This window comes from Phodopus roborovskii, unplaced genomic scaffold (genome assembly GCF_943737965.1).
Source record: "Phodopus roborovskii unplaced genomic scaffold, PHOROB, whole genome shotgun sequence".
In the NCBI taxonomy this organism is placed as follows: domain Eukaryota; kingdom Metazoa; phylum Chordata; class Mammalia; order Rodentia; family Cricetidae; genus Phodopus; species Phodopus roborovskii.
Genome location: NW_026126515.1, coordinates 15,107,536 through 15,251,714, shown reverse-complemented (window position 1 = coordinate 15,251,714; position 144,179 = coordinate 15,107,536). Strand labels below are relative to the sequence as shown.

At 37.7% G+C, this 144,179-nt stretch overlaps 1 protein-coding gene across 1 annotated transcript; it reads right to left on the bottom strand.

Annotated features, from left to right (window-relative positions):
• Positions 1-30,274: 30,274 nt before the first annotated feature.
• Positions 30,275-117,853, bottom strand: Flrt2 (fibronectin leucine rich transmembrane protein 2). Its single transcript, XM_051196152.1, has 2 exons — positions 117,657-117,853; positions 30,275-33,846 (listed from the first exon to the last, which is right to left on the bottom strand). Exon 2 carries the CDS (start codon positions 33,465-33,467, stop codon positions 31,485-31,487), a length of 1,983 nt encoding a protein of 660 aa, XP_051052109.1. The 5' UTR covers positions 33,468-33,846; positions 117,657-117,853; the 3' UTR covers positions 30,275-31,484.
• Between the last annotated feature and the right edge of the window lie 26,326 nt (positions 117,854-144,179).

The following is a 144,179-nucleotide window of genomic DNA, read 5'->3' as shown; positions in this document are numbered from 1 at the left end:
ATCTATTGATCCTGTCCTCTGGGTTCAATATCCCAGGTTTTGGCCTCTCCTGAAAAGTGTTCAAAATTCAGAGACTGGGTATGAAGAGAATATTAGTATTTTAAAGAAGTCGTGCTGTTATTTTAAAGCCCCAATATTGTAAACTGTTAATATATTTTAGTTTTGAATTATTTTCCTAGCTGTATGACCATATTATTCAAACACTTTTTGCAGTAGTGAATTTTGTAGTAGTGAACTATGGATATAGTTGCTATGGATATAGTTGCAGCTGCCACGAGCTATTGGGAACTTCCTGACTCTGGACTGATAGCTGGAGAACCTACATAGGAAAGAACTAGGCCCTCTGAATGTGGATGACAGTTCTGTGGCTTGAACAGTCTGTGGGGACCAGGATTTATCCCTAGTGCATGAACTGACATTTTGAAGCCCATTCCCCATGGAGGGATACCATACTCAGCCTGGATACAGGGGCCAGGGTCTTGGTCATGCCTCAACTTGATATGCCAAATTTTGTAATCTCCCCATGGGAGGCCTTACCTTTACTGAGGAATGAATAGGGGTCTTGGTTGGCAGAAGGTGGTGGTAGCAGAAGGAGGGGAGGGAGGAGGAACTTTGGTTGGTATTAAAATACTTTAAATAAAAAGAGAAAAAAGAAATAATTTGGCCTTCACCAGTTGTGATGCAGACATCTGCATCATACCCTTGCACTTTCCAGTTCTCAGAATAAAATATCTATTCTTTATAAGTTACCCCATCTTGAATGTTTTGTTACAGCAATAGGAAAAAGTACTATGGCATCAGTAGTAATGCTGATGAAGTTAAAACCAATCCATGAAGTTACATTGGCCACTGTTTTTACAATAAAAACAGTTTTAGATTAATAAGTAGCTACACCGGACATGCCACAGTTCAGTTGGCTTTGTTCCTGTATGAAATTTATGAATGAAATTACCACTATAGTAAGCTCCTACTGATCTACCAATTCCCCCAGTCATAGTCAACTTCTTCATGTGCAAACCAAGAGAATCACATGCAGATATCGATATACCCCAAGAAGTGCCTCCACTCCACATGTAGGGTGATGCCATGCAGGAGGGGTCATCTAAATCTGTCAAGTCATTTGAAGTAGGGACTAGGACTTCTCTCCTGTTTCTAGGTTAAGGAAGTATCTCTCCATGGAGGATGTGCCCACAAGGTCCTTTTCTACACCAGGAATACATCATGGATCCACTGTCTGAGGTCCCTTAGACTGCTCAGGTCTTCTAGCTGAGACCCATGTTCAGGAGGGCCTGAGTCAGTCCCATGCTGGATTCCCAGCTACCAGTCTGGGGGTGGGGGCATTAGCTCCTCCTTGTTCAGGTTCACTCACCATATCTATGTGTTTCTGCAGTGTGGTCATGTCCTTTCTCTCTCTGCATCTGGATTCTAGTTTGGCTCAGTGTTTAGTTGTGGGTGTTTGCTTCTGTTTCCATCAGCTACTTGATGAGGGCCCCATGATGGTGGAAAAGTTAGTTGTTGATCTCATTATCAGGGAAGGGCATTTACGGTTGCTCAAATTGTAAGTTGGAGTTAGTCTTGTAGGTATCTGGACATTTCTATAGGTTCAGTTTTCTCTTTAATCCTATAATTGTTCCCCCTCTCTCCTGTCTTCTATTCCTCCCCTGACACAATTTTCCTAGTCCCATGTGCTTTTCTCTCCTCCCATTATCTTTCTCCTAGTTCCTCTCCATTCACTGCCCCCCCCCAACTCCCCATGTACTCTGGAGAACTTGTCCCTTCCCCCTTCTGTGAGGGACCTTATATGAACCTCTTAGAATACACATTATATCCTAGTTTCCCTGGTGGTGTGAATTAAAGGCTGGTGATCCTTTGCCCTAGGTTTAATATCCATATATGAGCAAGTACATACCATGTTCCTCTTTTGTGACTAAGTTACCTCATTCAGGATGGTTTCTTCAAGTGCCACCCACTTGCCTGTGAATTTCAAGATTCCATTGTTTCGTTTTGTTTTGTTTTGTTTCTTCTGCAGAGTAGTATTCCATTGTGTAGATGAGCCACAACTTCTTTATCCATTCTTCAGTTGAGGGGCATCTAGGTTGCTTCCAGGTTCTTGCTATTACAAATAATACTGCTATGAACATAGTTGAGCATATGTCTTTGTTGCATGGATGTGGATCATTTGAGTATATGCCTAAGAGGGGATTGCCAGGTCCTATGGTAAACTGATTCCCATTTTCCTGAGGAACCGCCATACTGATCTCCAAAATGGCTCTACGAGTTTGCACTCCCACCAGCATTGGAGGAGTGTTCCCCTTTCACCACATCCTATCTAGCATATGTCGTCATAGGTGTCTATAATTTTAGCCATTCTGGCAGGAGTAAGATGGTATCTCAAAGTTGTTTTGATTTGCATTTCCCTGATAGCTAAGAATGCTGAGCACTTTAAGTGTCTTTCAGCCTTTTTATTTCCTCTATTGAGAATTCTTTCTTCAGTTCTGTACCCCATTTTTAATAGGGTTATTTGGTGTTTTGTTGACTAGTTTCTGGAGTTCTTTGTATATTTTGAAGATCAGCCCTTGGTCAGTTGTAGGATTGGTGAAAAACTTTTACCTGTCTGTGGGCTGCTGTTTGGTCTTGTTAACTGTGTCCTTTGCCTTAACAGAAGCTTCTCAGTTTGAGGAGGTCCCATTTATTAATTGTTGATCTCAGAGTCTGTGCTACTGGAGTTATGTTCAGGAAGTGGTCTCCTATACAAATTTGTTCAGGGTACCTCCCCATTTCTCTTCTAAGAGGTTTCAGTGTGCCTGGATTTATGTTCAGGTCTTTGAGCCATTTGTACTTGAGTTTTGTGCATGGCGATAGACATGGGTCTATCTGTAGTCTTCTACACACCATCATCCAATTGTGCCAGCACCATTTGTTGAAGATGCTTTCCTCCCCCTGTTGTATACTTCTAGCTGTTTTGTTGAAAATCAGGTGTTTGGAGGTGTGTGGGTTCATATCAAGATTTTCAATTCAATTCCATTGGTCTACTTGTCTATTTTTGTGCCAATACCAGGCTGTTTTCAGAACTATAGCTCTGTAGTAGAGCTTAAAGTCAGGAATGGTGATGCCTCCTGAAGTTCTTTTATTGTATAGGGTTGTTTTGGCTATCCTGGGTCTTTTCTTTTTCCATATAAAGTTGATTATTATCCTTTCAAGGTCGGTGAAGAATTGTGGTGGGATTTTAATGGGGATTGCATTGAATCTGTAGATTGATTTTGGCAAGATTGCCATTTTTCCTATGTTTATCCTACCTATCCAAGAGCATGGGATATCTTTCCATTTTCTGGCATCTTCTTTAATTTCTTTCTTTAAAGACAAAAAATTCTTATTTATATAGTTCTTTCACTTTATGTTGTTTGTGGCTATTGTAAAGGGTGATGTTTTTCTGATTTCTTTCTCAGCCCCTTTGTCTTCTGGATAAAGTAGGGCTACTGATTTTTTTGTTTGTTTGTTTGTTTGTTTGAGTTTATCTTGTATCCTGCTAGTTTGCTTAAGGTGTTTATCAGCTGTTTCTTTTTGCTAAGCCTGGCCTTTTCTTCAATTGTGTAACTTGTATAATTTAGTACTACTTAAATTAAGCGAATATTGTATCCATCTGTTATGCTGAAAATTTTCTAATCTAAAGAAATGGGTTGAATCAGCTTCTGTTACATCCTTATTACTTAATGTAAGCAGCATCTTTACATTATGTCATGCATTGCTATTCATTATAGATCACACCAGTATTACATCATCACCAATTGAACCCAGAGCTCATTTCAAGGGTATCATTCATACTGTTATCTATGTCCACGAGAGAAAAACTCATGTTATGCTTAATATTGATTGTTATCTTGATGATGTCAAAATCACATAAAAGAGAATTATCTGGTTTCTGGGCATCCTTCAGCTAGAGTATCTATAATAAGTTGAGTTGTGAAGACTCACTTAAAAACAAAAAGTGATGTGAGAATGAGTGTTCATTTCCTTTGCTTCCTGATTATAGATACAATGTGGCTATCTTTGTCAAGTTCTTGCTTAAATAATACCATGATGGACTGTTTCCTAGAACTGTGTGAAAAAATAAACCATACTTTCATTAAGCTCCTTTAACCAGTTTTATTTATTTATTTTTTTTGCTTTTTTTATTTGCTTTTGTGCCACAACAACAAAAAAGTAAGCAATACAGAAAACAGGCACCAGAAGAAGGGCCATTTTTGTGATAAACCTGACTACATGATTACTAGACATTTGGAAGTGGTCTGTTGGAAGACTTTGTAAGTATTTAGAACTTTGGGCTTGAAAAGATATTAAATCATGTGAGAATAGCATTATGGTCCTTGAGGCTTGGAAGTCAAAAGGTTTTATAGAAGAATAGGAACCAGGTTAGACACTGGGCTATTAGCCATTCCTGTAACTATTCTAGCATTAAAAAAAGTCTGCATTCTATCTATGTTCTTAGAACTTGAATTAGTTCATATTTAAAGATAATAAACTCGTACATAAATTTCAATAAAGAGGAGCTAATAAGCTGTGGTATGACTACTGCTTATGTATAATGTTCTACAAAATCCAGGTCTGCAGTGAGAAAAGAAAGGGCAAACCCATTTTCAGAAGGATACCAAAATAAAATTAAACAAAACAAACCTATGTAATGAATAAAGAAGGATCAGTTTTAAGTTGTGGTCAAGGAACATGATGAAAAGAGGCCTCAGCGATGAAGAAACCTCTTGTTATATATGTATCAAAGGCTCCAACTGTAAAAATGCAAATGTATATGAAAAGGCTAAGCCTGAACTGGGAGAGCATCTTACCATCCTTTCCTTCAAAAGGAAACATTTTCTAAACAGGAGAGATTGTAAGAGCTGGTAGGGATGAAAGACTCCAAAGAAACAGGGCCTTCTAAACATAGTATGATACACATACAGACTCACGGAGACCGAGACAGCATGCACAGGACCTGCTCAGGTCCAAGCAAGATGGGTACCCAGCACTGACAGGGGAAGTAAAGATAAGCACCCTTTCCTAAATCAAAAGCTATCTTTAATCAACAACTGCTCCAAGAAAAATTATTTTCCTTCTGTGGAGTCTCACCAAGTATACAAACCTCATTTAAAGAAAGGCCCCATGGCCAGCAGTAAATAAAACTTGATAGGAGATGTTACTATATATATGTTTCTCTTATTGGTTGATGAATAAAACACTGATTGGCTAGCCTGAAAGATAGAGTTATGAGACAAGGAGAATTTTGGGAAATGTAGGCAGAGAGGGGGCATCATGTGAACCCAGGAAGAGAGGACGCTAGTCAGGCATTCTCCAGTAAGATAAGACCATGTAGAAATATATAGATTAGTGGTTATGGGTTAATAATTAAGACAGAGCTAGTCAATAAGAAGCACAAATCACATGCCAACAGTATTATAATTAATATATTGTCTGCGTTTGGATCTGGGGCAATGTGGCTGAGAAACCAGGCTGGTGTGAAGAACCATCTGCTACAAAACCTAAACAAAGTTATTTTTGGGTATTTTTTCTTATTATGCTTTATTTGGACATGTTTTTATCTTACAGATCATTTGTTCTTTATGTTTTCCAATTTTGTGGTTTTATAGCATTTCTGTATGTGCAAATGTTCCATATATATGGTTGTTTTGGTGCTTTTTCTGGATCTTGGTTTGTAAAACAAGATGGCTTTGAACTCACAGAGACCCATCTTTCTGTGCCTCACAAGTGCTGGTATCAAAGGTGTGTGCCATCACACCAGACTATTTTGGCTCATTTTTAAATGTTTACTTATTTTGTCCTATTCTGCTTGGTTTAATTGTTCTTAGTTGCCTGTTTGTTTTACATGTAGAGAGAGAAAGAATGGGTGTATATTTGGAACAGTGGGAAGGTAAGGAAAATCTAGAAGGACTTGAGGAATGGAAAATCTTTGATCAGAATATATTATATGAAAAAGACCTATTATCAATAAAAATTAAAATAATAAAAAAGTAACTGACCACGTTTGTGCTCTGGTGGGAAAGGTACAGCGGCTGACGCAACTATGAAATTTGTTCTTAGATATTATAAATGTTCACAGTTTGCCTTGAGTCTCAGAAATGAGTTTGCACTTTTGAACTATAGTAAAATTGTTAAATATTATACGGACTTTTTTGAAGTTTGGATGAAGTCATTTTAAACTAGGATCCTATGGAGATAAGGAGGGAATGATTATGTGTTCAAAGTGATATGTTTTGATATCCAGTTGACAAGAGGTAGACATGTAACGGTTAATATTGGTTGTAGAGAGATCTAGAAACATCTAGGAAGCAAGCATTTCCAAATGTCTATGCTGCATTATCCACATTAAGTGAACATCTTTGAAAGAATGTCTAAATTGGGTCAGTTGAGATGGGAAGACCCATATTAGGTGAGGACATCACTATTCCACAGATGAGGTTCTGAACTGAATAAAAAGGATACAGCAAGCTGAATATGGACATTCATTCTCTGTGTTTCCCAACTATGAATTCAATATGGCTATTTACCCTATGCTCCTGCTGCTGTAACTTCCATGACCCTTATACTCTGAAATAAACTCACCCTTCCTTATGCTGCTTTTGTTAGGTATTTTATCACAACAACAAGACAATAAATAATAAAGCCCTTACACATGTTTCAAAAACATCTACTTTTGTAGAAGACATTACTGAACACCAAAATAGGCAAACATTGTAAGTCAGTTCAGTGTCCCCTTGGCCTATTTATAGACGATGAATTTGAATCCCCTCTGATTTCATGTTGCAATTATAAAGTGTGGTGAGAATTTGGGTTTGTTTGTTGGGAAAATGTAGCATGCAAAGACAGACACTTTAAAGAAGAGACAAAAGACACTTTCCTATTGTTAGGCTTTCAGTCTCTCTCTCTCTCTCTCTCTCTCTGTGTGTGTGTGTGTGTGTGTCCCCTCTCTCATCTCATTTTCTACAAGTACGTGTGTGTGTGTGTGTGTGTGTGTGTGTGTGTGTGTGTTGTGTGTGTGTGTGTGTGGGTGGGTGGTTGTAGGTATGAGAGGGCATACCTTTATTGACATGCTGAAAGCAAATTTAATTCTAATGCTTGTAGCAGTGAAATAATAAGAGGTTACAAGTAGAAATGTTACTCCCTTATTTGTCACCTCACTGACTTAGTTCTCCAAGAATGGAAGAACTAGTTTATACACAAATGGATGAGTTACCTGTACTGGCCATGAAACACATGAAATTTGTTAGATCAATTAAGTCTGGACTTTCCATATTTCTGATTCCTTTCAATCAATATTTGAAATTCAGCAGAAGCTTAATTATGCTGAGTATTAACCTGCTTTTAATTAAGCTCTAAATATGATCAGACATTCTATTTTTGTCAACAACAGTCTTCAGCTATCAGATTGAGATAGCAGTCATGGCTGATGGTTGTCTTACAAACTTAATTTGAACAAGTATTTAAAACTATTTGCTATATTGTTTAGTCCAGTTGGAAAGAGATCATCTCCATTAATTGCTGAATGTATATTCTCATCATGAAATTCTATTGAAGCAATCATGCAGTCCATGAAACTCTTGGTTATAATAGGCCCTGTATTTCATGTGACCTCAGGTGACAATTTAGTTACATGATACTTTTATTTTGTTTTTCTTTTTCATTCCATGGCACTTTTGCTACAGTTTCACAATTCAGTAAGAGTCTCTTTTCTTTCAAATTTAACCAGGTTAGGGAACCAAGATTAAATTACATCCTTGAGTAAACAAATCTGCTATGGTATTAGTATCAACAAAACGCAGGAAATAGAAAGTATTCCACATGCTTCCCATAAAAAAATCTTACTACAAGCCTTACATTTGTAGGCAAAAATTGTAAGAACTCTCTCTTGAACAGTTGCACCCAAGGACACAATAAAGTAGCCCTTCTCAAGGATTCAGAACTCTCCTGCATCTACTAGACTTTGGACATAGGAGCACTGATTATTCATTCTTTGTTTGGTTATTTTTTTTCTAAATATTATTGTCGAGATGCCTCTTTGAGAATTTTGATACATGCACATATGTTTAGCAAAGCTTAGTTCATTTATAGAATGTAAAAGGAAATGATTCTATTTAATAGTGGAGTTTTTCTTCAGAAATTCACATGAATAGAACGAATTGGGAATAATGAGAACAACAATCCTGTCCAGGGCTTTGCCAAAAGAGTATATCTTCACAGCTTGCCACCTCATCCTACAATATCAGATTTTCTTCTCTTTTCCCCTGAGGTTGTTTTATATGTAAAAGCTTTCTTTTTTGTTAGATGTTATATTTTTAGTGGGTTTTATCAGATGTAACAAACTCATGGACTAAATACTTTGTGGGAGGTATTAGAATAATTACTACGCAATTATGAAGACATGTACTAGATGTGGTACAAGTGTAATGTGATGCAACCGTTGTCACATTGTAAACAATAGTCTAGTAGAAAGGCAAATCAAGATGGCCACACAGGCGACATAGCCATACTAGATAAAAAGTTGCAGCAGAACTGTAGATTCTGGGTCCTTATTTACACCAAATGGAGTAGTCATGGGTAAGTAACAAGGGTTACCAGATCTCTTTTGAAGATGTGTTTCTCAGAATGTGTAATTCTCTATGTTGTAGTCAACACCTTAAATCAAGTTGCAGAAACATTTGCCTCACTCTGACCACAAATACTAAGATTATAGGAGATATATTTGTGCCTCTGTTAGTGTGTGTGTGTGTGTGAGAGAGAGAGAGAGAGAGAGAGAGAGAGAGAGAGAGAGAGAGAGAGAGAGAGAGAGAGAGAGAGAGGTGGAGGTAGGGGAGACATCAGGGAGTGCTTTGCTGTCCATTTTTCTTCCATAATTCCTACGAATGAAACTTAAATCCCTGCACTTGCAAATACTTTACAGATGGAGCCACCCTCCTGCTGCCCTTTTCCAACTTTAAAATGGATGATGTGTTTAATGGAGGCTAAAATGCCTATGCATAAAAGAAAACTCAGCAGCTATCAATCCTTCAGACTCCTAAAAAGCTATCATCAGAAGATTAAAAATCAGAAGTCACAGGACTCCTAATAAGGAACCTTTTGAACCTAACGAAAGGTCTAGAGACCTACAAGACTGACTCCAACTAACAATTTGAGCAACCGTGGAAAGGCTACCATAAATGCCCTTCCCGGATAGTGAGATCAACAACTAACTTACCCACCACCATGAAGCCCTCATGTAGTACATGTTGGAAACAGAAGCAAACACCCATAACTAAACATTGAGTCAAACTAGAATCCAAATGAAAGACCAGGTTGCAGAAACACATAGAGATAGCTGACCTAAACAATGAGGAGCTAATGGGCCCTCAGACTGATAGCTGGGAACCCAGCATGGAACTGACTCAGACCCCCGAATATGGGTCTTAGTTAGTAGGACTGAGCAGTCAAAAGGACCTCAGACAATGGAACCAGCATGTTGTGGATACATCCCCCATGGAGGGATACTGCCTTAACCTAAAGACAGGAGAGAAGTCCTATTTCAAATGACTTAACCGATTTACATGACCCTACATGTGGAATGGGGGTGGGAGGATAGGAGGGGAGGGTGGTCAGGGTACATGTGAGGGGGGAGAGAGGGTAAGAGGGAGGGAGAGGGAACTGAGATCGATATGTAAAATAAAAAAAAATAAGGTACCTTTTGTTATTGATTGATTTGTTTGCAAGAAAGAGAGTATATTTGGACCTTAAATGTTTGATGGTCTTTAATGTCCCTCCTCATTTTTCTCATACAGATAAACCACTTTCAAGAAAAGCTGATTATTTTAATACCATAAACCACTTCAGAAGGAGAATTCAATTCACTTTTATTCCTGTCAAAGCTCTGTCAACTTAACATGAAGACCTGCTCATAAACAGCATGCCATCTGATTAACTGAATTTGCTAGGAGTGTTGTCACTGGAAAGAAAACAGAGCAGCCATGAGTGGCAGTTTCCACTTTCTCATCTTCTACTCAGCAACTGAGACAGTCCACAGGATCCTGCAGGTATCATTAAAATAATTGGTGAAAAGTGACTACAAGAGTACAGGCTGCCAGCTCCTATTGAAATTAGTATCTTTCATGTAAGCCCAGCAGATACTTGCCCTATAACACCAGCAAAGTTGACTACCATTTGTTTATGTATTTCATGTGAAGTGATAAACAATTTATTTTTGTTTCAGTCAAAGCTGTGGGTGATAGGTGAACTTGGTTTGTGTTTGTACAACATTACGGGGTTGTATCCTTGTAACTACCATCATCATAGAAAGGCGCAATATTGACAAACCAGCACGGGTTTACTACATAAAGATTTGCTGCAAAATGGAGGTGCTTGATGGTCAGTTAATGTATTTCACAGAAGGCGAAGAAGCAGTAGAGGTTACAAGATGAAATGCAATTTTATTTCCCTTTTCTCAATAAAACAGTCAGTCCTCTGAGTTCAGGTTTTCAAATTCATATAACTAATTCTTCTGTTTCTGATTAGGTTTAGGAAACTCTTTGCAAAATCTTAATTGACTTGGCAGTTTGCATTCTCGGGGAAGCAGACACTAGGCTTGGGGTTTGAGATAGACCCCAGTCAAAAGCATGATAAAGAAACTGGATTGCTTAGAGGAAGAAGTGTCATGATGGCAATTAAATGGAAGCCTAAGATATGCCTGCATCCCATTCAGAAATATATGGCACTTGGAATGGATCTATTTAACGGAAGGTGCCCAGGTGTCCCTTCCCAGCCTTATTCCTGCAAAAGAGGATCTAACCTCTGATATCTCTCTTCAGCTTAAGTGATGTCAACAGGAGCTGACAGGAGGAGATTAAATAATCACTCAATAGAACTTACAGCTATAGCAAGCACACAGGCAAAGCTTCCTTTCCTCACTGCCCCTAAATTGAAATCTTCCTCTGTGTCTGTCCACCCCAATGGATTGAGCTCTAATTTCTTCCATTTGCCTTCATACAATCTCAGTTGTGTATATCCCATCCTGTATTATTAGTTAACTCTTAATAAGTTTTTGTGGGTTTTTTATATTTATTTTATATAACAAAGTCCATTTAAATGAAAACAAACATTTATAGACAATATTTGGGAATTTGGGCGTTGTACTTTCCAAACTACTTCCTGCTGGTAAGGGGCGCTGTCATGGGGGATTCGAAGAAGATTCAGAAATCCTGGCTGTAGTCTGTGAGGCTGCTTTGCCCAGCTGTTTTGAATGTAGGATAAACTTGTACTCTGTTTCAGGCGGTCTGGCTTGATAAAGCCACATTAGTCTGGAAGGAATCCACACCTTTTCATTTTCTGTGGAAACAAAAATAGAAATCCTTTTCCCCAATAACTTGTCCTTGAACTTAAATTTGGGAGTCAAAGCAATTTTTTTTATTTAATTTATTATTTTATATGTTGATCCCAGTTCCCTCTCACTCTCTCCCTTCCTCCTTCCCTCCCTTCTTCCCTCCCTCCCTCTCTCCCTCTTTCCCACACTTTTACCCTCTCTGCCCCCTCACATGCACTCTAACCACCCTCCCCTCCCATACCCCCACACCAATTCCATATGTAGGGGAATCCCATCCAGTTGGGGTCATGTAGATCTGACAGATCATGTGAAGCAGGGACAAGGGCTTCTCTCCTATCTCTAGATTAAGGCAGTTATCCCTCCATGGGGGATGTGTTCACAAAGTCCTTTTGTGGACCAGGGATACATCCTGGCTCCACTGTCTGAGGTCCCTTAGAGTGCTCAGTCCTTGTGGCTGAGACCCATATTCAGGGGGGCCTGAGTCAGTCCCATGCTGGCTTCCCAGCTATCAGTCTAGTAGCCATTAGCTCTTCTTTGTTCAGGTAAGCTGTCTGTATGTGTTTCTGCCCCATGGTCTTGTCCTCTCCATCTGCATCTGGGTTCTAGTGTTTATGTATGGGTGTTTGATCCTGTTTCCAACAGGCATTAGTTGAGGGCTCCATGGAGAAGTTAGTTGTTGATCTCACTCTCCGGGAAGGGCATTTATGATAGCCTTTCCACTGAAGATCAAATTGTTATTTGGCAGCAGTCTTGTAGTTCTCTAGACCTTTCTTTGTGTTCAATTTTATCTTCAAACCAATATTGGTTCCCTCTTTTATGTTCTCTCTCTGTGTCTCTCTCTCTATTTCCTGTCTTCTATTCCTAACCAGGCTCAATCTTCCTGGTCCCACATGTTTTCCTTTCCTCCACCTTGTTTTCTCCTACTTCTCTCTCAGTTTGCTGCCCCCCCCTCAACTTCCCCTGAGCTCCGGGGTACTTGTCCCTTCCCAGTTCTGTGAGGAACTGTATATGTATCTCTTAGAATACACCTTGTATCCTAGTTCCTGTGGTGGTGTGAATTATAGGCTGGTGATCATTTGATCTAGGTCTAAAATCATATATGAGTGAGTACTTACTGTGTTCCTCTTTTTGAGACTAGGTTACCTCATTCAGGATGGTTTCTTCAAGTGTCCTCCACTTGCCTACGAATTTCAAGACACCATTATTTTTTTCTGCAGAGTCATATTCCATTGTGTAGATGTGCCACATCTTCATTAACATTCTTCAATTGAGGGGCATCTAGGTTGCTTCAAGGTTCTTGCTATTACAAATAGTGCTGCTATGAACATAGTTGAACAGATGTCTTTGTTGCATGGATGTGTATCCTTTGGATATATGCCTAAGAGGGGGATTACCGGGTCCTGTGGTAAACTAATTCCCATTTTCCTGAGGAACTGCCATACTGATCTCCAAAATGGCTGTATGAGTTTGCACTCCCACCAGCAGTGGAGGAGTGTTCCCCTTTCTCCACATCCTCTCCAACATAAGTCATCATTGGTTTTTCTAATTTTAGGCATTCTGGCAGGGGTAAGATGGTATCTCAAAGTTGTTTTGATTTGCATTTCCCTGATAGCTAAAGATGTGGAGCATTTTCTTAAGTGTCTTTCAGCCTTTTTGATTTCCTCTATTGAGAATTCTTTCTTCAGTTCTGTACCCCATTTTTAATAGGGTTATTTGGTGTTTTGTTGACTAGTTTCTTGAGTTCTTTGTATATTTTGGAGATCAGCCCTTTGTTGTATATAGGATTGGTGAAAATCTTTTCCCAGTCTGTGGGCTGCCATTTGGTCTTGTCCACTGTGTCCTTTGCCTTAAAGAAGTTTCTAAGTTTGAAGAGGTCCCATTAATTAATTGTTTCTCTCAGTGTCTATGCCCCTGGAGTTATGTTCAGGAAGCGGTCTCCTATACCGATTTGTTCAAGGGTACCTCCTACTTTCTCTTCTAAGAGGTTCAATGTGGCTGGTTTGATGTTGAGGTCTTTGATCCATTTGGACTTGAGTTTTGTGCATAGCGACAGACATGGGTCTATCTACAGTCTTATACACACCCTCATCCAATTGTGCCAGCATCATTTGTTGAAGATTCTTTCCTTGCCCCATTGTATAATTTTAGCTGTTTTGTCAAAAATCAGGTGTTCATAGGTGTGTGGGTTAATATCAGGATTTTCAATTCGATTCCATTGGTCTACCTGTCTATTTTTATGCCAATACCAGGCTGTTTTCAGAACTATAGCTCTGTAGTAGAGCTTAAAGTCAGGAATGGTGATGCCTCCTGAAGTTCTTTTATTGTATAGGGTTGTTTTGGCTATCCTGGGTCCTTTCTTTTTCCATATAAAGTTGATTATTATCCTTTCAAGGTCGGTGAAGAATTGTGGTGGGATTTTAATGGGGATTGCATTGAATCTGTAGATTGCTTTTGGCAAGATTGCCATTTTTCCTATGTTTATCCTACCTATCCAAGAGCATGGGAGATCTTTCCATTTTCTGGTATCGTCTTTAATTTTTTTCTTTAGAGCCACAAAGTTCTTATTGTATAGGTCTTTTACTTGTTTGGTAAGCATTACACCAAGATACTTTATGTTGCTTGTGGCTATTGTAAAGGGTGGTGTTTCTCTGATTTCTTTCTCTGTCTCTTTGTCTTCTAAAAAAAGTAGGGCTACTGATTTTTTTTGAGTTTATCTTGTATCCTGCTAGTTTGCTGAAGGTGTTTGTCAGCTGTAGGAGTTCCCTGGTAGAGTTTATTGGGGCGCTTATGTAAACTATCATATCATCTGCAAATAGAGACAATTTGACTTCTTCCTTTCCAATTTGGATCCCCTTGATCTCCTTTTGTTGTCTTATAGCATTAGCTAGAACTTCTAGTACGATATTGAAGAGATATGGAGAGAGAGGACAGCCTTGTCTTGTTCCTGATTTTAGAGGAATTGGCTTAATTTTCTCTCCTTTCAGTTTGATGTTGGCAGTTGGTTTGCTGTATATTGCTCTTATTATGTTTAGGTATTTTCCTGTTATCCCTGACCTCTCCAAGACCTTTATCATGAAAGGGTGTTGAATTTTGTCCAAGGCTTTTTCCGCATCTAGGGAGATAATCATGTGGTTTTTCCTTTTCTGTTTGTTTACATGGTGGATCACGTTGATAGATTTTCGTATTTTAAACCTCCCTGCATTCTAGGTATGAAGCCTACTTGGTCATGGTGGATGATTTCTCTAATGTATTCTTAAATTCAGTTTGCCAGTATTTTATTGAATATTTTTGCATCGATGTTCATCAGGGGTATTGGTCTGTAGTTTTCTTTTTTAGTTGTGTCTTTGTGAGGCTTGGGTACCAATGTTATTGTGGCCTCATTAAAAGAGTTTGGCAATGAGCCTTCTGTTTCTATCTTGTGGAACAATTTGAGGAGTAGTGGTATTATTTCTTCCTTGAATGTCTGGTAGAATTCAGCACTGAATCCATTTGGCCCTGGATTTTTTTTTTTTTTTTTTTGGTTGGAAGGCTTTCGATGACTACTTCTATTTCATTGTGGTTAATAGGTCTTTTTATGTTGTTTGTCTATTCTTGATTTAATTTTGTTAAGTGATAGTTATCCAGAAACTTGTCCATTTCCTTTGAATTTTCAATTTTTGTGGAATACAGATTTTCAAAGTATGACCTGAAAATTATCTGGATTTCCTCTTGTCTGTTGTTATGTTCCCCTTTTCGTTTCTGATTTTGTTAATTTTCATGTTCTCTGTGTGCTTTTTCGTTAATTTGGATAAAGGTTTGTCTATCTTGATTTTCTCAAAAAAACCAACTCTTGGTTGCATTGATTTTTTTTTGTATTGTTTTCCTGGTTTCTATTTTGTGGATTTCAGCCCTCAAGTTGATTATTTCCTGGTGTCTACTCCTATGGGGTGAATTCGCTTTTCTCTGTTTTAAGGCTTTCAGTTGCACTGTTAATTCTCTTATGTGACTATCCTCTATTTTCTTCATATGGGCACTTAGTGCAATGAACCTCCCTCGTAGCACTGCTTTCAAGGTGTCCCATAAGTTCGGGTATGTTGTATCCTCATCTTGTTAAATATTAGAAAGTCTTTAATTTCTTTCTTTATTTCTTCTTTGACCCAGGAGTGGTGCAATTGCACATTGTTCAGTTTCCATGAGTTTGCAGGTTTTCTGCTATTTGTGTTGTTGAATTCCAATTTTAAAGCATGGTCGTCCGATAAGATACAGGGGACTATTCTTATTCTCTTGTATCTGTTGAGGTTTGTTATGACACCTAGTATGTGGTCAATTTTAGAGAAGGTTCCATGTGGAGAAGAGAAGAAGGTATATTCTTTTGTCTTTGGATGGAATGTTCTATAGATGTCTGTTAACCCCAGTTGAGACATAACTTCTGTTAATTCTTTTGTTTCTTTGTTGAGTTTCTGATTTGTGGTCCTGTCTAGTGTTGAGAGTGGTGTATTGAAGTCTCCCACTATAAGTGTGTGAGATTTTATATGAGCTTTGAGTTTTAGTAGTGTTTCTTTTACGAATGTGGGTTACTTTGTATTAGGGGCATAGATGTTCAGAACTGAGACTTTGTGTTGATGGATTTCTCCTGCAATGAATATGAAATGACCATCTTCATCTCTTTTGACTAATTTTGGTTTGAAGTCTAACTTGTTAGATATTATGATACCTATGCCTGCTTGCTTCTTATTTCCATTTGATTGATAATCTTTTCCCAACCCTTTACCCTGAGGTAAGGTCTATCTTTGAAGCTTAGATGTGTTTCTTGCATGCAGCAGAAGAATGGATTCTGTGTTTGTATCCATTCTGTCAGCCTGTGTATTTTTATAGGTGTGTTAAGACCATTAATGTTGAGGGTGTGTAAGGACCATTGATTGTTGATGCTTGTTTGATTTAGGTTTGTTGTTGGCAGTGGTATTGTGAATATATTATTTCTGCTTTATCCTTGGTTTTTGGTGTAGTTGGATTATCTGTTGCCTACATTTTTGTGGGCGTTGTTACCTTCCTTGGGTTGGAGTTTTCCTTCTAATACTTTCTGTAGGGTTGGATTTGTAGATACATATTGGGAAAATCTGGTTTTGTCATTAAATATCTTGTTCTCTCCATCTATATTGAGTGAGAGTTTTGCTGGATATAGTAGCCTACGCTTGCATCCGTGTTCTCTTAATACTTTTAGAACATCTATCCAGGACCTTCTGGCCTTGAGGGTTTCCATGGAGAAGTCAGGTGTAATTTTGATAGGTCTGCCTTTATATGTCACCTGTCCTTTTTCCTTCGCTGCTCTTAATATTCTGTCTTTATTCTGTATGCTAGTTGTTTTGATTATTATATGTCGAAGGGTCTTTTTTCTTTGGTCCAGCCTATTTGGGGTTCGGTATGCTTCTTGTACTTTCATGGGCATGTCCCTCTTCAGATTTGGAAAGTTTTCCTTGATGATTTTGTTGAATATGTTTTCGGCACCTTTGAGCTGGGCTTCCTCACATTCCTCTATGCCTACTATTCTTAGGTTTGGCCTTTTAATGGTGTCCCACATTTCCTGGATGTTTTGTGTTAAGGAATTGTTGGATTTATGATTTTCTTTGGTCGATGAATCTATTTCTTCTAGTTTATCTTCTGCGCCTGAGATTCTCTCTTCCATCTCTTGAATTCTGTTGGTTATGCTTGTGTCCGTAGTTGCCGATTTTTTGCCCAGCTTTTCTATTTCCAGCATTCCTTCAGTTTGTGTTGCCTTTATTTTCTCTATTTCAGTTTTCAAGTCTTGAACCATTTCCTTCACTTGCTTAATTGTTTTTTCTTGGCTTTCTGTACTTTCCTTAAGGAATTTGTTCATTTCTTCTACTTTTTTGTTTGTTTTTTTTCCACCATTTCTTTAAGGGATTTTCTCACATCTTCTTTGAGGGCCTCTACCATTTTTATGATGGTAATTTTTAAGTCGTTCCCTTCTGCTTCCTCTGCTTTGTTGTTGTGTTCCATTCTAGTTGGTGTAGATTCCCTAGATTCTGGTGGTGTCAAACTTGTCTTTCTGTTGTTAGGTGTTCTCTTGTGTTGCCTTCTTCCCATAACTTCTTCCAGTAGGTGTTGGTGGGATCTCCTCCTCTCTCTACGGTAATTCCTCGATGGGCTTATGTGGATCTGAGATTCAATATCTGTAGCTGTGTGTGGTCCAAGCTCTCTAGGAAGTTTCTCCACAGACAAGGACCCAGGGATGGGGTCAAGGATGAGGATCCAGTAGAAGATGCCAGCAGGTACTCACAGTGGGCCCGCAGAGATAGGCGAATCTCTGGGAGGGGACCAGGACTCCAGCAGAGGACTGTAGGTGGGGTCAGAGACCAAGCAGGTGGAAATTATGGGTGGTCCTGTGTGGATAGTCAGTTCTCCTTTGTTGAGAGTTGCTTCGAGAAGTCTCTGAAGTAGGTTGGACTGTTGGCTCCACCCTCTGTTCCAGTGCTCATCCAAAGTGGCAGGACTGTGGGTAGAGTAGGGCACAGGGTTGGGGGGTAGGCTCGCGGTGTTGATGGGTGGAAGTGTATCAGAGCTCCAAGGGTGCTCTCCATGGGGACAGGACACAGGAGCAGCAGGATCAGGGCCCAACCCAGGGAGTTCGGCCGGGGGGGGGGAGAGGTTGTAGGGACAGGCAGCCCTGATTGGGCCCAGACTCAACTCTGGCCAATAGCTGGTGGAAGAGGACAAGGGCTGAGCTGGGACTTGGGAAGGTTTTTCAGGATAGTCGGATCTCACTGGAAACTGTAACTCTCTAGCTGAGGTCTCTTTCTTTAGCAGAGGTCCGTATTTGCGGGTCAAGGATCTTGTGGGCAGGAGGAACTCAGAGTGGACCCACAGAGATAGGCGGATCTCTAGTAGGGGCCCGGGACTCCAGCAGAGGACTGGAGGTGGGGTCAGAGACCAAGCAGGTGGAAATTACGGGTGGTCCCCCGTGGATAGTCTGGTCTCCTTTGTTCAGAGTTGCTCCGAGAAGTCTCCAAAGTAGGGTGGACCGTGGGTTTTTTTTTAAACCATGAAGAACTTTTTTTCACAGGGACTTGAGAAGAGAGATTAATCAGGAATTAATTAATAATTAATTATTGGTGCCAGTGACAGGTGAACAACCATAAGTAAGCCTGGACAGAACACACTGAAAGGATCAGAGATGTAGTCCATAGGGTCCTAGGAACTTAGAATATGGACAAACAGTGAGGATCCTGTTTCATTGCTGGGGAGTTCCACCAACCTGGGTCTTCACCCTTGAGGAAGCATAAGCTTCAGTTCCAATTAAGAAGTTTCCTGACTCCAACACCCTGCCTTTTATCCCTACAGATAACTGGAATTAGGGAGCTTCATCATCCCCTGGCCTCTCCCACTGGAATACTTGTGAAGTGGAGTCCCCAAGAAGCCTTGGAGGTCATATTTAAGTCTGGTGAGTTCAATTGCCAGGGAAGAGTGTGGCTCTAGCTTTATGGAGGGCAGAAAGAATAGGACAGAAACCATGCTGGGAAGCAGGGTCACACATATCAAGCATCTCAGGCTGTAGTGTAAGGATGTACTCTGGGTGAAGGTCCCAAATAGGCTCTTCAATGCACAACAGCAACTGACAAGCCAGACTGTCAGATAGGTGTTAACGCAGACTGCATCATATAAGAAGCGAAGTTTGCAAAGGGAAAGCTAAAAGCCTAGGCTTCAAAGGGCCTGGATGAGAAAATAATAAAAAAAATCAAAGGTCCCATGTAAACAAGGGTACAATAATTCAGTCATTCCTTAAAGATGCAAGCAATACAAACATTGCATCATTTGCCCTACTCCCCCTGCCCTTTCAAGGAGCTATTCATTGCCCCCATTTGGCCACCCTTATCTATGCAGGTGTTGGGAGGTTTTGGTTGGTCTTCACATAGACAGAGAACTTCTCATCATTCAAGGTAAGCTATAAAGACTTATAGATTTAGAAACAATCCTTCCAGAGACTGATTCAAATTACACTGCAAGTCAGGGATATCATAAGCAAGTAATCCTCAAATGTGTGCTCCTTTTTACCTACTGATTATGGTTATTTTTTTTAAGGAATTCTGGGAAATGTCATCAAGTTCTGGATTCAGCTTCTTTAATTCTTGTCTGTAGTAGATTCAGACCAAATGGTTCAAGAAGACCAGAGCCTCAATTTTCAAAATGTCAACAAAAAATTATTTTTCTGTCTCATCATACAAGTTGATAAAAATTCAGAAGATGTTACTCTGGGTCACCTTATGGAACTCATCAATTAAGAGGGCAATTTGTTAGAGGTTTAGGCCCAGCTTAAGTTTTTCATTCAGTCACTGACTTCTGCCAGAGTTCCTTAGATGAAATATTCCTTTTTTTTCATGTTTTAAAACTATATTGCATGATCAGGCATGTGGTATGAGATACGTAGCAAATGTCCCAGGATCCCTGTGCTATGAGCATTGTGCTAATGCTATAATTTTTGTATACTAGTCTCAGTAGCCCTGGGTAGTGAGTGGTGACTTTTATCTTATAAAATCTGAGTATGACTGGGCTGTTGTCGCTCTGCCTATGTCAGACTGTGTCCTTGCTCAACACTCATTTATTGACATTTTCAAATCTGTAAGCTAAACTACCAAGCTACAAGTCATATTAAAGGCTGGGAAAGAGACCAGGTAACATGTACATATCTGGGTGATGATGTTTGGACTCAAAGTATAAAGATTATGTTAAACCAAATAGAGGATTCTAGATCAAAGAATAAGACAGAAATAAGATAGAGGTACATATAATTAGATCTTCTGTGATACTTTCTTCTGAAATTAAAATATGAAGATAAATACATAAAGAACTGATCGTCATTTAAGTCTTATTTCCAGTCAACTGATATATCACCATGCAAGGTATGGACAGACATGAGTGATTGATCTATATTTGGGACTAAGTCACTGCTGCTATTAGAGGAGGACAGGAGACTGTGAAGTCAGCAGTCAGCTTTTCAGTATTGGAAGCTATCTCCTTGAAACTGCTTGTTAGTGCTTCCTGGTCTAAATATAATTTTCATTGTTTTTAAATTAGACTGATTGATATGTATACCCAAATCACAAAAGTTTTATGGTTAATAAATATGTATTCATCCACCACATATGTTGATTTTTTCTTAGATATATGAAGTGCCACAATTTATGTAACCATATTTTGTTCTTTACTGTTGCTTGTGAGAATGTGACCAATATTATATAAACATTTTATTTTTCAATAGACTCCTTCCTTGTATTAATTTTTGGACAACAATGGTATTCAAGAACAGACTTTATAGTGATGAGTTCCTTATAGCAACTATATTTAATAAATTGTTCCAAAGATATATCTCTTAAAAATGTAATTTTCTGCCACTGTAAAGAATTAAATGGGATTAATAGGAATGTGGCATCTTTTAACCGTTGTGATTTAGCTCTGATTTTCTGCTGTTAGATAACAGGATTGATGTTCCTAAACTGCTAGGTAGAATTTTAGTGTTTGCAATACATGTATCACTAAATACTTTTAATTTCCTTTGTTAAATTCCTTTCAAAATATAATTTGCTTCTTCTTAGAAGAAATATGCTATTTATACAATTTCAAAAATGTTATTTTAATAATTTGGTTACCTTTTGTCATATTTCCTTACAGAATTAAAGTTTTAAAATTTTATAACAAAGGGCTAATAAATTAGAAATACAAATAATAGCTAATAAAAGAATAGGTAATGGTACTTCAAATTCAGTCCTAATGATCATTTTCCAATTGTTCATTTAAAAGCCATCAATTTAAGATTTTAGTCATTAGACAATTATAAATCATTGGGAAGTCTACACTATATAAACATGCTTACTAAAACAATGTTTCATTATTGCTTCGCATGGGTGATATGATCAAAAGAAGGCTGTTTATAGACAACTATTCTAAAGTCTATACTTTTGGAAATGAGCATCTCATTATTATGAGTTCAAGTAGTTTTATTAATATACTGAAGATGTTGGGAAAGAATCACATAATTACTCTGGAACTCATCCTCTGTTATTTTTGTTAAAAGCATAGTGTTTTCAGATTTGGAGGATGGAGTGAGAGAATTGATGTTCTGTTTATTCTAAAGTACATGCTGATGATTTAATATTGTCCTTTGTCTTATTCTCACAATATCTTTTCTCTAAATATGAAGAAATTGCCACCTTCCTACATCAAAGACTCATACAAATAGAAGACAAGTTTAATATTTGAACTAATAGCAATGCTTTTAGCTGTTTTTCTTTCTGTTGGTGTGCAGTTTTTCATTTGCAATACCTGTCACTGACCTCGTCATATCACCCTCTCTATTATACCCCGGAAATGTTAATATGCTGCCTCATGTATGAAGAAACCAAGCCTTGAGAGAAATAAAGAATCTCACATGGATTCAAAGTTAGTTATTGCAATTCCATTACTCCTGTTGGTTGTTACTGTGCATGCCACATACTGTGTAACTGCCTAGTTTAAAGTTAGTTTTTATTTTTTGTGTTAAAATTTCATGTATGTGCATTCCTGAATGAGTTTAGTTCACCACATTTGTGCAGGTGCCATGATAGCCAGGTGAGGGAAACCAATTCCCTGAAACTGTAGTTCCAGATGGTTGTGAACCACCTGATATGGGTGTTGAAAAATGAACCTGTTCTCTTTAAGAACAGTAATTACTAAGTTGCTTAGCCACTGCTCTAGTATCACTTGTTAGTGTTTAATATGCCAGGCTTTATAATAAAATCAGTGGAACTGATTGCATGGACATTTTCTGCATATATCCTCTGTGCACCTTCCTTAATTATTGTTGATGTTTAAGGTACAAGCCACAAGCACAGGACTTTAGAAACCACAACAACCTCTTCTATTTGTTGACAGTAAGTAGCAAACAAGAAAAATCACTGGTCAGACCCATGGTCCAGTAAATAATTGGTGTAGATAGAATAAATTCTGAAAACCAATCCCACGTGTTTTATAAAGTAGTCTTATTGTGCATTTTGGTACTTGCCAGTCACTGTGCTGTGCTGTTACTACGGAGGTGAGTAACTTAATTCCTTAATCCGGTTGAGAAAAGTAATGTATAAATGTGCTTCTGATTCCCATTAGTACAAGCTGTGTCAGAGATCTGAATCTAGCTCTAGATAGCCTTCACCCCAGGATTAAAGCGATCTGTCATGTTCAAATAGGTTAGCTTTTTGTGTGTAGTCCAAGGTTTTATAGATTGGTGCTTTCATTCTCATGGGACTGAACTCCATTACAAAACAATTCACTCCACCTTCTCCTTACTTCAGAAAGGCTAGGAAAACTGACAGTCATCTTACTAGTGAAAGCCAGCAAAGAAGGTAATAAAAAAATAAGAAGAGGGCCAGCCAATTAACACCTGTCCAAAGAGAATAGAGACTGGATCTATTGCATTACATAATGTTGGTTCCCTTGGGTAGTTGGCAAATAATTTCATTTAGCTAAATTTTACAGTAAAATGAAGAGTGGGAAAAATAAATTTCAGTATAGGAACAAAATGTCTGGCTTTGTCCTTTTCTCGAAGAGGATAGACCATATGAGAGAAAGGAATGCTGACACAAACCATGGTCTGAAAGCTGCTTTGAGGCTACCTACTTTCACTGACAAAAAGTATGTACAGGAAAAAAAAAAATACAAAAACAATATGACAGAGGATGCAGAAATGGCTCAAAGATTCCATAGGACAATCATTCAACTTTTAGCACTGATGAGGCAGTTAACTGTCTGCAACTACAGTCCTAGGATATGCAAAGGCCTCTTCTGGTCCATGGGCACAAAGCATGTATGTGGTACACTGGCATGCATCCAAGACAAAAACAACACACAAATGAAATAATAAAATATGTTAGAGTAGAGAAGAAGAGGATGTGTAACTATAAATTACTATAGTATGTCTCTTATTGATTGCAATAAGTAACCTGCCAGGGGTTAAAACAGCAACAACATTGCTGAGCCATAGAAATGTTCTCTGCTTGGGTTGCTGCCTGCCTGGCTATTGCAATCCAAGGGTGGATTTACATGTTATGGTGCTGGCATCGTGGCATAAACTAGCATCAAGCTATCTAAATTGTATTTTGTGGAATTCAGAGTACATCTTAATATAAGGGCTTTATTCTAAACATGGAAACCAAATAATAATGATAATGGTGGTGATAATAATAATAACAATAATGATAATAATAACACCTAAGATTTTAAGACAAATGCATTACAAATCATGTTTCTTGTTTATTTTTGATTTTGTAATCTAGGCTCCATTTCAGAGATGCGTGTTGTTTTTATATCTTGAGCTGACTTTCCAGAATAACCGCACTTATTTGCATAATGGAGGGGATGGGCTACATTTACAAAGCAGTGTCTTCTCACTTCACTCAACAATTGTTCAATGGTCCTTGTCACCAAGAAAGAGCAAGCCTTATATTTCTGTATGCTATTGTGAGACAACACACTTCCTTCAGCTCTTTCAAAACAAGAACAGTAATAAAAATAGGACAATGTAAAACAGTCTTATTATGATGCTGATAGTTGTGCACAATTAAATTTAATTTGGAAGGTAGCTACTTTTAAATAGATTATATCTACATAGAATTCTGTTAACTATTCTAATGTTTAATTTTCATTGTAGAGGTGCGGATATAGGTCAGCTTGTATTGAACAAACAAAAAACACAAAGCATAGGGCTGAATACGTGATGTTTCTTCAAAACCAAATAGTGTGCCAACTGCTGCACAATTGCTGCATTTTAAATATCATTATTCCAATTCACACAAAAGGAAAAGAACCGATAATTTAAAATCCAAGTTCTTGCTGAATTTAGTGTGCTAGCTAATAGTAGGGTCAACTTTATGAAATTAATCTGACTTATTTCAAGTCTGACTTTTTAATTTCCAACAACTGTATCTTTATGTAGGGAGAATTTTTTTTTTCTAGAAAGGCTTATACATTATATATTATGGCTGGAAATAAGATAATACAATGGGACCATATGAGTGATATTTGCATGTTTTCATCTGGGATGATACAATGAATAATGATGGTCTGTTCTGGTTTTCCTGCTAGAAATGAAAGGAATGTCTACCAATGCTTTTCAAATGTGGAAAATTGATTTTTAACTTCCAACTGTCAGAATGTTTGATTTAATGAGGACTGGTACTTTACTGAATTTTCATGATTGTGTCATTTTATTACATGATACTTTTAAAGATTTTATTTTATATGCATTTATTACCCAAAACTGGCTCAGAATTTTGATTTGTCTATACCATAAAATGAAGTTCTTCCATTCATGTAAGTTGTTCACTCAGCTCACCCTTGGGGCAGAACACAATTCTATAGAAAAATTTCAAATCAAATATATAGCCTCAATTTTTTTTTTCCCTGTAAACTACATGAGTAGGAAGTCAAAGATTTTTTTTTTTTTTGAAAGAGGAGGGTCACTTTCCTTCTTTATGTAAAGCATATTTTAAGCTATTTGGGCAAGGCTACCCCACATGATTCAGGAGGAGGCATTTTTGATTTAAGACTGCTGGTACATATTGGGAATCTGGAATTTTACTTAGCAATGAATGGGCTAACAGTAATGGTAGTCCTTGTTCAAGATTCCTAGGGTGTCTAGAGTATAAGGATAAAACAACTCTATGAAAAAAATAATGTAACAGTGGCTAGAAACTTGACTCAGCCAAATATGTCCAGCCAAGTCTGACAAACCGAGTTTGATCCCAGGATCCAAATGTCAAAAAGAGAGACCTGACTTTTGGAGAATCTGAGTCATGTCTCAAGTCGTTGAAGTTGCTGGGAGAGATTTTGATGCAGCAATATTAACTCTCCTGGAATATTGTACCATACAACACCCAGACGTCTAGCAAGTATTCAATAAATTGTAATAAAGATAAAGCAATATGGCTGATCCTGACAATTCATGGAGTTTAACAGAATCCAAGGCTGTGTTATGTATCATTAAGGAAAGATTACCCCAATTTGGAGGTGTATAAATTACTGGAAGTGTAAGAACTACCATTCTCTGGGAAATATCAATATGTCCTTCTATTTATAGAAATTAGTATTGGCATCCACTGAAAGCCTGCAACAGCTCTGTTATCAAAGCTCTATAAGATTGAATAATAATTTATTTTGTAGGTCAGAGTTACAGTTAGTCAATTTACTGTGTAGTCGTGCTGGAAGCTAAGGTCTAACTCCACCATCTACAACACTTGGGGTTTTGAATCAAACACTGAGAGTCTCTTGAAGTTCAGTTCTAAAACTGAAAATTTACTGAGAATGAATCTTACATGGATATCTTAGAGACACAAAGGGGAAGACAGAGAGGAGGGAGGGAGGGGAGGAGAAGAAAGGGGAGGAGGGAGAGGGAGGAAGAGAGAGAGGGAGAGAGTAGGGAAGAAGAGAGAGCAAGAGTGCACTTAATCCTCATGCATTGTTCACACTTCTCAGTTATGTTTATTCAATTTGATTGTTCATTTTCTGGTTGCATGTATAATTTGCAAATATAGTTTCATTACCTTACTGTGAATTTGAAACCTTAATTCCAACTAAGTCCCTAATTATCAATATGCTATCACTGCAACAATGTATGACACTATATGAAAAAAGTATCTCACTTCCTTACCAGTAGATATATCTCTTTTATTACTGTGGATATATTGTTACTATAGGGAAATGATGTAGAATACATTAACATGTCTTAGAATAATTGTTTAGGAAGTGATCTTTGAGTTCCTAAATAGGTTATATATTATTCTCTGAAACTAACAGTTGTAAAATTTAACAGTCCCATTAAAAAGTAGGTTAGAAAAAAAAAAGTTAGGTGTAAATACATTGGGTACACAGATTTCATTTTGAGGGCTAGATTTTTCTAAGATTTCATTGTATTCTTCTAAAGTCTCTGAAATCACCCTAGAGCCTAGCCAGTGAATGAAGACCTTAATAAATTCTACTAAATGAACGGGTCTTATTGGCTGAGAGCCTAGTTACAGTAGACTCTGTAACCCATCAAAAATAAGCAAGATTAGCAATTACAGTATCATATGTAAAGTCTTCTCAATATAATATGAATTATCTATTAACCCTGGCTTCCACAGTCCACTACCCATTTGGAGTCCTACAATTAGAAATGCTAGTTAAATGAAAAGTCATCATTTTTATTTCCTCATTCATTTACCCCATGTCAAATACATCAGTGGTAAAATGGTCGAATGCTAGAGAAAGGGGTTCTGGAAAATCGTTTAAGGCTATGCTAGTATCAAATCAGTTATTTGAGCAGATGCACTCACTACCTTAAGTAGCCTTCAAAGAGTACAGTTGCTCTTTGAGTTGATATTTGAATAAAAGGGACAAAAATTCTTGAAGTTAACATTCCAAATCAAGTGCATTTTGTGAAAGAGAGACTTCTGTGATTGTGTACATATTAGATACATGTGTCTGTTTGTATTCCTCAAACACAGAATATTGTGCTCTCTGTGGTACTATGTATATAGGATAATTTTCTGAAAATATTTCAGCTGGGGAAAAGGGAGGAATATTAGACTACCACATTATTCTCTTACACAAAAAGACCACTGCCTTTAAAAATAGATGTTGCTTTTTCAGGAGAAGGGTATGAACACTTTATAACTTGCTTCATTTCTGCCATCTTTGGTGTATGAGGAGAATTTCATCATAATCATTTCACTTACAGAAGTACTGGTTATAGTCAGGTGAACTTACTTAGATAAACACAATGAGTTTTCTTTTAAAATAAGCCTTTACTGAATATATCAACAAGGTACTGTATAGTGTAGAGTGAAGTTTGAAGTTAACAAAGTGTGCAACATGGTAGGTCTCAGAGGATGCATGACATAGAATCTTCCAGCCCCTTGCAGTCCCTTGTCAGAAAAACACACTGAACACAAACCAGAATTAAATCAACATATGAGTCAAACAGTAACAGATCATCAAAGTTAACGTTCAGTAAATATTTTCCTATGAGGACATACAGTGGCGATGCCTCATGTTGCCATAACTGGTTACAAATCTCACATCCCACAGACACCTTCACAAACATCCCATGTATACATATGCATGGATTTGCATGTTTTATAATAATTTTAAAATGCCTGTTGCAATGGCCTTGGTTTGTGCTCTTCTGGTAGATGTGTAGATAGAAAACAAAACACTATAACAAAACAACCTGTTTTGCTAAAACAGTATCATAGTGTGTACAAAATGGTTTCCCCACAATCAGTGAAAAGCATCCCCATTCCCAACAACTGCTTCAATCCCACTGACGAAACCAGAGAAGGGTATAGATACAGCTTCCTAGCATTACTTACTTTAACTTTATAAAAAAAAGAAAAGAAGCTAAGCTTGACAAGATTTAAGAATTGAGAGTTGTTTATGTGTGTATCATTTTCTGGTTGGGCACTCTTCTGTTTTGCTTTCCCATTCAGTGGGAAGAGCAAGTTATGAGCATTATGAGCATATTTGTTATCCTTAGGTTCTAAAGCAACATCTAATGTCTCCTTTAGATAGGTCAGAGATAAACGCTATAAACAAAGACATCTATGAAAATTAACCACTTCACTGTCAAAAGCCACAGGGGATGTTGCAGCTGGTTTGTTGATCCAGTGTGGCACCTGTCTCTGAAAAAGACAACAGTGCCTTGTATTTGGAATAGATGCTCTCCTCATATCAAGAGCTATGTTTTCTCTAGGGGAGAAGGAAGTTCTGGCTGTGTGGCATGACTAAGATCATTATGACCTCCATTATTAAGAAACAGAGGTGTAATATTAGTGATGCCATTAATACATGATTTTTTCTAAAAGATCACATTATAGTTTTTTTACCCTTGAGAGAAAATGTCTAATATTGTTTCAGCAACCATCTGAAAAATTAGAGAAAACATTATTTCTCACAAGGGATGCTTTTTCCATTTATAAATAAACAGGGAAACTCCCTTCTCATGGTTGCTGTGATTGTCCAGTGTGTTAAACTGCCAAGACAAGGCATGTGACAGTATTTAAGTGAAACCCAGGGTCTCCCTAGGGTCGTTTGCATCTCTACAACAAGGAGGAATAGGTGACTACTTTCTTTTAAATACTGATAACGTCTGTGTGGCAATGCTTTCCTTTTCCTTTTGCAATGTCCTCTGTGTAGGTACAGTTATTTTACTGACAGGTGGTGACACTATCAGGGATCAACTCACCTTTGACTTGTAACTAATCACCTCAAAATAAATAGTGATGAGGCTGAGAGAGGACCAAATACAGAATAAACATAACTACAGGACAGTTTCCTGATTAAAGATGTCAGCCAAATTGGCATCCAGTAAGGATTGATGCTCATCTATTTTTTTTTAAGTTTCATGAGCTACTACAGATTATATGATTTGATCTTAACTATGATGTAGGAGTCCTTCAAGTACACTATTACAGATGGTAGTCTGATTTTCATGGTAGACGTCTTTGCCATGCTGCTCATAAGATCAAAATAAAGATTCATTTTTTTCCAGAAACAACTCTACTGGAGTAAATTTGAAAGTATTATAATCATATTACATGACTAGGCCTCTACAGTACCACTTCAACTCTCAGTAGTGTTGTGGATGCCATGAAATATTGTGGGAACCTCTCTGCTCTTCCTCCTGGGACAAAGAAAAGACATTTCCACGGCCACTAATCCCACTGGGAGTTAGACATACAATACAAACAGATAAGAACGATTATCTTCTTTATAACACAACAAAAGTCCTCAAAAGTCAAAGTACCATTATATTTTTCATCACACAGTTTTACCTATAGTGAAATGCAAGAGGACAACGAAATGGAAACATTCAGCTAATACACAGAGCCCCATGTCACTGTCCTGATTTTAGATGATGCAATGCTACACTGATCATCATTCCAGATGGTCTTATTCCTTCACTGTGTGAACCTACTTTTACAGAAACCAACAGCCCAAACCCTCTAGCTAATAGATTAAAGAGGAAACCCGAGTCACTTTAGAATTAATTAAATTAATTCATAACTATGTTCAGCTCTACTGACTGCACAGTTTCAATGCTTTTGTCTACAACATTATCGCTGCAGTTATATGTTCTGTTTATTCTGAGTGATGAGGGGGTTAAAACATATAAGTCATGGTATATTATTAAAGAAAATAAAGCTCTTGCTATAAGGAAAAGCTTGCATAGCATTTTATACCTAAACTGTTACAAGAAGACAAATCACAGTTTTATTTTGCTTAGAGAGAAATAGAAAGCAAGAAAAGTGAGACATTTACTTCATGAGTCACTAAAGTGATGGATGGCTGTAAAGGAACACAGAATGAAATGCCTAAATGTGGCTTTGAAAATGATTCCCCAAGGGTAAATTTCTTTAGACAATGTATGTGGTCTATAGCCCTTCTACACCTAAGGGACAACAAGAATTAGGGTAAATTATGCATGTTTTCTGAAAATGGACTTGATTCAAAAAATATCTAGCATCAATAATGGACATCCCTCTTTCCTCTACCTTCTGCTATTGACCTTTCTCTGCTATGGCTAGAAAAAAAATCTTGCCTTCTCTGATTTATTCATTTTCACCGGTAGTCTTTTAGCATAAGATTATCACCCTATAATTAGCATATTAGAAGGACCTCCACAATCTAAACGGAACAAATGGAATTTTGAATGTGGAAAAAGGATCAAAGTTAATTAAAAATGGAAACGTAGTATTGCTTTTTAACAATATGCATTGTTTTGGCCACTTTTGGTGTCTTCACAGAATCATTGGCAATGAATGTTAATATGTAATTTATTACGTATAAATGCACAGGGATATTTTGTGCAACCAAGATTTGTGTCCATAATTTTCTTTGAAATATAAAACAGGGGAGGGGACACAGGTGGTATAAACAACATAATCACAAAAAAATGTATGCAAGATGATTGGAAGACAAGAATTTGAGAGGGGGTATAGGTATTAATTCGAGCTATTTCAACATGATACAAACAAAGTCAGCTGACACAGTGTAAGAGAATCACGGATTTTTTTCTAAGTGGTATTAGTACTTTTTAAATAAACACATTACTGTAAAATATTCCAAACACTGTTCTTTGTTGAACTAAATACCATGTTGATATAGCCTCAGTGAATCTACCCAAATAATTTTCATTATCAAAAATAACTCCATTCAATATAATTCTTCCCATTATTTTTATTAGCCTCTTCTAAAAAATTATTCTAGAATATAACTCTGTTGGATATGATTCAACCTGACATGTGATTTGAATACTGACAGTTTTGAGGGGAATTTTCTTGCTAGAATTGACCATATTGGTCCCTGAAGATGACTAGAATCAGACTCAGGTTTCCAACTCTGTTCTCACACAAGGCCAGGGAAGCATGAAGAGTGATGTTGAAGTTCACAGTCAGAAAGCCAACCCTGGGGTTTTAAGGACATTTCAAATCTCTCAGTTTCTTTGATTTGGTCAAGCAGGCCTAACTTATCTCATGGGAACTGGCTTCCTCATGGTGTTCTGTATGTTGCATTGGGTCAAATTGGAATAACTACCTCTATTATTATATCATGGACTTTTTTTTTTTCAAACAGTGTTTCTTCTAGGCCAGGAGGTATAGAAAACATAGAAATAACTAGGCCATTCTCTCTTTACTCAAACTAACCCTCTTACCCTGATGAGCCCATCTGAATCTATTCTTTCATATGCCTATCAGCTCTAGAGAAGGGATTTATTCTGACAGCTTCAACAGCAAAGTGGTTAATATGTATCTTAAGTATGAATCACCCCTTCTTCTGCCTTGGCATTGGGTCCTCATTGTACAACCCAGTACAGTACTTCAGCAACAGTTTTTTTTTTTTTAATTTTAAAAAGCAAAGAGTTACAAAACTGTTTGTAATTAACTTGAAATAGAAAAGATAGCACTTTTTTTTTAAATCCCATTATATAGTACACCGTATAAATTACAGAGTATGCAAATGCACAAATGCATCTGGGTAACATTTATCAAATGTAATCTGTGAGTCTCTATGTGCACACATATGTGTGTTCTTGAGAGCTTGGTTGTCCACCTTTCTAACGTGGGACCTCTGGCTGTTACGTGTGGCAGCGCTCCAGGTCTGGCACACTGCTGTTGCAGTATCGCATGTTGTTGGGGATGTGGCAGTCTGTGTAATTAATGCCCCCATTTGGGGTGTAAATGGGCTGCAGTCTGAAATCTCCTTTAAGAAGCTGATCGTTATTTAAGGAGACGATCTGGAAACTGGTTTCCGTCATCTCCAGGATGGAGTTGTCTTTTTTGGTGCCTGCCTCACAGTAGTCGTCTTTCCGTCGGCCCCTGTTATATTTCCATTTCTGGGAGGTGTATCGTCCTTTTTTGTGCATGTGCCAACAAAAAACGCTGAGCAAAACCACGAGCACAAAAATCACTGCACCCCCAATTAAGCCCGCGAGCAGGAAAGGGGAGCCCATGCTGTGGGTAGTTGTCTGCTCATGGCTGGAAGCAGTGTTGCTGCCATTGTTCAAATAAGAGGCATGGGTAGTAGCCTCAGAACAGATGGTATCTTCCACAGTGCGGTAGTTGAATGCATCCAGCGGCACTAAACAAATCCGGTAGGTGGATCTGGGCTCTAAATTAACCAAACTCAGGTGCTGCTTCTCACCACTGACAATTCGTTCCTGAACTATGCCCCCTACAAGACTGTGGCCCATTTTCACCCATGTCAGTTTGTATGCCATCACAGTAAAGAGAGAGAGCCAGCTGACTTGAATCGAAGTATCGTTCACGAAGTGGATGGAAAGTTGGATCCTTTCAGAAATGGGCGGGGTCACTCTTTCTCTTCCATCCCAGTCAGGGATGGTGGGAAGTTTCGATGGGGTAGGGGTTGGAGGCACAGGGCCTTTGCTGGGGCTTGGAACAGAGAGAGTAGGAGGCTGAGTTGTTGGAGAAACTGTACTTGGAGCTGGGGTGAAGATAGGAAGGCCAGGAGTTGTGGTGGGACAAGATAAAAGATTCATGTTCAATTCCCTGACAGCCATCCCCCGGACTTGCTCAGGACCTTGGCACATGAAACCACGCACATTAAGGGAAGAAGGGATATATTTGAGCCATTCTGTGACCCATTTAATACTGCAGTCACAAAACCAAGGATTATTCCGAGCAGTGAGCTGTTTCAGGTTGGAGAGATGATCGAAGACCCCTTGAGTCAACATTCGTAGCTGATTGTTGGAAATATCTAGTCTTTCCAGCTTACGGAGGTTTGAGAAGGCTGTCAATGGGATGTGGTTTATCTGGTTATCCTGCAAGTAGAGTCTGACCAGATGCGTACCTGGGAGGTCAGGAGGTGGATGGGAGAGCGAATTCCGGACTATGGAAAATTCCTTGAGCTTGGTGAGATGGCTGAAGGTGCCCTCAGCAATGCCCTTGTTAGTCAGGAGATTCCCATCCACAATCAGACGCTCCAAGCTTGTGAGGTTCTGAAAGGCCATGTCTGATATGACTGCAATTCGGTTTTCGTCCACTCTCAGCTCTTGCAAGTCTACAGGAAGTCCAACAGGCACGCTGCTCAGGTGATTCTTTGATAAAAACAACAGTTTGAGGCTAATCGCCTCTCGGAAAGCCCCGTCCTCTACCCCCACAGTAGATATGGAGTTGTCATCTAGGTGTAGTTCTTCCAGCTTCAGAAGCTGAGCGAGAGCAGCACGAGAGATGGTCTGAATGTTGTTTTCCTGCAAATGGAGGACTCTGACGTTCTTAGGAAGGTTCATGGGGAATTCATCCAGTTGGTTGCCATAAAGGTAGACCGTGTGCACTGACTGTACATTGTGCAGCTCTGCAGGAAATCCAGCATTATTAATTTGGTTGTTGTGGAGGTAGAGTACGGTTACGCCCTCCGGGATCCCAAGAGGCACTGAGGTCAAGCTTCGCTCATTACAGTAGACAAAGTTCCTGTCGCAACGGCATACACTAGGGCAGGCCAGGAGTTTCGACACTTGTGAGTAGAGCCCCAGGAAAGTGATAAGCCAAAATTTTAGAAAAAAAGCCCCATGGCTGGGCCACATTGTAGTCTGTAGGCCCATTGCTGAGGGACAGATATAAAATACAATGTGATGGTGGGGAAAAATTAAAAATAAAGCAACAGCAAATAATAAAGAAAAACGAAAGCAAAATCAGAGTGACTAGACCAGGTTCCGTCAAAGTCCAGAACTTCTGATAGAAGAAATGACCTGAGGGCAGATGGTAAAACAATCTTTCTGACGTCTTTAGTCTGGCCTGCCTATGTCGCCCTCATACAGTGGTCCTTCATGTGCAAAACAACTCAACAGGGAGAATTTTCCACATAAGCCAAGAGTGATGCCAACAGAAGTCCAGCCAGACAGGCAAATCTTGCTTCTTCTACAGTAAGTCAGGCCAACTTAGAGCAGCCTAGGAATTCCTTAGGTAAGCAGAGTCTTCAATCTGTTGTAGAAAAGAAGATACGAGAGTCAGTTAAGTATAATGGAATAAGTATTGCTACAACTAACAACTAACTCCTGGAGCAAAACTGTGACTGGGGCCAAGTATTTGGTGTCAGGTTGGTGACATTTTAAATGATAATAGTTAAGTGTGAAAGAAGTTTAAGAAATAAAGGATAGCAATATGAAATCTTCAGAAGGATTCTGGACTATTACAGTTTTAAGAGAAACGACATGCAGTCCTATTGAATTATCAACTGTAAAAATGCAAAATGGGAACGAATCCATTTTAAATATATCCCTATTAAGAAATTCTCCCCAAAATCTGTTGCATTCCTAAACACAGTTACTATGTAATATTTTAGATATGGTAAGAAAGCTGAAAATTTGTAAGTTTCCATCTCTTGCAAAATATACTTTTACATTCTAGTACAAAATCTTGTTTGTGCCTAATGGGGAACTCTAGAGAACAAATGGTAAAGGAAGGGGAGAAGGTAATAAGAGAATAAGGGCACCCCAAAACAATTATTTACTTACTTCCTCATTTTTCATTTTCTTTTTTTTTTTTTTTTTTTTTTTTTGCTGTGAACACACACACACACACACACACACACACACACACACACACACACCACTACCTACCTTTGTGCTAGTTAGCAGTACATCATGACTACGACCAGTATCATTATACATACCACACATATTTTTTTCTTCTGATACCAGGATGAAACACAACTCAAGTATGAAGGCAAATATTCCTCTTTTCTATCTCTTTTACCTATTTTTCCTGTGGAATAACTTAAACTCATTGCCAAGGAGACTGATCAAATAGCTATAAAAGACACATTTCCACTTATCCCCTCTACTGAGCCCTCTAGGTATAACTGAAATAGACCACTGTGATTAGCCTTAGTGTTGTCAACCTCAAATATGGAATAAATTTTGTTTCAACAGGACCATCTTCCAGTGTGAGAGCACTTTCTTATCTTTACAGAATGAGTTTTCAGCAAATCTCGAAAAGACAGAAGTTATAATTAAGATTGTCAAGACAATACAAGGATAACACCCATTCCCTCTTTTTCTACACTGCATTCCATCTGCTTTCAGATGGAGACAGAAAGAAGTTAATTGAAAGGTGCCAGATTCGATTTCCCTACAAAATAAGCTAACATGACAGGACATGGCTGGCTCTAAGTTCCTCAATTCTCACCAGTGGGGAGATTGGAACAACTTGTATCCACAGCAGAGAGGATATGTTTGAAACTGTTTCTTGAGTTATCTTTAGATTTACAATTTGAAAATAAAGGAGTACTGTAAATATTACCTACGTACCAAAAACAGTACACATTTGTTTTGTAATTTAAAATTTAAAGGATAAAAAAAATCAAAAAAGCTTTGGGACACTGTGTGTGTGTGTGTGTGTGTGTGTGTGTGTGTGTGTGTGTATCTTTGTGCCATACTTAGCTTAATTTACAAACACACGAGTTGTTGGCAGGAACACAAAATCTTAAGATATGGATATGCATTTGAACAAAAGCCTTACGTGAAAACTGTAACTTGTCTTGAATTCTCCATATAATCAGCTTTTACAACCTAAGTTAATGCGTAGTTTCAATTTGAAGTCATGTATCCTTCTATGCTCACGACCCAGAAAAAAATAAATGCATATACATCATTTGCTGAAGGCAACAAATACAGACGTTGAAAGCAATCTTCTAAAATGAATAACTATCGTAAATGCTGAATACAATATTTATGGCTATTGGTTGAAAAGTAGTGATATTTGTAGTGATGTTTGTTGTGTATGTCAGTTGAGATCATTTGTACTCAGTGACTTAATTTCTTGCAAAACTCTATTAAAAATATTTTCTAAAGTAGCTTACTCTTTCCACATAATAAGACAGAGCAAAGACCTTTCCTTGGAACAGACACACAGTCACACAGCAGATAGCCATGCAAGGACAGAACCAGGGACAAATTCAAAAGTGGCCTTCAGGCAGGCACAGATTCAGATTTAAATAGACAGACAGACAGACAGACAAATAGAAGGATAGGCAGACAGAAAAAAGACAAGGGCAGGGAGCATGAAGTAAAAAGTTCAAATCAGGACTCATTCTTGGTTAAATAACTCCAAGGAGAAGTCCTTTTATTCCCTCCTTAATGCAACACCTATTCATTATTGGTAACTACCAGTTAATTACTAATGCGATTAGTTAATTCATAAAGGGCCATGCGACTTTTTGGCCTAGTAGCGTTTAAATGTTTAGTGAGAGGAAAGAATATATAAGCAGGGAATTAGCAAACTCTATCAAATATTGTGAGGTTATAACACACAGAGGTCTGGTGCTATGTAATGGTTTTTAAAGCTGAATCCATGGCATATCAGGAAAATAATAATAATAATAATAATAATAATAATAATAATAATAATAATAATAATAATGGAACAAAAAATAGAGAGAAGATGGACCTGAAACACATATGGCTCAAAGCAAGAATCCATCTAGAAGTTTATGCTGTTAACACAGACTACCTGAAACTTAAATCAAAACATAAAACTCAGCTCAACCCAGAGAACTAAAATGTCTACTGCAGAACATTCTCTGAAACTCTTTATTGTCCTTTTATAACAAATAAACATTTCAAAATCATTCTGTAGTCCATTTACAAGTGTTAAAAATTGGTTATAAAAATGCTTTATAAGATGAATTCAAAATATAGAGAGAAATTTTTTTTTTTAATTTTTTCCTTATTCATGTGAATACTATATGGAAAGGATCTTCTACCATCCCAGGAAAACAGATTACAAAGAAAGTCTAAATAGAACTTTCTGGCTAAAAACAGTTGCACTGATAGTGGATAGCATAGCACCAAAAGCTAGAATGTGCTAATGCATTTTGGAGACAATGAGTACATGGTCCGTCCAATCTCTTAAAGATGACAGTGACAATAGCAATTATTATAGGCTACTGTAAGTTAACAACTCTTCACAGGAACTAAGACTCAAAGTATATAAGTCACGCAAAACTGTCTGAACATTTCTACCATAGTTCAGCTTAAGACGTGGGTCTTTTTAATTAATTCCAGAAGGATGAATCCCAGGAATGCTTAATAAACTCAGACTATAAAATCACAGAACAGAAAATAAGATTCATCAATAAGCACTTCCAATCGCATTACATAATGATACCAGGATAAACCTAATAAAATCTTCATGGTTCCAGAGCAAGCTTCATTGTCTGAACTGTGAAAGGATAACACTGGGTATGATGGGATACCCATAAGAAAATAGGTCTGATCTTGAAATTTTCAGATAAATGGATGGGATGAGAGAGAGAGAGAGAGAGAGAGAGAGAGAGAGAGAGAGAGAGAGAGAGAGAGAGAGAGAGATGAATAGGGACAAGCTTTCCAGGAGTGTTCCACTCAGTCCATTTTTTGGAGTGTAGCAATTTAAGATTAAACTCAGAATCTTACAGCTGTAGCGTCCACACAGCCAGCTGGCCTGTAATTGACTTCCTTGTAATCTGGACTCACCAAAGCAATTTAGAGATCTTGTACACAGCTCTTCGTTCCTAAGCACAAGTTAAAAGTACAGTGATATATCAATTGAAATGTCTTGTTAGATGATTAAGAAGAGAAATTTGAAAGAACAGAATAGCCTCACCCCATATTGAAATCATCCACCCCCCTGAAATATATTGTCAGGTGAATATTCTTCATTTCTGAAGCAGAAAGGAATATGAAAGGATGCCAGGGAGAAGAGAAAGATGAAGAGAAAAAAAAAAGAGAGATAGTTTAAACTGTGGGACATTTCCTGGCTCCAGTATGTCTAGAGCTTAAAACATTAAAAGTAAAAATAAAGCCTAGTGTAGCCAAGCATAGATTCTAGGGGGTTTAAAATGTTTTTCCTCACATGGTTTCCAATTAGTTCAAATAGCAGAAATAAACTTGGAGCAAACAGCCACCACTGCAGAATCAGGTACAAAAAAATTCTGAATACACATTCACTACTGCCTGTCTGGCCCGTTTTACTGGGAATTACAAGTGATTGCCTTGTGAATCCTGCAATATCGGAGACTGCTAGACACTGACCACTTTCCACATTAAGCATCCTAACACTTAGTTTGAGACAGTAGTTAGCATAACCCGCTGTCTTGATGAACGCACATAAAACAATTCCTGATGATCACTGTCAGAGCTGTTGATTAGTACTCATGCAAAGTGAATTGCAGGAGAAAATGAAGAAAAAAAAGAAATAAAAAATGAAATATAACAGTGCATGGTACATCAAGGATGACCCTCCTATAAATATTTTAATCCAATTTTTAAGGTGACAAGGCATGCATATTATACTGATGTTTTCTAGTAAACTAACTGATAGTTTGTCTACCCAGTTACTCTCATCAAGAACTGTTTTCATGGCATCTTAACAGTATGTCGTGTGTTCTGCAACAGTCACATCAGAGTTAGTTTGTGATTCTGAAAGATCATTGGGTTTGGAGTCAAAGCTCTCAGGCCATCCACTCACTGTCTATGAGCAGGGTAATGGTGCCAGGATTCACTCTGGTGTAGCTGTGTGTACAGAATATTGGAAAGATTAGATATTGAAAGGATAACTGGGGAAGAGTAGCAATTAAGCACAAATATGTAGGTTTAAGAGAGGTAGGGTACGAATGTATACTGAGTAAGGGTTGGCTCTGAGAACATCGAAACTGCATCTCTACTTATTCTCTATGTTATCTTGAACAACTGGCATCACCTCAGATAACCCAAATAATCTGGGTAAAGTTGGAGGAAAGAGTACCAGCATCTCTTATCATCAACACAGAGAAAACAGTGTTCACTGTGTTGATTTTCCCTGCTATTAGTTTAAACAGCAATACTTCCTGCACCTCAGAGCAGGCAAATTTACTTTCCTTCCTCCATTCACAGATTACAACTTTCCCTTTGTTATTATACACATGCCTCTTCCTACCCACCAGTACTGTAAAAGTATGGACACGTGTAATGGTTGATCAGTGAATAGGAGACATGGCTGGAATCTGAGTCCAGACATGAACAGAACAGCCTTGTTTTTCCATGAAGTCTCGTTGGAGGCAGAAGCTGGTCAGCTTTTGATCTGGACTATTTCCCCAGAACACAGACCTGCATGTGGCAAACATTTAAGAACTATTTATAAAAAAAAAAAATGAATGAATCAAAGAGTGATCTTCTGTAAACCTCTTCAACATCTTCAATCTGAGGTTTCCATAAGAAATCATAAAGCTAGTATTTCAAATTGGCTTTTAAAAGTTTTAGCTACCCCAAGCTTTGTGAAACTACCAAGTGATGGAGAGATGGATGAATAATCCTGAACATTAAGAAACTAGAGAGGGAGAAAACATGCAACTAGAAAACAATTGCAAATTCCTGTAGCACTGTGCTTGTTTTACATAATAACACTAAATTCATTGGAAGCCAGAATTAGGGTCAATGGGAAACATGTCAGTACCTAATGCTTAAGTTCCATGAGGGCTCTGAGCTGAAATAAGAAAACTCCTTTGTGGTATACTACCACATGTATGTATTTCTGAACACATACTATCAATATCTCCTAAATATTTACAGAAATTCATTGGGGCTGTTCAAGTGAACTTTAATTGCATAGCATTTTTATCATTCTACATAGTCAGTATAAATAAAAAATAGGCCAGTGTCTTTGAGAAGTATAAAAAAGCCAATGGGAAAAAAATAAAACTGAATCCAAAAATACAAACATGGCCTACTTCTCCACCAAAATATTTCACCACACATAATATACACATCAGAACAGAAAATCTTGTGTCTCCTTCACAAGGAGAATGCAGATTTCAGCAGGCAATACTGATTATGCATGAAATGAAATTACATACTGTATATTTCCAGGTAAGTTATATGGGTTTGAGTCTAAAAAAATGAAAAATTCATCACAGAAGTTCATTTTGGTATTCTAGTCATGGCTATGAATTGAAATGGTGGAAGGTTTCTGTTTGAATAACTAGTCTTTACAATGCACATTCTCATCCACAAAACCCTGCCATGTTGAGGTGTCAAGGCTGCATTCCAGGGGAAATTTCTGGAGTTGGGAAATGGAAAAGAGAAGAAGAGAGATTATTTGTTCTTAGCCTGTCCCTCTCTCATTCTCTCAAGTATGTTCTATCCCCAGAGCATGATGGGATACAGGTTAAAATCAAAACATTTCCAATGCTTAAAATAAAACCCCAAATAAACATAATTAGCATTGTACCCAAGGTGGTATACAATGCAGAGAAAAATTTACTCAAAGGAAAATACATTTTAACAACACATAAGAGAATTTAGAAGCCTCCATATATGAGGGGTAGGGGGTAGTGATGCAGAGAGTGATGATTGCTTGAGAAATCACATGGATAGGTAAACATACAAGTAGATCTTTGTCTAGGTTATACACAGTCAGAACACTGAGCTTGTATTTTGTCCGAAATGCCAAAACAATTATGTGCTCTTCACTTGTACACATATACTATCAATTGCCTTAAGTTATTTAGTTCTAGAGAAGAGGAGAGGAGGGAGAAGAGAAGTGGGAGGGAGAAGGAGGGGAGAGAAGGGGAATAAAAGAAAAGAAACCATTTATGCTTCTCCTCCCAAAGAAAGTGTATCCTTACTTTTCTGTTTAAAACTCAGGCTGTATTTGGTACATGTCTCTAGGCCTATGTGAACGTTACCATTGTAGAGGTAACATTAGTGAAAGATACCCAAATCTTTCTCTCTCTCTTTCTCTCTCTCTCTCTCTCTCTCTCTCTCTCTCTCTCTCTCTCTCTCTCTCTTCCTCTTGCTCCCTCTCTCTCGCTCCCCCTCTCTCTATCTCACACACACATGCACATAAATTCACACATAAGAAAGTTCAGCTCAATTTTTTAATCTTTTGTTTTAACCACTAGTTCTTGGGAAGAGCACCAGTGCTCTTCACTGTTAAATATAAATGAAGCAAAGGAGTCAGGGAGCAGTGGGAAGTGAGCAGTAATGAAATAGACTTGAAACAGAAACAGTTATGAGGACATCATTGCATGCTTGTATGAGACTGGGTTACTACTGCCTTCTTTAGCTTGGCTGAAAGGCAGACCCTGGTTCTTAGGAGTATTGGAAGAAGTTCACAAAACAAAGGTCCTTTAATAAGCTAAGATGGGAACATGAGGTCACCAGTCTGCACCTCTTATTGCTCATGTAATGCACAGGAAACATCAATCTTTCCCAATCCCCTAAACTCCAGAAAACACATTTTCAGCTTGCTGCTCCTCTTTATCCTGAGCTTTAAACAACAAAAGCAGCTGAAGCTCCGATGTTAGGGTCCCTCATGTGGCAGAACAGCTTCTGCTGATACATTCAATTCCACTCCCTTTCTTCCACCTATGGGAGCTGTTTTGATAGAGAACTGTGGGAAAATGAGTTGACATGTGGCCACTGTGGATGGGATTTTAGAGAATGGAACTCCACTGTAAACTTGAAGCAACAGCAAATCTTACTGCAAAAAAAAAAAAAGATGACAGAATATATACAAGTCAAGGAGAAAGACACACATTGTCAGGAGAAGGACTTATGAGCAGATAACCCAGTATTGTCATTTCCCAATGAACTGAGCCCACTTCCTGAAGGATTGCTCATGTCCCCACCCCACCCCTGACCAGTCTTCAGATTTTAGTGATTACTACCCAGCCAGGTTAGATGACAATGTTCCCTTAACTATCCTTCCACTTCAGATCCTCAACATTCAAATATTTGTTATTATAAAACAATTAATTTAGACTAGTGCACATTTCTGACAATTTAAATCAAGTGAGGTAATTTAGATATTTGAGTGTGTGTGTGTTTATATGTGTGTATATGGGTGTATTATGATCATGGCTGTGGGTACAGTGGATATCACTGTGGTATCACTTCAGGTGCTGTCCAAATTTTTGAGACACAGTGTCTCATTGACCTGAAACTTTGCCAAGTAGGCTAGAATGGCTGGCTAGTGAATGTGGAACATTATTCTGTCTCTACTTCCCATCTTGCCATCACTGAGGTTATAGGCACCTGGCACTATGCCCAGATTTTATATAGATTCTGATGATTCAAACTCTACACTTGTGAAGCCAGTGCTTTACTGGCTGAATCAAGATCTCTGCTTGAAGCTGATGATTCTTACTCACTCTTCCATTGTTTAGTGGCTTCTGTGTGGTACAAAGCAATAGAGTTTCTACAGTCAGCACAGTTATATGACTAGAAATTAAAAAAAAAGGAAACATAAAATCAAAAATGCAACAAATGAGACTTGAAATGATAAAAGTATCAGCAATGTCATGAAGAAAATAAAATGTGATAAGGAATAAATGGCAAGAGTGATGATAGGAGTGAACCAAGATAGGGCTGACATGAAAAGTGTCATGCAGGATGAGATGTGAGAAGAGCTGTTAAACATGAGGACTCAGGATGAGGAAGGGCAATCATTAATGAAGAGGGAGTAGTACTTAGTTCTGTTCCAACCCAGGTACAATGCCACTGGGGGAAAGAAAACACCCCGAATGCCTTAAGCAACTGAGAACAAGTAGCTTATAATGAAAGCAGAAGAGTCGAGAGTTCCACTGGGCTAGGATTTACAAACCATGCTGCTTTGGTAAGCCTTGGAGAGCTAAAAAGGCTGATTATGGATGCCCTTGAGCAAGGAGAGCATATAAAGAGAGGTCAAGATTTGGACATTGTATGGATAAATACAGTGAAGAACCAAAACAAAGTCATAATGAACTAGATGGGGAAATGTGTTGTTGGCCAGATAAAGTAATTGAAAGATCCCCCAACCACTGTTAGAATTCTTTCAATGATGACTTCGGTGTCTCTCAAACACTCTACATATTTTCCTAGCTATCTCAGATTCTCCTTAAAACTAGATACAACCTAAAGAACAAATAAACAAGTAAATAAATAAGAAATACTGCTTTGAGCAAACAAAGACTTTTGAAGACTGGTAATGGATGAAAGCAGTCATAAAATTAATTAGAATGGACTTTGTCCTTCTCAAATGAGCATAGAAGCCTCCTTTCAGCTTACCATAGTGTCCGTTCCACAGGGAAAGGCCCAAGCTACCTACCAGCTGTACTTTGGCAAATAAATTGGTCACAAACTATAAATTAGTTGATGTGGTGAAGATAACCCCTGGCTGCCTTTCTTGCATGTAGGCTCTATGCACAGCCACTCATACATTAAAACAAACTGGTTAATAATGTTTGTAATTTTTAGTAATTACATCTAGTACATACTTCTCTATGTATCATTCATGAAAGCTTTGCAAATGTGTAGGAAGGCTTTCTGATGGCAGAGGCATCTTATAAGATATGATGGTTCTTTACCATAAGTTATTGAATAAGTAGAAATATCACCAAGGAATTTTGTACCCTAAGCATACTGACAGAATGGTCAATGCACAAAACTTTAGAAAATAGCATAATAGTTAAAAGCTAGAATTTCTAGCTCCTAATGCACATTGAAATTAAATAAAAAAGCCATTCATGCATGCAAATTCATTTGCTGAAGTCTTAATCTACACTATTTTAGATTGAGGCTATATTTAGAAACAGAGGCTAATATCTTACCTATAGTGTCTTTATTAAAAAAAAAATAGGGGAACAGAACATAGAATCATACTACCTCTAGTGTCTTTATTAAAAAAAAATAGGAGAACAAGGCACACACAGTAAGAAAGTGTCATCTTATACCATCCAAAGGGAAGGAAATCATAAGAATCCAACCCTGTCCCTATCTTTACTCTGAAATTTCAGTCAGCAGAATGAGAGAAAATAAACTATCATTGCTCTAGTCTCCTAAGGGATGGCACTTCATCATGGCAGGACAGCTAATACAGAGAGACACACTTAACTTCACATTACAGCAACATGTGCCTAAACACATGACATCTGAGATAGAAAAACTCACAGTCACAGGGATGATTAAGAAATAGCCACCTTTAGCCAGGACATAGTTCAATGGCAGAATTATAACATGCAAAATGACAGCAATTCATTTTTCAACCTCCTGCCCCGCTATAAAGAGAAAGAAACAAACCACTTGCATCTAGGTAGCACAGTGCATCTGATACATACGTTCAACTAGAGGACAAGTTTTTCTACATGATGCCCATTTTAAACCTAATTATAGTTGTCAGGCATCCCCTTGAGTACTTCGTATTGTAGGAGATGAAAACTGTCATTTCCCAGGTGCTGTGGTCTTAACAGTTCTAAGAATCTACCCACCCCCTCCTGCCCAGGACAATGAGTTATGACTTCATATCTTCAATGATGATCCATTAACAAAAATGAAAACTGCTGCTAAGTGTTCATTAAGATAAGTGATATCACCTAACTGTAATTGCTTTCTCAGACGATGAAAATCACTGAAGTACTTTGATATTTTACTGACCCTCTGCACCAATAGCTTCAGAAGTAAGTGTCTAATTCAGAAAGGAAATATGCCAGAGAGAGGGAAGTGGACTTTCAAGATGACATTTGATCACTCCCCCATTAACATCATTCCCCTTATTCAGGTTAGCTGTCTCTGTGGGTTTCTGTAGCCTAGTCTTGCCCCCATTTTCTTTTCTTTTCTTTTCTTTTTTTTATTTAATTTATTATTTTACATGTCGATCCCCCGAACAAGGGGGTGCTCATGGACCCCCCAGACTGATAACTGGGAAACCAGCATTGGACCAACTCAGACCCCCTGAAAATGGGTCTCAGTTAGAAGGCCTGGGAAGCCTAAGGGACCTCTGACAGTGGAACCAGGATGTATCCCTGGTGCACGAAAGTATTTTGGGAGCACATTCCCCATGGAAGGATACTCCCTTAACCTTGGGACAGGAGGGAAGGCCTAGACCCTACTCCAAATGACTTGACAGGTTTTTGATGGTCCCTCCTGGAAGGCACCAACCTCCCTGGGGTGTGGGTGAGAAATGGGATGGGAGGAGGCATCAGGGCGGACATGGGAGGATGGAAGGGAGAGGGAACTGGGATTGACATGTAAAATAATAAAATAATAATAATAATAAAAAAAACATCGTTCCCATCTTAAAGTGGTTCCTGAGTACTTGAACTATAGAGACCACAATATTGGGAACAGACCCTACACCCTCACTGAGAGCAGTAATAAAGCATGAGAGGATGAAATGTGATTCTTGACAAAAGGAGAAAAGTCACCTAGGGATGTGATACTGTTAGTATTCTTCCGAAGACATGAAGTAAACAGGAAAAAAAAAAATATGTGAGCTACACTTTTGTGTAACAGTAATGAGAAAGTATGAGTGGCAACGTCATAGACCACCAATCATGGAAGCAATTAACATGACGGAGAACCCAACATCATGTGAAAGGCAGTATACCACATGGCTGTGTAAGATCTGTCAAATGATCTCATCTTCCTGACAGGACTATGAAATAGCATTACTGTGATACCATTTCTGTGATGTAGAAACTGATGGCCAAATATTTAAGTCACTTTTCTAAGGTTATGTAATTGAGAGCTCCCTGCTAGCATCTATGTATTCAAGGTGTCCCTGCCAATACTACACTTGATAACTATTTTCTTATGCCCTTAGTAAAGGAAAGGACACACAGTATGACCAGCAGGCCACAAATATATTCTTCTAGTTTCTCTGCCAGTACTCTGTTGACGTGCTGGTTTTGGAACAGTATGATGAATTGTGCAGAGCAGGCTGATCTTAAACATTCAATCCTCCTGCATCGCCTCCTTTGCATTAGGATTGCAAGTATCCAGGTGATGTAAGCCTGCTCTTGACAACTGAGCACAAGTCTATGTAATGTCATCAATATTTTCTTTTATTTTTCCCTGTAACTATGTTACTAAATAAAATTTTGGTAACAAAAAACCATGCAAAAACAAAACAAAACAAACAAACAAACAAACAAACAAAAAAACCAAAACAACAACAACAAAAAAATCCTCAGATTTTCTTGTCCCAAACTTCTGTTGTTGGATTCAAGGATTGGGGTGGGGGAGGGGACGAAAAGGAATGTAGGAAGAATGGGGAGAAACATGTTTCACCTACAACAGAATTTGTATGAAATGAAAAAGTAAATAATAGGAAGAAAAATAATAATAAACAATAGCAACATTAAAAAAATATCATTGATGGTAAGTCAGTTAAAAGTACTAGTGAAATGAGGTTGAAGGGAGACAAAGTGGAAAGAATCTTAAAATCTTCTTTTAACCAGAAGAGAGAAAATGGGAAAGAGAGATGACTCCAGGAGAGGAGAAAGTAATGTTGCCTCAATCAGTAACTCCATGTGAAGACTGAAATCTGGGATCCACCACCTGACAAGTTCATGTCCAACTGTGTATGGTTTACATACAAATTGTCACTTAATGTGTATTTCTTCAATTTACTGATATATATAGCTACCAATTTTGTCTGATATTGGGTAACTTGACTACAACAGCACTTTCCAAAAGCACATAATGAATGCTACTAGGAGCCCTAAACATCAGACTTACTGAGGCAAAACTTCAAGAAAATCACCATCCAATAGAAATGGATACAATTACCAAAAGAAATTAGGCTCAAAATATTCATCAGTGAGTTACTGTAAAAAAAAAAAAAAAAATGTACACCCAGTGCAACTCAAGTGCCTGGTATCTCCAGACCCAAGCAAATGTGGGGAAGGATGTGTTTTCACTAAGTTGGATGGAAAGGTCTGAGGTGACATTAAAGAAGAAGAGGGAAATGTTGACATCCAGGGCATGGAAAACTATACAACTGCATTATTTATCAGGTTCAGTGCAGCTAGACCCCAAAAGGCTATGATTAGTTAGTGGCACTTATTCTGTGATCTGTGAGAACCGTGTTCTCTGAACAGAAGAGCCCTATCTTTGCCATCAGATCCAAGGAACAAACACTTCTGGAAAGTATCCCCCAGTTCCCCCTTTGTTTCCTGCATCTTATCTCCTCTCTCTCCTCTCTCTCCCTCTCCCTCCCTCTCTCTCTCTCTCTCTCTCTCTCATATTTAATTTAGAAACAGTCTTATTTTACATGCCAATCCCAGTTCCCGCTCCCTCCCACCCTCCCACACCCCACACCAACCCCCTATCTCAACCCTCATCCACTTCTCAGGAAGGATGAGGCCTCTCTGATCCCCTTTGGGGATCATCATTTGGGGCAGGGTATAGGCACTCCCCCCGTGTATCTAGGGTGAGAGAGTATTCCGCCATAGAGAATGGGCTCCCAAAGTTGGTGCGCTAGGGATAAATACTGGTTCCATTACCAGAGGCCCTATAGACAGCATCTCAGTTCTTAACACACACACCTAGTAAGGTAAAACCAGCCACCCACCCTTGCTTTGTTGTATGCCCTTTTAAAAACCATCCTTTGAGCACAGTTCCAAACTGCAGCTATTTAGATAAATTTCATTTTTCTGTACCCATTTATTGATTTTATAATTAGTACAACTAAAAAAATAAACTAAAGTATATTGTTGAAAAAAAATCCCTATATTTCCTTTTAAAACTTTCTTAGAGGAATATTCCAACTATTTCTCAATTTCCCACTCCTATCAATTGGCAGAAATAAATGCAACCAACAGTAATAATTCATCCTTGAAGCATGACCTAGAAAAAAATTACAATATCAAAGACATGGGGTAGATGGTAAAATCTGCCCTTAAATTGAGACCTACTGATAATGATAATGTTCAAGATGTGGACCAGGTAGTAGGAAGTTGAAAGGTGTCCAAGATGATACTTTTGAAATATTTTTGAAGTCCTTGGAAATTGTAGCCTCACGTAGTAAACAGAAGTGCATGACAGATAAGATTCAAGCAAGTAGAGAACACAGGGGAAAAAAGTAAAGTAAACCAAGATCTGGAGAAAAGCTGGAATTTATACTTTGAGTTCTGAATATGACACAAATGCATTTGTGTAACTCAGCTTTAATTGTCACTACTTAGGGTACCCTCACAGGAGTGAAGCAATCTCTTTTCCAACTTTAAAATGTGTGACAATCTTCCAACATCTATCTATAACAACATAATATTACACAACAACATTTTAAAAATTAATTAGATAAGTACAATGGCTTCATGAGATTATATAGCTCATCAAATTAATGTAAGAATAGACATGGACACTGATGAAAGTAATATACCTCAATTAAATCAAAATAGTTCAAATACAACGCATGAAAAAAATACTTTGTTATGTAGAAATATGCATGATCTGTACAAAATCCAAATGTTTCTTATCTGTCATTTTCAAGTCCTCATGAGGAAGTTTCTATAGGCAGTGAGCAATTCTGCAGAAGCTTTCTGATGTAATTATCAGTTTTTCAGTAAATCCTAGTGTTCTAGAAAGCACATACACAGTCTATCCTGCCCTCTATAAAAACCAATGCCCAGGACTTTAACTTGCCTTTTCCTTATAGCACAAAGGGACCTCCCACTCCTCCCCTCCCCTCCCCTCCTCTCCCCTTCCATCCTCTCCCTTACCCTCCCATTCCCCTTCCCTCCCCTTTTCCTCTCTTCTCTCCTCTCCCATTGACTCCAGAAGAATAACTTTATGAGTTCAAAAGAGAGCTCTTAAGTGGGCAGTGTATACTAAGCAGCTTTCAGGAACTCAAAATAAATAAATAAATAAATAAATAAAACCACACACACACACACACACACACACACACACACACACACACACAAAACAAAACCAAAATCAATGTCTCATCTGCAAATTATTTAGGAGAGAGAGAGAGAGAAAAAAAAAAAAAAAAAAGGATAAGCTAATGAATAGCTGCAGGCGGAACATCAAAATGAGAGGCATCAACAAAGATGTACCCTGCACAAAAGGAAGAAAAGCTATTTCTCTTTCCCAGCTGTGAAACTGGAAAGTTACATGTGAGACAATCTTAGTTTGCCTATTTATACTATCCAGTGAGATGTAAGAAAACTATCTTTGGACATTCCCTCTTCCAAAACACAACTCAAGAACATGGATGGCCAGTCATCCAGAGTTAGGGAAGATTTCTCTGCAAAGTACAGTCATCCAGAGTTAGGGAAGATTTCTCTGCAAAGTATCTTCCAATTGATATTTAGTCTCATTCTCTTCAGCAATGAAAGATCTCCACAAAAAATCCCATGCCTGAAAAGATACACCATTTATCTATGACATTATAAGCAACTTGATTTCCAGTAAGTTGCCAGATGAATACAGTTGACATGACAAAAACCACTAATGTGAAAGTACAGTTGCTAAAGTATAATTGCTCCCTTTTCAATTCATTCATCAAAAATAACCAGAATGTTGGTCCAATTATACTTCTTTGCCCTGAATGTAGCACATCATTCAATGTCTCAAACATTGAGGATTCCAAAGTTTTGGACAAACCCTGATGCAGATTAAGCAAACAGAGAATGTAATCAGTCCTGATTTCTCCAATTTTTTCTTTGAGCTACAGAGTGCTTGTATGAAATCAGAAAATCAGTAGAAGTGTCCTCTCCACCCCCCACCCACAAAAAGGAAAGAAACAGAATAATAAATCAAGACAGAGATTAGAACCAGGGATACAGTAGGACCTCTCCCACAAACAGAAATCTAATTACCCAAGGTTATATTAGCAACATTGTGACTCTGAGAAACTGAACTCACATTTGGGGAAACACTCTGGCCAGGAGAAAGCACAGAAAATCATCAAATATACTTATCTCAGAAAAATCTATGCATATTTATCTTCATTTGCTGTGTTTATATATAACCACAATATTTAATGGCAATTTTGTTCATTTTAATATGTTGTTAGAAAGGAAGCACCTATAATGACTAAGAAGTGTTGTTGACTGAGACAATAAACCCATCCCCCAATCTCAAAGTACCACTCGTAGACTTTTATAGTATTAAGAGTCTTGTGTGCTATTAACAGGAAACTTTCCTACTCATGAGTATTCTGTGCCCGGTACAGGCCAGTACATCTTTAGTGCTCCTCATGGCCATCTCAACTTCTGAAGCTTTAACAATAATAATGATGATTATTAAAGATCTAATGTTTGCATGCAACTCATCCATTAGACTATATTCTGACACATTTCATTGGATATGTCACAGTATCTTGCAAGAAATATCTTCACAGTTCTTTCTTTTCCAGTGACAAAACAGAGCCTTACCAATGATTTGCATGGGCTGGTCTAAGCAACAGGCAGCAGAGCTTTGAGTGAAGCCACAGTGTTCCATTCTTTCCTTTAGGCTGGTAAAATCTTCAGGGATTATTCTCTGAGCCATTTATCTATGGTACCTTGCCAGTAACCATAAATGTACCCTGATGCCTCCTATTAATAAGAGATCACCAATTTTCACTGGTGATGGATAACACCGGGCATAATTTTAGGAACACAAGACTGACTATATTTCAGAATCCTTTTATGAAGTTCTGGCCTCAACTCTGGCAGCACTGAAATATCTTTCTCCTGTGTTGAGATAGCAAGTTCTTTTTGGCCTTGATGTTATGGAAAGCTATTTACGGACCATCAAGAGAAAAATTTTGTTATGGGTTTCTTTCACAATGTGTTTCCCCTGAATGTTTATTTCACATTGTGCATCCTATGCCTCCTTTAGCACTGTCTTAGGTTCCATATAAACTCAGACTTATTATGTCTTAGTCACTTTCTTTATGCGCTCAACTGTTCCTCTCATACATCAATCTTTCTCACTTCCCTGTCTGCACTAGGATCCTGCTGCCATTTGTACCTTTGGGTTCAGGACTCAACAACACTTTGAGAATATAAAATGTGAGGAATATGTACCATTCTATCTTGGCAAAAGGCTAAATTACTTATTCAAAACACATCTGCTAAGAACTTACACCAGGCAAGATACTGCATCATGAAGCATAAGCCAACTGAGAACTCAGGCTAAGTCAACCTCCAGGATAAAGACTGTCAGGTTTTCAATGTCCCAAATATCATTTTAGCATTAGAAATTTATCAACTTCCTACTCAATTTTGTCTTTGCTTTTAAATAAACTATAACACCTTTACTTTACTTCTTATTTTCTAGTTCCATACACTTTAGGTCAGACCAACTGAATTAGCATCAAAACTAGGTAAAGTCTCATGGTCTACTTAGTCTTCCTCCTCTTTTTCATGGATTCATCCTTATGTCCAGCTCTCCTTTTCCTATTCTCACCCACCTCTAACCTGCTTCCTTGTTTCATCTTTTTTTGCACTTAACTCCTGAACACATCGCTCTCAAATGTATCTCTATTGCTGTAACCGATTACATATACTATGGCTAAGACAGTTATAGCAGTTGAACAGAAGTTAATCCCAATACTTCCAAACCCTTGGATACTGACAATCATATATTTACATTTGATGTTGGTTGTTTATTTCAATATGAGATAAAATGTTCCATCCCTAATCATTTTCTCTATTCTCTCTTATGCAATGAACTGGAATTATGGACATCAGCATTATGAAAGTATCCTTGTGCCCATTCCTGTGACAATCATATGAAATACCACGTCACCTTTCAATGGGTGTGTGTAGCCCACCTTTTTATTTGATTTTATTTTATCCCATATAAACTATTTATTAACTATGTGAGAAAAGATAAATCACTTTCATTCTCATGCTATGATTTACTCATGTGTAAATTAATGAGCATACAAATGTATTATAAGCTTAAAGAGGCCACAAACCACACACACACACACACAGAGAGAGAGAGAGAGAGAGAGAGAGAGAGAGAGAGAGAGAGGCAGAGAGAGACAGAGACATACAAAGACAGACAGAAGGAGATAGATACGGAGAGAGTATATATTGTGTGTGATAGGTATGCAAGTGTGAAAGCACATATGCCCATGTTAGTGTATAGAGATCAGAGGAGAACATTGGGAGTCCTGACCTATAAACCTCCGTAGTTTCTTGAGAAAAAGTCTGAATGTAGCTGGAACTTTGGACTTACTTTCTGGGGTGACAAGCTAGTGGCCAGAAATCCTCCAGAAATTGTTCTGTCTTCTGTCTCTGCTTCCTTCAGTACCGGATTATAAATGTCCTTGGTTGTACCAGCTTAACACAAATTCTGAGGCTTTTTAGCTCCATCCCTCATGCTCTGGAAGGAAGTACTTCTCTACACAAAGACATATCCCAGGAGGCACTTCTCTTCACAGAGACATCTCTCAGGAAGCACTCCTATTTACAGAGATATTTCCCCAGTCCTAATAAGACTATCTTTGAGATTTTTCTAAGGAACATCATCTAGAGTAGCAAAAAAAAAAAAAAAAAAAAAAAAAAAAAAAAAATGGTACTGTGTCTGACCCTGGGCAATATGTTTAGTCTATTAACTCAAAACGGTCACCTTAATTACATTTGCCACCTTAATATAAAGGATAACTGTATTCCTCTTACTCCATCCCAATGCACAGCTGCACTAAAAAGATTGCACAAGGTTAAGTCAAGCATGCAGCATGTATAAAAAAATAAGGAGACATTGAGTTCCAGGCTTTCAAACTTTGTCTTCATCCTGTCATTGACTAAACATCCTGATTGTCTGGGGTTGAATATTTTGAAATTGTATCAGGATGGAGTTTCATAAGTAAGGTCTCATTCAGCCTAAGATCCTGAGTTCATTGATGGATGGATGGCTCAGCACACCATCAAATCCAACTGCAAAGAAGCCCTAAGAACTGGAGAATGTCTCAGAGCATCTGAATGTCACCATCAGAAAACAGAATTTATGGGGACTCCACCAGGCATGAAGCTTTCAGGAAGAGGATAGAAAAGACAACTCCTTGTATATTTTTCACATTTCTGGGATTCCTTATGAATTGTGGCCAAGACTTAATTTGAAAATCTGAAGTTTAAATTCCAGAATAATCTGTTTACTCAGCTAAGAAGCCTGCTTAATACCAGGATGAATGAACATAGTCAGTCAGATTGTAGATCCAAACACTGTTCTGCCATTAATGAGCTGTAGGCAAATATTTAACAAGTCATTTAACTTCTCTAATGCAACATTTCCTTGCAAATCAGTTGCAAAGATTAAATGCACAAAGCTTTTACTTAGTAAATAGTGTAAATGGAGTAAATGCTCAATAAATGGTAATCATTATTTTTATCATTAGACATAAGTTATAGCTCTGTGAAGTGACCATCTTAAGTTTTAAGTGCAACACAATAATTCGAAGAGTGGTAAATGTATATAAGTCATCCAAGACAGGTTGACACTGGGGCAATCAATTCAGCTTATTTTCCAGCAATGGACAAACAAACTATAACTATAGAAAATTCACTGGTATGAAAGCAATACTAACAATATCTATCCTCTCTGAAGTTCCATTCAGCTATAACATCTTACGGTGTATAATTTAAGCCAAATATTACTTAATAAAACTTATTATCATTATATTTATTTGCAGATGTAGAAACCAATGAGGAGAGAAACATAGAGTCTCTATGAACAACAGACTGCGGGTCTCTGGCTTCTTCACACTCATTTAATATCTTAGAGAAAACTGCATGTTGATATTTCTTGTATTTATCTTTCCAATAAGAAAATAGTATTGTCTTTAAAATTAATTTAGAAACTTTTGCTGTCTCATTGAGACTATCCACCAGAACAATTTTGAAAACAAATGAAAAAATTAAACTTCTGTGACATTTACACATAATATTTCTCTGCATAATTCAATCATACAACTCCAAATGACTGTATTTCATAGAAATTCTGTTCTTGTACCTGACAAGCCATCTCGTACAGGTTGAGGTACCTCGAGACTCAACAAAGAGACAGATGGTTATAGAATTCCAAATTTATGACAGAGTTAAAGATTAAACTTTATGTTCCATGGAACTCAGAATCAAGACAGGTGGAATTTATCTGTGCAAAGCAGACTGAAGGAGATTATGTGGTAACACAGTACATATGGATTGTGGCTAGCTAAAATGTGCTTGGGCTGTCTCGCATACTATTCATATGTTCTCATGTCAGGTAGAAGTCAGGCCATCAGATGTTGGTACATAATTCTTGGGTGACTATTTTAGTGACTTTACTTGCCCTACAGGGCTTGGGATGTATACTATGGTCATTTGTCAAGCAAGACAGAAGCCATGACCAAGATGTCTCTTGTTCTGACAAACTGCAGTCTTACAATCTCATCTTACTCAATCACACATTTCTCTAGGTTAGTTAAAAAAAAATACATTGAGTAATATGTTTAATATCCTTACACTAGATTTTCCTTCTTACATTTTAATTGACATTTACATATTAAATTTTATCTGAATGATTTTTTAATCCAAAAGCCCTGAAATAGTCCTGTTCTTGTAGTGGCATTTTATGTCATATCTAATTTGAACTAAACATGAATAGCTAGTTCTGGTTTTTGTAATCATACTTTTATAACAGCAGAATGAGCCATAGTCTAAAATAAGGAAGAGGAAAATCACTTCTGCTATTAAAATATCCTGATTTCACCTCGATTTTCACCATCAAGAAAATCTATCACTTTTATACGTTTGCTTGCATTCTGAGAATCAGATCTTTAAAGCCATATGCTAAGCCCCTGCTCATTATTCTCATTACCATTTAAAGTGTAGTTAAAATCAAGTGAAAGTCAACACATCATATAATAAGTTACAGCTAGAATGTTTGGATCTTTGCAATTGCGAGGAAACACCTGAATTCCCCAGTCACCATGATGACAGGCAGAAAGAACTTAAACAGATAAAATGTTCCAAAACATAATCAAGTCTCAGGAAAGATGGTGGTAGTTATACTCATATTCCTAAACATGAAGTTCTCTTATCTATTTGTACATTGCACAAATCTAGAAAATATATTTTCCCCTAGCATTTTCACATTGGAAATTACTGCATAGGCTGAAGAAATAAGTTAACAGAGATAGTGCTTGCTGTAACAAACATATGGACCCGAGTTACGATATAAGTGCCCATTTAAAAAGCTGGGCACTGAAGCAGTGCCCATAATGCCAGGTAATAGGAAATAGACAGGTAGATTCCCGAAGTTCCTTCACCAGCCAGTCTGTCTGAATTCATCAACTAGTTTAGTAAGAGAGAACCTGTCTCACAAATTAAAGTGGAATCTTAGAGGAAGACACCTGGTATTAGTTGGGTCTAAACACAATCACACAAACCCACATATATAATGGACACATATATGCATCTTTCTCTCTCTCTCTCTCTCTCTCTCTCTCTCTCTCTCACACACACACACACACACACACACACACACACACATACACACATACACACAAAACTTCAAAATCAGCTTATATTATGCTACTGTCTGCTTCTGGCATAATGGACAATTCTAAGAAGCAAAGATGACAAATAGCCAACAAAATATGTTTCAGCTTCAAAAACAGAAAGAATGAAAAAGAAACAAAAATATATGGAATGTGTGTCCAGCTTTGTTAGAGATATATATGATTCAGTTTAATTTGTATGTGTACTGACTCTACCCAAAACCCAAAAGGACAATTTTTATGTCTGTCTCCAGATCTGCAAGAGGCGATAACTAGTAAAAACAATCAGGGACTACAGTTCAGAGATGTCTGCTTCCTGCACCCTGGATGAGAGGCAGTCTCCCTGCCTTGTGTAGGAGATGCTGTTTGTTTTGGGGGCAGCAGTATTTTAAAAGAGTCTTCCTGGCCATGAGAAAAAAAAATGGTAATTTCCTGAGATATGTAGTCACAGGTCTTTCCTAATATGAATGAAAATAAGTTTGATGCCAAATGCAGAATCCTGTGAAGTGCAGACCTTCCTGCCCAGGAACTTGTACAGATACAGAAAGGCATACAAAAACACAAACTCATCACCTGCCAATCAACTGATCATCTCAAATCTTCATGAAACCAGAAAAACAGACAAATGTATAGATAAAGTCAAGAAAATATAACTGACAAAGAATGGCTGAGATTTCCCACTGTGTTTCTTTATATGTTCCCTGATAGGAACAACTATGGATTTCACATTTAGGCTCTTCTGTGTTAGTACTTCAAAGAAAAAATTTAATATTAATCCTATTGGTAGGTACCCTTTGAACACAGACAGCATTTAGAGCTTGGATAAAAGTAGGGCATTAATTCCTGAGCTCTTTTAATAGACTTCAAAAGGCTCCATATTTTATACTATTGAAAGAAATCCATAATTTCTTAGAGCCATGTGCATATATGTACACATAAATAAATAAGAATTAAGAGAGCCCTTGAAATGTGTTCGCATCAACTTCCGAGAATATTCTCCATGTGAGGCACCTTGGTGGGCCTTTTATTTGTTATTATATTCTCTTAATGGTCTTCAGAAAACTCCCTGGAGGTCCTGATTATCCACACATTTGTGAGATTTTTAGGACTAAAGAAAATTAAAAGTCACTCAACATACTGGAAATTATTTTGAGAATCAACACATGATCCTATGCATATGAGACTCCCCAAACCCAGGGTCAAAACAATTTCTAACACTAGTCTCATGCTAGCTAATTACTAGGAATGTTGATGGAACTGCAAAAAAATAAAAAAAATAAAAAAAACATTAGCTCTTAAGATTGTAAGGAAATCAATTGGAAGTCTGAGATTCAAAGGTTTTAAAACATAATTATGTATGTGAATCAACTTCAAATGAGCAAGACAGAGATAATCACAAAGGCTTTGCTTCTTGCAGAGTTCAGGAAGGTATTTCCCTAGATTTTTCTAGAAATAAACATAAGTTAAATAAGCTTATGCTATCCAGTAAAGGGCTGTGTGAGAGCATTTCACACAGCCATGGTCAAGCTAAACTTCACCAGTGGTATTTAAAACAAGAGTTACCCATGTAAGAGATGTGAGTCCAAAGACATCTGTGGGAATCTCTTCCAGTTCACACTGACCTACAGTCAAAGACACACATGCATATGCATTGTACACTACACACATGCCAGATTTCCTTGCCCACATGTCTCCTCCTCCTTTCCCTTCAATAAGAGCACACTTGAAAAGCAGGCAGGAACTGAACAAGACCCTTGTGCTCTGCTAGTCACCCCATCCTATCTCATCCAACTTCCTATTTTTGTTTTCTTTTCTTTTTATTTCATTTTTTTTGATAAGCTTTTAGTGAGTCTTGAACATGAACTTGTGTGTGTAAAATTTCTTCTGTTATTGCTTTGTGAATCCATCTTGACTCAGCTGCCTGAGTTGCATATTACTTTTCTTTTCTGAAGGCATGTGTCACAGTCATATACGTGGCCCACATTAACAAATGCATTACTTACTTGTCCTGTTACTATGATTTAAAAAAGAAAAAACAAAACAAAACCTACAAAAGCAATTTAAGGAAAAAATTATTGAAAGTACAGTCTGTTGTGACAGAGAAGTCTTAGCAGCAGGAACTTATAAAAGTTGATCTTATTACATTTGTAGTCAGGACTCAGAGAAATAAAAATCCTACTCAGTTCATGTTCTCAATTTTTTCAGTCTAGGAACCCAGCTCACTGAATATTGCCACCAATATTCTAGGCATGTGTCCTCACCTCAGTCAGTCTAATCTAGATTATCCCTCAAAGACACATGCAGATTGCTTCCTAGGTGATTCTAGGCTATCATGTTAAAAATCAATATTAACCACAGCACCAGTCAAGAAATCTGAGCTAAAGACTCATACATCTTAAATACTGGTTACAGTTTTCCTGAATTACTTTTAGTTCATTTTTGGGTGCAGGAAAGCCCCCAAGAATTTCCAGGAAGGTCACCTTGTTGAGTAAGATACACCTGGGCAAAGTTTGGGGCAGCTAACCATATGCCTCTGAGCAAAGCATGGTGTCTAAATCCTCCTCCTACACAAGTGATATCATGTCCTCAATCAAAGACAGGCACATATTTTTGTCCTGTTAAGACAAGGCCAGTCTTCATTTTCATCATCGGTGAATTGCGTATGTCTACCGACCCAACCCTTATTTGAATTTCTTGTAGAAACTTGATTCAGAAGCTTAAATCAGCTCCTTGACATACAATAATATGAGGAGACTTAAGAAACTCATTGTTAAAAAAAATATACCGTTTAGCTAAGACAAAAGCTAATTACTTACCGACAAAATTTCACTAGCTGATTTCCTTGAGATTATTTGATTAATCCTGATTAAATCCTTATGCAAGCTATAAGGTCAGTAGTAATTTTAATAAATTTTGACATAATTTCTTAATACACATCTGAATATTCTCAGAAAAAAATAAACAGAAAGTTGATGAGATCTATAACCTAAGGTGACTAATGGCTTAAAATAAATAACCACTTCAGAATCAGGAATTAACTATCTTTAATATTCAGAGTCAGATGCAAAATTATTTCAATAAAAGGGAGAAAAGTGTAAGCAATTAAGAATCATTTAAACATTGCTAAACAACCAAAAGAAATAGCTAAGAGTTGATAATGATGTAGATGTCTTTTTGGGAAAAGACATAGTGGTCTTAGAAAGAATACAAAATACTGGATGATGTATAATGATATTAACCCTCACTCAGAAAGCACGTGGCACAACTAATATCCTACTAGCATGGCCTAATTTTTCTATCTCAAGGCATCAGACTTTCAGTTAAAAGAGGGACCCTATGAAAAGTATGGTGAGACTTAAACTAACTACAATAGCCATTTAGCCAAAATATATGGAATGAAAAAGAGGTTGAATTTTAGATGAAAAAGATAAGCAGCTAGCTATATGGAATTTCAAAAGCAAATAGGAATGCAATGCAAACTAAACTTTACAAAATTATAGGGTGAAAAACAAACTGATTAATCATCAAAAGTCATTTGTGCAAAACAAAACCAAGAAAGCATTAATCTATAACCATTACACAGATACTTTCTAAAATATCATGTATATCTTTTCTCCACTTAGCCAGAGCATTATTTAAAAAACATAATATAACCCACTGTCAGTAATCTATTTAAGAAAAAGAGAAAAAGTTCTTTGGGTATTTCCAGGGACTTCTGGGCTATCCCCATCTACATAAGTATGACAGTTTTAGTTGCTCATGCTTAGGCAGTCATGTTAATGGGTATAGCTGGTGATGCTATTAGTAGACACAATCTTAGAGAAAAATTCCTGTTCTTGTGGCTCATACAATATCCCCTTCCTCTATACAGCAATGATCCCTCATCCATGAAAACATACATACAATTAATCATTATTCAGACTGAAAAGGTTTTACTTATCCATTCAGGAAAAATGTGTATATAATAACAGTTAATGTAAAAAAGAGGCCAAGAATTTGAAAACAAGAAAGGAGGAGATATATGGGAGAACTTAGAGGGAGCCAATTGAAGGTGGAAATGGTGCAGTTACAGTTTTTAAAAATAAAAGAAATATTTAAAAAACAACAAAATATTGTCATTTAAACTGTTGTCTTACAATGATGATATTTTGGATATATTATGTTAAATAAAACTTATTATTCATTTCATAACATATTTCATCTTGTCACATCTATTTTAGTGGCCAATTTCAAGTACTGCCAAATCTATTACTATGATGTAAAGACATTGTTCATCTGACAATCCTTAAATCACTTTGTAATCTATTTTGTGGTTTTTCAATTAGTGCAATAAATTATTCATTTCTTGACTGTTATGTATGATTTAAACAATAAAATAAACGTGCACTAAATTTATATAGCAGTCTGTGTGAATTAAGGTCCTTTTACCCAACATGTCGGTAAGAGTCAAAGTTTACCTGTCAGAATATTTTTTAAACAATGAAAGTGCTATACATATACCAGTTAAAGCAATGCCTGTATTGTAAATTAGGGGCCACACTCACTTGTCACTCAATAAATCAAAGATAACTAAGGAGAAGCATGTAGTTGCTTGTAATGTTGGATATAGAAAGATATGAATTATTTTCAGAGGTCAAAGCAACTTGATAGTTACTTTGCAGGCTTGAAGTAATAGGTCTCTCAATCTCCTTAGTGGTCCCCTAAATTTCAGGTGCATAATAACTTGTTCTGACAGGCATCAAGCAAAGGGCAGTGCTGTGTTGTATGCTCAGTCTGTTTATCTTTAGAATCAAAATCCCTTCTTACCACAGACCTTCTAATCAGAAGAATTTACTACAGCTCCGTATACTTCCAGTGCACCTAAGATTCAAGGTGTCTCAACAGCTACGGCTATCGGGTGGCTCCAACTTCAAGTGACCACTTTCACTCCCAATAGTTGCATTCTTATTGTTTTTCATTACTGACTGATTTTGGTTCACATGTGAGAAGTTTGTAGGGTAATCTTTCAAATACACCATGTTGAATGTGGATTCAAGGAAAGGAAAAAATTCCAATACCATGGTAAGTAAAAATTGGATGGGAATGAGAGAAAGAGCTGGATATGCTTGGTGTGTTAGTGGGGCTGCTGGGCTATACTTGGACTGTGAGGATTATGCATACAGGCCTGGGCCTTAGGCACTCACTGGTTAGAACAATGTAAATGCTGTATGATAGAAGCTAGGGATGAGAGTTGGGGATGACACAAACAGGCTAGGTTCCAAGAAGTCCATAGGATGGGACCATGCACAAATGTGAGACTCAGCTAAGCCTAGAAACTTGAAATGGTTTGTTAGAGTCATGACATGTTAGAGTCAGGCAGGCTCTGCAAATTGGAATATCACAAGGATGCTAAGCATGGAGGGTAGGAATGGACCAGAGTACTAGAATACATAGTATAGTGCTCACTAGACGGCATGTAAAAAATACCAATTGGGCTAGGTCTAGAGGCTAGTCCTCAAGGATTCCAAATCCTAAGAAAACATAAAACAGAAACCAAATAGTGCGTTGCAAGTATTTGAAACCTCCCTTGCTTAATTATACACTTAAAAAAATGATGACTATTTCATAGGAAGAGTTAAAGCCAAACAGGATGCTTTATTTCTCACATGCTATTTCATTTTCAATGAATTAAGTGACCTGCAATTTCTTTCAAACTACCCTGCAGTTAGCTTTTTTCAACTTACCCAAAGATAAAGGTAAATGGAATATCAGATAAAGAATGGCTCTCACTTCCTCTTAAAAAAAAAAAAAAGAAAGAAAGAAACACAAGCAAGTCAGTGACTTACTCAAGGCCACTCAGCATTCAGAGGAAACAGTGATTAAATGTCTGATTCAGTGAACTTATGACTACCAAAGCCCGAAGCACACACTCAATGTGAATTAGCAAATGGTGCTTCACCTATGACTCTTCATATATCCAAACCTCTATACTATTTTTAACTGAATATATTGACAAAGGCAGGAGGGATATGATTTTATCCACAAACTGAATGAACCTATCACCTTGTTGAACAAGTAGACAGCAGTGATTCAGTTTTTAGAGGATAAAATTTCAAGTTTAGAAGAAAAAACAAAAAGGGGAAGTGGACAGAGATTACTACCAACAAGTTAAAGAGAGAAGCAATGCTACATATGAATTAAGAAGATATAAATTAGACCATTGCCAGACTCTGCTACATCACTAGTATAGAAACTCTCTATAATAATCATTTTACCTCTCAGGCTCCACTCTCTGGGCCCAGGGGAGTTATTTTGAAAGTCACAGCCTGAGCTGTGATTGGCATTGGTTGGGTAGAGAAAGCAGAGATGGCTACTCTCTTACAATGCAGAGCACAGCATGAAACAAAGATGTCAATGTATGGGAGTGGTCACCTTGGAGGAATATTGAACTGATGATAGGAAGTTGACCAGGTAACTACTTTTCTGAAAGCATTTGTATTTCCATCTATAAAATATTACTAATGAAATAGCAGGTTCTATCTAGAAAGCTATGTTTTGCTATGACACGAAACATTTCAATGCAAACACTTCATTCAATTACTCAAAGGTTGTTGAAACTAACATTAATGTTACCCTGAAGACTTTAAAATACATACAAAAAAAGATGAAACTCTAACTCTGCAAAAAGTGTACCCTAGTTTGAAATTGATATTAACACTAAGAAAATAAAGTCCAATATTGAAAAATTATACTTGGTGTCTTTTAGAAGACTGTAGTCTAATCCCATCACCACCAACAAGAAAGAATGCTAAAATAAACAACCCCTCAATAATTTCTCATGCCACAATTTTGAGTTATTTTGCCGAGTGAAAATGGTAATTAAAAATTATGGACAAGATTTATGCAGGCGAAATTCGCACCAAAAATAATGCTAAAATCATGATTATATCTGCGTCAACTTTGAAACAGGAGTCCCAGTGCCAAGGCTAAAATTTTTATTTAATCTTCAGGGATCTGATAAGGTTTATTTGAACTGTCAATTGACCACATCTGAAGAGGCAATTTTCACTTGTCTGCTGATCTTGTGGTGAGTTTTGAATAACAGAGATGTCTTCACTTGGGCAGTGGGGGGAGAGGAGAGGTGGTCCCCATGGTCAGGGCATTTAATTTGTTGAAACAGTTGACACTTGAAAAGCAAGTTCCTATTAAAATGACCTAAAAATCCAATATGGTTCTCCACTGTAAAAGGTGAAGAGAGCTATAAACCACAAGATTATACAGGCAATGAACAAACAAAACAAGTCAGGAGGACCCAGAGAGCAGAAGGAGCTCATCAGCAGAAATTCACTGCAACTATTAGCACGTTGGTGTTTGTGTCAATGTCAATTAGAGGGTCCAAGATGACCTCTACTTTTAAATGTTTTTCATCCCTCAGCCAGCTATAAACCACATGACAAAGCAGTTTCAGTGCAAAAATGTACTTGTGCCCACTTCCTGAAATGCAGAAAGACTGTGTGCAAGCCAGTGTGCATACACACAGCATTACTTTTGGAAACAAGACTAAACTGAGCTTCCTCCTTTGAGGGTAAGAGGCAATCACAATACACTTGTCTAAAATACAGTAAAGTAACAAATGCCATGTTAGAGGCTGGTTATATAAAACAGATTGGATTTCACTGCAGTAAAGGAGACTATTGATCTGGAAAGGAAAAAGCAACAAAAAAATAAATACATAAACATAGCTAGTATTTTTAAGCTCCCTGGGAACTCCCTTGTTCTACCAAATCTCCTGCGAACAAGCCTTCCTTGTGTTTCAACTTTTTGATGAGAATTTCTTTTCTATTACTTTGAGGTCATACTGGATAAAATGCTAAGTTCATTTCCAATTGGGTTATATGTTGACCATTTCCATGAAAAAGTGCATTTTATATGTAAAAATATTCATGTATTTTCATGTGTTTTATGTATTATATATTCACATATACCATATTTTAAAGATTTATTTATTTTAAACTTATTGAGCATAGTTGTTTTCATTTATGGGTTCAGGTTACAGATGTTTCCTAGCAACCATGGTGGTACTGGGAACCGGGCCAGGATAGTCTGCAAGAGCAAGAAGTGCTCTTAACCACTGACCAATCTCTTTGGCCCCATTAAATACCATATTCTTAAAAATTCCACAACAAAAATTATTACATAAATATTGGTATATACAGAAAAGCTTTAAGCACTAATTTTTCAAATCATCCTTTGTTTCAGAAATTCTACGTACTATGGCAATCACATCTGACATGTTTCTACCCACTTACCAAATTTGAACTGTTCAATATGGTATTTTAACCATACGGCGATACTGTACTGTAGACTTTTATAGCTAGTTCTTCTTTCATCCCAAAACTTTATGATTGCTGATAGAGCATGATAGTTTGTTTGCACTGCCTAACAAACTGAGATTAGAGAAAGGCTCTACCAGTAGGGTACAAATGCAGTTACTCACACCGTGTCATGCTGTGTGACGTGTTAATATGCTATTTAAGTTCATGGTGCCTCATTTCTCTGATTTGACAAATGGAGGTGAAATACTATCATAGTTCTTTTAAGAATTAATATCTTGGATAGGAATATAGCTTAGTGGCAAAGCACTTGCTTAGCATGAAAAAGAACTTAGGTTCAATTCTTAGTGAGAATCAATATAATATTGAATATAATACATAGTGCATACATAAATACATGCATAATATATGTGTGTTTATATATTGTATAAATGCTGATTGCATTAAATACATGTTAGTTGTAGAAAGTATTGACTGAGAAACTTTCATTTACTCATTAAAAACATGTAGAACTGATGCCAAGAAGGACAAAGCAAATATTTACTGTAACTGAGTGAAACTGAAACATGTTTGCTCTTCTACAGCATGGGGAAGGACATGCAAAGCCACTCATCTCTAGTTTGACATCTTCTAGACCTTACAAGCTTCAGGAAGAAATGCAAGGGACCCTTGCAGCTTTATTTCTCTGTGTAACAAATGTCTTGTGGCTTAGATTTAGCTAAAAATGGAAAAAGAAATATATCCTCATTCTTTGAAGCCTAAAATATATACTAGAAATACAATACATAATAGAAAACTCTGTGTCCACACTGGCATGTATATACAAAAATAAACACACATGAAGGCACTTAGGTGCACACCCAATGACCCCCCCCCTTTCTGTGTGCTCAGTTTAGAGTTGTTGGATAGTTTATTCTTTAGCTTTGGGTTTTGAAAAATCATCAGCAATATGGTGTTGTTTAACATTTAGATTAACTTTCATTTTAAAAATGTGGATGAATTCAGTGATACCATTATATTGAATACTAAGTTTCCCTTTGAATGGGGAAGTAAGAGTAAGTCTTGTATAATGCAAATCCTGTCCTAAAAAATGACAGTCTGGAATCACATAAACCTGAAAGAGATTAATAGAGGAAATAGAATGTCTCTGGCAAATAACTTCTTTTCAACTCAGAGGGTAGACAGTCAACTCAGTAAAAACCTGATCAGAAATGGTTTGCAAAAGACAAGGTTCATCCAGTGCTGATGATGATGGATGAGATGGCAGGCATTATCTCCCTTTATCTCCATCCACATTGTAGGTATTACTAGAATACTTCATAAAGAAGGAAATCAGAGCTCAGAGTCACACAAAGGGTCAGAAGAGAACTTTGAAATACCTACACATTTCTTAGAACTAACTTAATCATCTATTCATTATGCCACAGAGAACTAGGCTGCCTCTTGACTTTCCCTGGACCATCTATATCTTTATTTTTTTTTTGCCATCTCCCCACCCCCCACCCCCAGCTCATTCACCATATACATTTTGGATGTTGGCCCCTTTTCAGTAAAAAAGTAAGCAAGGGTACAAAACATCCCCATGCTCCTACACAGAAAGGCTGCCTAAGGTGGGGCCAATGATGTCTGTACACACTAGCATTCTCCCAGTAGTGCAGCTGCAGACATGCACACCGACTCTGCAAGGCTCATAAAGCAGCTTTCAGCAGCACTTAGCATCCCGTGTGAGTATGCATCTGCAACAGCAGCCAGCCTCTGCACAGTGAGCGATTCTCTGCTGAACCCAGGCAGGCCTGCGTGTGAGCAGAAAAAAGGGCCTTGGATCCAGAGAAGAATGTCCATCCTCTGTGGCTCTGGAGGGTGTATTGTCACACCCTGTAAGACAGGAAGAGGAAAGCCAGCCAAACACTGTCCATGGGAGAACCTCAGCCCCACTGTGTCTCCCAACCCAGGCACTTAATATGTGAATATGTGTTGCTTTACAGATTGCAGAATGAAGATGCAAAATAAGAAAGCTTTGTGCATCTTTCATCCTCCCCAACCACTTTCTCATTTATATCTTTCTGTGGTTTGGTCACGAAATAGCTTTCCTAATTATTTAAACAAGGAAATAAGTATCATGTCCTGAATCAATATTCTACAACCTGGAAAGTGCACATTCCATTCAGAACAGACAGCTCAAGTCTTAGGCAAACATTAATCAACTCACTCATTCATGTTATGAGGTAAGTAGCTAAGAAGCCCTGGTTCAGCAGTGCTTAGAAAGGTTAAGACAACAGAGCAATTTAATTGGAGGGACTTCCAGAGCCTTCAGGCTGACGAGCAAAGGAACGTGGCAGCCCACGTTCCCTGAAAAATAAATAAATCTGACTGCAGTGCTAAAGACGGTTCATACCATAGGGGCCAGTCAATAATAAGAAACCAATGTCAATCACCAGCTGTGCTTATACCATTCATACACTTGTGGCCACATTCTGATTAACTTAGGAAAGGTCCTTGTTCTCCTAGCTAATCCCCAGGAGGCTCTTGTTCTCTATTCTCTACACTATGACAGGCAACTTTCTGCACTTATTGACTATAAAGGGAACTATATTTCTTTCTTTAATAATGCCTTGAGGCAAACCTTCCTGGACGGTGCCAGGAGCTGGGATTCTGCCGTTATTCTCTCAGCATTCAGGAGTAGGCTCCTAGGAACTCTGAGAGGCATCCAGGGCTGATTCTGAAAGTGCTTTTGGAGCACCTGCTGCCAAAATAGGACCACACTTCTAAAATTCATTGTACTAACCCACATTTGAATTCTGCTCAGGAAAGAGTGCCCATCCATTGCTCAATGTATTAACCCCTTAATGACTGCTATTCTGAAAAATGTAATGTCCTTGTTTCCCAGCAGCAAGAATCTGGGAGGGTTTAAAATTACTAAGAATACGAGCAAATATACAAGATTTTTGTAGATATATTTTAATTTCTACATTTTTGAAAAGGATATGATACAGGTCACAAATGCAAGGAAGATATCACAAGTATTTACATCGTTCTAAATATTATTTATAGAACTAGTAGGAGAAAGCAGACACCCATAGCTACACAATGAGCTGAACCGAAATCCAGATGCAGAGAGAGAGGAGTGATAAGAAAATGGGGACAAGACCAGGCTACAGAAACCCACAGAGACAGCTGACCTGAACAAGGGGGAGCTAATGGACTCCCAGACTGATAACCTGGGAAAGACTCAGAGCCCATGAACATGGGTTTCAGTTAGAATGCCTGAGAACTGGGATCAATATTTAAAATAAGAAAAATAATAATAATAAAGTAGTAGGACAGACCATCTGATCCTCAAAGTTGAACATTACCTGCAATGCTCATTACACATAAAGATTATTTTTAATTAACATTTCCCACACAGTTTTTAGAATCCTAACCCTCAACTAGCTAGAGGGAATTTTCCCTAGGTTCTTTCCAAATTCAAATCCTTATTATTTATATTGCACATGTGTTGAGTTGGTAATAAAAAGTCAGAATTTACTGAGCACTTCTTTAAGGTAAAAATATTTGTACGTGCAAAGCACATGATGTCCACTGAATGGCCACTTAAGATCAGATGAATTACCATTGCTATTGTACATTCACAGTAGTGATAACATTAGTAAGATTTAGAGAACTTAACTGTATCTGCCAGGCATAATAGTTAACGTGCCTTCATTTAGCTTATGGAACAGTGGAACAGCTTATGGAAGCTGGTTCTTAATTGTTTCCAACACACATAGTTGGAAACTGATGCCACAGAAGATAAACGACTTGGTACCTCAGGGAATAAGTGCCAAGATGTTAACTAAGAATGCCTGGTTCTAGACTTCATAACCTCTTTGTAACTACCTCGAACAAATGTTAGGGACAACTGAAAATCACTCAATGGAATTCAAAATCAAGTCTAAAGTTATTGAGCAAATAACTACCCATGATTCTATTTCAAACTTTCTGGCTATTTCCATTAACCACTGTTACATTTTCACTCAGAGGAAAATACTCTTACACATCAATCCATGGTAGCTAATATTTCTTATGACCAAAATAATGCCCATATGACGAGTGCATGTAATTTTATCTGAATTCCACTTGTTTTAACTTACCACAAGCCTGTGGTATCGAATAGTAGGTCATGCACACACATTTTAGTTTGTAAATCATATAGGCTATAGATTAGCAGTCATGATTAGGGAAAGATTTGCCATTACCAGAGGTGCATTACATGTCCTTCATAATATGCTTACACCAGGCAACATTTGTATTTGCATGTGCATATGCCAATCATAGCCAAACCTGTATCCCTTCAAAGGCCATAAGCTTGGTTGGATTAAAATACAACAAATTTTGTTTATGACACTTCCGTGATGTGAATAGAATGAAATGAAAAAAGAAAGAAAATGGTACAAAACTATGATTTAAAACTTATATCACTTTTTTCATTTAAATAAAATACAGGAAAGGAATATTGGCTTATCATTCTCATAAGTTCTGTAAACATGCACACTGGTTCCTTAAAAATCACACAAACACAATTTCATCTTTTAAAATTCATTTCAGTAAATTAAAACAAAAACAGTGTATAAGACAAACTTATAGGAACATTTGTAAGGTCACCATTTTCTAGAGGGAATTTAATGTCCCATTCCAGCAGAAGATGGTCCCCTGCATCCTGGTATAAACCTTTAATGCTAAGGCTACAGCAATGGTAAGCAAGCATGTCTGAGAAGAATAGGGTTGTGAACTTAGAGGAAGGAAACAAGCTGTACAAAAACTGCCACAGACTTCTAAGAAGCTGAGACATGGTAGAGTTTCCTGAACTGTTTCAACCAGAACTCTATGGCACTACCCAGTTATTGTTTTTCTTTCTTGACCACTAAAGTAGGCCTTTTTCTGAGCTGAGTGGCTTTCTTCAATGAGCCACTGTGACCACAAGCATCTCATTCAGAGCACTGTTTGTTCTCTTCTGGAATTTGGAATACCACTTACCCTCGCTGCTGCTTCCAGACCATCACGGAACAAGTAAGAAACCAATTTGCATAAGTTTCATTTCTACTTTATTCACCTTCTGTCCAAATCTAGATCAGGATGTTTTAGAAACATCCCAATGTAAAGGTTACTAAATTTCAAGGGTACACGTGGTCAGTGACTAAAAGGCATAGTCTCAGGACCTATTTGAAATAAATAGCTGAAGCAAGAGATAGCCTTTGCAGGAAAGAAATATAAAGACCTGAGTGACAGTGAAAACTGTCAACATGGAAGAAACTGGAATCACTATTATGCTGTTGCATCTCTGATTAGATAGAGAGCCAGCCAGCATTTTTAGGGTGCCTATCTGGTATCCCAGGTACTTCATTTCCATTTATGTACTTACTATGTTAAACGGTCTAGAATTATGATGACATTCAAAATACTGAAAGAGCAGAAGCAAGATACAAATGTAGTAACACCTGGGTCTGGACACATTTCCTTAACTCTAGGTCTTGGTTTCCAATCAGTAATTTTAAAGAATCCTTTGCCATGTTAGGAATTGAGCTTGTAAGCAAACTGAGAACTTCAGCAATGCACTCAGTTTTCTAGTGTTTTGCTCCCTTGAACATGAACTAGCACAAAACATTGACTTTAAATTAAACCTTACTGAGGTTGTGTTTGACAAGCTGGATCAAAGCCACAGTAAAGGAACACCAACAGAGGTCCATGCATACATGAACAAATACTTCTTGGGTAAACATACTCATCAGGAGCAAACATTGCATTTCTTCTGAAACTCTGCAAAATTCCCTCAACAACCACAACACCTTCCCTGGATCATTCATTCTGGCACACACTGGCTATTGTCTCTAAAGCAATCACACTGTCCAGCCAGACACACACCTATTAGGCAGATGTGACTCTCTATTGATTCTCACCCAAAACTTATGCACAAAAAATTGGAGTGGGGTTGGGTGGAGCAGCTCAGAGTTCAAAAGGAATCTCAGCCACAAACACTTTGGAGGAAATCCAAGCAACTAAAACCAGAAAGAGAGAAAGAAGAAGATAATATGCAAATGTGAGTGAGGAAATGGAGACAAGTCAAAATAGACTAGTGAATGTTCAAGGGCAAAGCAGCAAAGATGCAGACTTCTGAGTCTCGCACAAAAAGCCCAGCTCTGTGTGTACGGGATGACCATCCCTTAGTTATTCCATCTGAAATATTGTTTACATATTTGGTACAAAGTCTTCACACTGACTCCAGTGGTGTTGCCAGGAAAAGCTGTCAATTTTTTTCTATTTCAGCCTCTGTGTATGCTCAGTAGAGACTCCCTTACCATAAACACAGCCTTGCATATGATAAATGATTTCAGTCATTGAGCAATTAGAATAAATCAGAAACTATATAAAGTGTCCCACACCTATTAATCCTAAAAGAAAGAAAGAAAGAAAACATGAGTAATGGTGTTTGTTTCCATTTTACAGTTAAGAAAAATTGAGATTTGGTAGAAGAAAAATAATTAGATCCATATAGCAAATGAATGAGAAAATAAAATAGGAAGGATTGGGCTTTAGGGCCTTTTATGCATTTTGTGACACTTCCCTAGTAGTTCTTTCCCCATTCTCAATAACCTATGTCGAAATGAAATGACTATGTGCCCAAGTTCCAAATCCTGGTACCAGTGGCTTTGGCTACAGATACTCATCACACCCCTCTCTACACAAGCAAATTAATTTCCAAGGGTTACTGAAACACTTATGAATTTTTTTATTTATTTTAGCAAAGAGGAATTACACATTTCAAAACAAAACAAAACAAAAAAAAAAAAAAAAAAAAAGAAAGAAAGAAAAAAGAAAAAAGAAGAGGGAGGGAGGAGGAAGCTATAACACTGGAGTGACATGGACTTCTATTGGCCCTTTTTGCCTCTTCAATGTTTCACTATCCCCAGACCACTGAACAACTCGCACTGACTTCAAAACCAGCTTCTGTGGAAAAAAATAGCAACGAGGTCAGAAGGGTCAGTAGGGGGGAGGCCCTGATCTGTAAGGGAGGCATGAAGAAACAGAGATCCATTGCAAATACCAGTCATCCCAAATCATGTGTTCAAAGCATCCTCCCAATGCTGATTTCTATCAGAGATCTGGGCTGGCTCAAAAAAGTAAGAGTTTCCATCTGGGATGGATGTGTTCCTGCTGCACAGATATTTCCCAGGTTTTTAAGACCGTTCCAAGTTTCTGTGGGCCAGTCAGAGTTTGATGAAGAGGGAAGGCATCCATATGTCAACTGGAATTAATTTCTCCTTACCATGACAAGGCAGGCCTTACTGTGCTTCCCACAAAGCTGATCTGTCTGGATTTGTGCACTTCTATAATTTCAAGAAATATTTTTTTTAGAAGATAGAAACACAGATTGAGCTAATACATAAAACAAACTTGTGATATAATTAGAAGACTTCTTACAAGAGGTTTCTTGTGTTACCAAGACCCTGTCTCTCCATATTTCTATATCAGGGATTAGAGTCTGCCTTGAAGTTAGGTAGATGCCTCCCTCCGTCCAGTCTGTCACTGATTTACAAGCTGATTCTTTGAGACAGCCATTTAGGCATTCATTCTTACTTTATCACTCATCCATCATCATTGTTACTACTGCAACATTATTCAAAGTCATTACAGACTCATAACGATAAGCCTTTGGATAACAATGTTTGTAATAAGCTTTCCCACTGCCTAGTTAATACAGCATGACTTTAATGTCTGCCACAAAAGGCCCCGAGTTTCATATTCGGCAGCTTTCTGGGTGGTTACATGTAGAGCTGAGAGGGACAAAGAAAAACAAATCATGGCATCTTTGGCAACAATAGACTAATAAACTGAGAGTTCTTTCATGTAGAGAGATAGCAAAAAAAAAAAAACAAACAAACAAACAAACAAAAAAAACTATAATACCAATCCAACCCATCCAATTTGTTCTCAACTCATATTTTGAGCAATTCTCCAGGGATATTGATGGCCATATGCTGAATGAAGGCCAAAGTCTGTCTTTAACCTTCTCATATTCGTCCTACTGAGAGTTAAAGAAGAAAAACACATTCTGGAAGCAAGGAAAGATCCTCAGAGACTAATAAACACACTATAAGACAGTACACTGCCTAGAAAGTGAACATAGATAAAAAGTGTGGCTATGGGGAATTAGTAAAAACCCATGCATCTCTGTTTAGTCATAGCAGCAATGAGCTTGTGACTAGGATCCTATCTATAAATGCACTTCCAATGTCAACGGGAGTTTTGTTACAGCATTGCAGAGGGAAATAGATTCAGACGTCATTTACAATGATTCATTTTGCTTCCTCTCCTGCATTTTTATATATATTGACAAAATATAAAAATACATTGTTTAAAAAAAATCAATTGTGTTTTGTAGTGTTCTACTGAAATAGTCAAAAGAGCCCTGAGAATTAAAAGATTTGACAGGCTGTGAACAAATACTTGAGTGGGGGTGACCCACAGTGGAATTTCCATGGGCCTCAAACAACCAGCTCACAAAGAAAAGTCCAAGTGCTTAAGCATCACAGATTGCTCTTGACTTATTTTGATATTTGAATTTCCATTTTATTTTTAACAAGAGCTTTACAGTTCACTGACAAATGTCCTGAACTATATTTAGAGGAATAATAATATTTAAGATCGGGAGCACACACTGACAGAACTGGCTTTCTACTTTGTCTCTACAGACAGAGAAAGCAAATGCACACAGTAAAAAATTCATGTCAATGGTTTGCATCTTTCAGCAGAATGATCAGTTCCACTCTGACCTCAGTAGTGAATGGACTTGCAGGTGTGTCAAGAATGCTTTCAAAGTCTATCTATGATGACTTTTTCCCAAAAACTAAAAAAATTTCCACCACTAAGGAGTCAATTAATTTTATCCAAGGAGAGCTTCAGAGGTGAAAATGAGTTTGAAAACAAAAATAAAAAGGACAAATAGCTTGTTAACCTAGCCCCAAACAACACAAATAGGGTCTACTGCCTTTGCATTTAGAATTAGAGTTTTCAGCAAAAGAAATAACACTGGTTTTGGCTTTCCTTGAAAGAAAGCTAGAGGCAAGCAATATGCTGATTATTCTTCAAAGGAGAAAGGGTGTTGAAAGTTTTTAATAACATGTAAAGTTTGCAAGCCACAAACAGCAAACAGCAGTAATGCTTTATCACATTATAAATGTAGTCGCTCTGTCTACTATTTGGAGACAGCAAAATTTTCAAACAAATCAGAATGCCTTTACTTCTACACTCAAAGGAAACAGTCAGACACTTTGAGGTATTCAAAGACAACTGTCATGATAAAATTACATAATATTTCTCCTGAAAAAGACATATGTAATTAAACAAACACTTAATGCACAAAAAATTGAATAACTGAGGATTGGTCCAGAGATTCTGAGGCTTCTACTGTCAGTAAGCTTTTCACGGATAGAACTCATTGTCATTATTTTCCTCATGATGGTCATTATGAGTTCCACAGTAGACCATTAATTGGAGAAAACAGCACATAAATAAATAGCCCTATGGGTTCACACAACAAACATCTACTCCAATTCTTGAATGTATTCTTACAAATAGCAAGGAACTAAGATTTCCTGAGTCCTTAGGGGCTGTACCGGTGCTAAGCTCTGAACTGATAGCATCTCCTTTAATGCTTCCCAGGGCTCAATGAGTGAAGACATCACTTCTCTGGTTGTGAACACTTAACACTAAGAAGAGAGAGGATATCTATGGCTGTGGTCCTCTTGTAAGAAAGTGTCCAAAAGGCCCTTTGCCTTCTCCCCTAATCATTGTCACTATGCAGTTCCTACACTGAGTCTTGGAAGTGTGAAGAATGTTCCTTATCCACTATACCCACAGAAAGGAGCACAGAATGAAGCATTATCTACTGACCATAAACCATGCTATCTTAGGGCCTCGGAGAACCTACCTGTTCCTCTCCCATTACTCCATGAAGTTGAGCTTGGGTAATAAGCCAATCCAAATGCAGAGACATATTTTCTTTCCCACTTCCAACCTAACTTTCCACTCCTAGAATGGTAAATTCAGTAATACTTGGAGGAGATACAAAAGTTTCTTAATTTTTTTTTCTTTTAAGAAAACTTTTAAGGTGACAATGTGTCAGTAGATACATTAGAGTTGGAAGAAAGAGTTCAGTAAGAAATTGTTAAACTATCAGTCTTGGAAATAGTACATGGGGTTTGCAGGTACGTACAGAAGTCCTTACTAAGCTTCATCTATTCTACATCCTCATGAATACAGATGTAACAGACAAGTACACTCAATGTTTTGTGCAAAATAGCATCATTCTTGCTTTGGACATAATATTGGTATATAGGTTCATCTGGTTCTGATTTTCTCAGCCTCAGATTGTAAATGTCTGAGGACACATATTGGAGATAAACAAAGTTGAGGGTAGATTTGATTCTGGCCAGCTCAACCAACTTCCTCTGGCTATCCTAACTAACCATCCCAAGTTCTGTGTTAGAATCTGACATAGGCACAAAACATGTATACCTATGTTGAGCACAGAAAACCACAAGCGATAAATTACTAAAAGCCATACAGAAAGCATTTGCTTATCTAGGACACAGAACTTTTCTGCTGGATAAATCTGTAAAATATGTGGGTGGTAACCAGAGATCTGAATGGAAACGAATTCTGATATTGTTGGCATTGACCTGGTTTACTCTTGAGAGATGGCCAATGTCTTTGTTTTCTGCATTGCTTAGGATCATCCTGGAGATTTTCTCTTCTCAAAATGAGAATTAAAAGGTGCAATTCAATTAGAGTGAAAAAAATATTCCATTTAGGATAATGACTGAGAAGACATCATAGTAGTTAATGGGGACACTGAAGACTCCTCATAAACTTCTGGTTAAAATAAAGTCCTACAGATTAGGGGAAGGGATTGCACCCAAATGAGAAAACCTGAAACAAATTTCCATGTGCAGTGATGACTTAATAATAGCCATGGGGTTTGGTTCCTGAGCACTGGGCAAAGCAACCTTTACTGTGATTTAGGAATGAAGGTATAGGCTGCATTGTTGCTGAGTGGCAGAAATGGAAGAAATGGAATGAAATGCAAACAAGGCATCTACAAGTTTCTAATGATTCTAGAAAACATATCAGGACATGGGTCTGTAGCAGGACCAATGCTTCTACAATGCACCTGCCCCCATTCTCTGCAATCTTTCTACATTAACATTTGAGAAAGTAGGGATTCTGTGTCTCATAAAAGGCAAGCATACTAAACAAAATACAGTTCTTATAGGAGATATATGGGTAAAAAACACACTGTCAGAAAGTCCAATGTAGTCTAGCATATTGAAATTTATTATTTATTAACACTAATATTAACAGAAAAATCTGACAATCATGAGCCAAGCCCTTAATGATTTCTTCTTGATTAATGATGTAAGCCAAAAGTCCTAATCTAGGAGAACAATTCACAGTTACTAGGGACATATTTTGAAAACACTAACTGTTGGGGGCTTCTTCTTGTGATCAGGACTCATAAATCAAGCACAATTGTGTTTATATTATCTTTACAGTTCCTGTGCACACCCATATGTGAAGACTATTAGAACCCAGAATAATGAAAAGAAAAGAAAATGAAGACAAAACAATACACTGAAGTCCTTCAAATGCTCAAACAAATGCGCCAGGACTCTAGAGAGAATTTAGAAGTCCCAAACCTTCCAAGGCCATCACCCTAGGAATGATCAAGAAGATTATGCCAATCCAAATGGTACAGAAATTCAGTCTCACCTAAAGTAGCAAAACAGAAGCACCAGAATAGACGCTGCAGCACCTCGTGGAAGAACTTCCACATGCTGTCACTGCTGAGCAATTCTTCCCTCGTGTCCTGTTTCTTCAACAGCTGACAGAACTGGCACTCCCAGGAGAAGGAGCAGAGACATTTTTCTGTGCTTACGTGATGGGCTAAGTCCTTCATTGCAGAGGGACTGTCCGGTCGTAACACAACATAGCAAAATCAACAAGTGAATCCGAAATTATCTCAACAGATGTCAACCATTTCATCATCTTATCAGCAAAGGGGCAAGCAGCAGTAAAAGTGAGGACACAAAAATATAACTGGAGTTCAATGAGACAATTTTTTTCTTCTAGGGATATATGTTACATGTGTGCATGTGTGTTAAGTGATGTGTCGAGGTGTAGCAGGGTAGAGGGAATATCCCCTTTCCTTTTCTTCAGAATATCATATTCCCTAACATCATAAACTTCTTACCTTTATTCTGTTTTTTAAAGTAAGTATCATTACATCATTCTCCCATTCGCTAGTTTTTCTCCAATACTTCCCATGCCCTAACTAAATTTACTATCTTTTTATCTTTAATAATTATTGTTAGCCGGGCACACCTTTAATCCCAGCACTTGGGAGGCAGAGACAGGCAGCTCTCTGTGAGTTCAAAGCCAGCCTTGTCTATTACACAGTGAGTTCTAGGACAGGCTCCAAAGCAATGCAGAAAAACCCTGTCTCAAAAAAAAAAAAAAAAAAAAAAAAAAACCTTATTGTTACATCTGTCTGCATAATAATGAATAAATATGTAAATATTCCTTGCTGAATCTATTTACTGTTGCTTATATGTACATGTTTTCAAGGCTGACACTTGATATTGGATAACAATTTAAATTGCTCATCTCTGGGGAAGGTTGATTCTCTTCTTCTTAGAACTCATTAATTGCCTGTAGCTCTTCATCTCAGGGAGAGCCCTATGAGATTTCTCTCATCTGTGTTGGCATGTCAACTGGTATCATTGAACAGATCTTGTTTAAGCAGCCATACTGTTAAGATTACATGGGCGTAGTTCCCTGTCACATCAAAAAGACACAATTTTACAGCCTCCCTTTTGATGTGTTCTCTAGGCTGTGGGTATAGGGACTCAATTATAAATGTATCAACTGGCTTGGGGCACCTCACTGTCCATTGCTGTAGCTGTAGATTCCTGTAAGATCTCCCTCTGCTGCAAAAAAAAGAAACTAATTTTAAGAGGAGTGAAAGGTATATTTATCATCTCTGTGATTAAAATACTAGGCTTTTAACATGCTCTCTCTCTCTCTCTCTCTCTCTCTCTCTCTCTCTCTGTGTGTGTGTGTGTGTGTGTGTGTGTGTGTGTGTGTGTGTGTGTGTGTGTTCATTTATAATTGACAGGCACTTCCTCAGGGAAGGGTTTGGATGACAATTCTGTTTTGTTAGGAATTCCAAATTTCTAAAATGATGAGTCAGCCAGAGAAAGCTTTTTAGAGGAAAGTTCTTGCAAATCAATGCAAAGAGTGACCAAGGACTGGAGAGCTAAATCTGAAGGGTGGATATCCCTCAGACTCAAAAGCTATGAGTAACAGAAATTTCCTCTTGATAGTTATTCAGCACCACTCTCAAATTCAGGTTCTCCCTCCACAGGCTAATGCACAGAATATTGAAATCCAAACCCTCCAAGACACTTAGTCATCTGTAAAAAGTAAATAAATTTATATAAACTAAGTACCCACCACACAGAATAACACGTGTCAGTAAATGAGAAGAATAGAAAGCAGCAGGGTATATTTCTGTGCATCCAAAGGATTTTTCCCATTGTTGTACATGTAGCAGTACTCAGGCAAACATTTACTTTGTGCCAAACTGTGAATGTAAATTTGTGCCTAGTTATGAACAGGACAAAAGAGCAACACCAAATGCGAGCATATGTCTTGCCAATCATTGTCCTATAAATAAGGAAATCAATACCTCCTTAATGCAAACTCTTGCCATGAACTTGGCATAGGAGTATTCAGATGGTTGGAAATCTTAAGATATTTTTGTTCAGCCTCCACATCTTGGATCAGAAAATAACATGTGATTGGCTTGAAAAGTTAATGGGAATGATTGAAATAACAGCAAAATGACTGTATAAAGGAAAAATTGTAGCTATTGAGCATTAACCTAAATTGGTATAAATGGTTAATAAAAGAAATGTGAGCTCAGAGGAGAAAGGAACTGCCTTCACTTAGAGTAGTCTGGGAATTCTTCATGGAAGATATGGCACTGAAGAAAGGCTTTGAAAAAGAAGCAGAGTTCAGATAAGCAGAAAAGAGGAAATCCTTTACATATGAAACAAGAGAAGCCAGAGAAATAAGAACATACAGAGCCAAAGGATGACTGGGAGACATTGCCACACATTATTAATGTTGCTCATACCTTCCAAAGTAAATGCCAGCTTTCAGCCACCACTGTTTATGGGTTTTCAACCATTTGTTATATTCCAAATATAATGCTATCATATAATAGTCAGATGAGGGTAGCATCCATTTTCAAAGTACACATTCTAATGAATTGGAGTTACATCCCCTCAACACTATGGGCACATTTTTGTGTGTGTGTGTGTGTGTGTGTGTGTGTGTGTGTGTGTGTGTGTGTGTGTGTGATGGAATGCAAACACAGGAGTTTCTGAACACATGGTTTAAATCACTACAGTGGGGAACAGAAGTCACTGGATGCTTTGACACACTCATCATAAAACACTTGATAAAGAAAGAAGGTGCTGATGCTGTTCTCCAGGCATCACTTACAAAAGAAGTTAGACAAATACAACCTTGTACAACTCTTCCCTCATCATCCTAAGCAATTCCATTCGGTGTATATCTTCTCTCAATACCACTGTGATAACAGAAATAATACTAGATAAATAATGGTTTTCTTTCATTCTATCTTCTTTAGGAAGTAATTATTAATCTAGCTTTGGGACATGTCAGTCAATGAAAGGAGAGAACTCAGAAATCAAATGAACAATTTTCCCCCATGTCTTTACCTAGCTCTATCAAGAGGACTGGATTACACTTTGTACATTGCCCCAATTTTTGTAGAGAATAGAAGTATCATAACACACAGTATTCATCCATCTGATATTCACTATTCCCCCCTACAACTTTGGTTAATAGATTTTGAGCATTTTTGAAGTGTATGTGTATGTGTAAGAATGGAATAACTTTCATTTTGAATGAAATGCTAGAACATTTATAGACAAGCTAGCTGATCCCAAGTTAACACCATGGTAGTTTTAAAGTGATTTGTTCATCTACAGAAACACACCAGTTTTCAGTGCAAAAGTAAAGCTTTGCATTTTAAACCATTTCATATGTGCTTGAAATACATGAAGGAAAGCATGATTCCAAATCTTTAAGATGTGACCTGGATCAAAGATCCGCTGTTATCAATTAACATCACTCCAACCAAAACCTGAAACCTTAAACAGACATCATCAAAGCTGAGAGTTCTTAGCAGTTGTTAACAGAGCAATAACTCCAATGCCTGAAGTTCTGTTGTAGCAGATTTCAGAGAAAAGTCTGAGGGTATTATATAGAGTATCCCTGTTTTCATGAAATAATGGAAGTTGAAGAGAAAATACAAAGTATGCTTCAAAACCCTGTACCCTGGAAACATGGTGGTATATACTTTATGATATGGCATTTGGTAAGTAAAGGAAGGAAGGTCAAGATTTCAAGGCCTACCTTGAAAATATAGGAAGTTGCAAAACACACTAAAAGACATGAGACCTTGCCTCAAATAAGACACAACTAAACAAACCAATACGAACAAGGATAGAATACTGTACACTTCACTCTTTGCTTCTTTATTTAATTGTACAAATTAAAGTATGCCAATGCAATGTTTTAAATAAGCAATGAGTCCCGAACTGTGAAGTCACTTAGCTGCTTAATAATATCGTGCTCATATTGAAATGGGAAAACACTACTAAGGATTCTAATGTCTAAAACAACAACAACAACAAAAAAGAGCTGAATTACTCCAATTTCAGTTCCCATTAGCATTTCCAGTTATTTACAATATCCTCACATAGAGTCAAATCTGAACTTGGGTTCTGAAACCTATAAAATCCAAGGTCTTTAATCTTTAGTGCTCAATGGAAACTTGACACAGAAGCCAGAAGAGATCTTTGAAAGGGCAGAAATATGTCTCCTGTGTTGAAATGACAACTCTGCACACCTAGGTGATGGCTGTCAATAACAGAAGCCAGACATATAGAAGAAATGCTCAACGTATTTGGTGTGAAAGCTTGACACTTTTAGCTCCTGATTTGCTCTAAGGCTGAAAGATAATATGCCCATTTGCAGAAAGGCTGTTTAAAGAATGCTGGAGTAAACAAAATGAGCATAGTAACAACTTATAAATACCACTGAGACTCACTGTCACATTCAATTAACTTGATTCCAAAATTCAATCTGGCCAAAACGTTTAAAAGGAAACAACCTGGTCACCATGGCTCTAGAGATCCTTTTCAGTCTTAATGAAAACACCCTCCAAAGGCATGAGAAAAAAGGATAAAACCTTAACAACATGACCCCGAGATTGATTGTCATTCTGTCATTGTCTCATCACTGTTTAGCTAGATATGTGTTTTTTAGTATCTCTAATAAAATCCTAACAAGCTATAGTTGCGGAGGCCCAGGTACAAAATAAACCTCACTTGAAAATCTCAAAAGCACTCCTTGTGATGACTGTCCATAGTCTCAGGTTAGTATACTCCAGCACACTTACAATGTCTTGGCTCAGACAGTGTTGCACACTTTTATCCACACAGCTGAAACAAATGCATTCAGTGTGGGTTCATGTAACATGAAATGACCTCTTGTCCCCAGTGTCCTTGCCCTGCTCTGGTCCCACAGTCCCAGGCTAGAAGATTCTACTTCTGATTCTGCCCTCCTCCTTCTTTGTGATGCCATTTCCTGGTCAGCCAAGGCAACCAGAGGAGATCAAATTTCTCCTTCACTCTAGTCAGACAGAAAAAAGAAAACCTGCATTGATGGTGGTATCCTTGACAGTAGCTCTTTAGCTTCCAAGGATGTGGAGGAATGGAAGAGCTTCTCTGGGCTGACACATTTTCTTCTGTCTTCCGAGGAAAAGCCTGTGGCTGTATCTTCATTTTCTTCCCATGGGTCTGTTACTGCTGTGCCACATGCCTACCTATGCAACCTGCCAGGCTAAACCTATACCACAGTGTAGTCCTTCCTGCTGGCAAAAGGCTGTGATTGCTAGGAAATTGCAGTTAAACTATTCTATCATGAAGGAAATTACTGATCAAATATATCATATTCTTTCTAAAATACCGAATCCATTTACCTGCATATTAGTTAAGAGAACATAATATCAAAATAAAGCAAAGAGGGAATAAGTGGAAGTCAGGGATAGTGAGTAGGAAAATTCAGCCAGAAATTGAGGGCAACACTTTAAAATACACTTGTCTTTCAACATCTGGGGGTGGCTGGTGTCAAGTCATGCCAGCTCTAAAATCTCCACCACTTGAATGCCTCTTAGAAATTGATAATATTTTCATGAAATTTATGCCCATCTATATTCATATTTAAATCATCTCTTCATGACTTGTAATACTGAATACAACATAAGTGAATTATGAATAGTTATTCATTATATTTGGGGCATGACTACAAAACTGTCCTTGTTCAGCAGACCTAAATACCCTCTTTTAAATATATATATATGTATATATATATATATCACAAAAATGTCATGCTTGTACATTACATCCATTAACTTCCAAAGCAAGTAATGTCTTTTCGACTTCACTAAGAGTGGAACTGGAATTCAAGCTGTTAAGTATCTGAGGGCTGGTGGTGTGGCTCAGTAAAAGTGAAAGCTGTGTGTGTGTGTGTGTGTGTGTGTGTGTGTGTGTGTGTTTGTGTGTTCAAGTGCATGTGTATAAAATATTCAGTCCTTACTCTCACTCCTAAATTTAAGCAGAAACTACGTTAAAGGAGACTTAGAGTACAGATAATGCATTCTCTTAATGATTTGTGAACCAAATGTTGTATATTGACCAGGAAGTCCTGTTTTACTTTATAGTCCAGTGGAACAACAGACACTGGAAGAGTAAGAGATGGCAACCAAATCGAGGCTGGGTCCCATAGTAGTAACTAATTGAGTAGGAAGGGATACAGGATCTGAATTCCTATCCCTAAAATATTTCATAGAAATAGAAAAGAACAAAAAATTAAAAAAAAAAAAAAACTGTAGGTAAATTGGGTGTCTTATGCTTAGTCAAGAGCTAGTCCAGGCAACTTGCATAGAATATTTTGCATTATACTCCCCAGAAACCAGTGATACATGAGGAAGATTCAATTAAAATGAAGACCAAATTATGTAGCTATGGTTGATGTTTCTCTATGGATGCTTCATATGTAATCTCTAGTATATTCAATTTATTTTATTATTTCATTACAGATTTACACAATATGTCTCTAATATACAAGCTATAAAGAAATACTCTACCTAAAGCCCAAGTGTTCTGTGTTCCAAAGTCCCCATTCTGCACTGAGCTGTCTCCTGCCTGTAAGTAGATCAACAAGATTTTTATGAGGACATCTTTAATTACTCTTTATTTATCTATTTATGAAACAGGATAGTTAAAAGAATCTCACGGAACCCAAGTCAAGAAGAGAGATGGTTAATTAACATATCAGCTGTCAAAATCCTTGCTCATGGCATCATGCATACTGACCAGAACATCTGGCTGAGGAGGGTTAAAATGTTTTACAGGAATGGTCAACCAAGATAAACCTTCCCCTACTATATCCAACTCTAAGCTATCTACAGATACCTATGCATTCAGGCATCATTACACATGAAATAAGTGTAATATCTGCAAATTGCAAGGAGAAAGAGGTAAGCAGAAGGAAGGTATATGCCATAACTCCCAAGGAAGTGACTAGACATTTTTTTAACCACACAATAAGCAAACACACATTGTATACACAGAGGAGAGTTTTTTTTTCTTTCTCATATCCATCTTAGATGCAGAAGGAATCTTATAGGCTTTAAACATACTAGGATCATCTCAAAGACCCAGGATGGAAAACAAAACGATCAAGACTATGTCTAAGGGTGAAGAGAGAACATGTCAATTGTGGCAGATAAACTTGGATGGTTTTAAATTTTAAATTTACAATTCTGCTCCTAATTTATGCATATATACATATATGCATACATATACCTATTTCTCCAGCTCTAGCCTCTCTCAAATAAATCAGAATTCAATAAAAACATTAGCATATTACTCATTTAAACAAGTTTTAAAAATACCTCCTCCTCTCAACTTAGAATGATGTTGTAGGATGAGAAATTATATATAACTAAACTAAGCTTCATTGCCCTTTAATCCCGATACAAATATTAGTGTTTGAATTTTCATAGTGTATTATCCTTCATCTGGCAGAATGGATTGCTCTTTAATTGTGACTAATTTACAAATTACTACATCATGATGTATTTATGTTTTCTTCATTTCTAGGAAGCTGATATATGGAAGGGATAATTCCTTTTTCATGCCAAAGATTTAATAGGACTGAACACTGACATTATTTTTCAGCCAGTAGATGATACTTCTTTTTCCTGCTAAGTAGCATAGGAATTGTAAGCTCTGTAGACTCTACTATGCACATTTCTAGCAAATAGCTAATAATACTAACTTTTGCATTTTCTAGAAGTTTTTCTCCAAAATAGCAGAAACACCTGCCTTGTTCAAGCATACACACACATGGGGGTGGGTGAGGCAGAGATAGATACACAGAGAGACATTCACAGAGAGAGCTATAGAACTGATTTTTTTAAAAAAAAAAAAACAGCTTGTTTAAGATTATGCTTGAGGATTCTGCCAGTGTTTTATTAAGCACTGAAAAATTGGGAGAATGTTTCACTTAAAAAATTATCCTTAGAGAAAAATCTGTGATTTGTCAAAAATTTTAAAAATATTTCATTTTTCATTCTTCTCAATGAAACCTCCCTTTGTGTTTTCTACAGTCAGAGTCATTATCATCTAGTCACTTGATTCTATTAAATGTCATCATCCCCAGGCCATGTACACAGAGCTCATCAGGTTCTTGAGGCTACAGCAAAGTGGTACTTTCCTCCTCTAACATATCTACATGACATTGTCTGTTTGGCTCAAGCATTTTTTAAGGCCCCAGATCAGAATTAATAAGCAGATACCATCACGAGCACCAACCTCTATCTAGGTGTAATTCCTCTGTCCTCTAGTCACCACCGGTGTGTCATTGGATTACACCATAAGAAAACTACTACTGATGGAATAAAATTCATTAATTTCCCCATTTCTTTTCATTTTTCATCTGTTAGCATGGTATATATTTGGCAGAAGATAAAGAGTTTTCTTTCATATTCTAAAAGTTTTCAGGAGAATCTTGTAAAAGTAAGTACATGTGTATATAGTACATGTGTATATTCATGCTTAAACAAAATCTCTCCTTAAGTAGAGCCAGTTCTGCCTAGGATGCTAACAAAGCAGCATCCTTTCTCCCTTAAGACAATGCTTGGTGGTATTTTGCAATAAATTCCATCACAGATTTCAAGGCCCCATGGATTCAACCTGTGTGAATACATTACTGTCACACCAAGCACATTTTCCCTCGTGGCATGTAGCAGCTTTCAATCTAGGAATCCTTTTATGCTATTTCAAAATGTCTTTCAAGAGAGACATCCTGAAATAGCAACATTTATTTTAAGATTTAACAACATATATTTTAAAAACTGTAACCAGATTTCAAGGACTCACACACACACACACACACACATGCCAATACATCTTTGTACGTGGTTCCTGATATCATGTGGAATGCTAAGATTCAAATTAGAAAATAAAAAAATAAATTGCCCTGCATGCAATTGAAATGACAATATTCTTGTGAATAAGATTAAGAAAATGTCAGGGTTTCAGTTAGTATATATGAACCTGAACAGCTACTATAAGATCATTATTCCTACCCACAGACTGTTTCCAAAACCTTCAGGTTCTGCTTGTCTCACAGCCACATTTTAGCTTAAAATGAATGTGACAGGTTTCTTATGAGAAAAGTAATAGCACACTAATAATGTTATGACAAAAGTTATTATTATCCTATTGTACTGAAGCTTTGAAAAGCAATTTATGCAAATACATGTACATTTGTACGTATGTATGTATGTAATCACAAACACACAGAGCACTCCTGCCTGCGTATCAGTTGAGTCAGAGACTTTGGTTATCATCATTCCCTCATTCACTCAATCAGGGAAGGAACAACACATGTGTGTGCGCGCGCACACACACACACACACACACACACACACAAATCAAAACAAAGCAGTAGCTAAAATTTTTGTTTTGTTTTGCTGTTTTTCTTTTATTGTTTAGTTAAGTCACCAAATTCCTGTTCCTAAGATCCTTGAAAGGAAAAATGGTGGTAAAACTTAAAGTGTAGCCTGAATCCGAATCCCAGGATTCCAAGGGCTTTGCACTTTGACTCTATTGTGCATCATCTTCGACTTTGTACATGAAACTGCTTATTTCTTGATGTCACAGAGAGCAAGTGAAGCCAGGATAAAATTATTAATCTCATGACAAATTACTACTCTTCTCTGCAATAGGGAATTACCAGTATGCATCCCATAGCTTTCTTTATAATATCATATAATTTAGGCGAAATCACTAGTTGGAATTTTCTTTTAATGTTGAAGAAACAACATCTGAAAATCCCAAAGACATGGCTAAGTCCTCGATTTATTTGCTTTTCAAGGAGGCTAGGATTGGATTTAAGAGCTAATCTGTAGCTGTAAGTAACTAGAAGAGACATTAGTGCAATAAAATGAAATCAAACTGTGATTACTATGTAAAATTAAGAAATGAAACTACGCAGTGCTTGAAACACCTTAGAGACTCACAATAATTATCAGACATAGGATATACATGTGTACAGGCTCTTCCACTTCAAAGTCACTGCTAGACAGTTTCACAGAAAGCCCTTGAGATGGGCACTATTAGAGATGGGCCTCATGGAGTGGATGAAGCAGCTGATTCCTGGAGAATGCAAAGCTTCAGTTTAAGAACTGCAGTATTAAATTCCATTTTATTTCAGTTAGAACAGCAATAGTAGTATACATATAATACAATTACCAAGAGTTAGAAGAGATCTAGAAAAGGGTATAATACAATCTTTCTTTCTAATGTTTTCTTTTAATGTTATTTGAGAGCATTATCTAAAAGTGAAAACCAGCCTTTCTTGATGACATCAAAATATCTTGAAATAGACCTGAATGAACATACATGAAATGGTAGTGGTTTGTCCAATAATTACACAATGACTTAGTCTTTTAATCTCAGGTTTCTAGTGGTTATTTTTTTCTGTTTATTTTTAATTAAACTCCATATTTCTAAAAAAAATAATTTTTATCAAAATGCAATAAACCAGTGCTTATTTTACTATTTTTAAATTGCTGCTTGACACAGCTTTTAAAGAATGGTAGTGCTTCCAAAAAAGAAGTAATGCAAACTTATCCATCCCATGAATATCCAAGTTATTAGTAGATTATTCTGGCCAAATCAATTCATGAGGAATGAAGAAAAGCTTTTTGACTGCAATATCCTTATACAGATACTAAGGAGGAGGTAGTCAGTGAGAAGTATTTTTGAAACATGATCAGCAAACAAAATCTAAAAAGAAGACTACTGTTATCAGCCATTCTCTAATGCTAATCACCTTATATAGAACAAGAACCATTATCCTGACTGCATAACCAAGCATCATATTCATAACTACTTTTGAGGACCTTTCCATACTAAGCCTTAAGAGAAGAATGAATGATCTGTTATCTTCCGTTACCTCCAGTATATTCATTGAGATTGACAGTCAATCATCCTCTACAGGAATATATACAAGTAAGAAATAACCTCATGGCTTCTGTCTACAAGAAAATGTTTACACTGTTTTACATATTTGGGGATTTGGGGAGATGTTCCACATTTTTTGTCTTATTTTGTGCTCATTTATCAGTACCAAATAAACTTATAGGGTTTCAATTTAACAGGAGATCTGCTTTAAAACCCAGAGCAAGAATTCAATATGCCTTTGGTGTTTGTTACACAGCATAACCTATCCAATCAGGTGAATTATTTCTTATTCCAATATCCCTACTTCTTGACAATGTAGCCCTGGCAATTGTGTAACTGTTAGGATATTACACAGCAAGAATACTACTTTTTTTCTATAATGACAAACCTGAGAAGGGTGCAATGAGCATGAAACCTTAATTTTCTAAAGTTATTTTTAAGTAAGAAGTATCTCATAGCATGTATGCATGCACTCTAATAAAAGATTTCAAGACACATATTTCCATTTATTTTTATATTTTTTATATTTAACATGGTAGAAAGCCATAGCAATGTAGAAAACCTCCTCTCTCTTTTTATGTGACCAGAGAGCATCTCTTCATGCAGGATTCTGTTTCAACGTATTGATTTTCATTTGCAGTACAAAATTTCGTTTGCCTAATTTCATTGGGTTACTTCCCTTGGGTCATTCTGACCAATTATGTTCTTTGTTGTTTACACTGTTGAGCCATCAATAGATTTCATTCTCAAGACCAGCAGTGCAATCATGTGATGGTATTGTTTCCTGCAAGTGAGCTGTTACAGCCGATGCATGTGCCAAAGAGAAGACACATGAACTGTGTCAGATTGTTTGGGGGAAAAAATGAGGAATATAATATAGAACATACAAGAAAATATCAGAAGCCCAAGGGAAGTTTTGTGAACAAGAACCATGTCGCAGACATTATTTAGCCATCTATTCTCAATGATGGCAGATAAACATCAGCTCATCTGATCCTTAGAATTAATTTATGTGTCCATATCATTAAATTGAATGTACCATGAAGACTCAATTTTTTGGGAGATTTAACAACTTTCAGTAGATCCCAGGCTCAAAAATATAGTAGATAATACTCTAGAAACTAGCCAGGAGTGTGAGGATATCTTTTAGAAGACAGTGGTAGTTTGGTATCAATGAATATTTTACCCAGTTTATCAGTCATTCACTAATTTCTTTCACAGGGTATAATAGCTATAATATGGAGTCCAGGCCTTACTTATAATTTTAAGGGGTAAATACTTTTGGGAAGCTCCCTTATAACATGGATTTCAGTCAGAGACAGTACAATGAGAATGAGTCTGGCTTCCTTAGTCAGAAAACATTAGGACACCCATAACACTATGTAATCCAAGTGCCTCAAAGTTGCAAGGAGGAGGCTGTCTAGAATTGTAGGAACAGCACAGCCAAGCAGTAACAACAAAAAGCAAATACAATAACAGAAAACAATTAATTATTTATCTGAGGCCCAGATGATGCTAAAATATTTTTTTGATTATTTTTTTTTTCCTTTAAGAGTATTTTGACTACCTACAAGCATGCATTGCTTGGAGAGACCAGAAGAGGGTACCAGATCCCCTGAAAGTGGAGTTGCAGGGAGTTGTGAACTACCTTGTAGACGCCGGAAATTAAATACATGTCCTCTGCAGGAGTAGAGCCATCTATCCAGCACTGGGACTAATGCTTTTCAAAGGTTCCACTAGAATACATTTAAAATTGGGGTGATTTCCCATTGCATATAGAAAGTGATTATATTTTATGGCATTTACACTTCATCATTTTGGGGGGGGGCAGCCATTCTGTAACTTTATTAGTTGTCAACAATATTATGTGCTGTCATAATGGAGGGAGAGTTTTCACACTGGCTGGAGCCATGCATCAGGGTGACTTGTCATCCACCTGCCAGGGTTCAGGGAGTGTTCTAGTCTATTTCCTAAGCACATTCCACACATTCATAATTTAACAGATGGTGCCATTAAATAGTGCCCCTGAAAGTCAGTCTCTTTGAAAATGAGGGCAAAGAAATGAATGGAATTAAGTTGACTACCATAATTCATATGCTTTTTCCTTATAGTATGTTGACAATGGGCTGACAAATTTCTAGGGGAAGTAATCTCACCAAGCATGCACAGAGACGTTTTCCAACATAAGCTTATAAGAACCCTTGATAAACAGTTCCTTTCTCACCGCAGGCTGTGTTTCACTTTCCTCAGTTACATGTACGCTTCCCATTACCATCTAAAAGCCAGAGAGAATTACACACTGCTCAGGAGATGGCTTCAGAAACTGGAGACATTCAAAAAGCTATATTCAGATCATGAGGTAGTGGAACACAAACACATCATACTGAATATATTACCATTTTCTGAGGCAAAGAAATATATGCTGTGTAAGAGAAATGTAATGGAGAAAAATTTTAGCATCCTAAGACTTGACAGTGAGCCATTCATACAGTAATACAACCAATATTGTTATGATTTGGAGCTTGTATTTTCTGTTTGGAGAATTAGAGTAATATGAAAAAGCTATCATTATAATTAGGAGAGTAATTATTATAACTGGATAGTTGCTTATCTGTCTGGTTTTACTTAGTCAAAAACATCTAATTTTAGGAGAAAATAAGAGAAATGGGTTCACATATATTCTTTTAAAACTTCTTACAACTCTCACAAGAGCTCAAAGAATCATGATGATCGTTATGGACACATGCACAGCTCCTTATGTTTCTGGTGAATACCTTCATTTTTAATTTCTTTTAGAAGCTGCTTTGGTCCAATAGAATGGACCCACATGTGTTGAGTGTGTGAGGAATTAGTTTTCCTTGTGTGATACCATGTCTAATTCTGTTAGATCAAGATAGGTTCCCTGCTTCTGGATACAATCATTTCAATTAATTGAGTGAATACACATTCTTAACTACAGAAACAAGGCAAGGTGAAGTAGTTTCCTTACATTGTGTACATCCACACGTAGAAAAGGATGAGAATTTTAATTAAGATCGAGAGGTGGTTCAGGCAAAGTATATTGGGTGGAAACTTTTTAAGGTGTGGAAATGAGGAAATAGCAATATGAGATTTATTTAAATTCCTGGCGATTTGGCAGAGTTGACAGAAAAATCAACACTGAGATTTCATAGGAATCTGAAATAGTCCAAATGGAGTCAAAGAAAGTCACTAACAAGATCTTAATAATGACCAGGGGAACATGGTCAGAAATGACATCTACAATCTGCAATTAAACCTGAGTCATGGCAAAGGGAGATGAATCTCAAAACTTCATGGGAAGAAGTGACTCCTGTGGAATTACAAAAGTAACAATGTCTCCATTCCTCCTTGTCCCTTCCTGGAAGACAAGAATCCCATTAATATGACACTAGTGTTAAGTTTTTTAAAAGGAAAAAGAGGGAGGAAGAGGAGAAAAGTAGAATGTATAGACTTTTTATAAACTATATATATTCCTATTGCTTATATGTTTATCTAATTCCTTTTCCTTTATCAAGAGCCAGCTCAGAGGCTACCTCTTCTTAGAAGCTGCTAAGTTTCCTCAGGAGAAAAAGCCTCACTTTGCCACCTATGTGTAAATGTCCTCAATCATCAGTTTATGTCCACTGCAGAAATAAACCACTTGACAAAAGAGATCATGTCCTCCACTGTTCCTTACACTAAGCACACATACAAACTGTGTGTGTGCATATATGCGTGTATCCTTGTGTATATTAGCCTCCACCACATGTATTTCTAAGCTGTGTAAACATATTTCAAACTCAAAGTCTCATGATTAAGATGCTAAGTCCCCAGGAAGCCACTAGCCATCTTGCACACATTATCCTATCTAGAAAATGCTATGCAAATAATGAGCTCTTTTATTTCAGAATACATTATTTCCTGAAGGCTGTTATCTGTGGTGGTAACGGCAGTGTCACAGCAATTGCTGCAAAGAAACACTGTGTCAGATATGCATGACACAAAAGCGTCCCTAAAACAACATGTTGATCTAGACAGGAGTCACGTAGCAGGAACTCCCAGATGAATGAACACCTCCATGCTGAGATGGTACTCTGCAGACAGGCAATCACACTCTCTCTGTGATGGGATTTTAAACCTTAAGCATTAGGAAGCAAGACATACTGTAATTAAAGCTTCAGAGAAAGGATGATTGAAGAAACACTGTGAGAAACCATCCCTTTGAAATATTTCAATTCTCCTCATGTCTCTGTAAGAAAAAGAAAAATGCTCTGACAGTCTATACCTTACCACAATTTCATATAATAATGCATATCGACATTTATCCAGGAATATTCACCCTTGATTTACTTCTCCCTTCAGTTCAGCTAAGCATGCCCATTCCTAAAATTCTGACTCTTCCCATCCCCACATGTCCACTTTATCTTTTTCCTTTCTTCATATTTACTTATTTCCAATTAAGTTTAGAAACAAGGACAAATCTTGCAAGGTCCAACAGGGGAGAATTGTCTGGAAAAAAAATTCAATATGATTTTGTGAGTGGAAAAAACACTTTACCTCTTATTCTAGTTACAAAATTAAAAAAAAAAAAAAAGTCCACTAAATCTCCAGAAAGCACAGGAACAAATGTATATGTGGATACATACATTCCAAGGACAGCACAGAATGCTCCTGGCTTCATTATCATAACCGTCTGTTCCTAGAATGTCCTGAGAGATCCTTCCTGTAGAAGTGCTTTATTTCCTAAAATTTCTCCCAGGTAGGGCAGTTCATGGCCACTGCTTTCCTTTTAATATGAACAAGCAGAGAATTAATTAATTAATTAAAAACAGTTCTGAGAAGAATGCTTTGGCATCATGTATTTATCTAGGCTTGTGTATGTCTTCCACATTAATATTACTCATATTCAGAATATAAAATTAGGAAAGAGGACATTAAGAAGATTTGGTCATCATTTCAATGCTCAGACAGGTGCTGTAGAGGTATCATGACACACACACACACAGTATGACACTTGATTTTGCAATATTTTAAAACCAGCATTACAGCTACCACATTTAAAATGTTTTAAGAAAGAAGACTGTGAATCAGTGATTCCTTTAAGTTTCCACACCAGTAGGGGCATCTGTGTTTTATCCTGGCATTTGTAACAGTGGTTAGCAGGCAAATTATAAGTGGTATAGAAACTGTGCCAATACAGCATCATTTATAACTAAAAGTAAAAGCTAATACTTATTATGCACCAACCATGTTTTGAAGTCACCTACAAGTTAACTGATGTAATCTTCTCCACTACTACATAAGATAGGCATCCAGTTAATAGCCACATGTTCTAACAGGAAATTTAAGATACTCAAGAGACAACAGGCTTGTCCAAAGTGATACAATGCTTGCAAGAGACGGGAACTGAAACTAGGGAGTTTGATTCCCTTGGTTGCTTGACATTTTCTGCAACTTAAACATACTCTTGAGTATGTTTAATATTAAGAACAAAAGTGCTTTTCTCCCAAGAAACTGTATTCCATTTCAAATGAATATATTTTAGCAACACCATTTTATTGATGTTATTCTTTTAATTAACAGCATTATTTGAATATGAAATTCATGGAATGAAAAGAAGGTATTTGGGGATTAAGTGTGAAATTTAAAAAGGATTTAAAAAGTGCCTGCTGCTCAAACTGCCATATCACAGACAATCCTATACAAGTTGCTTCCCAAAGACTTATCAGTATTCTTTCTGTATTATTATTATTATTATTATTATTATTATTATTATTATTTACAGAACTGACAGATTGTCTCTAAGACATGAGGCCAGGCCATTGTAAAGGACCAGACAGCAATAATTAGTTCTGATGCTTTGGTTTTTATTTTAAGAGTCACCTAAATATTCCATCTAGTTCTATGTAAGTACATAACTAATGAGCAAAGTGATGACTATTTTCACTTAACAGATACTCTTAGATGATGCCATGGATTTTCAGTCTACATCAGGAAATTTTTCAGGATCTGACAGATACCTAATGGGTCAGGGTATGTGATCAAGGCAAATGGTAAGTTTTACGGGCTGAAAAAATGGCTCAGTGTGTAATGGCATTTCACACCAAGCCTGATGACCTCAGTCTGATCCCCCAAGTCCCCATAAAGGAAAGAGATCAATTTCTCTAGGCTGTCCTCTGATGTTTACACATGCACCATGCTATTCACATACACACACAAACACACACACACACACACACACACACACACATACACACACACATTAAACAAAAAAAATTCTTTTCATTAGAAAAGAAGTTGAGATTTGTCAATTTGATCGAGACCCCCTAATTCTACTCACAGTGAACTAGCATCTTATTGATAGAAATCAGAAAGCTACATGTCTGTGTACAGCAAATTAAGTTGATGTAAGCTTCCAGATCTTCCAAATATTTCTTTGTCTGGGATTAGCTCTATGTGCTACTCTGATTTCTTATATGGACTCAGTGGATCCAAACTCCAGTCATGCCTGCATGGCCAGTGTTTTTCCTACAGAACTGTCTCCTCAGACTGTGTGTACTTTCGTTGTTTTCCTTTTTAATTACTCCCTTTCATCTTTAAAATGTTGTCAAGGATTTTAGCTGCCTGTATTCATTTTCTTTTTTATTTCGTCATCCAATGAATTTTAGTCCTTCAATGGCAGTACATTGGACTACAAGACCCCCAGGTTCAATTCTGAGCAGTGACAAACAATAACAATAAAACATCCTTTACTGTGTTTCTAAGTAAGGTATTCCTTTCTCTCTTTCTATTAAGAGAACTTTCACACAAAGAGCAAAATACGATTGCTGAGTGCATACCAAATCTTTAAGAAACAAAACTGCATTTCCAAAGGAATGTCTGCTGGAGGATGCCATGTTTTTTCATTGTGGTTTGTTTTGTTGTTCATCTGCATCACCACATTTTTCAGAGTGTGACACATACCTAAGGGATGAAGCTATGTGGTCCAAGCATGTGGGAAAGGCTAACCTATAACCCTATAGAACAACAAAATACCCATTTCAGTCACAGGGACTAGGAACCATATATTAAGATGGTGGCCTTCATATTGTAAAGGTACTTCACCAGGCTAAGTTCATTAAAATTCAAAGCAAAAGTTCTTTTTGACTTTACATTCAGAAAAGAATTACCAGAAAGATAAACATTGTTTGAACTAGGTTAAAGGCTACAGTAATATTCATAACGCTAATTGTTCAGGTCAGTGAACTGAATGATACAAATAGTTGAAGTAGAAATCACAGAACTTAAAGATGAAGCAGCCTCTTTGTATTTGATAAGTTGTATTCATAGTCATGTTCCTATGCATGACTCAATTTGAAGATATATATTTCTTCTCTCTTTTTACCCTACAGGTCATTTGTAAATATATTATGGCTTCCAGTTTACTGCTTTTATGGAATCTCTGAGTGTGTGAATAAGTGGGTCTCTGTTTCTTGTGCCTTCTTCCTTTTGTTTGTTTTGTCCACGTCCGATATGTTAGTTTATATTCTATCATCTTATTATTATTCCAGGGAACTTTGTTTTCTAATGAGCCACAGAAAGTGGGTAGATCTAGATGGGAGGTGAGGTTGTGAGGAACTGGATGGAATAGAAGGAGGGGAAACCATAATCAGGATATATATGTGAGAAAAAATGTATTTGCAATAAAATGATAAAGTAATAAAATAAAATGAGCCTAAAACCTACTAATACCTGAGACTCATCTGTCATTCATTGATGCTCTTCAAAAACAAAAGAAAAACTGTGCATTCTGGAGAAAATATATATAAGTATGCAAAGGAATCATATACTATTAATTGTTAGAGAGAGCATCATAGCCATGACAATGCATTCATTAATGTTCATCTTTAACAGTTTGTTTTTTTACTAGATGACAGTTTGATGAATCTCTCAGGAAGACAAGTGAACTAGCCTTAGAACTTTCTGGCATTTGGAACTTCCACTCTACTTGATGATCACTGTCTCTGACTGTCTCTGGCAAGAAAGCATTTTTTTTTCTTAAACATATATGGTGTCCTGCAGAGTGTCATAAAACCTTCTACTAAGTTAAGCTCTTAAAAGCGAATAAAATAAGAAGTTTTCCCTTTCTTCTCCCTGAGAATGAAAAGGGAGGCTTTCCTTTGTTTCTGATAAGATTTTTCTTTCCAATTTAAACCCTTGAAAGCACACTTACTAAGTATATACCCAACCTTGCAAGCCAAGGAACATAAAATCTATTGTGTTTCTTTAGGCAGAATTGACTGTTACTATATCCTGAAATTCACCACTTAATTCTATTTATTTCATAGCCCTCACAAAGTCTCTATCATTCTCAAAAATTAAAGTGAAGCATAAAAATGATAACAATTTACAATGACTTGTTGAAGGTAAGTTTCAATTTTTTTTCTCCTTTCTCTTTTCCCTACAATCTTTATCTCCCTCTTCATTCCTCAATTCCTGCCTTCCACATGCTGAATCCCCAATTACTGTCATGACCTGAGGATAAAAGTATGGATTTCACCCCTATAGACCCTAAGAGTTTCGAGAAGAACAGGTGGTCTTCAATGTTGCTCCAAGAGACACAGAGAAGTAATAGGAAGGCAGTTAAGAGGGAAAAAAAGCAGCTAGCTTCCATTTCAATCTTGCCAAATATCAATTGTTAGGTACAACCTGTGCATCCTGTCAGAGATTTGCTAGCCATAAACAAATATATAAGCATTCATACACTCTTTAAAATACCCTAATTTACACCATGGTTTTTCCTCATAGAGTAATGAGTAACATTTCTTGATCATAACTCTGTATCCATATGTATTAGAACCACCTCATTTCTTTGCACTGGTATACAAAACTCACTTATAAGAATGCATTTTAATTCTCCAAACATTGTACTACTAAAAGTCATATAATTTTGATTTTTGTTGCTGTTCTTTTGTCATGATTTGAGACAGGGTTTCCTGTAACACTATGTGGTCTATGTAAGGGAGGATGATCTTGAACTCTTGACTTTTTTGAGTGCAACTCCCAAATGCTAGGGATAACAAGTAGGTAGGTACCACCACCTTTATATTGATTCTTTTATTGTTTTGTTCATGTTTTTGAGACAGGTTCTCTCTACGTTTTTCAGCTATCCAGGAGCTCAAAAGTAAATACCTTGTATCCACTACCATATCTTGTTCTCTTTCATATTCCTTGAACCATCAAACTTCAAGGCTGCACCATTCATTGAACCCTTTTGGCCTTTCTGAATATTGCACAAGATAGTCAAAAGCACATTGCATAACCATCACTAACACTGATATTCACACTATCGTACCTTAATCAAAAAGATAAGAACCAATATGTAAAAAGGCAGCTGTTCTCTACAGCCCTATTGGATCCACCTTATCTGCTTTGCCTGGGTATCTTTAATCAATAAATTCCCATCATTGAAATTCAGTGAAGGATTCACAGGCCAAATACTGCATGAAGATGCTTCCATGGTCTTCACTATAAATTTTCAGAGACTTAATACAATGGCAGACAAATTAGATGGAGGGTCCAGTGTCTCAGGGTTGCAGAAATAACTAACTTTCTCCCAAAATACATAGGTGTCACTCACAACCTGCCATAATCCCACAGGTCTCCCCAATTCACCTGTCTTCACCCCATGTTTCATAGAACCATCAACCCTATCATTCTCAGTGCCTCAGTAATTAGAAGACTTATTTTCCCTTTGAGAGTCCTGTGAGACTTGCCAGGATTCGTCATGGTGGCCCAGTCTTTGGGATGTTTTATTGAGGATGATTTGGGCTCCTGAGTAAAAAACACAAGAACATATCAATACTAAAGTTTTGTGAAACCACCAGAGGTACTTATCTAAATATATTTCTAAAGGAAGCCAAGAAAAACTTGGTGGCAATTACTGATTTCTTACCCCTACCAGGTACTCTGGTAAAAGCTTTCTATTGAATTATCATTTAATCCTCTGGCAACTCATTAAAATGTTTTTAATCAATGCTTTCCACAATATATATATATATATATATATATATATATATATATATATGAAAAATGAGGCTCATATAAAGGTTAAGTATCTTGTCAACACATCAAGACTGTGAAACAATCAAGGCAATTATAAAGCTGAATAAGTTAGGGGCCAAGTCTATCTGCCAATGTTGGTAATCTGTACTATGAAAGTCAAAGATCAGCCTCTGACAGATAAACTGAAGCATGAAGTTAAGTCATTTCACATAAAACAAAGAGGTTTTTCAGAAGCAGCATAAAAATTAGAATGCAGTGCTATCTATAATAGTATTTATTGGTCTGTCGAGAATCCCACAAAGCTCGTGGGGTTACATTCATAGTATCAGTTGATGGTGAAATAAATGCCTATTGAAACAGAGATGTATATTTATCACCTTCATCATTCACCTGTCTGAGAATCTACATACAGGAGAAAGTAATATGTTATAACCTCACTGGAAACTTTAATCAAAGGAACACACGCACGCGCGCGTGCGTGCACACACACACACACACACACACACACACACACACACACACACACACACATACACACACACACAGGATTAGTCTCCCCCACCAAGTTCCTCATTGCATGGTTCTATGGATATACCTTCTTTTGGGTAATAATTGACTTTAATCTTCAGTTATCCTTTTGGGGCCCTTGCAATCAAAAACAAAATAAACTTTTATAGAATTTGAGGGCCAAACTCTCATTCAGATACATTCAGTTCCTGCATGCATGCTTTTATCAGTAACTTTATGAAACAACCAGGCTATAGTAGTCAACAGTGAAACATGTATAATGTCAACAACAATATACTATATCCCTATGCAGAGTACCATGCTCAGCCTAATTCATTTAATTTTTCTATGAATTGAAATAAAGTATTCTCATTTAGTAGGAATGGCTTAGATAAAAATAACATTGTTCTCAAGTTCTGGGGACTATTTAATTCGAAATTGATGTGGTGGCTATAATTCCATCCACATAGAGTCATGCTTGCATTTGTCAGGGGAAAACAGCCACGTGCCTCTTCAGTTCCTTCCTATTAAATAAGACACATAGAGGTGACCTTGTACTCTTCATTGGTACCACAAGTCTTCCAAGAGTTAACTAAATGAAAGAAAGCATTTTATCCTTTTTAAATTTTTTAATTAATTAACAATTAATGTCCCTTAGAGAAGAATAAGACTTACTCTACAAAAAGAACACACTGCAGGATTTTTTTTTTTTTTTTTTTTTTTTTTTTTTTTGGTATCCCTGACATACCTGAACCTTTCTTGAGCACTCTCCTCTTCACCCACCATTCATTTCCAAGTTTTTCTGCTCAATCCTATTTCTCCTATTACTTTAACTATAACAAAATGCTCCCATGCATCACCTTCCTTCCCATATAGTGCAGCATTCTTAATTTCAAGGAAAAATAGAAATGGAATTTGAAGATTACATTTCCTTCATCTTCCCATCAGAGTTCTGATAAAGTTGTAGTCAGCCTTGTTTCCAACCTACCAGTAAAATGAAACTAGAGATTTACCACTAGATTAAATTATGTATAAGTCTCTCCTAGGCACAGGGAAGAATTATTTGAGTAACAATATTTTTCAGGAATTTATATGCTATACTCAGAGAAATTCCATTAATGATTTAGCAGTTTCAAAGTGTAGAGCTTGAGAGGAAAGTGATGGTCAGCTTGTTTGCACACTTGTCATAAGACAACTGAACTGATACTAAATCATCTAAATGAGACCTCATGTTGTTAAAATCTCTGGTATGGAAAACACTAGACATTCCCCATGATATCCCTTCCAGATCTCCAAAGTGTGATATAGGAGATCAATCCCCCCACATAATGAATATCCAACATTACTTTGCCTTAGCTCAGAAATATATTATATAAATCATTTATGACATTGAATTTCCAGATTGTGGGGGAAACCTTTAATTTCTGGACAAAACAAACAAATATAAATTAATTATTTAATTAATTAATAAGAAAGCATTCGGATAGATAGACAGCTCAATGGCTTAGAACAATTTGTGATACTCTAAGAGGCTTAGGTTGCATTCCAGCACCTACACCAGAACTCATTCCTATGCAGAATTGCACTTCCTGGGAATCCAATGTCCTTTGGGGACATCTGTGGGAAATGCACACGTGTAGGCAAACCCATACATAAAAAGTAATAAATCTTAAAAAAAAAAAAAAAGAATATAGACTCCATTTTCCCTACCAGCATAGGGGAAAATCCCTGGAATTATAATTTTGCATTTCTTAGGAATTTGGAAACTAAAACATCATATCATTTTAGATGATGTTAATATCATACAGAAAAGCAAAAGTACTCCTTAGCTTACTATAATCACACTGATCCCACACACTGAGTAAAACAAAATGTGTCCCACATTATAATGTGATCAAGAGTTTATTCACATGTATTATTTATTGTTTACTTCTGCCTTCCTCTTTACAACCACGCTCTCATTTGTTCATCTGTCTTTCTCCTAAGAGTCACTTCCAGGGGTTCTCTAAAATACATGTTCATTCTCAGACACTCCTGCTGGAGAATTGCACCTAGTGGAAACACTCACAGCATTGTCCCCATAGAATACATCAGGAATCCTGTATTGGCTCATTTATAGTGACAAGAAGAAATTTAGTAGAAAAACTCTCCTGTCTCCTATTCTCAACAGCCTTCCTCTTCAGGCAGTTATTTTGAAGAACACTTTGTTTGGGTAATTCCTTTCTATCAATTCCTATTATCCACTCTGTGTGAAATTATGAGACTGCTAGAATGATCTTCCTTTCTTCCTTCCTTTCTTCCTTTCTTTCTTTTCCTACCTTCTTTCTTTTCTTCTTCCCTTCCTTTCTTTCTTGTTCTCAGAAACAGAATTGATTTTTATGAGCAAAGAGGATCCTCATTGAGACAGAGCAGTAACTGCTTCCAGAGTATCTTAACTTCCTCTGGACCTCAAAAGTAAGTATTGCTAAAGAGAATTGCATGGTGGCAAAGCAGAAGGTTCCATCAGGGTGACCAGTATATGCCATGCAGGATGTTCTTATATATGTAGGATAAATCAGAAACTCAAAAGCTAAAATCCTTGTGTCAAGTTTGTTGGTAGACAAGAAAGGCCTTTGCGCCTACTAGTCATGATATATGCCAGCAACACAAAGCTGTCAGTCAAAATGGCCCTATGAGTATTATATATCAGATACAAAGAGAAGGAAGCATGTTAACAAGCTGAAGCTGAACCTCGTGTATGTAAATCCAAGTTTTATGGCCTTCCTCCTTTTCTACCCTACATTATGATGATAATCAAAATATGATCAAAAGCATATGAATTTTGTATTTTTCTAAATGTCCAACTGCCTTCAAGAATTCCAGCAAGCCAGAGTCTATGATTTTTGCAACATCACAAGCATCTCTTTCAGAATAAACTGCCACACCACTAATTTTGGCTATCAAGCTTCAGTTTTAAGAATCCAATTCAACATAATCAAGTTCTAATGTCTCTGATTACTCCTATTTGCTTTTGCCTGAAGGCCTGGAAAGAGTACAGGTTTGATAAATATAAACAGAGGGAATCATGATGCTGTTGGAATGTTCTACCTTCCTGTTTTCAAAGCAAGAGGCAACACTGCTTTGAAAAGTATTCCCACAAGGAGAACAAAGGAAGCTTCTATTAGATCATTTAAAATCTTTGTACATCAGCGTTATTTGTACAAACTCCATTAATACTAATATGCTCAGCAATGAAATCCCCATGGAAGCAAGTATCTCTACAGGTGGATTTAGCCTATAACAACACTTAAGTTCCAGAGGTTGAGAAACAGACACTGGAGGAGTTCAGCCCCTCATCTTTTTAAATAATATCTGCTATGAGTGAATTCACAGTCAGATAATAAAAACTGATAATTTGGGAGCACTTTATAATCACATTGAGACTAGTAGAAAATATATAACAGCCTATCCTAAATTTACTTGAGAAAGTGAGAAGTGTCCTTGAAAGACCAGGGAAGACTTCAGAAAAAAAAAAAATAGTTTCAGATCCTAGACATCAGCCTGAACCCTTAATTAATGTGGAATGTAATTACCAGGAAGAGTGGGAGGCAAGGTAGCTGCCCTTGAGGTCAGTGAAGGATAAATGAAAGGCGGGACTAAGTGGAATTCACTACACTGGTCACAGTTTTAAGTTTCTGTGAAAGACACTAAGGAAGAAATACCTTCATAGTGCATGAAACTGATTATGGGAGAGGTAAAGACAAATGAAGAAGAATGGTAGAGAACAACTATCTGTACATCCAGCTCTTTGGAGGCTAAGAAGTAGGATCAAGAGATTATGGCAGACCTGAGCTACAGAGTGAAGCCGTCCTCACAAAAACATACAAGAAAACATGATTCAAACATAGGGAGCACTCTTTGTAACAAAATATCTGTGACCAGAGTATGAGTGGAACTATCCCAATAGTGTTGATCTCAGTCTAAAATACAGGGACAATGACATCTGAAAAGTCCAGGTAAGCCCAGAAATAAGAGGTGGGAAGAAGACATTCTCCATGCCTTGGCCCAACCTACTGATGCTTGTAGTAGAGAAAAGGGAGCTGCCCAGCTATTCCCAGAAGAGCTGACCTGTGCAGTTATGGGCCATGTTGAAAGGGACTTGCTCCTTTCTGATTATAAAATCAAGGTAGCAAATGTTTATATACCATTCTGTGTGAAGTCCTAGATAAGATACACTAAAACATTTGCAGAGATCTAAAATGGAGCTGTTGTTTCCAAGAAATCAGAGTCAGGTGACTGTAAGCATGCTCTCCCAAATTTTCCCACACCTGGGTACAACATTGTTTCAGACAAACCCCATCTACACTGACCCAGGTAAGAAATAATCTGCAGTGGCCCCATGATTCACTGCAGCTAATGGGGTACAGTGTCAAATGTGTTCAGGAATAACAGAAACTGCAGCCTACTGCCTTAAGGGAAGGAAAAATAATTAATAAATAAATCCCTTAGTTTCAACAGTATTAAGAGTATTTATGTGCAAATATAATGAACATGTAACTAAAGGATCTTAATTACAATTCTGGAATTTAAAAAAAATACAAATTTAACTTATGCAGAGATGAACTCCATGGCAAGTCAGAAAGGGAGTACAGTGGTCAAAACAATTCAACAAACAGGAGACTTACAAGCTTTGACTTTGCTTATTTGCAAATCATCAACATGAAACAAGTCTTTCCCAGCCCATTTCTGGGTCATTTTTTTTTTCACTCAATAAAAGTCTACCACCCAAGCAATTACATAGATTGAGAAAAGGAGCAGACCTGACCTATTTATAACACAGTCAATTCTCCATTATTCCAGGCTCTCTCAAGCTATACAGTTTATGTTTTATATGCCCTCTGGTCACTTCATTGCCCATTATCACCTCCACAGGGAAAAGAGGTGAATCTCAAATCAATCCATTTAACTATTTATTAGCAATGCCGGTAAGAGAGCAAGAGGAAAATAAAGGAGAACCTCCTCTACAATTAAAGTAGTTCTCCATCTCTAGCTTTTATCTGAAGACTAGCATACCTGGCAAAAATGTTGCTAACAGTTGTCATGTTTTATTTACAAATGAATGACACTTTCACTATTCCCATTTCACTGAACTATGTTGAACGATTCAAGATCATTTTCTTCACTCAAAGCAATGGCAAGGATTGTATCACAATGGCTTGGGTGGTTCCACTGAATAAACAAAAATGTTAATAATTATAATGTAAGATAAGGAAACTAAACAACCCTATCAGTTGTGCTACATGCAAAGCACAGGATTTCAATATCCATCAGAAGAATGCACTTCACATTTGCTTTGTAAAGTATTTAATGTGGTATCATACATGAATTGAATAAGCAGCATTCTAAAAGAATAAATATATGATAGTACTAAACTTTATTGGTAGTGGTATTATTATTGATCCTCTGGATGAGACTGTGGCCTCACTAACACCTTGTACAACTCAAGCCAAGGGAGAGGTCACTGCTTCATAGCATCCCACATATCAGTATTAAAAATCTGAGATGTCATTAGTCCATAGTGTGAAAGGCTTTGACCTTGTGGAAAACTATCTCAGGGTGCGAAAGAATGGACAACCTTAAAAGGTGCATAGCAAAATATATCCCTCATTTTTCCATACTTTTCTGCCTTTGCTATGCTTGTTTGTTTTTCTGGAAAAACAGGTGCAACAACAGACAACACATATAAGCAAGTCATCTCTAACCTCCAATTTGTCACCCACCATGAAATAAGAATAACACATCATTTGGCCCACATTAAAAAAGAAAAGAAGAAAGAAATATCTAAGGTTTACCCTCTGTAGCTGCCATGGGAACTGTTAAATCACCTTATGCTATACATGTTTGGAACTCATCATAACCTTCCCATACTCTTGACTGCACTCAACATGCAAATCCAATAGACTAATCAGACCCACTTTGTGGAGCAAAAGTTATAAAGATGTTAGGATTTCTAGTCTTCTTTTACCCTCTCTGGAGAGCCCTGGCCTCTCAGAGAATACTGTCAAGAAAGAACAGGCTTAACATAAAATAAATAACATAAAATCAAAGAACAAAAGTTATAAAGAGGACAAATGTACAAACTCTTACATGTGTTTTGCTTTGTTTTCTTTAATTCTGCCAAGACAGATCCATAAAGTTAATTCAATGAGTTTTGCATTTTATTCCATGTGAAAATACACATGTATATGAGTATCTATTCAACAAAGTTTCAGTTGGCATCAGGAAAGACATATCATGAAACTAAATTATTTCTTGAAACAGATCTGTGCTATGCAGCATCTGAATTACCTCATGTGTGGGTTGGAAAACTTGATGCTGATCAGGGTTTGGTTAACCAGCAGGTATTTGCTAGTAAAACCTGCTTAGAGCAAGTCAAAAGGCGGGGGCTATATTTCTTTCCATTAGGCAACCAATGTAGGGGAGTGAACTGTACTTCTGACAAACATCCCTTTTCTCCTACAGTTTGAAGATCTTGTTCTTCATGGTTAGTTCATGAAGTTACAAATGAACTCATTTAACTACATGTAAGCAGAACTTGCTGCACCATACATTTTCATTGATGCTAGGAAGAAAGAATGACTGAATCAAAGATCTGGAATCCAGTAAGAGACACAGACATGAGTAAACCACATTATAACACAATATGAACCAGCAACAAGTGACATGTTAAATGATTCTTATCATCAGAATGATGATAAGGAGGAGAGCTTACATCCCAGTGACGTCTACAAGAAAAGTTTCCTAAAAGAACAATTGGTGGATATTCTATATAACAGATAAACACCATGGGAAAGGCTGATGTTCTTAAGTTACTTAAATACATGGAATGGGAGTTGGAGGACAAATCAGAGATTGGTTTGAGATCTGGATGAACATGGATCTTGCAAGAAAGACCAACATATTCAGACAGGCTTTGTCTAGAAGGCCAAAGAATCCAAGGAGCAAATGAGATGAGTGAAGAATATAATAACAACTATATCTTTTGGTTTATTTGCTGTTTTAGGAAATTAATTCCAGGAATAGTAAAATGAGGGTTTAGGGGAGTATTGATGGAGAAAGGAAAACATAGGATACTCTTGCTTCCAAGAGTGAAGCTAACCCCGATACCTGAAGAATAAAAGTATATGAAGCAATATTCCTACATGGGAAACATACTTTCTCTCTCCTCCTCTTCCCCATCCCCCTCTCTTTCTCTTTCTTCCTCTCTCTCATAAGTTCCTGTGACTCTCGCCTACACTATTACATACCCACAATATATTGAGGTCAAAAAGAATGAAAGCTAACAGTCAGATTACAATTATGGATCTCTTAAGAGCCCATTACCCCAGGTCCTACTAAAGTTTAAGAAGGCACAATCTTCAATGCTAGAGTCCAAAAACTTGCATTTTTATCTAACATCTACATTTAATTCAGCTGTAGATTAAGCTATCACCATCTTTTGAGCAAGGATGAAGTCTTGCATGAACATTCATCCTAAATGCCCTGCACAAAACTTAGCATGGTGAGCAGCACATGGTTAGGATGCAGACGTTGTCCAGCCCACAGTTATAAGCTCCTGACTCCTACGGAAGTCTGCCTGGCATCCCTTGGAGTGTTAGACTAAGGAAGTCTGCCTGGCATCCCTTGGAGTGTTAGACTAAAGTTTTAAATTCCACGGCTGTCAGCACTCCTGGACTTGTTCCTTACCTATTTAAGTAAAAAGAAAAACATTTTCTTTACAAAATCAGTTTCCAAAGAATTTTAATCTCTCTTACATTTTCTAAAATAGCAAAACAAGGTCTTATTGTTTTCTGTTGGGTTGAATTGTAGCTCAGAAGCTGCTTAAAAATACAGTACCAGCTTACAAAAGGGTACCCTGGTGCCTGCTGCTTGCTGCTCCAATTTGATTAATTACATGTATTTGTGTTACATTATATATTATGTGATCTTAAGAGGAAAAGCTACTATGTTTCCCTACTTGGTGGCCTGGACCTGGCTGACATCCTGTTAAACATATCTTTTATAAATGACTACACTATACATTCATAATGTTAAAAAATAAGCAAAGCTCAAACATATTATATTGCATATATACACATATATATATTAATTTGTGCATTTTGACCTATAACTATGTATACATATATATATATATACATATATATGTATGTATATATATAGTATTTTCTACATACATACGTGGGTATAATGTTGTATTAAAATTGATGTTGAACAGTGAATCTGAGGACTATACTAGCTGAGAAGCTGCTATGGAAGCTGTGCAAAGTCCTGCTTTTAAATGAATTGAAACTGTTTTTGAAAGACCTGACTTCACACTGAACTGATAGCCCAACAGCACCATCCCACATCATTATTACATAAGGTTTCTAGGTTGTTTTCCATTGCTCTGAAAAACAACAGGAAAGAGTTCACTTCAGCTTATACTTCCAGATCACATTCTACCTTTGAGGTTGAGGGAAGGCAGGGCAGGGCCTGAAGCAGATGGGCAAATGCTATTTACAAGCCAGCTCACTGGCTCACTGGCTCAAACTCAACCAGCTTTCTTTTCTATTCTTTTTTTTTTTTTTTTTTTCCTTTTTCTTTTGGTAGACCAGGATGGCCTCAAACTCACAGAAATCAGCCTGCCTCTGCCTTCCCAGTGCTGGGACTTAAGGTGTGTGCCACCACTGACTGGCCTCAGCTAGCTTCCTTATACAGTACTGATTGGCTTGCCTAAAGATGTGCAGTCCACAGTAGGATGACTGCTCCCAAGGTCATCTCTCACTGACATGGCCAGAGACTAGTCTGAATGTGGTGAATTTTTCAGTTGAAGTTCCCTCTTCCCAGCTAACTCTAGGTTGCATTGAGTTGACAATAAAATTTAACCATGACCATTAAGGTACAATCATTACACAAAAACAAAAACAATACTAAGAAATATAACAATAATTATAGTCCTAATTTTTTCATGACTCTGTCGAGTCATGGGTAAAATGAATTGGGCAAGGTGAGTGCTTAAATTAATTTTGATAAAAATCACACTGACTTGACAAAGACATAATCACCATAGCTCACTGTGCTTAGTGTCATGGAATAGAAAATGGGGTTCTTGCAAACACTGGCAGGGATGCAAGGATATACTTCTATGTGTGAGAGCATACTACACACAAATCTTAATAATCAAAAGATGGAGCTTCCAATGAACTTATCTGTGTAAGTGTCTGATTTCCCAGCTTGAGAGAAGTTCTTCATTCTGTTTCCATTTTCCCAGGCCCATCTCAAACCCATCACTACCTACTCGATAATGGCTCTTTTTGTCACTGTATAACATTTCACCTTTCTTGTTTTCTATAGGTGCCACTGCATGCATTTCCTTCCTTGTCTTTCCCAAGCCTTCTTAAGCTAGAAATGAGCAGCAGTGCCTTATATATTAGGCAGCTTGTCTACCACCAAAAAAAAAAAAAAAAAGAAAGAAAAAAAAAATGCCCAACCCTCCCATTTTCTACTTAAAGAGACAAAGACTAAGAAGCATTTTAAAAAGTAGCACATTTCACCAAATTAACAAGTAGGAAGAGCCAATATTAGAACCTAAGGCATCTCTGTCCAAATACAGAGTTCCTTTCACGGCATATTATTGACTCGATTACTCAGGTCAACAGCAGTGTCTTCAGTCATGCATAAACTAATGATGCAACCAGGCTTTGCATTGCCCTGTCCTGACACTATCTTATAGTCTCAGCATAGGACTCATTCACTACCTCTATCTTGACTCTCCAGACGTACTGGTCATTTATGCCTGCATTTTGTGCCTGGCTCACAGCAGGTACTAAAGATCATCTTCTGAGTGAATGAATAAAATTCCTTCACCAAGTGTAGTCAGTATAGCTTCTGCTTCTAAAGTATCATAATCTACTTCACAAGAGACAGACCTGCTCACTGCATTTGTTGCTTTTCTTCACACACTGTTTCTTTCCGCCTACTAGAAAGGAAAACTTCCAGTTAAAGAACTATAGGCACCTAAGGAGTGTTGGGGGTTGGACAAATAGTGTTCTCCTAGGAAGATCATAACAGTTGGCTGTCTGATCCCAAATGTTCAGTCCTGAGGATATGCTTGTGAGTAACATTGTTCAGACTGTCAAGGTTATGTTTGAAAATACTTGAGTATATACATAAACACATGCATATATACATGCAGCAGTAATATATGAGAGACCTGCATTTGAAAGAGAGCAAGGTGGGGTGTATGAAATAGTTCAGAGGGCAGAAAGGGAAGGGGAGAAGTGTAATTACATTATAATCTCAAAAAAGAAAGAAGGAATGATGTGAAAAAGAACCCTAAAACTATTGGTGAGACCTCGTTATTTTATTAACTCAAAGATATAACAGCTAAATTAAGAACAGCTTGTTTTATGGCAAATAGTACTTCCCCCAGCCTCTAAGACATAAGATATATTTATATGTTGCAATGGTACACACCAAAATACTAACTCTCCAGAAAGATGCCTGAAAGCTCTTTTCAGTTGAATATTTAAACTTTAAGCTATAGAAAGCATCTTCTTCCTTAAAATCTTATTATTAAAGTATTTGAGGCCAGACCCAAAAGCATTTTGATCCATTTTGCCAAACTGAAAGCATTTTTTATTATTAAAATACTATCTGTGAACATGGACTTTAAAGGTACAATAAAAATGTGAAACTTAAGGAAGACTTGGGAGTAGTGATGCAGAATTTAACTTGGAAGCAGAGACAGGCAGATCTCTGTGACTTCAAGGTCTGCCTGGTCTACAATGTAAGTTCTAGGACAGCCAGAGCTACACAGTGAGACCCCTGTTTCAGTCATTTCAAAAAGCATAAAAATAATTAATAACAAAGAAATTAATAAAACAGAAAGTGAGACTATCTTTTAGAACTTGAACATGTAAAAACCTAGAAATTGGAAATAAGTAGACTCACTGGTTAAAAATATTGATTCTGATCAAGAGTCACCATCTCGAGAATTTTGCACATTTACAAATGTGTTATATTTGTGAAACTTTGGATTGAGGGACATTAAAACATTCAGGATTAGCTTTCACAAAAGCCTGCATGAAACACATTAGCAAAGTGTAATAAATGTGTAAAAAAAAACTGTTTAATATGGGGCAACTGAAAAATTCACAGAAATAGGCCATAAAGAGCAACTCTTAATGCCATCAAGAGTTAGTAGCACTAGCACCAAAAAGATTTATAATATGTGTTTTCATCAAAGCAAATCAGATCTTTCTATTCACTGATAATGAATGAGTTAATTGTTTTGGTTTTTGGGTTTTTGTTTTTTTTTCTAGCCAAAGAACTAAAATGACAATCTTATAAGGTAAACTTTTTAATAACACATCATAATTTTTTTTTTTGCTACTGCTTTTACAAGTAGCTCTCATACATAAAGTTTAAACTTGGTCAGAAACACAAACAATTTTATTTCAAGGGAGTGTGCAGTTTCTTCCAATAGAGATCCTTAATAGAACCCACTCGTGGTCAATTCAGTCTCTGTCAGCTATTCAGTAGTTCAAGGAAACGAGAGTCTAGTCCTTCAACTGTCTCACTCTAACCACCTTTTGGGCTTGCAAAGAGGAGCATCAAAACAGAGAAAGCTCACCAAAGGATGCAATCAGTCACTCAATGGGTGGAAGAAAAATAAGAGACATGGGTCCAAAAAACATTTCATAAGTTAGGTGAAACCACACAAATATGAGAACCAAGACTCAAGAGAAAGCAGGGGAATCTCTTGGTTAACCTGTTAATTAGAAAGAAGCTAGCCTATCCTAGCACAAGACAGTCATGCAATGATAAATGTTATCAACATGAATAATGCCTCTTTATGAGAATATAACACTGTATTGTTACTAAGGAATTCCACACACATTAATCTTATTTGACCTCTCAACAACTCTGTTGAACCCTGCAAAGAGGAAATTAAGTATCTAGGAGATTAAGCAGTTCCTACAAGGGCAAATATAAGAAGGAATATACTGACCAATAAAAAGAAAAAAGGAAAAAAAAAAGGCACTGTACTTTTCTTTCCTCAAAAAAAAAAAAAAAGAAAGAAAGAAAAAGGCATTTCCCATGTTCTATCATAGTTTAAGAGTCAAATGCCTACACCACAAAATTTATAAATCAAAAACTGCCATGAAGCTTTTGTATTTAAGAAAAATATCCAATTCTAGTCTCCTTTTTTTTTTTTTTTTTTTTTTGGTTTGGTTTTTGTTTTTTTGTTTGTTTGTTTGTTTGTTTGTTTTGGTTTTTTTTGTGAATCTATAAAGAATGAAACCTTTGATCCATATTTGGAGATTTCTCCATCTACTTCATTAAGATTTAAAATAAATGTTCATTATTAACTATGTGCAAAGCCAGGTATCCCTTAGCTTCATTACGCCACTTAAGCAGAAGCTGGACCATTAGATGAAGAGATGAAAAAAATGAAGTTTATACTAGAGTCTCAAAGGACAATGTTTATCCAAACTATTCTCCTTAGTTCCCCCTTGTTCTACATGTAGTTAAGTACTAGAACCGTTTCATAACTCTTTTACCCAAGCATCTGCATCCATGCTTGGAAGCAAATATAAAAGAAAACGATCCCAAGGGTTGTCTTGATACTGAATTCTCATGAAAGTGACACCCACAACCAGCTGGTGCTAAGAGTGACACCAACATGTGAACCTATTTCAGGACTAATACGTGTCTAATGTTTTCCACTTGGCCATGTGACCTGTGTGGACTCCAGTGTATCCATGAACCTACACAGAGCTCTTTCACTCCCTGAAAAGGTGGTCTCACTGATCCCTGACATCTATGAACTTTCAGACTTATTTTTCAGTAGGCTTAACTCCAAACCCCTTCAGGTTCTTCATAAGTTTTTATGGAGGATTCTTTTACCTTTATGAAAGTTTGGATAAAAAGAACTGGAAGACAGCAATATAACTGAAATGAACAATTGGGCCTATAAACCTAGGTCAAAGGAAGGCTTCTTCCAAGTTTCTTGCACATTCCTCTAAAATTAACATGAGAATCGTCAAGGAAAGGCAATGGTTTGAAGCTCCAAAGACTTACTTTGTGAATGCTTCCCAAAAACATCTGAAGTCTTTAACCACTAAGCTGGCAGAAAAAGAAAAGTATGTCCTTATTAAATATCAGCAGTGTAACTGACCAGTGCTTGAGGGTTGTGAATGAGGCCTTCTGACTTCCTCAATTATACCACAGGATTTTCTGTGACCTTCCCTTATTGCAGTTTGGTAACAAGGACACCGCTTTGTTCAAGGGGCTCGGGACACACAAGGCTATGCACACTTCTGGAGAAATACATCTCGCATTAAATTAAGTTAGAGGTGGTATTTGAAAAATAAATAACTGAGTTCCAATTCACTGCAAATGGTACAGGAGGCCAGTAAGTGGGAAGACTTCAGGAGAAGGACTTCTTTTAGAAAGACGTTTTACAGGACTTTTTCTGCGTCATTAACTCTCCTGGAATCCTGAACATAACATGATGAATTTCCCTAAAAAAAAAAAAAAGTAGCTACTGTTTAATTTTGAAGCACTTCAAAGAGCCACAGTAGAAAGAATCAAAGAAAACCAAAAAGGACCAGTAGATGTGAAATTTGCCAAAGGGGAGAAAAAAAGGGGAAGGGGAAGGACATGAAGGTTCTAACAGAGTCTGACCATGTACTCAAAATACCAGTGATTATTTTGCTATACAGTGTTTTACTGTTTCATGCAACTGAAATAAACCTCTGTATTCATCAGAACACAGGATATTTCTATTACAATATTTGTGTCATAGCCCTTAAAAAAGGAACACACTTAGACCCTTGAAAAGAATCAGTCTGAAAATAGCCATTGAGGTGTGTATGGGTTTACATGTTATAAACTTGGAGGTTGCTTTTCTTTAGAGAGAGCTACAACATACTGATAATACTGTTCCCTCCCTCAACATGTAGTTATAGAGGAAAAAAATATGATTTCACAAAAGCAAATAAATGAGGGCATGAACAGTGAGTAAGAAAGCCCGTGGGTATACTATAATGGTTGTTTAACTTCAATAATAACAATAATTGGTCTTTAAAAATGTCTTTGGTATAAAACCTGCCCAAGGGAGAAGAAAGAAAACCTCCTAAAAACTCCACATCCCAATCACCACTACATCAAGAACATGTGGAAAAGGTCAGATAATGGTATCCACCCAAGTTAAGAAATGTAATAAACTTTGGCTTCAATTAACATTTCCAATAATCAACTAAAATTCGGGCTTCTATTTGAAAAGCTCCAGAAGATAAAGTTGGATTAAGAGTCAGGTTTTTAGAGTTCTCCTTAAAAGGACCATCTGTTTTGAAATACCCTTTTCATATTCCACCTAGTTCCTCATCTGCAGCTAAGTTCACAGCAGAAGCCAAGCTGAATTTAAAGACATATGCACACTGCTACTAAGAAGTCAAGTTACCACATATGTGTTCTGGGCCATCTCAAGTTTCCCCTGTTATGTAAGCACTTAGGAGCAATAAAATTTCACAGACATTCAGCAGCATTGTGAGTCTCAACACAACAGTGGCCTTGAGTGTGTGATTCTTTCAGGCAGTATACATTACTTGGATTTAATTTATGTTGACCATATTGTCAATGTTTTATGGAATAGTCATTTAGTAGAACTCCATCCCCCTGATAACATTTTATTGCTGTCATTAAATATCACCTGCACTGAACTTTGTATTAGAAAAATCAAATTAGAAAAAAAAATAAAATATTCAGAAAAATCCATGGAGCTGGCAGGTCTCCAGACACACATCATGTGTCTGCAGATGCTGATGAGAAGAAAAACAATGAGTATTCACTTCTCACAGATAGAGGTCACTAATGGACTGAATTTGAATCGGTGTGGCAAAAACCACAAAGTTATTAAAGCAATCTAGTATGTGTGTTGGGGGAAACTTGAATTAAAATTAAATATACCAAAAGATGATTATCCAGAAAATCATGGACCAAACAGAAACAGAGTTCATCACCTTTACCTTACTGGAATATTCTTAACAGGCAGCAGGGTCTCTGCGTGTCCTCACTGTTTCCTTTTATTTACTTATTTTGAACCTGAGGCACTGCGGGTCACAGGAACAGCCATTCTTCCTTGTAAAGGTATAGAACTGAAGAGTCAAATTAGATTAGATGCTGCATCCCAGCCTCTACGGAATGAGACTTCAGGTTGTGGACATACTTGAAGACACAGCTTCAAACAGGGAAACTTAACCACTGTTTTAGGAAGGTTGGTCTAAATCCTAAGTCAAGCTATCCAACAGGCCAAAGTAAATGTAAAGGGCATCAGAGGATGTTCAAATGAGATCCAGCCTTTCAAATTCAGATATGATCATATCATTTCAAACCTTGCATATAGGAAAAAACTTGAGTGGTCTAGGGACCCCAGTGCTCTAGGCCAGCATGGCATAATTTATTAGTTTTAAAGCATACCCTAGAATGTGTAAAACTCTAGTGAAACTGCATTAAGTGTGAAGACATAGGTACAAAAGAAAAAAGAAAAACAGAAAAAAAAAAAAAAGCCTACCATTCCTTATCTATAATTGGTCCTGCAATAGTATAGTTGGTCCAATTCTTTTTTACAGTTCTCTGTTCCTGCTATCCGACACAGGGAATAATGCTTGAAATCACATCTTCCAACTTCCTACAGTCACACATATTTGCAGCTTGACATGACAGTGTGGTGCTATGCTGTCAACAGTCATTAGTAAGGATCCTTAAAGGGTTTTACCATAGCCTGTTTTGATTTCTTTTCTGGCTTCTGGGAAAGGAAGGAAGGAAGGAAGGAAGGAAGGAAGGAAGGAAGGAAGGAAGGAAGGAAGGAAGGAAAGAAAAGGGAAAAACATATGGGGGGAAGTTTCACACATTCAGGGGCAATAAAATGGGCAACTTTTCTTGGTGTGAATATTCCCCAAAGATTGATTCTCCTCTAATATGGTGGGCAGCCAAGCTACATGTATCTGGTAAATATCTTTGGTGATTTAAAAGACATAATCCAGTTCTAACATTTCAGATCCTGGCCTAAAATTTTATATCCATACGGCAACAATCAAATACAGCCCTGGATAAATGCCAACTAGGCATTCTATTTACCCCCAAATGTTTGGGGGATACACTGCTGATGTAATAAGGTCATACCAGATAGGACTAGAGAGGATGCAGCTCTGCTATGGAAGCCATCCTTCACATTAGCTTTGGGCTGGGGGAAGTAAGCCATAATAAATTTAGCAATAATCCTGTAAGCAAGTGGACATGCTCCGAAGCTCACTGGAACCTTGTGTGATTTAAGTAGCCTCCCAGCTGAATGGGGGAGCTTCCATTTAGAAGAGGCTGTGCACAGCAGACACAGCATGCAAAGAAATCTGATCAACACCTTGCCCTCCTGGATGAGCTTTTGCAGGGATTTGCGCCTTGCACTTACTTGATTAGTTTACTGTTAGCTTTACTGGGAGATCCCCTCTATTAGAACTAATCACAGGCTCCCAGGGGCATGATTTTCATTCAGAGAATGTACTAGGAGTTTCCAGGAGAATTAGTAGTGATCATCATAATAAAGATGATACCAGGGCCCCAAGAGCTGCTTCAGAACTATATAGTGCCTGAAGGGGTCATGGTGGTGCTGAATCTTTTCTGCCCAGGGAGGTGGGAGTGAGCAGCAGCTATTTTGTTAGCTGAAGTGCAAGGAGGTGCTGTTCTGAATGGTGGGTGTATTCCCTCTGGTGTCCTAGCCTCCTTGCACACAGAAGGCCATTCTCTGTTCCCCCACATCACTGAGCTTCATGCCAAAGCAAAGAGGGGCACTCTTTGCAACATCATTAACCCCAGGCAGTGAAACATACATGCGCATCCATATCTATACCTCCTCTTTTTCCCCCACCATACACACAGAGAAAATTTACATCCCCAATGACTAATGTTTCATATTACCCTTCAATGAAAATGTGACTTTTATAGCTCATATTTTTATGACACCAGAAGGTGAACGAAATTGGGGAAGACTCAGAGGATGTGGGGGGGATACGTTTTTTTTCACTTTGCTTTCAATATTTATAATCCTCTCCAAATCTAAGATTCAGAGAAAGCCGAGAAGCAGGAGAGCAAAAGTAAGCTTCCTTTCTTTTTATAGAAAATAGGGCTGAGAGAATGAGGGTGAATGAAATCCATCAATCATTCCCTGGATTGAGGCACACTTAAAAGTCCTTGGATACACATTTTAAATTTCCAAACTATACAGAATCAAACACCAGCTGGAGCCCAGGGTTCTCCTCCACTGGGGGGGGGGAGGGTCGACTCACACAGCTGCCAATCTGGCAGGAAGAAACACGAAGACACCTCCCACCCCCGCAGCCACATACTCCCATTCCCACCCCCAGCTAACACGAGTGTGGCACTGCCAGTGCTCCCTACCCATCCCTGGGACCTTGAACTCAGCCCCCTTCTTACTTTGAGTCAATCTAGCTAACCATGCTAAAGAATCTCAAAGGATTCCAAAACCCAGAAGCGGGGAGGCAAGGTTAAAGGTGCGCATTTACCTGCTAAGGTTTTCCAGGTTTCCCTCCAGCCCTGCTGGTAATCCCGCGCAGCACAGCTCCCTCCCCCAGATCCAAACTTTTGCTGGGTCCTCCAGGTGGCGGCGGCGGCTGCTGCAGCCCAGCTCTGTCTCTAGTTGCGTCGGAGCTCCGGGAGGCTGAGGCCAGAGCCTCAGAACGGTGCGCGCCTCCCGGTAGCTTGCCGGAGCCTGAGCGCCCGGCTCGCCTTGCTCGCTGTCGCCTGCGTCCCCTACGGAGCCACGGCATCGTCTTCCCCCGTCCTCCGCCACCTCCGCCTCCAGGGGTCGGGCATGCCACTTTATCTAGGCTCCGGCAGCCTCAGCTCCGGTTTCTTTTCCTCTTCTGGCTCCCCCTCTCCGCCTCGAACCCCTCAAAAAGTAGGGAGATGTAGGAGATCGGTGGGGAACGTCCCGACCCAGTCTGGGACTGCAGCGAGGCAGAGGACCGCGGGAGTCAGCGAGAGAACTGGGCTGGCGCTCGGTCTCGGCGAGTGTGCGGACCACGCGCAGCAGGGCGTGCAGCTCCGGCTGGCTGCGCGGGGGCGGGCGCGGGGCTGACTCCAAGTGCAGCGTCTGCGGGGCGCGGGTCTGGAGGCTGCTCCCAGCCACACTGCTGCCTTGATCGGACCCGGCCCGCTAATGTAGACGCCGAGGTCCCCACCCCCACCCCTCTTGACACCCCCGGGAGATGTTTACTGTAATGAATTCGCGGGATCGGCTTTGCAGCTTGCGCGCCCCTCCTCTCCCTAGGTCCCTCGTGCTCTGGCTCCCCTCTGCGAGCCCTCTTTCTTGGCCTCCCTCTTCTCCTCCCTCCCAAACCGAGTCCCTCCCACTTCTCCGGTTTAAAGAATGCTTGGGAGGAGCCGCAGCAACCCTAAGCTTTCCAAGAGGCAAAGTCAGATGGGGCGTTTAACCCTGTCTTCCCTGGAGAGGGTTACGTGCACCGGCTACCCCAGGAATGCCAACTTGACCCAGCTATCTTTAAGCGTCAGGCGTCCTCCCTACCCTCAGCTTCTCTAAATGGTGAAGGACCCTTTCTCTGCAGTTCGTTCGCTGGACGTCTACGCCAGAGGAGCTATTACTTAGACTCAGAAATGATCGAAACGTAACATTAGAGGGTAAAAATATAGAAAGTCTCTCAACCAAAATGGCGTTATTTTACTCGCAGGCAACACTGGGGATGTGCTGCACCCCCAGTGCATCAAAGGTCTGCTCGTCAAGCTTTCTTCCATAAACTTTAATTGGAAGAATTAGAGTTTGGCATCATATTTTAACACATCCACTTCTCCCTGTCACCCTGGCTGCTCCTGGCAAGAGTGACGTCCAGTGGGTGAGTTGTCTCTATAAATTACGGTGGACAACCGAAAACGTCCCTGCAAAGACTATGAAAACAGGCTGCACAGTTAAAACGTCCAACCGGCACACCTTTCTCACTTAGGATTCTCTTTGCAAAGGTTAAAGTGTAATCTAAGAAATCTGAGACATGTCTCTTTCATTTGATCTCTTTCCTCTTTTTTTTTTTTTTTTTTTTTTTTTTTTTTTGGCAAGGGGTTGGTGGCCTGGTTGCTCCTCTATTCCTTGCTGCCCAGAAGTCTCCAGCAACTTGTGATCGTGTTTTAACTAGTCTGGAGACCGGCGGAATACTAACAGAAGAGGGAGAACAAGCCCGCACCAAGCATTAGGCGGCAATGAGACGCGCTGTGGGTAGGACCCCGGGAAAAGCAATTTGCAAGTTGAAAGCTCGCTCTGGACCAACTCCCTGGGGATCTTCTCGGCATTCTGGGCTGACGACTTTGGCAAGGGCGTTGCCTGTAACCCGCTGGAGATGATTTCCGGACTAAACCCAGGCGCGACCGCACTCCTTGTCCTCGGTTCAAAGTCTGAGTCACTTGGCTCCACTTCCCCGATTGTTTTTATTTCCTTGCATCGCTGTTGTGTCTGCTACCTTCATGGATTTCAGCGCTTAAATCCTGGTAAGACGACTTGGAGAAACGCCCGATTTGTCTCCCAAGCCACACAAGGATCCACCCAAAACGCACCGCGACACACTCATTCGCACACATTGACAGACATCACTGAGGTTCAAGAGAGCTTGCCACTCTTCCCCGTCGTCCTTTACATACACAAAGGCGACTAGAAAACACTTATGTTTAGCGTGTCTTTTCTCCAGACTCAAAGCGTAACTGACAGATATCCAGGAGAGAATGGGGAATTAATAAAGACTCTAATCTAAGGAGAATATATAGTGAGAGTCATCCTGGGAGCTTCCAAAGAGAAGCGACAAGATGACAGCAGCGATGGCAGTAGCCTTTAGCAGCAACTACCCCTGGCCAAGCTCCCTGGCAGGCAAAATAATTTATCCAAATAGCAAGTGTAGGACCAGTCCTTTCAAGACGGACAGACTCTTTCCCAATCTTCTTTTCGCTGATTAGTGCAGAGACCTTAGCTACCTGGGACCCTTGATCATGAAAGGGATTACAAAACAGAAGTGATTCGCACCGGTGCTGAACGACCTGGACTGGTGATTTTAGCAGAGAAATCTTTCTAGGAGGCCCCTAGCCTGGTGGGGACATAAAGACAGTTGGATGGGTCCTTCCCCCTACTACTCTGGGCATCTGCTTGGCCTTGCATTCAGCGCCTGGGGACATAGAAGGACCCATCTCCAAGTCCCAGGCACGTAGGCAGGGAAAGTGATCCTAGGTCAGCGCTGGGATCTCTGGGGTACTTCTCCTTTTCCTGGGGGTGAGTAGGGAAAGGGCAATCACACCAGCCCAGCAGAGCGGAAGGGTCCTTGGATTGGAAAGAAAGCAAACTAGCATTCTCAGTTTAGTGGCTAATTGATCCCGGATTTGGGCCACAAGGAGGATAGAGGTTTCAGATAAGGACATTTAATAATAATAACACTCTGGTATTCAACACAGATGAATTGCTACTTACCGGACTTAAAGGGAGTCAGTCTAGGGGGAATGAGAGGCTGGAATGCTAAAAGCATGGGGGATTTGGAAAACTCCATTTAGGATGGATGTTTCTGGCAGGCAGCAAATGAACGATTTTTTTACCCCAAAACTCAAGTCACAAAACTCTCTAGAAGATATGGATTCGACTTGAGAGTATAGAAGTCCTTCCAGTAGGGATGGGGGGGGGTAGTGGAGGTATTTTCTATGGGAATAAAGAGACAATACTTAGAACACCCACCCGGTGACCACCCACCACTTGTTCAAAGAAGGAAAAATTAATAAATTTTCCCAAATAAAGTGGTGCCCACGTCAGGAAAGCTAGGGAAGTCACTAGAAACTTCACCTAGCAAAGCAACCCCTTTACCTGGTGGTCTTGTCTCCTTAGCTCATCCGAATCCGACCGGGTCGGGGAGGTGGAAAGGGAAGAAGCTGGCACCGCAGCAGAGGGACTCCCCGGGCATGGTATTGTTTTAGGGGTCGCCGCCGAGGTCCCTCCTGCCCATCGTTGAGAAGTGCCACCCTGGTCCTGAGGCTCAGTGGACGCCCTGACCCGTGCTGAGCTACTGCCTCCGGCTGCTGGAAACTCGGGACGAAGGACCAGAAAGGAGCGCACCTGGAAGCAGAGAGCTCTGCATATTTGAGAGGCCCCACACTTGGTGTTATCTCCCAGCGCACATTCCTCGGTGGTGACAATGGATGACGCCAAACTCGCAAGCGATGGCGACCGCTTTCAGATGTACAACTAACTGCAAGGTACCCGGCGGCTAGACAGAAAGCTTCGTCCCCCCATCCCCCCTCCTTTCCCTCCTACCGAGGAGGGAACTAGCTTAACCCTGTATTCACCCTACACTCCGGATAGAAGCTAGATTGCGCTGAGAAACCACAGGCGGTGGCTCTCCCGGCAAAAGCTTTGTTCACGTGCAGTTCCAGTGGGCGTGTGGCTGTCTAGGGGCACTCGCGTGGCAAGATGCCAGTGGCGCGCTTTCTGAGCCAGACTAGGGAATTGGGAAGGAGCCTAGCGTTTCATCCGGACCAGACCCAGCCCTCACAATCTATTTTTTACCTTCAGTTACCGGATTTATTGAAGTTGCCAGAAAAGTTGGTTTTTTTATTCCTTTACTTCAGTGTCGTCGTTACCCCCACCCCCACCCCGCCCCTGGTATCATTTCCTTTCCCAGCTGCGCTTTGAAGACTTGGAAATCTCTGATCTAGTTCTAACTCTTAACAGAATTCCTAGGGCAGCGTGAGAGGAATGGAGGAGGGTACCCACTCACTCCTGGAAAATTTAAATGAAACCACACGGACAGTTGCCTCCCACCTCCCCATCAGAGGCCAATGTAAACTAAATGACATCACTCAAGTAAGGAAGATCAAGACACCTGAATATCCAGTGAAGACGGAATAAATAAATAAATAAACAAATAAATAAATAAATATATAAATCATACGTGACTGGGAAAGCGGGCAGAAAGAGAAAGGCTAAAGTGTAAACACAGCGGGAAGGAGGAATAAAAAATAAAAATATTTTAAAAAGGGAAGAAAAAGGAATTAAAAAGCGGGAAGCTGGAGGGGGGGGCGCTTGAAACAGCAGGTCAGTTTTAAGGAGATTTGACCAACAATGTCTCCCTGGATCGCTTGGAACAGGTTGATCAGCTAATAAACCCTTGCTGCAGTTTAGTAAACAGCTTTACCTATGCATTCAGAACTTCCAGGAAGTTAACAGAATGAGCAGAGAACAGTTTCGCTGACCCTGAGAAGAAACTTAGTCCTGAAAAAATCGTTCTCAGGCGCCTCTGCTGTAGCCTTCACACTCAAATGAGCCAAGACTGTGATCTGAAAGCAAGCCCAGATCCGTGCGAGGGCAGAATCTCTTTTTCAGGCTCTATTCTGCACTAAAGAAGCAGGAAGCTGTTAGAAAGCTCTGAGAGTTATAGGCAGACCTTGCTGAAACCGGATTGTTTCTAAGGGGAAAGCAAATCCTGCTTTTCCACGGAATAGATCCCGGCCCCCCACGCTGAAACATACCCAAGCCATTGTGAATAGAAGCCACTCCAAATGCCTATCTGAGCCATGCAGTCCTGAGAGGCCTGGAGAGCTGCTTCCAGATTTCAGAAGGAAGAATTCCGTTGTAAATCCTTCTGATTTGCCAAGGTGGCAGTAGAGCATAGGGATAGCTCCTGGAGATCTTGAATCCACAAAGACCACACACTTTAGAACAAATGCGCTTCCTCCTGCCTTTAAATATCCATGCTGCTATGCAAGTGTGCATATGTGCCCAAAGAACCTCTCTTCACCCTCCATCCTTCATCTGAGAGGATGGTTTACCGAGTTCACCCTTAAAAACATATTTTGGCTAACTGACAAAATGGAAGCTTAAACACACTTTGCTTTCATATTTATGCTGCTGGAAAGAGATTAATCTACCAGTGGGCATGGTTATCCATACATAGATTTTACTTTCAAGTATTGATGATTCTAAATTATAATGAAGATGCGATGAACATGATCTCCTTTTTAAAAAGCTACTGGTGCAGTTATGATTAGTATGTAATTAAGGAAAGTACCAGGAGGCAGAGGCAAAGGAAACTCTGTGGGTTCAAGGCCAGCCTGGTCTACAGAGTGAATTCCAGAAGAAGCTCCAGAGCTACAGGGAAACGCTGTCGCAAAAACAAAACAAAACAAAACAACAAACAAATAAACAAACAACTTTAGAAATGAATGAAGGTGGGACCAGACAGAGCAAAAGAAATGGATGTGGTCCAAGGGCTTCTGAGTCCAATGGTTTTACAAACTCACAGTCTGTGATAGCCATGCCATTTTACTTGTATTGAGTAATAAATCGGAATGGTAGCAGTAGTCTAAAGTGGGAAGAAGAGAAATGAAACAGAAAGCTAGCTCACTAGTAATCCTTAAGGCTTTAGTCCTTAATGGAGTTTTTATTGCAACTAAAATTTGATTGCCATCTCAAGTTATTTACCTCCCTTCTAATATCTCAAATTATTCTCCATTAATAGATTACATGTGCACATGGGTACAGGAGAACACACACACACACACACACACACACCCTGAGGGGGGACGACGGGGAAGGGACAGAGAAAGAGAGGGGAGAGAAACAGATACCTGGCCTGCTTTTCTAATTGTAGGTAACAGTTAAAAGAACACAATACCTGGATCACAGATGACAGTTTACTCCGCAAGTACTGAAAATTTCAATACTGTCTAAGTTCAAGTCTGCACTGAGCCAGTATTACTTGATTTAGAAAATGGACATAAACCTACTCCACCAGGGAATCAGCAAAGGCAAGGTGCATTAGACATGCATTTGCTTATTATCATTAATGGGGCTATCCTTACATCACATAGTCTTAGCATTCACCACACAGGCAATCTTATTATAGGCAGCATCTACTAATGTTCTCATTTTGCCTCAAAACTGAGAAACCATAACGTAACACTGCAATAAACTACTTTCACATTTCCCCTTACAGACGTTCCCTGTCTCAGAATCCCCTAAAGATGCCTCCAGTCCTTGCACTCTGACAGTTTATCAGATTCTCCTATTTTTAAGATCCTGAGGGTGTGTGTGTGTGTTGAGAGAGAGAGAGAGAGAGAGAGAGAGAGAGAGAGAGAGAGAGAGAGAGAGAGTGCTCCAAAGGTCTACTTTCTTCCCCAATCACTCTCCACCTTATTTTTTTCAAGACAAGTTTTCTCAGTAGAATTTACAGCTCACCAACTTGGCTAGTCTGGCTAGCTTGTAAGCCCTGGGGATACTCCACCCCAGTACCAAAATTACAAGAACACTTGCTCCTATCTTGTTATACAGAATATTAGAATGCAACCTCATGTTCCTATAATTGCATGGGAAGCAGCCACCTTCCCAGCCTTGATCCTGAGTGTTTTGAAAAGAAAGGATTAGGGATTTTGTGGCATTTCTCAAGTTTGTGTTCTCTAATATTTTTCCTGTTTCAACTTTCATTGTGGTTCTTGTGAATAATCATCAACCAATCGCATGGGGTCAGGTATCACATATTACATCAAAGATGTAATATTCCTTGCCAATTTTTCTGCCATAACTTTCTCTTTGCATTTAGTACTCTCTTCTTAGGAATTAAATTGCTAATCCCATAAATTTAGGATATACAAAACAGCAAAATAAGTGTTCCACATGACTGATAAGAACCTCAAATATAAATTCACGTTGGGTTTCTCACAAAGAAGACCCTCTCATGAAATACTTACGATACTTTTTCCTTTCCTTTTTTTTTTTTTTTTTTTTTTAACACTTTGGTCTGGGATAATTCACTTGTTAACTGTAAAGATTTGTCACTCATATTGTTTTAATAAGATGTGGATTGGCCCAGTAGTCAGGCAGAAAGTACAGGTGGGGCAAACCTAAGAGACTTCTGGGAAGAGGAGGGCAGGGACACATTGGCCAGCAAGGGGCAGAGGAAGCAGGATGAGAATGCCTTACTGAGAAAAGGGACCAAGCTGTGTGGCTAAACACATAAGAATCATGGGTTAATTCAAGTTGTAAGAGTTTGTTAGTAATAAGAATGAGCAATAGGCCAAACAATTTATCATTAATATAAGCTTATTTGGAACTAAAAGACTGCAGGACCAAACAGGACAGAAACTTCTGTCAACAGCAATTAAGGTGTTTGTGTGTGTGTGTGTGTGTGTGTGTGTGTGTGTGTGTTTGTGTGTGTGTGTGTGTTTTTTTTGATTACTAAATACATAAGCACTATTATCTACATCATTCCCGTTGCCATCCACCTCTTTCCCTCAAAAAAAGAATAATGCCCTATCAATTAGAGGTGTCATTAATCATTATTGTTACACACACATACACACACACACACACACACACACACACACAGAGAGAGAGAGAGAGAGAGAGAGAGAGAGACAGGGATGGAGAGAGAGAGAGAGGGAGAGAAACAGATGGGGAGACAGAGAGAGCCATGTGTCCAGGGTTATTGCCTACATGATATTGGAGATCCTCTAAGGATCCTGGTCCTTGTGGAAAAAAAAATTCTCCTTCTCTCAGCTACCATTGAGTAACCTCTAGGTGTGGGTCGAGTAGTACTTGTGCTATCCATACTGGCATGTCAACTGGTAATGTAATTACACAGCTCTTATTCAGGCAACTACATTATGAGGTTTAATGGGTCCATTTCCTATGTTATGCTTAGGTGGTATTATCTAAAATCAGGCATCATGGAATTCTGGATCTTACAACTTTTCAGACTCATTTTCCATAATGTCCTTTGAGCTATTTTTTGTGTAGAGATTTCATTGCAGATGTTCCAGTTGGGATTGAAAACCCACATACCTTATTTATTCTGAATTATGACAGGTTGCAGACCTTCATCTGTTTCAATAGAAGTGTCTTTGATGAAGGCTCAGAGCTGTACTTATATGTAGATTTAAGACAAATATGTATAATAGAGCTAAGATGTATAACAGTTTAGAAAAAAATGGCAGTTACTTTCCAAGCCTAGTTAGCTAGGTTTATAGTATCAGGTATTAATTCCTTACTGTTGAGCATGTCTTTAGTCCATTGTACCATTGAGATATCTTGTGAGCACAGGAATTATTGTGGTTGAATAGGACTATCTATTAATTCCTCTCTTGAGAGTGTGCATACCACCTTCTGATACTACAAGAGCCTCCAGTATTTATTTGGAAGAGGGTTCCACTTCTCTTTTGTGTACTCACACTGAAGCACTTTTCAACTAATCTGTGTCAAAAAAAAAAAAAAAAGACTTTCTTCTATATTCTTTGTGCAGTAGGGGGTATTCTGCATTTTCCTCCATATCACTGCATCACATTCCTCGTTTGTTCACAATTTCAACACCTTTATATGATGAGATGATAGTCATTGTGCCCACAACTCTCTGATTTACTCTTTCACGTTTTCCCACCACTGTTCTGTTCATTTCAGTCTTCTATAAGGTGAAATTTATCTACATATTTTTCTCTCAACTAGGTCTCAGCATTGAAAAGAATTATATTGGTTGCACTCTTCTATATCAGTAATACGCAGCCCATCACTCTTTCCCTGGCAGATGCTCAAAGATAGTTTGATTTCACACAGAAACCTTATTTGACATGAACAGAAATATGCTTTTTTTCCCCTAAGGTAGGGAGTGTTATAAAGAAATCCATGGTTAGCACACAGGGAGTAGATTGCTTTTCTTCTATTGCATGAGTAGGAAATACTATTAATTTATGAAATTATTTTGTGAGTGAGGTTGCTGTTCTGCAATCTGCAAGTCTGGGATACATTTGATTTGTAAATGTCTTACTATAGAGTATAGGGTACACTACACAAACATCTGTATAAATCAAACAACATGTAGCAAGCTTTTGATCAATCGATTTTTTTTCTACCCTGTCTAGTGGAAACCCAGATACACATAATTATATGCTCATTATAGAAATAAAACAATTTTAGTATGTGCAAAGTGCTTCACTGCTTATGAAATATGTTTCTCTAGAGAGAAGGCCTCATTGAAGTGATGATGAAGTTCTCTTGACAGTATCCTGATTTTATAAGGGCCTCTGTGGCATTATTTTATATCCAACCTTTTGCATGTTTCAGCTCTAGCTACTGGAGTCTCTGGTCCCATGAAAAGCCCTTTAGACCAGGACTGGAAAGCCAGCCTATAAGTAATTGCTTGAACATCCATTTTCCCAGACCTGAATTTTTTTTTCATTTCTGTGTAGGTTACAAGATGATTATGCGTGAACAAAAACAGAAGGTACACACTGACAGGAAACAAAAGCACATTAAACCATGGAGATTTCCTCTTACATAAACCTGCCATTTGTTCTGCAGTTGCTCTGTTCCAAAGGAAGGCTAGCAAAAACTTGATGTATATACTCCAACTGCACTAGGGGGAACAACCAAGAGACACACCTTTTTAAACAGGGGGTATAAAAAGAAATTCAAGATCTATCAAGGGGCTTATTTAATCTTAGATATTGCCATTATAGTAAATGTAACTGAGCTTTGTATGTCTAACTGTGACTCTGATGAACAGAGGGAAAGTCTTATAACCCAAAAAAAAAAAGCACATTTAATTGAATATGTCTATCTAAGATTCTGATTTAAACTGATATATGTTTTCTTACTTTCTGTGTATTGACATACTAGAAAAATACACTTAATTTCTTAGGAAGGCAGAGACAGTATTCAAGGCTGACTTTTATTAGGAAAACAAACACATCTTCACTCTGGCTTGTTCGATTACAGATATCCCAAACTTGGACTTAGAAGATCTTATTTCAAGTCTCCATTAGTTTATCAGGTAATCATTAAATGGCTCTCAGCCCCAGGCTCCTTCCTATCAAATAAGAAAATTTAAGTCAAATCTACCATCTAGGATGCCTGTGTAAAAATCAAACCTCAACAAAGGAAGAAACTGTCCTTACATAGTTAAAAAGTTCTTCAAAGCAACATGCAATGTCTGACATATTTCAGTCTAGATATTCCAATGCCTCTTCATAGAGTTTTATTTGTGTCTTGTTTCTCTACTTTCTGGTCACCTAATTCCACACAACCTCTCTGAAACTTCCCATGCACACAGCCATGTAATGTAGTCCTTGCAAAATTACCTTGCACAATACCTTCAGCTATTACATTTGGTATCAAAGTTTACTTATGAAATAAAGTGGACTTTAATCTTGGAACTTTAATCTGTCACTGTGTCATTTTAAAACTTCACATTATTTGCTGAAGAAATGTTAATTCACCCTTCCTGTTCTTACTGATAGAAGCAATTGTAAAGGTTCTCAAGTAGTTCCCCGACTTGTCATCTTTATTATGTTCTTATATTATTTTAGTGCTTGAATTTCCAAGATATAGTTATCTCACTTACTTACTGATCTGGAACTACTTGGGTTCGATGTTTCCTTCTTCTTATACTTGAAACACTTCTTGAAAATTAAAATTAACATTAGAGCTTGGTACTGAAATGTTGAAATAGTTTCTTATAGATAATGTTTCTCCATCTCTATAAGTTCATTTTAAAATTTCCCACTAGGTCCTAAAGAACCACTCTGGATTGCTAACCTGTTTTTACAGACTGACAAAGGTATTTTACTATGAAGTAGTTTTGTCAGTTGATTTTTTTTTTTTTAGACAAAATACCAGAGAAACACATACATTATTTGGGCTCACAATCTGAAAGAAGAGTTCATCATGACAAAAACGTCATGGAGGCAGGAGCAGGAGGTGGTTGATCGGAGTAACTCAAAATCAGAAAGTACAGAAAGGTGAACACTCAACTGCTCTAATTTTGCTTCTGTCTGGGACCCCAGCCACAATCTGGGTAGGTCTTTTGTTCTCAGTTAAATCTTTCTGGAAACATCTTCTAAGACCTAGAAGTATTTTTCCATGGTGATTCTAATTCTTGTCAAGCTGACAAGGAACAATCATCACACCTCCACATCTTGTCAACCTGACACCCAAACATATCAGTTTTATAATATAGCATTCTGCCTCTGGTTCCTCGTGATTCATTTCCATATTATAATTCAAATTACATGTAGATGGTGCCTGAAAATTCCCTCATTCATCAATATTCCCAATGGTGCTCAATATGACCAAAGTCTTTTGAGGCTGAAGACTTTAAGCCACTAAAACCCAAGTTATATCTATCCTATATATGATAGAATGAGCATTCCGAGAAGAACAAAGAAATACTAGACCAAATGACAAAAGTGGAGCAAACACCAACTTGCACCTTCATATACAGCATTTGGAACTTCTTATTACATTTCTGAGCAGCTCTGCTACTACAGCTCATGTGCCTAAAACACACATACAACTATTTCTTGAGCAGGTTCCAATCCATACCTGAAATTGTATGTGGTGAATATCTCACAGCATAGCTATGATCCTGGAATATTCATTGTCATTTAAACCTTATATCTTCAGCTTCATGGTCTTGCCCCTCAAGACTTCCTTAGGAGGAATCCAATCCTGCAACAAAATGGCTGGCCTTAGTGGATTTCTGAAAACCTTGGTGCAAACCTTCATAATCCACTGATTCTTGCATCTCTCATGCCTACAAAGCCAGAATTAAGTGGACAACACAGTCATCTTGTACTGTCAGCTCAGTATATAATCTGCATCCCTTTGTATTCAGCCTTATACACAGTCTCAGGACATGGGCAGATGAAATCAGGTTCTTTGCCAGAATTCTAACCCAGTTCCTGATAGAATCTATTGTGGTGTTGTTTTGTTTATGATCTAACAGATAAAGCTTGCCTGAGGATTAGAAAGCAAAGCTAGCCACAGGATTCAGCCATAGAGGCCAGGAAGTGGTGTCCACACCTTTAATCCCAGCAGCCATACTAGGTAGCCATAGAAGCTGGGTTGTGGTGGTGCACACCTTTAATCCCAGCACTACTGTGGAATTTAAGGTGTGTGGATGCAGGAGTGCAGTACATTCAGTCTACAGTCAAGCTGAGGACAGGATTACCCCTTTTTGTCTGAGCTTTGGTAAAGGCAAGAACTCACTAGTGGCTTGGCTGATTTGCTCCTCTGATCTTTCAGGTTTTCCCCCTAATATCTGTCTACAATCTATTTTATACTTCTGAAACCGCAGTAACTAGGCTTCTACTCCCACATTTCTATCTGCATTTTCATTTTCGAAGCTCTCATCAGTATGATCTGTTAAGCTCTCCTTGAATCATCTAGGGATTCTCTAATCTACAGCTCTGAAATCTTCCACATTTCTCTTGCAAATCAGATCCAAAGGCTCCCGAGGCACATCAAGTTCATCACAACAATACCTTCAGTTTTCCCAGAAACTTTATGGCACCATTGCCCTATTACATATTGCAGGCAGGATTTGATTGCCAATCAGACAGTTTGTGCATTGTTTAGTTTTTTTAATTTCTCATTTGATAACATGTAGGGTACCTTCCTAAACCAAAGATGCTAGAAAGCAGCTTGAAGGAGTAACTAACCAATACAGGATTAGACTTATGGCCCACTCCATGTGATGGAACCATATCCAATGATGCCTCTGATACTAGGAAAAGGAGAATAGAATGGCCAGGGACCTAGGGTAAAACCAAATACTACTACTCTAAAAAACAAGAAGCAATCAAACAAAATTTAACAATAAAATAACCCCTAATGCTTTTGTACTATACTCATTGATCAATTTTTGCTGTTATTATGAGTTTTTGTTTTGTTTTTATCTGTTTTGCCAGAGAGCTCCCAGATAATGACATGGAGACTTCTTTTTATGAAAGCTTGGCTTATAGTTTAAGCTTGTTTTTAACTAGCTCTTATAACTTAAATTAGTTCATTTGTATTAATCTATATTCTGTCACATAACTATCATTCTACTTCCTCACTGGCATGTCTCTTGTCAGTGCCTAGATACCTCCTCCTACTTCCTTTCTCTGCCTGGAAATCCTGCCTATACCTTCTATATAGCTATTGGCCATTCAGTTTTTAATTACACCAATCACAACAACAAACATTCACCCAAATACAAATATCCCACAAGCTTCTTACTGTAGCAGATAAGGACGAATGCGGATACAACAGCTTGACATTACATAGGGAATAAGAGACCTTAGAATACTCAGCCCAAAAGGTAATGCCTCTGGTGACAGAGTGTCTTTCCTACTAGGTCCTGTCTCTCAGCCATTTAGTCCCAATAAACACGTAGAGGCTTATATTAATTATAAACTACTTGGCCAATGGCTAAGGCTTGTTATTGGCTAGCTCTTTCTTAATTATTAACCCATTTCTATTAGTCTGTTTATCTCCATGTTGTCTTGGTTTACTGGTGATGCCCAAGCTTCTTGTGCCCTCAGCAACTACATGGTATCTTTCTGACAATTGACTCTCTGTCTTCCTCTTCCCAGAATTCTCCTTGTATGGTAGTCCCATCTATGCTTCCTGCCTGGCTACTGACCAATTGGCATTAATTCATCAGCCAGTAAGAGAAATAGATATTCACAGCATACAGAAGAACATCCCTCATCATGTCTCTATCAAATTCTCCCCCTCAGGACTCAAGAGGCCTGTGGTAGAGGAGGAACAAGGGGTGTGAGAACCGAAGCAGAAGGAGGTCACCAAGGAAACAGGGAATGAACATGGTCAAAGCTCATATGAACTCACAGAAACAGAGGCATCACACACAATAGGTGAAACCAAAGGTAGTCATAATGTTTCTAATTATCCCTGAATTAAAAGCTAGATTCTGCCAAAGACAAAATATTGTTTTGTGTATGTCAGTCTCTATCAGATAGCTTTTTAAATTATGGGGGCGAGTCTATGAGAGGTAGGGGACCTCAACATCACAAGAAAATGTAAACCCAAAGCAGAATGAGATACCAATTAATACCCACTGGTATAATACCCATGTTCCCCATGGAGAGATACTCCCTTAGCCTAGAGACAGGAGGGAGGGCCTAGGTCCTACTCCAAATGATTTGACAGATTTTGATGATCCCTCATGGAAGGCATCACCCTCCCTGTGGAGTGGGTGAGGAATGGGATGGGGGGGGGTAGAGAGTATGGGATGATGGGATGGAGAGGGAACTGTGATCCATATGTAAAATAAAATAATAAAAATAATAAAATGACTATAGTAGAAAACAATATATTGGGTAACAATATTACAGTGATGATGTTCTGAAATGATTCAAGGTAGAAGGCACGTCACTTTTTAAGCTTGTTAAAAATCATTGAGATGTAAACTCAATAACAGTATGATTCAAAATATGCCTTTAAGAATAAAAATGTCAATATCTATGATTATTTAGTCTTGGAAGACCATTAAATTGTCTTTCACTACCAATCTATAAGGCTGAATCTTAAGAGTGGTAAATGACGTTTTCGGAGTATATTACAAAGAGCTAACTAATGAACAAATCCAAATAATACTGCCTGTGGTTCTCAAGTTCTTTGGAGCAGCAGGTGATCAGAAATTTTATTAAGTCCATACATTCGATTGGCAAAATTCAAAGGAAAAATAAACAAAGTTAAAGTGATTTATCCTTCCCACTGTATTTTCTTTAAAAAGACAACATTTTTAAAAAGCCTATGAAGCCACATGCAAAGGAAATTTGCTGTTTTTTGTGTTGCTATCTGTACTCAGACACATGTCAAAATATTCTTCTGTTACTACAACTTCAGGGATCTGTTTACTAGGGTCAAGGTACAATGGATGGCTATTTCTTAGTAAAAAATCTATCTTTTAGTCCAAAATTATGAACTACTTGTATGCAAAGAATTTTAATTCTTTTATATATTCAAATACTGAACATCATTGTGCCTCTGTCCAGCTACAGCTATCTAAATATCAATTTCTAAGAATGTCAAAATTTTCTTTTCCTCTTCTGGCAAAATAAGAAACAAAAGACAGATGGTTTAAGAAGAAAATCAGACACTGTATCTCTTGCCAAGGGGTAAATATAAGTACAACATCTTGTCCATCAAGGAACTTAGATCAAGGGCCTTTCTTAACTCAAATAAATGCTGACAGCTCCAAAGCTATGAGCAACCATAAAATAAATAATCAAAGCCACGAAAAGTACTGCTTCTTCATGTTTTCCACTGTGGTTTCTGGAAAAGGTAAATGTGTCATTTTATCAGGAAATGACCTGACAATTTTAACTACAAAAAAGGAGGACAACCCAACAAGGGTGTGTGTCATGACTTTTACATTTGGATATCTGTCATCATGCTTTTTGGGGGGGCACTGTTGAGGAAAACCTGCAGGAAAAAAAACACCCATCTTCATTTAATGGTACAAAAAAGTTCATAACATAGACTATGTTTGTCACATCACAAGTATCAAGACGCCAGACACAGGGCCAGTCGGTGACAACAGGTCCTGGTTGGTTTTCTTTGTTCATTTTTCTCCAACCAAAGCTGCAGAAAATTCAAGCTGGAGTATCTTTTAATGGCCTTTTACAGCCAATAAGACTTACTAGGCTAAAGGAGTTAGGGTTAGATCTACTGGGCCCATGAATCATCTATCAGCTATTCTGTTGGAAGCAACCCCAGTAAAAAAGAGGGGGGATCTTGGGTGTAGACAGAGAGTATGTGTGTGTGTGATCTTGGGCTGGATAGAGAAAACAATTTTAAAGATTTTTAAAATCCTTTTTTTTTTGTTGTTGTTTTTGAATCAATGAATACATGTTTCCCTATAGACATTAATCATATTGCTTTTATCAATAAGAACATGTCAGAGCTGACCAGTGGTGTCACATGCCTTTAATCCCAGTACTTGGAAGACAGAGATAGGTAGATTGCTGTGAGTTCTAGGCCAGCTCGGTATAAAAAGTGAGTCCCAATATAGCCAGAACTGTCAGAACTATTACACAGAGAACCCCCATCCTAATAAATAAGTAAATAAATAAACCTACATATCGATATAATCTAAACATATATATATATATATATATATATATATATATATATATATATATATATACACACACACACACACACACACACATATGAATTAGGAAGGGAACAAACAAGAGTTGGAAGGGGAAGAAAAAGAACAAGGAAGGGTATTGAGGTATTACTGGCAAAATCAAGCCCATTATTTTGAATCCTAATTAAAAGCAATAATAAAATTGAGCCAAACTGAATTCTAGTACCAAATAAGTTCCTACTATGTTATATTTCCAGGAAAGTATTTTAATGGCCTTGTGTCCCAGATACTTCAGCCATCATGAGAGGGCAGTGATGTCTGGCAAGCTCTCTTTGCACCACTCTGTGTGTGTAGAATAACATGACTGTTTTAAAAATTATTTGAGTGTAAATCATCTCCCAAGGCAAAGGTGTTGATCTTATTTAGAAGATGAGGATGTTTCCTCTTTAACCCTGGAGCTTACTGGAGGATGAAAGCCAGGGTTACCCCTCTGGAAACGACTAGGCTCTGGTTTACATTTCTGTCATTATTGGGGTGATAAAGGTTGATCTGTAGACATGACAACTATGGTCTTATGCTGGGGTTAGAGCTGGAAGAGCCTCATTAATCATGCTCCATTGTGTTTCTGTAAACACTGCAGAAACATGAAGTACAATCCTACTCTTAGTACCATCTTCCCAGCCTAACCCCAGGAAGCCTTTGAGATTTCCTTAAATGACTGGATTTCATTTCAGTCATTAGTTAACCCTGCCTAGTGGGTGACTCTGAATCCCACCAGGCAGAAGTAAGGGGATATGCATTCAAACAGTTCAAACAAGGCTTATCCTGTCACATAACCATTGAGAACAGTAGGAGGGATTTCCTTTCTCAGGACCAGTCAAGTTGTTGATGTGAATCACATAGTATCCCACATTTATTTACTTTTAGACACTTAATGCTATAAAGTTATACTTAGGAAAAGAGCACTAGAAGTGCTTCCTGTGAATATTCTGAATGAGATTAAAAGAAAAACATTATGTCTACCTGATTGCTGAAGTCTTTGGCAAAGCATTTTGTGGAAGAATAGGCTTGTTATACAACCAAGAGTTCAGGTCATTTTGTTGGTCAGAGAACATTGGAAATTCACTAGGTTTCTTCTGCCAGCATTCCAAAATTCTCTCTTGCAAATATTTTAGTTTTTATTTATTTACAAATACATACTAATCCTTTTCTTCTTTGAAATATCAGAAAACACATCTAGTTGTAATGAAGTAATCTTCAAAAAGCTGCAATAGGATATCTCAAAAAAAAAATAATAATGCTAAGGAGAACAATGGAATAATTCTATGACCAGAATTTGAGTATAATACATAAATATTTATTATAGTATTAGTAATTTAATGAGTGTCATCCCAATAGCTAAATTGTCTTTGGAATTTCAAATACTAGGTAGTATTGAATAAAATTAAGCACTAATGTTCTGGTAGTATTTCATCCCATTGGGCATGTTAGTCAGTTGTAGTCCAGATGACCTATAGCTATAGGTCATCTTAGAAACTTAGAAACTGGGCTAATTAAAAATTGTTTCAGTCATGTAAATTTATTTTTTATTTTTTATTTTTCAAGACAGGGTTTCTCTGTATTGATTTGGAGCCTGTCCTGGAACTAGCTCTGTAGACCAGCCTGGCCTACACTATCTTCCGAGTGCTAGAATTAAAGGTATGAGCCACCACTGCCCAACAGCCATGTAAATTTTATACTAATTAATATTTTCATATATTATATAACAGGATCTAGAGAAGCAGTCATAAAATAATACTAATAAAATATATATCTAAACAACAACGGGTAATTCATAATCATTACCAGAAATATAACATGAGTGTGGAAATGCCAATATATGTGCAGTTATATACTAAGTATGTTAACACTCAGCATAGAAATACAGCTATGGAATTGCTTCCTAATTTTTCATATGATGAAAGAAAATATAAGCATAGTTACTAATCATTACCTTTCATAGCTATATGGCATTAGTTACAAAAAGTCAATAAATATCTCTGAACTTATGTATCCTTTCAACAACTCTTGGGACACTGATTCTCTTCAGTTTTTTGTTTGTTTATTTGTTTGTTTTGTTTTGTTTTTTGTTTTCCCCAATTGTATCCTTTCAGAATAAACTACATAAACATATGATTTTTTTCTTTTCTACAAATAAAGGTTTGTGGTCTGTGTGTGTGTGTGTGTGTGTGTGTGTGTGTGTGTGTGTATGTGTGTGTACCTATGTTGCATGAGTATATGTGTATGTACCAAGTGCACTAATAGAAGCCAGAAGAGGACAATATTTGTGAGTCCCCAGATGTGAGTACTGAGAGCCAAACCCAGATCCTATGTAAGAGTAGCAAGTGCTCTCAACAACTGAACTCTGTAGCCTCCCTTCCTTCTCTTTTTTTTAGCATAGGAACAGTATATTGAAGCATGATCCTAATTAGTCTTAATAATAAAAGCCTAGAGTCAAATTTCGTGATATAAACTGAAAGATCAGAGAATTAAAGGACCCGCCACAGTCATAGTCATCTCTTACCTCTGTCACTCCTCAGACCAGAAAGAGCCAAGATCCTGTCTATGCCCTTCCTTGTCACTTCCTCTCTCCACCAAGTCATATTATGTCCCTCTCTTATCTGTACAGACCTCCAAACCTTCATGGTTAACTAGTAGCTAGTTCTACTCTCTGATCTTCAGGCAAATTGTCAAAACACAAACAAAATACCACAACAGTAAATAGATTTTCTTGCAGTTAATTATTTGCAACAATGTATATTTCTTAAATCTTCCTGTGTGCCAGGAATTGTATTTGGTGCTCATAGTGGAAAAAGGAATTTAGACAATGAGTGAAATATTAGAAAAACTCTAGAAAGTTATAGAAATTTAATGTTTAATTGCATAACAGTGGTAGGCATCTGAAGGGCACAGGAGCCGCTCAAAGATGGCACTGAGGGGAAGTCAGACGGGTGAGTACTGAGTTATTTACGAAAAAAAGATGATTGGTTGCCTAAATGGAACCAGATGACATCACTGCATGAACAGTTCCTGTTCACTAGGAAAAAGCGTAGGGTCCCTAGGCTCATGATAGGCTGACCTTTAAAACCATTGGCTGGCTGTTTTCCCGCTCTGCATTTTTTTCCTTTAAAAGATGCTTGCTATGGGAAAATAAATAAGTTCCTGCTTGATTAGACTCCTTGCTGTGTCTGATTGTCTCTGGGATTCTGGGAAGATGGGAAACAGGAGGGTAGCACACCTAACATTACTCAGACAAGTTCAGCTTTCCATGGCTTGGCTCAGACCCTTACAGGCACCTAACATACTCTATCAGAATAAGTAGCCTTTTCGGATATAGTGTGGGACACTATGGAAACTTATTCTCAGTTGCTCATGCCTAGAATCTCTAATGTGTAGGACATTGAATAACCACACAGAAGTAGCAACAACCCACACAAATCGAGGTTAGGAATAAGACCATTCAGAAGTAGGCAGCCTCTGAGTATTTCAAATGGGATACCAATAATTTCCAAATTTTACTATTGCTACAAACTCTTCCATAGACTGTGTAAAAGCAAGGGAACATGGGTGTCATCCAATAAAGCTTTTCTGACAAAAATCCCAGGTCAAATATTGGAAGGATTGGCAAACTACATATGAGATAAAATTACAAGAGAAGAGATGGGTAAAAAAGTAAGGAAGAGGGAGATTTGTCCAGATTCTGGCCTAATCAACATATAATGATAAATACCAATAAGTAATCCTAAAGCTCATATGATAATACACAGAATATTCTGAAAAATACAGTAATAGAATAACATATGATTATCAATTGAAGGATACCTTGAAGCAATACTGATGAAAACCCTGAGTTGTGTTAATCATTGTAGCAGAACCAAAGCTTGAAGCACCCATTCTACCATTTGTACACATTATAACGCAATTGTACAACCTGCTTAACAAATAAACACTTTTAATGCCATACTAAAGAAGAGTATTTGTTTAAACACCATTAAGTCCTAAAAAAATAAAAGAAAGAAAAAAAAAGTGTTAGGTACAGGGAAACTATTACGTTATGTGTAATATTTTGAAACGCTTAACAAAGAGTCACACGCATGGTGTAGAAAAAGGGGAAAATATGGAAACATTTAAAGAAAGGATGTGACTCACCGGAAGAGAGCCAATCTGAAAATTCAGGGAAACGGAGGGAGGAGGCCATGCAGAAATCCAGCTTGATAGGAAATAACTGCTTGGAGAGCAGATGGTGCACTATCTCATTTGAAGAGATAAGATGAGACAAGGATCAGCATTTATCCTAAAAAATGTTACGTTTTCTACTCCTTCTTTTCTTTGAGAAATGGTTCTGCCTGTAATTTGTTTTTATTCAAGATAGGAATTTCACCCTCCTTTTGAAAGATAATATCATTGCTATCACCTTAAAGACAGTTTTCTCAAGCTATCCTCTCTCTCCCTCCCTTTTTCCCACCCCCCTCTCTCTCTCCATTTTTGGCTCCCATCATTCATACTTTACAGATGAATGTGGAGACAGGGTGGTAGTGTTGCAATTAATGTTAAAAATGTGTGGCAACTCCCAATTTGCAAGAAATTGGCAGAAGCTCTTCTCTACTGTGAGTAATGGAGATCTCTGCCTGCCTCCTTTCTGGCAAGCTTCTTTCTTGGGTCATCACAGACCATTAGTGAGAGATGCTGCATGGTAATGCTCAGAGACTACAACTTCGAGCTTCAATCTGTCATCATTTTTAGTACTGAACATCCAAATATCCTCTCATACCTATGCTTACTACACTCCACCAATTTTCACCAATTTTCTATTCTCTAAACACTTGGCATTGTTATATGTAATGTTTGCTACTTTTGGCATGTAACCCACCAGCAAACAATGAAACATTTCATTTTTGTGTACGCTGAGCTGTGTCAGTGTGCTTTAGATCTCAAACTCCACTCCATAAACTTTTCAAATGCTCTCAGTCAGAAGCTAAGGACAGCAGAGTAGATCCTATCCCCAGCTCTCAGCTCCAGCATCATGAGCCCTGACTATGTCCAGATGTATGTGGGTAAGCTTTCATGTAGCTTGCCAAAATGAACGTATGGGAACAGTTGATAATTATGTATTCCAAGAGTATACATCTGTGTACACGTCTGTATATATATATATATATATATATATATATATATATATATATATATCACATATATGTATAGGTGTGTTTAAGTATGCATATGATTTATATTTTCAAAGAAAAATACTGAATCCAAAAATTAAATTCATTCTGTTTTGTTTAGAACTGTAGATGCCAGTTCATGTTCTTGCTATTATTATTATTATTATTATTTTAACTTTCATGGACTTTCCAAAGCTCCTTTTAGCCTTCACTGTCTATCATATGATAACAAGTACACAGGCATTACAACTAAAGATTAAGTGTTTTTAATGACACAGTTCATTTTTTAAAAATAGGGCAACAGTTAAAAAAAATTATAAAGAAAATGCACCATCTTTCCATCAAGTATATTGATAAAGCAAAGATGTGTTTATTAATCTTTAATTCTAAATGTACTTTGCATTTGGACTGTTATATTAAAAATGCAAAGTATAAGGTGGGTGAGGTAGTGAATGCCTTTAATACCAGCACTTTGGAGGCAGGGATAGGAGTTCAAGGTTTCAAGGCCAGCCTGGTCTACCGAGGTAGTGTAGTACCAGGACAGTCTATGAAGCTACACAAAACCCTATCTGGAAAAAAAAAAAAGAAAAAAGAAAAAAGAAACAAAAAAACAAAACAGGCTGATAGGCTGGGAACATTGTTCATTAATTCTTTTTTTTTAAATATTTGTGCTCTTTTATGATTACTATTTTTTATATTTTTTCTTATTTTATATATCAATCCCAGTTCCCTCTCCCTCCATCCCTCCCTCCCATTCCTCCCTATCTCACTCCCTCCATCTCCTCACTCTACAGGGAGGGTGATGCCTTCCAGGAGGGGTCAACAAAATTTGTCAAGTCATTTGGAGTAGGGACTAGGCCCTTCTTCCTGCCTCTAGGTTAGAGGAGTATCTCTCCATGGGGAATGTACTCCCAAGGCCCTTTCATGCACTAGGGATACATCCTGGTTCCACTGTCAGAGGTCCCTTAGACTGCCCAGGCATTCTAACTGAGACCCATTTTCAGGGGGTCTGGGTTGGTCATATGCTGGTTTCCCATCTATCAGTCTGGGGGTCCATTAGCTCCACCTTGTTCAGGTCAGCTGTCTCTGTGAGTTTCTGTAGCCTGGTCTTGTCCCCATTTTCTTATCCCTCCTCCCTCTCTGCATCTGCATTCTAGTTTGGCTCATTGTTTAGCTGTGGGTATCTGCTTCTGTTTCCATCAGCTACTAGTTGAGGGCTCTATGATGGTAGATAAGTTGGTCGTCTATTTCATTATCAGGGAAGGGCATTTAAGGTAGCCTTTCCACTGTTCCATTGTTAGTTGGGGTCATTCTTGTAGGTATTCATTAGTTCTTAATCACTGAGTCATCTCTGTATCCTCAGCACTCAGCAGGACAGAAACTAGAGGATTGCCAGAGTTTGCTGCCTGATGACTACCCACAAAACGCAAGCTTCAGTTGCAAGGAGAGATTTTGAGACACTTCCTCAAATTAAAGTGTAGAGAACGATAGAAGATGATATCTAAAGTTGTCCTCTAGCTTTCACAAATACAAATGTATAACACAAGCACATACATTACCCTCACTCACACACACATTTTTAATGTAAGAAGTAATGTCATCAGTCAAATATAACTGCAACCAAGACTGTGTGTTCATTTCTAATATTCAAAATATTCATACTTAAGATAGCTCTATTTTCTTAATGTGTCTTAGTCCTAACTTAATTCTCCCAGTTTCTACACAAAGTGGATAGATATCCATCTCTTATTAGCCCCATTAAAACCACAGAAAGGTGTTATTTACAATCAGTTGAAACCTTCATTGTTTTGTCTGAAACAAATTCAGAGTAAACAAGATTATAATTTAAAATTTTATAGCTCTAGAACACCAAATGCATTTTAATCAATATAAAACATTAAATCAAACTTTGCTTTACAAAGTCTTGCCTTGGCCAATAATTACTCAAGTAATTTGGAGAACACTCCCATATCCACTACTTAAAATATGCTTATTGCTCTGTATTATCCCAGGCTGATGGTTGTGATATAGCCCCAAATGATGTTATCAATTTTACAAATTACATCAAAGGATAGACATATGTTTCTAGTAACTCTAACTGTACTATTTGAAACCTCTTAGAAAGGCTGTTGCTCTTAGCACATATGGAATCCCAGCTTATAGGTGGTTAAAAAAAAAGATAAAGAATTCAAGGACAAATTTGTTAATATTGTGATTTTTTAGCTATCCTACACTACAGAGACCTTTTTATACACACACACACACACACACACACACACACACACAAACACATACACACAGAGACAAAAACAAAGCATTATAAAGAAACAAAAACAACGTGAGGGAGGATAAGAGAAGGTAATGTACTTTTTCAGTTCACATTTTGAGTTTCCCAAAAACATTATAACTGTTGCTATTGCATATGGTCAAGGTACCTGGAAAATAATGACTTCTCCAAATATTGAGAATTTTCTATACACATCCTGAACCAGGCTGGGTGGTAAGAGCAGACAGACTAGGAAGCATGACTCTAGCCATGATCCTTTAGTATTTGCTCTTCTGAAACAAGCAGATAGAATATTGTTGCTTCAGTTGACTATCATGACTATCATGACCTACATATATTTGATAAGGCCATTAGTTATTGTCAACTATAATTTTCCAGGTTTCTTTTACTCTAGAGCATATCTAGAAAAGGGCTTGTCAGTTTTACTAACAATATAAAACTTGGGAGAGTGAAAAATAAATCTTGAAGAACTTTACAGTGGGTACTAACTCAAAATTTAAAGTATATTATTCATTTTGTTAAACACTGAAGATGCAAAGAAAGAATTCATTACTGAGTAATTAAGTAGAGAAGTAAAGTAAGATTGAAAAAGTTCACTTGTTCAAGAAGAGAAAATATGGCCGATTTTGTCATATATATATATATATATATATATATATATATATATATATATCATAAGATTTTACCTACTTTACTGACTTCTACCAGTCCAACTGTAAGCATTCAGTGTGTCCCCAAAGGAATAAACAACATTTTTCTCTTTTATAATTTATTTTTATTTTGTGGATGTAGTTTTTGCTTTATATCTCTGTGTTCCACATATACTCCCTGTGTACACAGAGGCTAGCAAAGGACCTTGAATCCCCTGGCAGGAGTTAGAGATAGTTGTGAACCATCATGTGGATACCAGAAATTGAGCCAGGGTCTTCTGAAAGATTGGTCAGCACTATTAACCCCTGAGCCATCACTCCAGCTAAACACTAATCTTCCAAATAAATGCATTAAATGAATCAAAAACTCCTCAACTTGATGGCCTCCTGATAAAACTCTTTTTGTCTTGAAATTCCCCAAATATTTACTGAGGATTAATAAAGGAAAAATGAGAACCAAATGTAGATAACAAAAGAGAGATGTATTTTCTCGGACAAAGTAGAAATGTTGGTATTCATCAAACCTAGATTCTCTTTGCATCCTTGAGTTTTATCTTTTTTTTTACTAGCTAACTAAATCCAGACCCTATCATGAGTAGTCAGTGGGAAGAGAGATATGGCCAAATAGTAAAATGGGTTTGGTTTCTGGATTAGTTATTTAGTAGACAATTCTTTGCTTCTATTTTCTTCTTGGTCTAAATATTGTGGCTACCAAATAGTGTCTGAATTTTGTGCATCTGCGAAATTTTCTTATGTGTCCTCTTGAAGGCTTGATTGTACTTGGCAAAGAGAGAGCGAGAGAGGGATGACATAAAGTGCTTTTATTTGGCAAATGTTGTAAGCCCTTATTCCTGCATTCAGATTTATCAAGGCAAAGCTTGAGAAGATCCAGGACAAATCCTCCCCTTCCAAGCACTCGGCAGAGCTTCTAAGGCTTTTTCTCTTGGATTATTCATTGAAAAGTCATCTTCTGCTTTGGCTTTCTCAGATGCTCAGGGTCTGGTGAAATGAACATACAATTGACCCATTAAAACTTGTTAATTGCTGTAGTTTATCTATTTTTCTTTGTTTCTCTTTCATTAATGATACTTAGCAATTTGTCTCCAGAGGTATTTTCTTTTCACCTATTCATAAAGAAGATAATCTCACATTTTCTTCCCTAAAAAGTGATGTCTTGTGGATGAAGTCTCATCAACATCAGAATTACATTTCATTTGTTCACACTGAGCTGTCTGACAAATTAAAGGTTGCCAAACCTGCTTGTAGTCTATAATAAATACTTATATAGATAAGAAAAGAGTAAATGCAACATAAATACTTAAATTTTCCTGAATACAAAACAGGGTTGTTTAAAATCATTTAGCTGATCCTAAGCCAAGTGGTTATTATCTTATATCTTTATATTTTAAAATTAATAAAAGATATCATTTTCTATTAATCTTCATGTTTACCCATTAATTCTATCACATCAATGATCACTATTCTCTATTCACAGCATCTTCTTCCTACTTCAGAGGATTAGGTTTAATTTAAAAGAAATAAAATGTTAGGGTTTTCTCCCACCCCTTATCTGAACATCCAGAGTTTAAAATTTCATGTCCCAAACCCTGAGCTTAAAATTGAAGAAGTACCTTTCCCCCTAGCTTCCTGATTTTATGAAAAGCAGCTAATTTTGAAGGAATTTCTCTAAGTAGTGGATGTGTATATGTTAGTAATTAAAATTAAGTTGTCTTAATTGTCATTACTTAATCAATCACATCATTTTGTATTCAATCTAAGGGCCATTCAATCAATAGCTTTAGAAACCCTAGTGCAATATCCTAAGATATTAACTATTTGAAAAGTAATTTAATAGCCAGTATACAAAGAAAAGGCCTTAGTAATTTCTTCTCTCCTTGTTTAATTCTTCGAGGTCACATTCTGAGTTTTCAAATCAAGTTGAGAGACAATTACTGTCAGACACTTTTCACTTTATTTTTTGAAATTTATTTTTGTTTGAACTGTTGTACAAACATATTGTTAACCTGAGAAGAAAATAATGACTAAAGAATTGGTGCAGATTGGCTCTCCCCTACAACTTAATTTTTGCTTCTGTCACAATGACTGTCTTTCCCTCTAATCCAGTGTATAAAGGGAATCAAATACTTGGGCGTTCAGAGCTTTACTTTCACTGAAAAGATGACTTGCCTGTAGTCCTGCCCAATGTACCTCCACACTTGTCCCCTTTAGTCATCATAATATCAGGTGCCAGTTTCTCTTAGAATTGAAATGCAATCTCCACCTAGAGATTTTCATAAGCTCCCCTTTTCCCTACTTCAATTACATTTCTTCCTCAAATGCCCCAATTTTTGCAAACATGTGCTTTCTATTAGTGTTTTTGGTAGAAAAGTTGCATAGGACAACCTGAATTACCAAATATACCTATCAAGAGAAACAGATTCCTGTAAGTGTTCAATCAACAGTTAGTGAATGAAGCTATTTTCACATGGATGCTAGCACTACATGCTTAGTAGATGCCTTATAGGGGGCTCTGGTATGAAATCATGTTTGAGAAATTGCCTTTTGATGTGGTTCTGAGATTCTAAGTGTTTCACAAAGTGGTTATGCCATGCATATTAGCCTACCTGTAAGTCTTCACAGTCTGTTCTCACACCTGTCAGCCTATTTGAAGCAGTTCCAGAAAGGCCTCTTTGAGTTTCTTCTGTAAAAATGTGGTTAAGCCACCACTGCCTTTAGCCAAGGTCACTGCTTCTTAGTCATTTCTTCCTTCTACCCTTGTTATAATTTGGTCTATATCAACACAGCAACATCTTTAAAGTAAGCATAGTGCTAACCCTCTTTTGCTCACATACTTCCTGAAATTTCTTGCTCATAGTCATTGCAGTGCCCCACACAATCCTTGTGATGCGAACCATGAGCTTATATCCCCAGGAGCCTAATGATTTCCCCTTTCTTACTGCTCTGCAATGTATTGACCCTTGTTCTTTCTCCACATGGCAGGCTAGCTTCTACCTCCTGCTACCAAGATTCCAAGATTTTCTCCTTGTTATCTGTCTAGCTTTATCTGTCCAGACTACTCATTTACTTTTTCTAGGTCTTTGTTTAAAACTCCTAGCAAGGCCTATTCTAAACAACTCAACTTAAAGTGAAATTATCCCACTTCTGAGGACTTCCTGTTTCTGTGTCCTGAATTTCTCTTGTCTATATTAAATTCTGATCACCTATCATTCCATCTCTTTTCCTTATTTTATGAACTCTCATCTTTCTTGTGGCTGTGAGCCATAAGAGCTAGACACATTTTTAGAAAATATATTTTAATTCAATTTCTTCAGTGCTGTATCCCAGCCCTAAAGAATGGGAAGATATGATACCCAATAAATATTTATTGAACTAAATGGATAAAATATCTTATTGTAACAATCCCGCAAAGCACTGTTATCTCCACTAGCAGATAAGGAAACCAAGACTTATAAAACAGAAATAAATAGCTCCCTGAAAACCCGGGAGCCCATAAAGCACTGAGCAGACCTTTTCTTTGAGCCAAAGAGGTTGCCCCTGCCACATTTTCACAATCTTTTCAGGATTCTCTTTACTCAATTTCTACAGTGCTAAATAAGAAAGTAGTTTCAGCTCAAACCAGTACCACATCAAAATGAGAGAACAATGCAGACTACAGCCATGTTGAAAAGACATCTGCTGCTGTCATTTTCCAGCTCCCTTCTTAGATGACCCATGAGATCCCAAAGGCTACACTTGTCTGTGAAGTTAGCATTATGAGCTATCTTAAAATCAACTTTTCTTAATTTTTTGTTTTTTTCTCAGTACTCCACTCTCAATATTTCCATTCTATGGTCATTTGCCATCATCAAAATGTATGCATTTGAATACACATGTTTTCTGATGGAGAAATGTAACATTTGTATTGCAGTCATGTATATGCATATATGCCTGTGTTCATACAAGTGTGCATTCAACTATTAAATTTAACCTAAGTGGAATGGTCATGTCCATACTTTTTCTATTTCTCATTTCTCCCACTGCATTATATTTTCTAAATTTATACATTTATTTCTACACATACAGTATTTCCAAGCATATTTTCTTAGGACTTTTTCTAGATATAGGTCTTAATTCATGCTATATTTCTATTATTGCCATGACAAAAGAAAAAGTTCAGATTTCATGTGATTTATTGAAGTCCAGAAAACAGTTTTGTGGTATAACACAGTAAATTTAGATCTGCTCTCAGTAAAGAAATCTGCTTTTAATCTTCAGTGTAAACAAACACATGGATAGAAAAAAACTTGAAAAGGTGCTATTGTATGGTATCTTAAAGAGTCAGTTAAGATCAACAGCATAAATTTTATAATATTCACAAGAATCATCAGACATGACATGCCCATTATTGCATTTGTACATTTTTACAAAATAAATGATGCTTATGCACCCAAGTTCAGAATTTAGATAAAACATCATCAAGATAAAATTGTCTTGTTCTGAAATGTAAAGGTCACATAGGCTATGAAAAGTCATGTGAATACACTGTAAAGAAATGCTAAAGGAATACTATAAAACAACAACAACAACAAAAGATTCACTCATAACTTTTGCAGTTGAAGAACCTTAAGACCTGATCATGGATAGCAAAGAAGAATTCCAAGATATAGGTTATTTACCTTCAACATAACCATGCCATAAAATACCAAGTTGTGTTAGAGATAGTTGTAGAGGGAAAACTAGCTAGCACTAAGTAACATTAACCAACTATGAAATAAGACCATTGTCTTTCAAATTTAAAGATTAAACTGATGTCAGATCTTCTGTGAATATTAAAAATTGTGGATAGAATCCACTTCTCTTTTACTGTCATCATACCCCACATTCAGTCATAAATGAGTTACTGAATTGCGTGATTTGTAGAAGGGAATTTATTTTACCTTTTATGTCAACATCACAATGTGTCCAATTGTCCCTATTTTCTCCCTCAATTTTATTTTTTGTGTATTATAACTGCTGTTTACTGAAGACAAGGGCCTGAAGGCAGGAAATGATTCTGAACAATATTGGATCCTCCAAAAGGCTTCACACTTACTCAGCTCCCATGATGAGAAAAAATAAAAATACAGTGATTTATGCAAAAGAGAAATGAATTCATTTTTACCCAGTGAGAAATGACTAATGTTTTGATTCAAGAGACTTCATTTAGTCTGAGATCCAGAAAGTACACAAATCTTTGTTCTTAATGGGAATCAGGGAACATGTGGGGAAGTGTAGATGGTGGTTATTTACACTGATTCCCAGGAGTACATGCTAACAATAGTCACA

What these genes read in the sequence shown, in the direction of transcription:
- Flrt2 (XM_051196152.1), bottom strand. Translation starts at nt 33,467, where the DNA reads ATGGGCCTACAGACTACAATGTGGCCCAGCCATGGGGCTTTTTTTCTA.